This window comes from Peromyscus californicus, unplaced genomic scaffold (genome assembly GCF_007827085.1).
Source record: "Peromyscus californicus insignis strain IS unplaced genomic scaffold, ASM782708v3 Scaffold_12__1_contigs__length_115047231, whole genome shotgun sequence".
In the NCBI taxonomy this organism is placed as follows: domain Eukaryota; kingdom Metazoa; phylum Chordata; class Mammalia; order Rodentia; family Cricetidae; genus Peromyscus; species Peromyscus californicus.
The window spans coordinates 57,845,653-57,967,548 of NW_026294413.1; the positions used below are offsets into that span (position 1 = coordinate 57,845,653).

General features: G+C 48.0%; 1 protein-coding gene across 1 annotated transcript; it reads right to left on the reverse strand.

Moving 5' to 3' along the window:
* Window positions 1–31,503: 31,503 nt before the first annotated feature.
* On the reverse strand, window positions 31,504–121,360 carry Scara5 (scavenger receptor class A member 5). The gene is made up of 9 exons (XM_052732909.1): window positions 121,027–121,360; window positions 116,497–116,614; window positions 99,343–99,471; window positions 60,096–60,770; window positions 54,253–54,333; window positions 52,304–52,402; window positions 50,428–50,475; window positions 35,550–35,744; window positions 31,504–33,552 (listed from the first exon to the last, which is right to left on the reverse strand). The coding sequence occupies exons 2-9, from the start codon at window positions 116,606–116,608 to the stop codon at window positions 33,416–33,418; spliced, it is 1,476 nt and encodes a 491-aa protein (XP_052588869.1). The 5' UTR covers window positions 116,609–116,614; window positions 121,027–121,360; the 3' UTR covers window positions 31,504–33,415.
* Window positions 121,361–121,896: the final 536 nt, after the last annotated feature.

A 121,896-nucleotide genomic window follows, 5' to 3' on the forward strand; every position in this document is an offset into this window, starting at 1 on the left:
CAAGTCTCTGATACCATTTGGGTGTCCAGTTCAACTCAATGATGCTATTAATCAAAGTTAACAAAGATCCCAAGGCTAAGGGTATGTTTGCCAGCACTGCCCTTCATGTTAGCTGACAATTGCAAGTACTGGGTCCCCAAGTCACTCATAACTTGTGTCTACTTTTGGCTACCCAAATCTGTGACCCCCTCCAAGGGTTCTGTCATTTTCTAGATCTGTTCCTATAACTAAGGGAAGAGTTGACTTACTATTGTCAAGTATTTCAAAGGACATTTTAGCTATATGAAAAAGTACAGAGACGGTCCAGAAAGATTCCTAAAGCAGAAACTGCTCCTGTGGAGTTAGGGTACACCACTCTCTTGACACATGGACATATCCAACAATCTGCAAGTTTCCTAACCTTATATTTGAGGGATGTCTATGGAGGCTTCATTATCTAGATATGATCAATTATTAATTCAATTTTTGCTCTCCTCTGTCTCCAAGGATGGGGAGTGGACTATAAGTTCTATGCTTCTAATCATGCTTGGTCTTTCTGGTGCCTAGCTTCCATGAAGAAACTGTGAGAACAACTGATGTGCTCCTGACCCAGGAAGCTCCAAGGTGTTAAGAGCATTGGAGAGCCACCACCGGGCATTTGGGAGAGATGCACAGCTGCAGCCCTGGAGAGAAAAGCAGGCAAGATCGGGGAAGGCCTCTGTAGCCACCTGCTTGGAAGGTGCAGTCCCTGATCAACCTAGAGGTGTTCATGCCGCTTTTTTATTTCTCTCACCTCCCAGTAAGAAGTGAAATTTGCTGGTTCTGGGAACATAGGGTTTGCAAAACAAGAAGCACTTTGGAAAATGTGCTATGATCTCAGATGCCTCTAATTGATGAGTTCCTGATTCCACTGTGGTCCAGCAGACTAGGAAGATGGGACAAGGAATTCTAACCCTCCCTGAGGGAAGACGCCCACTGCATGCCTAACAAAGCTGCATGTTCCATCTCCTATGATTGTGTAAGACTCCAAGTTGGCCCCAGCAGCTGGCCACAGTCTCTGTGTGCTGACGTCATTTCTGCTCCACACTGCTCTTCACTCTAACTCAGCCAGGAAAAAAAAAAAAAGTATCAGTTCTCAACTTCCAAGGGTGAATGAATACAGGGAATAACAGGAAATGAGTTTCTGTGGTTTGCATTTTTAACTATTCAGTGCCCACTTGGAATGTGTAGGGTAGTGGGGGGCTTACAGGGAATAGAAGTCCTTTTGCCTACTGCTTTCTGTTTGACATTGTCCTGGCATAGAGGCAATGTAGCCACTAAACATACCTGTGTTGACTGATCTTGACCAACAAATTGATAGTACCTGGAATCAACTAGGAGACATGCCTCTGGACAGGCCTGTGAGACCATTTAGGACGGATTAAGTGAGGAGAGAAGATCTTCCCTAGAGTAGGGTGACATCCTTCAGCAGTGACCCAGATAAAGTAACCCAGGACTCAGGGTGCCTGAGAGATCTGATCTGAAAGCCTCTTCCCTAGGGACTAGTTCTACCTAGCTGTGATACCTATGAACCACAAAAATGGCTAGGGTGGCAAGATATCCCTAAGGGTACAATGGTGGTACTCATGTCTTGGTAGTAACCAACAGCAATCTAATTGGACTCATGGCCCTCTCAACATGAGGGAAAACATTCCTAGTACTGGAAACCTAGTCAGCTTCCCGGGCCTAGTGAGATCATGGATCTTAGAGGAAAACCTTATACCACCACTTTACTAAACCAATGTAATTCCTAAACGGTATTCCAAAACTTATCCTTATATCCACAAGTAAGTATACCTCTCATGCCTCATCAAAGAAATACACACACACACACACACACACACACACACACACACACACTCTATCAGTTCTGGTCCTCTAACAATCCTGACCAGCATGACTATTTGAAGAGAAATAAACCAGATCTCTTAAAGGCAGGAAAAAAATTATTGAGCCTTTTCTTGAGGGAGATGATAGAATCAAGGAGCTGTTCAAAGCAGAGCCATTAAAAATAGCCAAAGCTTGTGGCTGCTTTGACTCCTTGTCCAGGAAGTCACCTTCTCAGCACAATGTCCCTTTGCTGCTTTGGGATAAGGAGTCCTCAAGCACCGTGATGGACCAAGCTATGACTTGACCATCCTCAGCACACTTTTTGCTGAGACTCCAACCCTGATGTGGGGTGTTAAAAGAATGTGTGGTGGTTTGAATGAGAATGGCTCCCACAGATCCATATGCTTGAACGTTTGTTTCCCAGTTGGTGGAACTGTTTGGGAAGGATTAGGAGGTGTGGCCTTATTGGAGGTGTGTCACTGGAGTTGGGCCTTGAGGTTTCAAAATCCCACACTACTGCCGGTGTCTCTAACTTATAGATCAAGAAGAAAGCTCTCAGCGGATCCTGCTGCTGTACCATTGCTCCCACATCCTGGTTTCTAACCTCTAAAACTGGAAGCCCCTGATAAAATGCTTTCTTTTATAAGGTTCCCTGGTTGTGGTGTCTTATCACAGCAATAGTAACTAACAGAGTAGAAACTTCATCAGGCTGTGGTGTTTTGAGTGGAGCCTGTGGGAGATGACTAGGCTTAGATAAGGAGATGGGCATTCTGTCCTGAGGCATCAACCAGGGAAGACCACTCAGACCCAAATCAAGCCAATAGAAAGTCTTTATTAGTTAGCCAGCAACTACCCTGGGTGTTTGGGACCCGAATGCCATCCTGAGCCATTCTCAGGGTGAGCTTTTAAGCATAAAAACCATGTCCTGGGTGGTTGACACACCTCAGCTAGCAAGAACAGTTAGTAAGAAGCAGAACTACAGAAGCCAAAAAGCAAGGGCAGTACATTGAGGGAACTTCCTAGAAGTATGAACGTGGATGGATGAATTCTCATTTTGGCAGATGTCGCCCCCTGCATGCTGGGTCCCAAGGCCTAAATGGTACTTCCATCATGGTGTCAGTTGTGCTAAGATCTGGGGACCTGCTAAAGTCTGGGGGCCTGTTACAGTTCCATTATTAAAGTCCTAGAGGGAAAGGGACCAGAACACACACGTGAACTCCCCATCTCTGTGTGGTGCTCTGTAATGCCCCAAGACTGTCTGCAAAAAGACTGTATTAGCTACTTTGCTCATTACTGTGGCCAAATGCCTGATGGAAAGCAGCTTAAGGGAGGCAGGGTTTATTTTGGCTTGGTTTATGAAGGGTGCAGTCCGTCATGGGAAGGAAGGGCCGGTGGCAGGAGTGTGAGGCAGTGGTCACATCGTGTCAGCGGTGGGACGCAGAGAGCAGACAGGAAGTAGGACCGGGGTATACGGGCTCAAGGCCCGCCCCCAGTGAGCACTGCCTCCCACCAGGCTCTACCTCCTAAGGTTCTACAACCTTCCCAAATAGCACCACTAGCTGGGGACCATGTGTTCAAACACTTGAGCATATAGGGGGCATTTTACATTCAAATCACTACAATAGTCATGACCAGATACAGCCCCTTGTCCTTGAACAGGACTAGATGGGAATAAACTTCTTGGCTGGATAACTTACCCAGTTTGTGGTACTGTTATTACCAATAGAAAGTGGGCTAGGATGTAGGCATATGAGAAAGCAGAACTCCTCCAAGTCTACTAATATACCTATTAACAGTCTCAGATAAGCCGGGCGCTGGTGGCGCACGCCTTTAATCCCAGCACTCGGGAGGCAGAGGCAGGCAAATCTCTGTGAGTTCGAGGCCAGCCTGGGCTACAGAGCAAGTTCCAGGAAAGGCTCCAAAGCTACACAGTGAAACCCTGTCTCAAAAAAAAAAAAAAGTCTCAGATAAATTCAGTAAGCCTAAGTCAGAGAATAGTCCTAATTGCACATACAGCTAATTAAGTGGCTGCTCCAGTGAACAGGAGTTTTTTACTAATTTGGATTGGAAATCTAAAATTAGGTGGGCTTAGCTGATGCTCCTCCTTGTGTGCATAGGAAGGGGATGCAGTCTTTTAGAAACTATCTTTGTGTGTATGTGTGTGTGTGTGTGTGTAGGTATGTGCACATGAGTACAGGCACCTGCAGAGGTCAGAGGTGTGGGATCCCTCTGGAGCTGGAGTCCAGGCAGTTGTGAGGCCCCTGATGTGGGTGCTGCCAGAGCAGTAAGTACTCCTAACATCTGAGTGATCTCTCTAGCCCCAGTAAACACTTCCAACAAATTCCATGAGGTGGGACACTAGTCCACTCGAGCATGTGGCTCTGGCAGGCCTTGCTCTCCCCCATCCCCTCGGCCTTGCTAGAAACCGTTAGATTCCATTCCTAAAGTGAGCCACCAAGTCTATTCCCTTATTTGGCCACTTCCTCCTCCTGAGGCTGACTACCAAAGTCCAGCTGTCAAAGTATTGAAGTCCAGCAATCAAAGGCCCCCTTTTGGATCACCTAATTAACACGCCCAGTTAAAATTAAACACCTCATCCTAACACGGTGTTTCTCATTTAACCTTTACAAACCACCATTTTCCACATCTATGGGCCACATCTGTCTCCTCTCCATCCAGAGGCAGTCCTTTGTCCCTGAGGGACACATACCCCTGGTCCCTTCCCCTGGTTCCCTTCCCCTTCTCCATCTTCCTCTGTCTCCTGTCTCTGTCCCTTATCCCTGCCCTCTGTCCCTCTGGGGCAAATAAATCTCCTTTGTGCAGAGAACTGGGCCTGGGAACTTGATCTAGGGGGTCCTGAGCTTTTCCTTTCAGTAGCGGGGACAGCTATCACCTTCGAGCAGTTTTAGATTCACAGAAAGATTTTTGCAGCAAGTACAGCTTCCATACTTCCTAACCCATACACACACAGCTCCAGACATTATCAGTATTCTCTACCAGAGGGACACGGTTGTCACAACTACACTGCCACATCAGAGTCCATTCTTGACCTCATACAGGCCATGGGTCCGAACCAATGTATAATGACTTCGTCATGACATTCTCATTCAGAGAGCTTCCACTGCCCCAAGTTGTCTTTGTTACAACTTTTCACCCCTCCTCTCTCATCCTGAATTCTTGCCCACTATTAATGGTTTTGCTGTCTCCATACCTTTGTGTTCTCCAGAATGTCATGTACTGAACACTGTGCAGCCTTTTCAGATGGCTTTGTTCATTCAGTGATACGCGTTTGAGGTTCCTTGACGTCTCTCCAAGGCATGACAGCGCATGCATTTTCAGTGCTGAATAATGGCCATTGTGTGATGCTTGTGTGTTCACCCAGACACCCAAGGGCATTTTGGCTGCTCCCATGTTCTGGTATTGTCAATACAGCTGCTATAAATACCCATGTGAGCTGATATAAATAGCCATGTGCAGATGTCTGTGCAGATGTTCGTTTTCAACTCCTTTAAATTAATATCAGGATCTGAAAGTCACTGTCACCCAAGGGCACTCCCTTTTCACATGTGTTATCTTCTAGGAGTTTCATCATTTTCCATTTTACAGTGGAGTATGTGATCTATATAGAGTTCATTTTTTGTAAAGCTTGTGAATCTGGAGTGGCTATGTTAATTTTTTCTCTCAGCATGTGGCTCTCCACTCACTCCAGCACACGCTGTGGGAAAGGCCACCCTGTGTCCCCTGTAATGCTGTGTTCCTTTGATGTGGCTGTCTTTCCTGACCCATTGGTATTCTTGCCTATTTTCCACCAGAAAGGAACACAGTGGAGAGCAGTGACCCGGCCATGGACCGCTGGCCTCCGTCCATGCACATGCTTGCAGACATGGGCACTTGAGCACACACGTTTTCATCTCATCCCTTAGTGTTAGCTACATCTTCACCCTCACTCCCCAAAGCAGCCACATGCTGTGGGCTGTTCTGTATGCTGTGAATATGTGTTGCTCTGATTGGTTGATAAATAAAACGCTGATTGGCCAGTAGCCAGGCAGGAAGTATAGGCAGGATAAGCAGACAAGGAGAATTCTGGGAAGAGGAAGGCTGAGCCAGGAGACGCCAGCCCACCATCCAGGGAGCAGCATGTAATGGCACACAGGTAAAGCCAAGGAAAATGTGGCAACATATAGATGAACAGAAATGGGCTGAGTTTAAGTGCAAGAGTTAGTCAGTAGGAAGCCTGAGCTAATGACCGAGTAGCTTTAATTAATATAAGCCTCTGTGTGTTTACTTGGGTCTGAGCAGCTGCGGACTGGGTGGGACACAGGAAAACTTTCAGCTATAGCCATATCCAAATCCCTTCAGGGGAATCTGTTGGTCTTTTAACTTCAGGCTTAGCTTTCGCTCTTCTCATGTTTGCCAGGTCATGTGACACTTATACATCATCTCCATTTTCAGAAATGCTGTGTTTCTGCCCTACCCCCACGGGCTCATTCTTACAACTATATGCCTGTGAACGATTTGCATTATTCTTGTTCCACTAGGGTTTGGGGAGTCAGTAAAAGAAGATGCATATGTCTAGTCTACTTATAGCTTTGAGTTATTCTTGATAGTATTTCATTTTCTTTATATATATATATATATATATATATATATATATATATGTGTGTGTGTGTGTGTGTGTGTGTGTGTGTGTGTGTGTGTGTGGCTTATGTGTGTGTATACATGTTCTCATATGTGTATATGCACATGTTTAGGGGGACTGCATATGTGCATGTGTGTATGCATGCATGCATATGTGTGTTTGTGGCCAAAATTTATGTTAGGGGGTCTTCCTCAGTGGCTCTTCACTTTATTTGTAGAGGCAAGGTCTCTTGCTGAACCCAAAGATCACCAATTCTGGCTAGTCTAGCCTACTAGCTTTTCCCTGGGAGCCCCTGTCTCTGTCTTCTGAGTGCTGGAATCACAGGCAGCTGCCACATCTGCCCAGGGGATCTGAACTCTGGTGCTCATGTTTTCCCAGCAAGCTCTCTATCTACTGGGTCATCTCTCCAGGCCTCATCTTAATCATCTTAACCCATGCATTATTACCCCTCAGGAAATATTAGTGGGATAGAATAAAGTTCTCCTGAGCTTTCTTGAGAAGAGTTTTCTTTCACACCTTTGCCTTGTGCGTCCTTGGTAATCTCATTACTCTGGTTTCTAAGACCCCAAGTCTGTGTTCCCCTGAACACCTCTAGATTCAACACATCTGCATATGTGGACTTTCTGATCCTGTCAGAGTTAGACTCCTGCTGTCCTTTGGTGTGATTTAACTGTGTCCACCAAAGGTCGATGTGCTGGAGTATTGCACATCCCCATCCCCAGCTGTGCAGTGCCAATAATGGAATCTCATCACAGAAGGTATGCTGAACTGGGTGAGATATCCTCCACATTCTCAGACATCCAAATATTTAGTGCCCAGCTGGTGATACTGTTTGGGTAGGTTTAGGAGGTGTGTCCTTTTCTTGGAGGAAGTATGTCACTGGGGATGGGTTTTGAGTTTTCAAAAGCCATGTGCTCTTTATAGTGTGCTGGCGGCAGCCTGTGGCTAGAGATGTGAGCTCTCAGCTGTTCCTGCTGCCATGCTGAGGCTTGCTGAAATGCTTCCACACCATGATGGTGATGGACTCACCCTCTGGAACCTTAAGCCCAAAATAAACCTTTCCTTCAATAAATGTCCTTTCTTACAATGTTTTGTTTCAGTAATAGAAAAGTAACAAATACAGAAGGTAACCAGGTCTTTGGCCCCATCCACAGAAAGGATTAATGCATGCCTGAAAGGGTATATGGCGCTTGTGGCTGGCACTGGTTACCGCATGGAAAGGTCACAGTCACAACAGAACCCAGTGGTACCTTTTAGAGCTTTATTAGGAGAAGGGGAGAGAAAGAGAGAGAGAGAGAGAGAGAGAGAGAGAGAGAGAGAGAGAGAGAGAGAGAGCCAGGCCTGGCGGAGGGGAAACACAGATAGAGGGGTGCAGAGAGAGGCGCAGAGAGAGAGCGTGGGGGTGCATGTCCGGCTTTTAGGCGGGGACGCAGTCGCCCGCTGATGACGTAATAAGACACTGGACGAGACACACCCCCGAGCTGCGCATATACAGAATCCTTACAATGCTTCCTGGAACTAGATTAGTTGCTACAGGAATGGATTGTCATAAGGGAACGTTGCACCTCTCCAGAACACTTCTCTGCATGTGCCATTTGTCATTCTTGTCTGAGCTGCAAACCAGATGTGATTTTCTGTGTTCTCACATCAGAGCCAAGCAGAAGTCACTCCATGCTCTTGAACCTCCTGAACTGGGAGCCTAATAAACCAAACTATCCAGACTCTGATTCGTTGTAACAGCAAGAGAAAATGGATCAACATAAGTCCTTTTGTTGTTATTAACCTTGATGTGGATTGACTGGTTACCAAAACTATACCCACAGTCCTGTTTCCTAGGCACTGTTAGGTTTGGCCAGCTGTAAACCACAACAAAGTCCTCAAATCTGCAAAATTCCTGAGCTAGCCAGACTCTAAGGCAGGCGAACCTTCTCAAACAGGAAGAGAACTTCATGAAAGGGCTCTTCTACTCTAGGAAACATGGAATAGCATAACCTGGATTCTGGCTTGATCAGGCTCTAATCTTGCCTCCGCATTCTAAATGTTACAGGACATCTTCCCAGAATTATGATCTATTTCTAAGCATGCTATAGCCTACAGGAGGCTTTTAAGAAAAGGCTTGACACTGTTTGTTGCGGGAGAAATTTTGTTTTGCCCCGTTGATCCTTCTACTCCCAATAATTCGTGGGAAGAGTAGATGATTTGATTCCCCTTGCAAAGAGGAAAGACAGAAGAGAAAATAAACCCCCTATAGAACTCTTTGGAGGAGCAACATGGAATTAGAGGCAGAAAATGAGGCACCAGTGGCAGGCTGTTTACCTCCAGTGAGCACCGCGTGGGGGATGCCTTGACCACAGACGTGGTCGCACTAGAAAGAGTGCCGACTCCCTTTGACTCTCTTTTTCAAGTGCGATGTATTTTCCACGGAACTTGATTCTGCTCTTAGCTTGGCCTGCCTGTGGCCACTCGGTTACTGGAAACCTGCTGTACCAGTTCTCAGCTAAGTGGCTTTGGCAAGGCCTCCGCTGGTATTTAATCACCGTAAGAAGCCTCCAGAGACTTCATTAGATGTAGGAAGGATTACAGAGCTGTTAGCCTGAGCTGGATGAAGTCCAGTGCAGCTGCAGTGTTCTTCAAGTGTAGAACTTCCCAGAGATGTTAAGCTAGCTGAAAAGAATCCTGGGATTTAGTCTCAAATCATATTACTAAAGATCACGAGTGTCCCATAATTCACAGCATTCTTGGAAACTATTATGTAAATCCTACTTTCCCATTCAATATATTATGATTTCAGACATGCCTAATCTGCATTCATGGTGAAATGTCAATGTACATACTCTTATCTCTCTTACTGGAGAAATCTCTCTATTTCACAAAGTTTCTATGGTAGCCATTTAAATATGACAGTGTAAACACACTAGGGTCTCCAGTGAAAGGAATATAGTGAATAGTTTCGTTCAGTGAATATCCATTTAGTGTTTTGATATTTTATGCATCACAAGAATTAAGTCTTGGCTTCTTCTGAAATGTGTAATTTGGCTCACTTAGCCAGGCCTATTTCAGCTTCTAAAATGGATGTCATGGTTTGAATCTGGTGTCCCCGGGCAGGTTCACGTTTTGATTGCTTGGTCCCGAGCCTTATGGCACTGTTCGGACATCTGTGGGTCACAGAGGAGGTATGGTCTGGCTGACAGAAGCAGGTCACTGTGGGTTTACCTTCGAAGTTACATTTTCTTTTGATTCTGCCTAATTTTTCTCTGCCTCTTCATCTACAGCCGTGTTAACACACGGCTGTCCTATGCTCGCACTGCCATGGATCACACCCCTGTTTTTCCTTTCTCTCTAGGAAGGACTCTGACTCTCTGAAAACATGAGCCCAAATAAACCTGTCTTTTCTTGAGTTGTTTCTGCCTGGCATTTTGTCACCGTGATGGGAAAAGAAATGAATGCAGAAAATAGTCCTGTCTTAGTTAGGGTTTCTATTGCTGTGAAGAGACACCATGACTAGGGCAACTCTTACAAAGGAAAACATCTCACTGAGGTGGCTTATAATTTCAGAAGTTCAGTCCATTATCATCATGGTGGGACATGGTGATGTGCAGGCAGACATGGTGCTGGAGAAGGAGCCAAGCATCCTACATCTTGACTTGCAGGCAACAGGAAGTGGTCTGTCTCACTGGGCATGGCTTGAGCATATATGAGACCTCAAAGCCCACCTCCACAGTGACACACTTCTACCAATAGGACTACACCTACTCCAACAAGGCCACACCTCTTAATAGTACCATTCTCTTTGAGGGACATTTTCTTTCAAACCACCACAAAGAGACTGGCAGATCTCTGTGAGTTTGAGGACAGCCTGATTTACATAGTGAGTTGTGGGTCTGTCAAAGAAAACTGTTTCAAAAAAATAAAAGTGGAGGCTTGCTATTGATCAAGTTGGCAGCATAACTTGGCATTATTCATGTGGCACTGCTTTGCAGGCAAGCAGAATGTAAGATTCATCAGGTCTTGGAGGCTTACACCAAGGTTTAAGAAGCAAAACCTGGCGAGTTTCAATTGTTTGCATCGAGTCCTTAAATAGGCAACATATGAACTTTTTAGAGCAAATCTGAATTGTAATGGAGACCACAGGATGTTGGAGATGTGGGAATACAGGGTATCTGTGGAGGAAATCTGCAGGCACCAAGTGGATTTGGCTCAAGAAGGGGGCCAAGTGTGCTTTGAGTTGTAGGGCCACTCCAGCCTGTTTGAGTCCAGATGATGCCACTACATGCCCAGATCCTGGGCTGCAGCCACAGAATCTAATGTTTTCCATGCTGTGCTTAAGTCTTTCCTTGGTCCAAAGTTTCCTTGCTATTCTCCTTTACTTTGCTTTTAGAATCTGAATGTTTACTCCGGGCCATTGCATACTAGAATTATGTAGCTTCCTTTTTTAATTACAGGGGCTCACAGCTGAGAGACTGCCTTGAGACTTGATAAACTCTTGGAACTTTGGACTTCTGAAGAGTGTTGGGACTGTTAACACTATGGGGATTTAAAAGTTATTATATTTTAATTGTATGTGTATTATATTTTAACTCTTTCTTCCTCTCTCTCTCCCTCTCCCTCTCCCTCTCCCTCTTCCTCTCCCCCTCCCTCCCTCTCTCTCTCTCTCTCTCTCTCTCTCTCTCTCTCTCTCTCTCTGTGTGTGTGTGTGTATGTGTACAGGTGCACACAACAGCCAGAAGAAGGTAGCAGAGTAGCAGATTCCCTGGAGCTAAAGTCACACACCGTTGTGATACACCTGACATGGGCTCTGGAAACTGAACTCCCATCCTCTATAAGAGCAGTAAGTGTTATGATATATACACATGGGGGGACCCCAGTTGGCCAGGGTATCCCGCAGGTGCAGGGAAACATGCTGGCATGCTGAGATGCAGTGGCGGGCAGCAGGTAAGACACACCATGCAGGCATGGCAGCAGCCGTGGCAGGGGACATTCATTCACAGCCCAGGCGCTGCATCCGTGTGGAAAGAGTTTATTATAATTTAGAGATAAAGAGACAGAAAGACAGAAGAGAGAGAGGAAGAAAAGAGAAGAGAGGAAAGGCAGAGCTCTGTGCACCTCATGGCAGGGAAGAAGGGGAGCGAAAGAGAGAGAGAGAGTAAGGGGAGGGGTTTTTCCTTAAAATGAGGCTTTTACATCAGGATGCAGCGCAGCACCAAGGGGCGGGATTTCAAGGGGCGGGTCGGAATATTAACAGTGAGTGCTCTAAACTCCTGAGCCATCATCTCTCCAGCCCCACTATGGGGACTTTTGAAGTTGGACTGTTGTAGAATATTATTTTAACCATGGAAGGATATGTTACATTTGTTTATGCTGAAGAATATTATTTTGACTGTGTAAAGGTACGCTACATTAATTTATGCTGCATTTGTTTCATTATGAAAAGATGTGTTGCTCTTTTACCTTGTCTGTCTAAGGCACCTGACTGATCCAATAAAAAGCTGAATGGCCAATAGCTAGGCAGGAGAGGGCTAGGTGGGGCTGGCAGACAGAGAGAATAAGTAGGAGGAGAAATCTAGGTGAGAGAGACAGAGACAGAGAGACAGAGACAGAGGAGAATGAGGGAGAGAGAGAGGGACGCTCCTGGGGCCAGAAGCCAGGTAGCTGCCAGCCAGAAGAAGCAGTGGAAGTAAGATATACAGACAGAAAGCAAGGTCAAAAGCCCAGAGGCAAAAGGTAGATGAAGAGAATCAGGTTAAGTATGTTATAAGAGCTAACAAGAAATGAGCATAAGGCCGAGCATTCGTGACTAATATTAAGTCTCCGTGTCATGATTTGGGAGCTGGTTGGTAGCTCAAAAGAGAAAGCCTGTTACATCGTACTAAATGCATTCTGCATCATGGAATGGACACAGATCTTTTGGGGCCAGGAGTCAAGTGTGTTAAGTATTTGTTTCCTACCTCAGGAAGCTATTGTGGAGACTGCAGAGCCTTCACAGGATAGCATCTAGCTGGCCGAGATAGGTCACTACAGGCATGCCTGTGAAGGTTATACCTGCTTCAGGCTCCAGCCTGTTTTCTCGGCCTACTGGTCAGCAGCTGAGGGAACACGTTACTACCGCACTGTCTGCCACCAAGGACTGAGGTGCTTTGTTACAATGTGTGGGAGCCTGCCGACAGTCAGCTGGGTAGAGGGGTGCTGATTGTAGAGACAATGAAGAAGACAGAAAAGAGTCCAGAGGTCTGCCGGTCAATGCCGGACAGTCCTGAGTTTATTTCACAGCCAGTTATATACAGTTTTGAAGGACAGAGGTACAACAATGCACAACACAGGCATTCAATCACTATCTATCCTGCCTTGCGTCAAGGAGCAGGCAGTTTCATTTTCTATCTCAACGTACCTCCGGCTGGCATCAGCAGCCTACATCTAGCTAGATAGTGTGTTCCTTCCTGTGAGCTAATCAGGACTTTCTCACAGCCCTTCAAGGAGACTCTGAGGGCTAATCAGGACTTTTTCACAGCCCTAGGGCAAGCAAGTTTGAACTCTATTGACTCAGAATAGACTTCAGATTCAAACTGGGAAACTGAGTCAGTTATGGGCTCCCATAATGATGAATTATGACCTTCTGAACCCATGAGCCAATATGAATCTTTCTTTTCTTAAGTTGTTTCTGTCATGTGTTTTCTCATAGTAAAAGTAAATAATGCAGCAAATGCAATACATTTGCCTGTAACTAATGTCCACTCCCAAGAGGTAGCAGCGTTTTCAATATTGACTGTTCTTCCTTCTAAAATCATATTTTAAAATATTTCATTTTCAAAATAAGAGAATCAGTTTTTTTCCCCTTTTTGAAACAAGATCTCATGTAGCAGCCCAAACTGACTGTGTAGCAATAACCTTGAACTTCTGATCCTCTAAGCACAGCACTGGGGTTACAAGTGTGTGTCCCTAGGCTCAGTTTACACGGTGCTGGAGATGGTGACCAGGGTTCTGTGTACACTGGGCAAGCACTGAGCTACATCCACAGCCCCGTAGATTGTAGGTATTGTCATTTTCAGCTCAACCTACTTATCCACTTATTCGAGTGCTTGCTTATATCGATTTTTCTTCACTTCTGTTGGGACTCTAGTCCTCTGCACGATACTTTTCTATGCCACCAAACAAATGGCCACACTCTTATTACCCTAAAACAGCAACAAACTTACTGAGTGACCGCGAGCAGAGCCCCAGTCTCCAGCCACGAAAGCATACTGGTGATGTTCATGAGTCAAACTCAGAACATAGGCTCTGGAAGTTATCCCAAGGGCATACAGCAAATCAAGAAGAATTTCTTCAAGAAAGACCAGTAAAACTTCTTTAGAACAGTGGGAGTCTGTGGCATTGAACCCTGATTCCCACCCCCCCCCCAACACTCCCAATTCACTGTGTCAGAGACTTCACCCTCAACAGTGATGGACAGTCTCCATCCCACCTTCTCAGCTACACGTTCAAGTTCAGGTGGGTCCAGCAAAAAGGCCAAATGCTCTCGCCTCTACCCAGCAGCCACCTAAAGGGTTAAGATTCTGTACTAGGGGCTGGAGAGATGGCTCAGAGGTTAAGAGCACTGGCTGCTCTTCCAGAGGTCCTGAGTTCAATTCCCAGCAACCACATGGTGGCTCACAACCACCTGTAATGAGATCTGGTGCCCTCTTCTGGCCTGCAGTCATACATGCTGTATACATAATAAATAAATAAATCTTAAAAAAAAAAAAAAAAAAGATTCTGTACTAGGAAACTCACACTGAAGACAAAGGCTCCAATCATCTGTGCCCCAGCCCTGTTTGTAGGGAGGAGGTCTCACGATGGGAGGCAAGCCAAGGAGGCCAGAGGCTAACACTTCTATCCTGTCATTTGCTTAAAGCGGGTGCTACTCGAAAGAAAAGCAGGCCACTTCAACGTCTGCAGCACCAGGCTTGTGGCTTAGAGATTTCATTAAGGGGAGAGACAAAGTGCCTAGCTTTCCCTCAGAGGACCCACTTAATTCAAAACAGACTGTGAGGAGGTTAAGGTCCCAGCAGCAACTGGAGGTCTGGGTTGTAAACAATGAACATGAGTGTGTTAGCTTCATCATTCTACCAGAATCAGGGAAAGGGCTAAAAAGAGCGTTCTCCTTGTCAGGATAAACCATGGCATCAACCCTTGGTAACTTACCCTTACCCTTGGGGCTAAGGGCCCCACCTTGTAGGATCAGACTGCGAAGAGGTTTCTAACCCAGAGCATTTTTAGAGAACCATAGAGTGATACACAGAATTGTTGTGCGATACTTTGATCGCATTCTGACCATAAAGTTTGCTTTGAGTCAGAGGGCAGAGCTGGTCACTAGCTGGCCCAAAATAACCATAGAGGTTTTGGAGGACTGAGGACAGATAGGAGACAGGAAGTAGTAAGATGAGGCTGAGAATCTCAGCCCTTCTGGATGGAGGAATGGGAGAGATAGGAGGTCACTGATCATTCAGGCCCAAGGCCGTATGCCTGAGGAAAAACCAGAAGCTTCATATCTCAAGGAGACATGGGCCCATCAAAATCCTGGCATGGATGGGGGAGGGGCTCGTGAAGCAGAGGAGCCCCTGGCATTGCTAGTTGCTGTGGGAGGAAGAATCAGTGTTCCTCTGAGTGTGTGGCTTCTGGTAGGTTGTCCCTGCTCCATACATGGCCCTACACTCACACATATACTGGAGCTTGAAGCTGGGAGACAGCTGTGTCCTTCCAAACTCACAGGGAAACTTTTCTAATCAAGTATGAAGAGACATGCTTCAAAGAGGGGAATAAGCCATGTGGGCTCCACCTTCACACGGGGGCTATTTCTTCCTAAATAAACATGAAGCCAAGGTTCGGGCTCCCACCTGCCATCTCAGTGTCTGAGAGGCTGAGGCAGCAGATTACCATGAGTTCTAGGCCAGTCTGGACTGTGAAGAGATGGAACCTTGCCTCAAAATTAAAAAGAAAAAAGAAAAAGATAACTGCATTAAGCAACACTAGCGGAGGCAGCACAGAACAAAAGGCTTAAGAAGTCGCACTTGGGTTGGGGATTTAGCTCAGTGGTAGAGCGCTAGCCTAGCAAGCAAAGGCCCTGGGTTCGGTCCTCAGCTCTGGAAAAAAAAAAAAAAAAAAGTCGAGCTTAGCCTTTTTCTCTACTGAGGGAGTATACAGTGTGCATCACTGTTACCTTCCCAGGTCTCATCCCATGTGAAGATACAGTATCATCCCCTCCGGAGGGCATGGCAACAAAATGCCACGTGCTGTCAGCTCCCTGAGAAGCTGGCTCTGGACATGGGGTTGCCCCTGCCACATCTCAAGTGTCCTTCAAGAACCCTTGTCTAGAGAAGGGCTGGCGCCCTTAACTCTGAAACAGGGAGGGAAGAGAAGATTTAAAAAAAAAAAAAAATCCCAAGCGTAAAAGCATTGTATTCTTAGAAAGAGCGAGAGGGTGAACCACAGATTACAATTGTTTATGCCACAATGTGAAAGTGCCTAAGTGAGAAACAGAAGCGGCATTTCAGCCATGATGGGAGCTCCAGCTGACGATCTCAACTTCCCCGGGGGGGGTTCTGCAGGATGCTGTGAGCACTTGGTCTGATGATGGTCTCACTGATCCTGTTTCTTCTTTTACTTGGAAGCCTCATCCAAGGAGAAACTCTGCCTGGGACTTTCTGTCAGGAACTCTAGCTAGCTGCCTTAACAGGACATCCTTGGTTGATTTCTGATGGATGTTTTGAGTGTCGGATTTGGTGATCTCTCTCTCTCTCTTTCTCCACTACTATATTTTAGCTTGCGTTACACTTAATAAACTCATTTACTCAAAATGCAAACTATGGCTGTTGTTCATTCTCCGACCATACAGAACAAGTGTTCATGCAGCTGGACTTTACGGTATTTCAGAAGCTCATGGTAGGGAGTGGAGGCTGTAACAAATGCTGGGGATTAGCCGCTGTGGGGGCTGGAAGGAAAAAGACCCCATGAGCACGCCATACACAGGGGAACAGCGTTAAATGGTGGCTGTGTTACTAGAGATCTAGCCAGGGCCCCTTTGTCCTACTTGGATAGATATCGCTATAAGCAATGAGAAGCTGCTGTGGCACTGGGCCCTTGAGTGTCAAAGGCTTGTGAGTGGAACTGGGAAACATAGGTGCTCATAGCCTTGAGAACCAGAGACTCATGTCTAGGTAATCCGATCGGAGGCTTATTGGTCTGGCCTTTGGTTGCCAATGGGTGCCTGGCACTTGGCAATGTCAGCAGCAGTCAATGGCAATTAGTACCACCAGTCACAGCTCCTAACCCCGGGTGTCAGGGCCCTTGGCCTCCAAGGCGTAGCAGCTCCCTGGCATTCTTCCAGAATCCAGGGCTCGTGGTCTGTTTTGGATCTTCACAGTCTTCTGCCTTCTGCAGTCTGGGGTCACCTTCCTCATTCCGTGCTCCCCTAGCTTTTGTTACCTCCACCACCTACACACTTGGCCTTCTCTGCTCCTCACCACACCCACCCCAGCCACTTTCCCGTGCCTCTGTGGCAACTGTTACAGTAAAGAATGGACTCTACCTCTGGGTGGAGACATGCCCTTGTCTCCTCCAAGTTCAGTCGGTCAGTCACCTGGCCAAGGGCTCACCCCTCAGGAGGCTGGATCTACCTTAAACCATGCTGAAGAGAAAAGATGAATATTTATCCCTTTAATGAGATAATGTGTGTTCCCCTCCCCCATCCCCCTCGCCTCCCCCCACCCCCCAATACCCCCAGCCCCCCACTCCCCCACCCCACCCCTACCCCAGAATTCCTGCCGTCTGTTCAGTCATTCCAGGGCTGCCATGGGGTTCTGCTGAGTCTGCCTCAGAAGCTAACTCTTCCTTTTTCTGTCTTCTCGTCTACATTTTTCTTTTGGATGTTCGCCAGAGCTCTTAAACAGCTTTCCCTGATGCTCCAGGCTTCGATCTTTCCCCAGTGTCCCCTCCTCAAGGCAGCTGCGGAGATAGACAGCGTGTCTGCCCTGGCGTTTTTCTTTTAAACTCTGATTAAATTACTCTCGAGCTTTCTTCTAGGTCTCTTTATTTATTTATTGTTTTTCAAGACAAGGTTTCTCTGTGTAACAGCCCTGGCTGTCCTAGAACTCACTCTATAGACCAGGCTGGCCTCGAACTGGCAGAGATCTACTGTCTCTACCTCCTGAGTGCTGGGATTAAAGGTGTGCGCCACCACCACTGCGGGGCTTCAATTCCTTTATTAGCATCATTAAGAATCTCTGGGCAGTGGGGGAAAAAAGAATCTCGTAAAGGGACACTGATTTCTATGGTAGCACGTGACAACTCCACCAGTTCTCAGTAAAGCTGCCACAGAGGCAGGGGCTGCCGTCACTTCAGCCTGTCCTAATTATGACGAAATCACAAGTGGGTAAAGAAATAACCCCGGTACTGTTGACATACCATGGGCTAGCCCAGAGGACTGATCTAGACTGACTCAAAAAAATAACCTAAGCAAGCCAGTTACACGTACAGGAGCATGGTATGGAGTCAGTGTGGTGTCCAAATGTGCTGACAGGAACACGGACCTGTCACAACTTCCAAGCTCTCCCACCTGTCAATCACCGTGAGGAGAATGGTCTTCCTCCTCTCGTCCCTCCCTGCGAGGTCCAGAGTAGTCACTGGTAGACGCATGCAAACTTGCTCCATGCTTGTCTTGCTTGAGCTAAAGGTTTCTGTCACTAGTGCAGGCTGTGACTGGCACAAGGCCTTCTGAAGAGGAAGTCATTTTCAACAGCCTGGTAACAGTGTCCCTTGAAGCTGGAGGCCAATTCTCCCTAAACAGTCCCCTGCTCAAGGCTTTCAGGCATGAACCACAGTCCTACTTTTGACAGCTTCAAGGAAAAACATTAAAGAGGCTTCTAGAAAAATGCCTTACTACCATAAGCAGCACTTAATTCTGCTTGATGAAGCTTAATCCCAGCCCCTGCCCCTAGGGAGAGTTGACTGGTTTGCCAACACAGTAGTCTCTGGTGAGCTTTGGTGAATCTCAGTGGCCCTGAATGAGAAGATAGATTGGAATCTGCTGGTCAGGGAATGGAAATAGGAATGGGACTAGGCAGATCATTTCATGTGGGGTTTGCTTTGAAGAGGAAACAGGACCGTGGCTGGAAGTGCAATCAAGGAAACCATGTTCTTAAGTCATGGCCAACAAGTGAAGGTTTCATTCACTTCTTCCCTTCATCATTTACAGGCTCTTGACATGTGCCAAAGCCTGTGCTGTTTGCTGAGGAGACAAAGCCGAGTGGGACTGAGGCCCCAGGTGACAGACAGTTAGCTGGATACACAGTTCTCTCAGAAACACTGGATGGGACAAATGGCCTGAAGTGTGGCATACAGGACAAAAGAGGTCATGCTTGTAGTAGCAGATTTTTCTACTGTACTGGTTTTGGCAGAGCGGGGTGTTTGGGTTTTGCTATTGCTGGGTTTTTGTTTTGTTGTTGCTCATGTTTGTGGGGTGTGTGTGTGTGTGTGTGTGTGTGTGTGTGTGTGTGTGTGTGTGTGTGCCACAGAGTACATGTATTGCTCAGAGGACAACTTGTGTGAGTCAGTTCTTTCTGTCCACCATGAGAGTTGTGGGGATTAAATGCAGGTCACCGGGCTTGTGTGGCAAGCGCTTTCAGCTGCCGAGACATCTTGCCAGCAGGTGAAGAGGTTTTGAGCTAATAAAATACTGGATTCAGAAGAGAACAGAGATACCATCTAATTCCAGCTCTTCATCTTATAAACACAGAAATGTGAGTCCCTCGGAGGCTAAGAAGCTTGCCCAAGGACACATCCGGCCAGTGGCCAACTCCGGGAGAAAGCTCCTATCTTCTGCTTCCCCAATGCAGAGAATTTTCCACTGCGCTGTGCCAGATTACACACACACACACACACACACACACACACACACACACACACACACACACACACCACTTCTACACTCTAACTCCTATACCTTACCACTTCTTTAAATGGTAATGGTAGTGAATTCCAGTGTTTATTTTCCACATTCTGCCAATTAATTGTGGTTTGGGGATAATCCATTCCAAGTCCCTTGGTTATAAAGTATGGCATCCGCTAATCTTTTTTCAAGGTAATTCATTCCAAACCTTGGCTCAATTACACCTATTATAGCCGAGGGTTAGCTCAGTCTTCAATTACACCTATTAGAGCCGAGGGTTAGCTCAGTCTTCAATTACACCTATTAGAGCTGAGGGTTAGCTCAGTCTTGGAGTTAAAAATCGATAGTGCTATTTGTTTCCTTCAAGTCATGATTACTGGAAGGAACAGTTTGGTTCCTGTTGGAAGACAGGATCTTACTCTGTAGCCCTGGCTGGTCTGGAGCTGGTCTTGAACTCACAGCAATCCGCCTGCCTCTATCTCCTAAATGCTGGAATTAAAGGCCTGCACCATCACATCTGGCTCTGGGAATAACTGTACTGGGAATGGGAGATGCAGGCTCTCCACAGGACATGGTGACATAGATATCCTGGGGAGTGAAAAGGGGCAGGCTTGCAGGAACCCTGTCATCACTTGGTGGGTGACAAGCAGGAGCAGTCTGGGGTCTGTTTTCCTCTGTTTCCAGAGGCCATAGGAAGAAGGACCCACTCTATTTGGAAGCCCTGAGCCTTCCCTCTCTTCCCAGCAGTCTACACTGGGCCACCATCATCTGGAAAGTATGAAGTTTATTTGGAAGCCAGAAGCACCTTCCACTGCCTCTAAAGCAGGTCACTTCCGTAGGCAACAGTACATCCAAAATTTAAAAAAAAAAAAAAAAAATCGTCCATTGTATAAATAGGCATTTTCATAGCCAAAGCTCCTGGCTATCAAATTAATCTCTGGTGGCCTCTGCCTCACAAACCCTCCCTCAAAGGGGCAGAGAGGTGGAGTATACTGAAGAGGTGGCCATATGGGCCAGGATGTGTTTAGAAAACATGGCACTGATACAGCTTTCTGGTGTGGGTCAAGGTGGCCAACGTTGGATGGGGATGGGGGCGGCAAAACAATTGCTGGCTCTGGATGTCTGAGGCTCCCCAAAGTGAGCAGTGATGTGGTCTTTTTATACCTGTTGGTGGCAGAACCGCTCTTTTGTGTGATTCTCTATAAATCTAGCCTTGGTGTTCGAAAAGAGTGCCTTCACTTTCTGTGTTTGTCAGCCAACAAGTTTAGGTGTGTGTGCTTACCTTGTGGCCTGTGTGCCTGTCTATGTGTGTGCCCGTGTGTGTACCCAGGTGTCTGCCTGCCCAGTGGCTGCTGTGCCAGTAAATACAGTTTTCTTATCTGCCGATGACTCCCTGAATTCTCTTTAATCTCTAGCTATCCATAACCCTCTTCTGTTCCTGGAGTTATATAGACAACTTCACAGGCACACTCTGAAAGGACCAGCGTCAGCACCAGACACCCCAAGACCAAGTTCTCAGCACAAGGAGATTTATTTGCCACAGAGGGACAGAGGGCTGGGGATAAATGGCAAAGACAGAGACAGAGAATGAGGAAGAAGGGGAAGGAACAGGGAGCGGGGGAAGGGATGTTTGTCCCAGAGGGACTAAAGACTGCCTCTGGGTAGAGAAGAGACAGACATGACCCATAGGCAAATGGCAGTTTATAAAGGCAACAGGGGTGCAGGGGGATGGGGTCGGGGTAGAGTGGGGCTGGAGAGATGGCTCAGTGGTTAAGATCACTGGCTGCTCTTGCAGAGGACCCAGATTCAGTTCCCAACACCCACAGGGGAGCTCACAACTGTCTGTAACTCCAGTTCTAGGAGACCCAGCATCTATGACGAAACACCAATGCACATAAAAAGAAAAGGAAGTAAAAAAAAGAAAAATTAAAAAGATACAAGGGGAAACCCCGTGTTAGGATGAGTTGGTTAATTTTAATTGGGCATGTTAACTAGATCAGCCAAAGGGAGCTTTTGATTGCTGGACTTCAATACTTTGATAGCTGGACCTTGGTGGTCAGCCTCAGGAGGAGGAAGTGGCCAAATAAGGAAATGGACCTTGGTGGCTAGCTTTAGGAATGTAGTCTAACGGTTTAGCAAGGCAGAGGGAATGGGGGAGAAGAGCAAGGCCTGCCAGAGCCATGTTTGCCAGGCTTGGGCTGGCTACAGTCCTCCACACTCTTGCCAGCAGGACAGATCGGGCCAACCGTGAAACATATGCACTAGGAAGTACAGGGGAGGAAAAAAAACCCACTTTCCTTCTATCCCTCTGTCCTGTTGTCTAGGTCTCCTGTAACCAAAGACAGATTTCCCAGAGGAAGACAAACAAGTATACTAGCATGTATGTCTCAAATAGTGTGAGAAGACGTCCAGAGGTAAACGGACTCTCAAAGACATAGCTTAGAACTCAGGCCTAATGGGATCCTCAACAGACAGCAGTGTGCCTCCAGAGGCAGCGAAAGGTGGAAATTCAAACATGTGGGAAACTAATTGCCATGTGGTGTCCAGGCTGCCAGGGGCTTTAAGTCATCTTGGGTGATCAATTCAGAGGGAAGGAGGGGCGACTTTTCATAGTTCTGCCTCCCTCGAGGGGAAAGGAAAAAAGAGATTTCACGCCTGTTTCTCCTTCACTGCTTTCTGCTCAAAACAGTCCTCATGTCAAAGTGGCGTATTTGGGGCATGTATATTCTGCTGTTCTTCGAAAGCCTTTCAGGGCACTCATGGTTCTAGATGACAGAAGGGTTGGGACATAAGACTTGGGACACGAGACGCTGAATGTGCCTGTTGGCTCCCCGCTTCCTCTCTGTGTTTGCAGCTTTCTCACCTATAAAAGAAGAAAGCCGGTTAAGATGAGCTCTAATAGCCTTTCCACCTCTGACAGCTCACTCTCTGAAAGCTTTGATGAGCCTTGCTGCTCCTCAAATGGCTGCGGGCCAAGCAGCTGCAGCAACCTCTAGAGCGTCTCAGAGATGCAGAACACGAGCCCTGTCCCAGCTCTGCTGACCTGGCTTTAAAATTGAGGCTGGCCAGACACTCTTTGTAGATGCTTCTCTGACGGTTCTGTTCTGTTTCTCTGGTTAGCCGGTAGATGTCACCAGAGAGCTGACAGCAGACTTGTGGAAGCGGAGGTAAACTTCTTGAAGTTTGATTTGCTCCCTGCCTTTCCAGAATTCTCTTTCCCTCTCTGACCCGATGTCCTGTGAAACCATAGAGAATCGAGCCCCAATATGGATTTTGAAACTGCCCATACTGCAGACACTTAAGTGCCTGTCAATTTAGGAAAGACTTGAACCCAAGGGCCTCCACGCAGACAACACACACGGAATGATTTTAAAAAACAAAAATGCTGGTGTGTTCTTTTTTGTTTCTGTGTTTTAAGTCAGGATCTCATCAAGTCCGGGCTGGCTGAAGACAAAGCTGAAATTAACCTTGAACTTCTGATCCTCCTGATTCCTCTTCCCAGGGGCTGGTATTGCAGGTGTGTGCACCATCCTCACCTGCTTCCACGCAGAGCTATGCTTGCTGGCAAGCACTCTAGCTACTAAACTACGACTCCAGCCCATCCATCCACCCATTCATCCATCCATCCACCCATGCATCCATCCATCCATCCATCCATCCATCCATCCATCCATCCATCCAATTTATTTGAAGTTTAGATAAAATTATGTTGGATGTTTCTAATACTGTCATTTAATGAACTACAACCCATTCTGGTCCTAGAATATTCAAGAAGGTTTCTATGTCATACTTCAGTTTTTATTTTTTTAAATAAGATTTATTTGTTTTATTTGATGTGCATGGATGTTTGGACTGCATTTATGTGCATTGTGTGTGTGTGCCTAGTAGTTAAGATCAGAAGAGGGCACCAGATTCCCTGGACCTGGAGTTACAGATGTCTGTGAGTTACCGCAGGTGCAGGGAATTGAACCTGGGTCCTCTGCAAGAGCAGCCAGTGTTCTCAACTGCTGAGCCATCCCTCCAGCCTCCATGTTATACTTTATTGCACAGCAATTCCCCACAGCTTTAAATGATAATGACCACCTCTCCGATAAGCCAGAATCTTTCCTGTTATTCAAACTGTGTTATTTATATAACAGTTCAGAGTTTGCAAACCACTTTCAAATGAACTTTTTTTAATATTTTTTAAACTTTATTTTATGTGCATTGGTGTGAGGGTGTCAGATCCCCTGGAACTGGAATTACAGACAGTTGTGAGCTGCCGTGTGGGTGCTGGGAATTGAACCTGGGTCCTCTGGAAGAGCAACCAGTACTCTTAACCTCTGGGCCATCTCTCCAGCCCCCAAACTTTTTTTAATCCTCATAACTAAAAGTGCATAGGATACATCCATTTATAAGGATGGCCCTGAAGCCATTGTTCATTCACGAATTTGTGGAAACAAGATGAGCATCTAGGTCCTTCAATCCCATATTCCTGTCAAATAAAATTTTATAGGAGACATTGATTTGGCCTACGCCCAACAGCCAAACCAATATGGAATTTAATCACAGTAGCTGGCCTTTATTTAGTTCATTGCAGGAGACTCTGTAACCAGTTATCTAATTAAGCTGTAACCAATTAAATTGTCTCTTACAGTTCTATTTTCTATAAATGTCAGATTACGTTGTTGGTTGGAGTTCTCAGAATCTGCTCCGGTTTGGGAAGCAGCCTGATCCTTGAACCATTTTTGGCTTTTGTTTTTTCTTTTGCTTACTTTTGTTTGGTTTTCCTTGCTCGAACTAATTTTGCTAAATGTAATTGGTCACAGGAATTTTCCTTCCAACATTCCATAATCTTTCTATTGAACCAACAACCTCCACTAATTATCGTAAAATTTCTGCTCTATAATTATGCCAAGGTGTAGTCAACCACCATTGAGAAGTTTCATGTGGGGACTTAACATCTTTATTTTTGTCTTAAAATCACATTATTATTATTATTATTATTATTATTATTATTATTATTATTTGTGTGTGTGTGTGTGTGTGTGTGTGTGTGTGTGTGTGTGTGTGTGTAGACATGTGCATACCACAGTGTGCATTTAGAAGTCAGAGGACAACTTGAGAGAGTGGTTGAACTCAAGTCAAGTTTGGGAGGCAAGCACTTTTCCTGACTGATCTATATCACCAGCCCTCCATCTTTATGTGCTAATATTTTCTTCAGCAGTAACGAAAGAGGTTGGTACTACCGTTCCCAAAGGCGATCCCATTGTGTCTGCAATCCGGAAGCTGCTTCCAGGTTTTGAAGGTGATGCTCCAACAAAAAATGGTGACATTGGCCTGGAAAGCAAACCACATCCCTATTTCCCACAGACCACCGGGATCTCTTCTTTCCAAGGCAATGGGGATCCTCTTTGTCCCTCTCCGTCTCCCTTCTTTTCTCAGATATGGAATCTGAGCCTCAGACAATGTGGGCTGCTCTAACAAACTGCCACAAACTAGTAGCTTATAAAGAATGGAATTTCTCTCCCACAGTTCTGGAGGTTAGGCAGCACAACACCCAGGTGTGGTCAGATTTGATGTTTGATAAAGTCCCGTTTCTGGCTCAGAGAGAGCCATTTTCTTACCACAGATGTGACAAAAGAGTAGGCCTCTTAAAGGGAGCCATGAAAGGGAGCACCCATCCCTGACCTAGCCACTGCCTGAGGGCTCCGATTTCTACCTTCACCTTGGGCGTTAGGGTTTTAATGTATGAATCCAGAGGGCTCGTAGACATTGAGACTATTGCTCTAGCGTTTCTCAGGCCTTGTATCCAGAACTGATGATACAGTGGGTGACTACTGCCCTGTTCCTGCCCTCATGGAGTTGACTGTCTATTGCGGTTGGACGCTGGGCAAGCAGGAGCGGTAATGTGGAGGGACAGGATGGGGTCACGTGACAGCTAATAGTAAGGGGAGCCCGGCCTGGGAACCAGACAAGCGCCTGGTCCCTGAGTTTCAGAGGGGTGAAATGGGTGTCTCATTGACTGCTGAGCCCTCAAAAACTGCTTCTTTGTTTTTCTAAACATGCAGTTAAGAGTCAATCTGAAATGAGGGGACTTTGAAGTTTGACGTTTACATCTTAGTTGTGCTCACGTGCAATGAAGGTGTCTTCATTCTAGCGATTTTTCATTGATTGCTCTGTTTTGTAAATCAATCTTTATGTGTGTGTGTGGGGAGGGGCAGTTGGGTGTTGTATGTGCACACGCAGAGGGCAGCTTCAGGAGATCTCAATCGCTGCCTTTTCCCCCTGAGACAGGTTCTGGCGCTCGGCTGGTAGCCAGTACATCCTAGCACTCCCCTGCCTCCCCCCCCCCCCCCCCCCCCCCCCCGCAGTGCTAGGGTTACAAGCACATAAGGCCACACCCAGACGTTGACATGGGTGCTGTACTTGAACTCAGGTCTTCATGCTTTTGCCTACTGAACCATCTGCTGAGCTCTTATTTGGGAGCATGTGAGCCCCTCCCCTACAAATGCTCAAGTCTGTGTCCCTTCCGGTCCCGGTGGCTTTCCTCTCCTCGCCGGGCATGCCGGGGGCTCTAGACACGGTGGGACAACAGCAAAGACAGCCAGCTGCTTCTCCGTGTTTGTTGCCACGTTCACACTTGAAAGGTTTATGTTCACATCCGTTTATTCCACGCTGTTGACAGAGTTCTTAATGGGCAGCCCCCACCTCTCCTTCGCCCATTGAAAGTTTGGATGGTACATAAATATTGAGCTTTCTGTGTTTACTCAGATGACTGTATACTTTTCTCCTCGAGTGTTTTAACGTGAAGAACGGCAATTATGGATTTTTATTATGTCAAAACCAAGTTAGCATTTCTAGGAAAACTCCACCTCAGCCTGACGTATAAGTCCTGATGCTTGGTGGGTTCTGTCTGCTAAAATGTTGTTTGTGGCTTTTGTATTTGTGTTGGTGGGTGAGACTGGCCTGGAATCTCCCTGCTTTCCCATGCTTTTGTCTCGTTTCCTTGTGAAAGTGATTCAAGTTTCACACAATGACCCGGGTGGGCGTTTTCCCCATTGCGGTGCTCCGTGGAGCTGCCTGGACACGCTGTGTTCCGAGAGTGCTAGAGTTCACCCTCTAAGTCATCAAGTGCTGCTTCCTTTGCGGGAAGGCCTCAACAACAGGTTCTAGTCTCTTGGACTTACCGCACCATCCAGGTCTTTCTCTTGATTTTATTTCCACATATGTCTTAAACTGTAGTCTCAGCTAATTTCCCAAAATTGCATTGGCATAAACTTGCTCATAATAGTCTTTTGTTGTGTTCTCCCAAGTGGCTACATTTCTTTTTTGTCCTCATTCACATTCAAATACTTTTATTTACTTTAAGAATATTCCTTTGGATTAGTCATTATTATTGTTAGTTTGTGGTACTAAGGGCTGAACTCAGGTCTTGCATATGCTACATAAGCACTCTGTCACTGAGCTGCATCCTGGGCCTTTGAGACGTTTATTTTGAAAAGGCCTTGCTAACTTACTCAGGTTAACCTCGAACTTACTTTGTAACCCAAGCAGGCCTTGAACTTCCGATCCTCCTGCCTCAGCCTTCTGACTAGCTGAGATGACAGATGTGTGTCACCGTACCTAACCTTATTTGTCATTTTAAAGCTCCATGACCAAAAGCAAGTTAGGAAGGAAAGGGTTTATTTGGCTTACATCACAGTCCACACATCACAGTCCATTATTGAAGGAGTCGAGGTAGGAACCTGGAGGTGGGCACTGAACCAGAAGCTGTGCAGAAACACTTTTAATTGTGTACTTACACAATGAGCTGTTGTGTTTTGCAAACAAGCACCTTCACGCCACTGTGTATTTCCTGTCAATGGAAAGCATTCTTCCCGGGTGGTCAGGGCTATACTGAAAGGTAGTGACAAGAACAGTTTCTGCCATCACAGGGACCAAGTGTGTACACATGTGTACTTTTCTCCCTTGTACTTTATGCAAAGAGTGCCAGGCAGGTCCTGTTAACACCTGTTAGTGTGGTAAACGGGCCTCACACGTGGTAGATACCCAATCAGCACATGGTAAGTGAAAACATAAACAAAGGGTGTAAGAACTGTGCTCATGCCCCTTCCCTATGAGTTTCTGCAAGGAGAGCATGCTGATTCACAGTGAGTCTGCCTTTGTCCACTGCAGAAGTTGGAGGTCTGTCCTCAGGACCACAATCATGTCTCCAGGAATGGAGCCCGGGGGGGATGACCAGGAAACAGGTACTGCCTCTGTTCACTGAGAACACAGCTTGGTGAATAGGAAATTGTCCCTGGTGAGAACTATACAGGGCCTGAGAGGCAAGCGAGCTGGGCAAGGGGCCCTGAACTGTTACCAGCTCTTTGGGGCCACAGCACGAGCAGCTGTTGTACAGCCTACTTGGACACCTGTCTAGTTTAAACCTGTTTGTATTTGTACTGAGATTATTTCCTTGTTGCTCATCCATGGCTTAGTTCTTCAATTCCCAAAGGAGAACTCATGGAGAGCCTTGGGCCTAACCTTGGAAGGGAGTCTAGAGGGGAGGGTCTGGGAGGGAGATGCCGGGGGAGAACGCCACAGGAAGCTTTTGCTTCTTCAGCCACCTCTTCCTTACAGATCTTTCCAGAGCTCATCTTGGCCAAACAGTGCTGTGTTTGAACAAAGATGTCCCCTTATGATTCTCCTGGACCAGTATATAGCCACAGGGAAGACTTCTACTCCTGGCCTTGGGAATACTTACTAGAATTACCCACCTTCTGACACAATTGGAAAATTGCAAATTGCTCAGCTTTCTTGAAACCTATCATTTAAGACATTGAACAATATGTAACACGAAGACAGTGATTCCCCCGAGCGGAGCAAGTGGGCAGCTCGACCTTGGCCTAGATTCTTTCCCCGAAGCATCAGGACCAAGCTGAGTGTAACCGCTGTGCGGAGGTGAGGAATGATGGCTGGAGTTTAGAGGTTTGCAGAATTTCTCAGTACTTGAGAGGAGAGAATGACACAGAGAATGTTCCAGAAAGGTGCATGGGCATTCCTGTGAAGCCTTGGCAGCTCAGCATTGACCAGCACATATGTGAAGCTCATGTGGCTGAGAGACTTCTAATGAAAGACTTCTGGTGAGAGCCCATGCTACTGGCTCCACCTGAACTTGCTCAAGGTCTCCCCCAGGAGATTAAATGTTCTTCTAGAAAGTTCCTTTGCCTGTTGTACTTGGTGAAGAGGGGTGGATAACAAGGTGCTGACAGGCGGAACCCACTTTGGCTCCACAAAGCCATAGGTGGAGGGAGGAGAGGAAGGTAAAGCTTGGGTGAGGCAGGTTCTACAGATGGTTTCAGGTGGGAAGCTAGTTCACAAACAGAACCAAACTGATTCACACTCCGGACCTGTTATGGAATGTTAGCATGACTTTCATTATTTTGTCAACAGAGTTACTGAAGAAACTTGGGGTAGGGGCTCCCAAAACTTGTCCAAAAACATGAGCACGTTTGTCTGCTGGAAGTGGCTGTGTTTGACTTCTGGACAGCGGAGAGGACAACAGAAGGTGGTGGTGGCCTTCCTCCAGGCCCTGCTCGCACAGGCAGAATTGCTATGACACGTATGGGGAGCAGGCTATCACCCAGACCTTTGGAAAGAGGAGGAAAAGACACTTCCTTGATGGATTTCCAGAGACGTCTGTTGTGTTTTAACACTCTGCAGTGGCCCACAGCAAACTTAGGGTGTGAGGACTTCCTTGAGGCACTAACCTGAACATCTGGGCAGGATTGTGTTGTGGAATATTACTTCAGCTAGGCAAAAATGTGTTACATTTGTTTATGCTGTGGACTATTACTTTAACTGTGCAAAGGTGTGTTACATTTGTTTATGCTGCATTTGTTGAATTATGTAAAGATGTGTTGCTGTTTGAGCTTGCCTGCCTAAGGCACCTGAGTGGTCTAATAAAAGGCTGAATGGCCAATAGGTAAGCAGGAGAGGGATAGGCAGGGCTGGCAGGCAGAGAGAATTAGTAGGAGGAGAAATCTAGGCTTGGGAGAAGAAAGAAGAAGAGAGAACAAGGGAAAAAGAGAGGGAGATGCCCGGGGCCAGCAAGGAGACACCAGCCAGCAGACACAGAGTGGGACATACAGAAAGAAAAGTAAAAAGGCCCAAGGCAAAATGAAGATGAAGAGAAACAGGTTAATTTAAGTTAAAGAAAAAAAGCTAGCCAGAAATGAGCATAATAAGGCCGAGCATTCATAACTAATAATAAGTCTCTGTATCATGATTTGGGAGCTGGCTGGTGGACACAAGAAAACCTGCTACAGAACTGTGAAGCTCAGACCTTCCCTCACAGGCTGCTGTGGTTCTATGCCTGGAACACTCCTCCCTATCTTTAGATGATAGGGTCCAGTTGGGAACTGCATACTCAGTACCTAACTGGACCACCTTAGCATCCATGGGACTCCAAGGGAAGCATGTTCCCAGGTGAAATTCTAGAGGTGGGACAGAAAACACAGGTGTCCTTTTGTGGTGGTTTGAATGAAAATGGCCCCCATAGGCTCATAGGGAGTGGCACTATTAGAAAAGATTAGGAAGTGTGGCCTTGTTGGAGTAGGTATGGCCTTGTTGGAGGAAGTGTGTCACTGGGGGTGGGCTTTGAGATTTCAGAAGCCCAAGCCAAACCCAGTGTCTCTCTCTCTCTTCGTGCTGCCTGTCAGTCCAGATGTAGAACTCCCAACTGCTGCTTCAGCACCGTGGTGTCTCCCTGCATGCCGCCATGCTTCCCGCTGTGAGATAATGGACTAAAACCTCTGAATTATAAGCCAGCTCCATTTAAATGTTTCCCTTTATAAGAGTCGCTGTGCTCATGGCGCCTCTTCACAGCAATAAAACCCTAACTAAGTCACCTTTCCCTTGTCGGGTACAAACATGAACACTTCCTTTTGGCTGAGATCAAGTGAAGTTCAAAGCCATTCCAACATGAATGGGCCCTGAGGGTTGTTCTGCTGCTTGGAACCTGTTTCTTTTGGTGACCACCAAACGGGGCTTAAACACCATGGTTCTGCCACGATTTGAGTGTGTCCCCCACACATGCATGTGTCGGGACCTTGATTCCTCAATGTGGCAGTTTGGGGAGGTGTCTGGGTAGCAGGGGTGGAATCCTCATGGATGGGTGAGTATCTTTCTCTCCAGAAGTCCCCTTCTCATAGGACTGGTTTAGTGATGGTGGTTCTAGTTTCTTCTAAAGCAAGCCTGTCCCCGTGCTTGGTCTCTGTGGCATAGACTCAGGTGTCCTCTTCCTTCTGTGGTGAGTTGAAGCAGCATGAATCCCTTGCCAGATGTGTCCACCCAGTTAGTTTTAGACTTTCAGTACATAGGTAAACCTCTTTTCTTTATTAGTCTACCTTGTCTCTGTTACAGCAACAGAAAACAGACAAGGTGTTCTATCAGTCCAGACATGTGTGTTGAATGTCTTCTGGAAGCATTGGGGAGTCTTTTAAGGTACAGCACATGCTAACAAACCTCTCTGGGAAATAATCAGATTGCCTTACCATCCTTCTCCACACTCCCTGAGTTTTCATGAAAAAGAATATGATGGATCACTGTGACGGCTATTCTTGGTTGTCAGCTTGACTATATCTGGAATGAATTATAATCCAGAATTGGAGGGCACACTTATGATCCGAATCTTGAGGCAGGAAGATAACATGCCTTTGATCTGGATCTTGAGGCTGGATGACACATGCCTTTAATCTGGACCACACCTTCTGTTGGAATACTATATAAGGACAGTGGAAGAATGAACTGTGTTATTTGCCTGCTTGCCCTCACCTCAGCACATTCATTCCTTCTTTGAGATCTCAGCAGACCAGCTGTGACACCCAGCCTTGTGGGACTGAGCAGCTTCTGATTCTTAGACTTTCCATTCATAACTAACCATTGTTGGACTGCAGCCTGTAAGTCATTCCAATAAATTCATATATATATATGTATATATTCATATATATATATGTATATATTCATATATATATATATACATATATATATATGGAGAGAGAGATTCATTCCATAGGTTCTGTGACTCTAGAGAACTTGAATAATACAACCACTTGTTAGTGACATCTTTTTCAAATGTTTGCTTTATTGAAATTCTTTCTTACAAAAGGTCTGAAGTATTTTAGGCCTAGTTCCCATTGGTCCCTGAAATACAGTCCATGGTCATTTCCATGTCCTCATAAGTAGGTCTGTAAACTAGTCGACTTTTATTTTTATGGTTAAAATACTTTTCAACATTGCTTTTATAGATATAAAACCAAACTTGTGTTTCCCCCGTGTAAAGACCAAGTGAGAAAGTTACCTGAGTCTTCATTATCAGGGTAACCGGGTTCTTTCCCAGAATTATCAAAGTGATGTTTACATACTTTTAAAATATCTTTTTTTTAAAAAATAACAACCTTTAGTATATCTTTTAAAACATAACTATTGTGATGTGCAGAGCTATGTAATAAGGAGTGCTACGCTTATACAGGTATACATACATGGGCTCTAGAAGAAGATGCATGAGTACATGCATGTTATGTAAACACAACAGTTGGTCAGATCTTGAGAACAGTAGTGAGTAATGCATATTGTAAGCAAGAATGATCAAGATCACACATTGGCTTAGTGGCCAGGCAGGATCTTTGGGGGAAACAACACCTGGAGGTACCTAGGTCTTCCTCACCCCAAGCAAGATAATGCTCACCTCACAGGATATGTGATTGTGTCTGTGACTCTACTATAGCCAGACAGGTCTGCACTCAATTGCTGTAGTGTAGCTCCCCCAGTTCTAGAACACATGTGCCATCTAATTCAGCCTCCTCCTGTTCACTCTGTAACCAGGAGGGGAGTGTGGCTCACAAGCTGAAAGAGGCCCCAGACAACTCATTTCCCACGGGAAGGCTGTAGAGAATTCACCCTTCTTTCTGCCCTTGGGGGATGTATCAGGTCTGTTTCCCTCCGATCACAGGATTATATTTAAAGAGGCCTGGAAGGTAAGGTACAATGTCACCAACTGCCCTGAGACACAGCTTCAGGTTAATGTGGATAGCTCCCATGTCACCCTCCGAATCAGCCTTCCTGTGTGGATGTTTGACTTAGAAACTCATCCTGTCTGATCTTACATGTGCTTGCTCTAAGATTTGGAATATACAGCTTTCTAACAACCAATGTCTACAGCCCAAGCTTGCTGCTCAGGCCTGAGAAGGGTACACCAAGGCTCATGGAGGAAGCTGGTCTGTCTTCTCATTCTTGGTCTTCTAACTTGGAAACCAGATGAATGGGCCAGGTGAGCACTACCTGGAGGGAGGGTCCTGCCCTGATTGACATGCCCCGAATTAGCACAGCAAAGTGGTTAAGTGATTTCAGCACCCGAGATTCAATGTAGCACAGAACGGTAGTTATTCCCATCTCTTCCCAGCTCCAGCTGGGGTTCTTTTGGTAACTGGCATTTTCTTATGTCTCCTATAGCTGGCTTCTCCTCTGCCCCTTCCTCAAACTAACATATAGTGTGAAGAGGCAGAGGAAAAGACAGGAAACAGAGTCATTAAGGGTTTCTACTTGCTGGGGAGATGGGTGATGAAACTCTGGAATTTAGGAATTATCTGCAAAATAAATGACTCATGGCACCCCCCCACCCTCCATTGCTGCTCTTGCCTGTGACATCATATCAGCATCCATCCGTAACCAAGAGACCATCTGTAACATCGATCCCTAGGCCCTGAGCACACTGGTGGTTCAGTTGACTGGGCCCCCCCCCCCCATGTAGAAACCCCGGTGGGAAGGAAAGACAGAATGTAGGTCCCAGTGAGCACTTTGGAGTCGTTGTCTGGAAGGAAAGTGACGAGGGGTCACTTTGGGTCCAGAGTAGGGCCAATTGGCAGCAGGGTTGGGGGTGGTGTTGGACTCGGCATGAGCCATTGTTAGGTAGCTCCAAGCAATCCTCCTACCCCAGAGCTACAGGAACGTGGTCATGTCGGTGCCCTGGCTTTGGGCTGTGCCCACTTTCAGAATGTAGTACAAGTCACTCCAGCGTCCTCAGCATGCCCACAGTTTGTCACGCCCCATTTGGCGAACTGGCAGTGGAAGATGGAGCTCTCAGTTCCCTTGCAGTTCACGTCATCCATCCAGATCTTCCCTGTGCCTGTGAAGAGAGACGCACACAGCTTCTTAGCGGTGATTCGGGAAGCAGAAAGGAGGGGAAAAGGGAATATGCCTGTAAACGACATGACCACGGCCTGGCTGGCCCAGCAGGGGCTTCTCAAATCTGGTGGAGGCCATCTTCCCTCTCTGCCCTACCGAGAATGCATCTTTATGGTTATGGCTTAGCTTCCTATAGGTAGAATAACAGTAAGAGATGATATTGGTGTTTGTATCTTCTATGAATCAGGCCTCTTACAGATACGAGCCTCTATAGTCCTCACCATTATGCTTTGGGGTAGATAGTAAGAAACACTGGGACTTAGAGAGCAATTGGTACCAGATTACACAGCTTACTGCTGGCAGCCTCTAATTTCCAACTCACATCTTGCCACCCACCCACCTATCCACAGGCTCACACTTAATAACGAACTCACCCTGACACTGAGATACAGTATCTTGAAGCCTTTGTGAATGAACACTTTGGCAAGGCCTAATCAGAAGGGCAATGTTAGACAGATCCTGGATTATCCAGTGGCCCAGACCTGAGTTTGTTAGTACCAACATTGCTACATGGTCCCATTCTGGGAGCCCAAGATCATAGTTCCAGAAAGATAGAGAGTCCCCAAATCTGACATTAGAGTCAGACATCCTCAAACCATTAAGTCATTGGGTTAGTCCCTCAAATACAGAGTCCCTACAGCTTGCAGCTAGCCTTGTCCAGCCGGCTGTAACGGGTCAGCCTGCTGGTCTGAAGGTGGCCCACCCACAGAGAGCCTGGTGCTTTAAGGGGCTGTCACAGAATAGCATCAGACCCCCAAATGCTGTGAACTTAGCGCTGATATCTTTCTGTGAACATCAGGGGTTGGGGCAGCGGGGATAACCTTCAGAGCAAATGGAGGGCTTGCCTGTGGAAGAGAAGGAGCCTGACCCGAGTTGGTGTCACTGGTTACCCCTTACCGTCCCCAGGGAGTTTCGCCATACCCCACACCCCCACACCCCAGGTTCCCTTGAGTGCTGGTGGGAGCTGGGTTTTCAGTAACTGTCAGAGCTCAGCACAATGCCTCCTGGTGAACAGATGAGAAAACCAAACAACAGGTGTTCTTTTCCCATGGGGTGAGATCGAGACTACAGCCTGGGGTTGTCTCGTAAAGCACCAGTGACCATCCATTCATTAAACAAATGGCCCGAGGGCCTCTTTTCCACTCTGCACTCCTCTGTGTGTTTAGAATATACCAGTGAACAACCGGGGTGACAGAGACATACAGAGTATGCCACAGGAGCTAAAGTGTGTATGCATCATGAGCTGAGGTGCCAGAGGGCTTGGAAAGCTCCAGGCAGGAGACAAAACCGAGCTGACTTCCAGAGCTGTCAAATGGGCCATACTTTCTTCCCGTCAAATGCAATGGAAAGCTTAAGCCTTGGGTAAGATGGAGGCCTTGCCTGGCACCTTCCAACCCCTAAAGCCCCTATGGTGGGCAACTGCCACTCACAGGTCACCAGACACACCGCACAGCTGAGTGTGATATGGTCAGCTCAAATCCTAGTCCCCTGCACACCAGAATGCAGATGTTCATGACAGTTGAGTGGCGACATCTTAGATCCGAGGGGCCTAGGCTGGAAAGCACCCCAGAGTCTGTAAGCCCTTTTCCCAGATAAGTACACCAAGGCTCAGAGTAGAGAGAGGCCAGGCCCAAGTGCACACAGCTGAGGAACAGGGTACACAGAACTAAATGGGCAAGAGATCTCCTGATCCATGCACTGGGAACTGTTGTTTTGGGTTCAAGTCCACCCAAATTTCTCCATGTTCAAGTTCTATAGAAAGAAAGTGTTGATAAGTATGAGACATGTACTGAGAACAGGAGTGAGGCTTAGGTGCCCCCAGGGAAGAGTTGGCTATATCACATGATAATGATGCAGGCTTTGTGGGGAAAGGCCGGGCCTAGACTCCATGGCTCTCTTCCACAACATCCAATCTGTACCTTACCTGACCACCCTTACCTTGCCCAAAACGAGCTGTTCGGTAGATCTCCTCCACACCATGGAAGCCCAGCATGCGGCACACGACGTTCCCATCCTTCCTGTCCCAGCCATCATCACACACTGTGCCCCAGCGACGGTCATGGAACACCTCCACTCGGCCCTCGTGTGGCCCAGAGCCATTCACCAGGCGAATCATTGTGAAATCCATACCATCTGCCAGGAGAGTCAGCATTAATCCCTGTCTCTGGACACCCCAGGACCCCACCCAGGCCTTGTCCATGACCCTCCTTCCACACAGGGAAGAGAGAGCTAGGGCTAAATCCATGAGGTCACAGTGTGTCATTTCTGCTTTTTGTTTGTTTGGTTGGTTTGGTCTGCTTCGTTTTGAGACAGGGTCTCACGTCGCCCAGCTGGCCCTCCAAATGCTTGGCTTATGGCTGTATGCCACCATGCCCAGCTTTAGTCTAACTCTCTGTCAGCTTTCTTCTCGCCAACTGATTTCTACAAGAGTTTTAAGTTCGCAGCAAAATTGACTAGAAAAATCTCTTCTCAGTATTGAGTGAGTTTCATTTCACGGGACCAGGCAATTTCCATTCATTTTATGGACCAGGCAACTAGCCACCCCTGACAGTTACTGAAAACCCAGCCCCCACCAGCACTCAAGGGAAACTGGGACTGTGGGGGTGGGGAGTATGGCGAAACTCCCTGGGGACGGTAAGGGGTAACCAGTAGACACCAACACAGGTCAGGCTCCTGCCTGAGGCTTGACCTCAGACTGGCTGTACGTTTCCCCAGGCCTGCCTTGCCTCTGGCAACACCAGGTCACGTGACAGCGTGTGTGTATCATGCTGTGCAGTGAGGCTGAGAACAGAAGCCTGTGTGAGGTCAGAGGAGGCAGGAGGAGGCTGTGGGTTCCAGAGCAAGCCAGGCAGCATTGAGGGTCAGGTCAGAGCAAGAGAAAGAGCTGGAATGTGACAAGGAGGGTGGGGCTGATGTTCAGGGAGTCCCTGACTTAGCTTCTGTGCTTTGCCCCACCTGGCATCATTCTGTTCCCTTACTCACGTAGCCAAAGGAATGACCAAGCATCTCTTAGAGTACCGTGGACACACCTATGAGCAAAGGATGTCCCTTCATGAAGTTCACACTGCTGGCCTCTTCCCAGCAGTTTCTGCCCCAGGTAGAGTTTCCCTATTAAACAATCACCCATCATCCAGAAATGCTCCTGCCCCATGTTTTTTAATATGTCAGCCTCCACTGAACCTGAGCCGGTGCCTGAGAGGCAGCCTCAGCCAGTGTAATGGTTTGAACGTGGAATGTTCCCGCAGGCTACTGTGTTTGAAGGCCCTAAGCTGGCGGTCCTCTTGGGGAAGTTTTGAACTGTTAAGGGGGTGGGGCCCCTGGAAGGAGTGGGAAACAAGCCTGGCCCAATGTCCTGTTTGCTCTCTGCTTCCTGGTGGCAATGTGACCAGCTTGCTTCTCTCTCCTGCCACCATGCCTTCCCCACCATGCCTTCCCTGCCATGCCCTTCCGTAGCTGGAAAACTCCGGTTGCTTAAGCAGCTGTTCCTCGTCTGAAACATGGCGGACAAGGGACGGTTATCCCGACTTGACGGCTTGTCCCCAACCTGCAGCTCACAGCTCGTGGGTGGAGCTTTCCCTCTGTAGCCTCCACCTTCCCGAACTTAGTTGAGATACCAAGATGCCCGCAGGGCTGGATCTCAGTTCTTTTCCCTTCTGCTCTGGGGTTGGGCATTGTGGACCCCACAATGCCCGGAGGTAGAGGTCTTCTTTCTTATACTGCAGTTATCCCAAGGCTCAGCCCAGAAGCATCACTGCTTGGAAGAAACTGGTAAAGTAAGCAGGACAGAGGATTGGCCCCTTGCAGCCATGTGGCCTCCTTGCTCTTGCAGGTCAACTGGCTCATTGCTTTACCCACAAGCTTCCTGGGGTGTCAGTGGTTTTGATCTCTGCTTATGGCTTTCTGCTCTGCTGCCCCACCTCCTAGAACCTGCCTCCTGCTCCTTGACCTGCTGAATTGCCTTTCCCATTACCTAGGCTGCTCCTGGTGCCAACCTTACAGGCCTCACCCATGCTCTGGAAGAAAGCCCCGGGGTTCCTACACCCAGACCTGCCTCCTGAGTAAAAAGGGAAAGGGACATACTTGAGAAAGAGTGGGTCTGGACTAGGGAGTTCTGCATTTCCTGAGGCTGCGGCTGGCAGCATCTTGCTGCAGCTTAGCGGTAGGCTTCAGATGTCCCATCACGTAGCACATGGAGCTGTTTTAGTTAATGGTTACACAATCATTGGGCTTTTCCAATCATCACAAATGACAGAAAAGCATGGAATTTGCCAGCTGGCTAAGACTTTGAGACGGCATAAAGCCTTCCTGTGACACACAAGGGACCAAACGCCCAGAGAGGTGATGTGACTTATCCAAGCCATCCCTGTGAGTAGGAGAACTGAGGTCTGCATTGGGTACTTAACCCAGGGCCAGTGCTGTGCTCTTTTTCTCTCTCTGAGTCATCCATTCTTCCTGAGATCTGAGCAGGTCTACTAATCTGCCTTACAACTAAGATGGAGCAGAAGCATGGAAAAGTTATTTTAGTCACCCTGGGGCTACCATGTGTTGGCTAGGAATTCAGAGAAACATACCAGCTTCCCCTGAGTCTAATGGGTGAACAATGATGACCACAACGCCCTTGCGGGGCACAGATTTGCTGAGTGATGTTGGAAGTGGACGTGTTGCTACGTTAGGCAGGGGAAGGACAAAGCAGCCTCAGCATTGGAGGAAAGCCTGGTGAGTTGGTCCATCTCCCGTGCATTACCTCGTCATTTCTTACAATAGGCTGGTGCATGCACTTCTAATTCTAATTGCTCATTTAGTTCTCCATCCAGACGCACCTCTGGAACCCCCAAGCACCCTCCCAGGTTAAAATGGATGCCAAAGGAGTGTGGAAGCAAAAGCATTGTCTTCCACCTTGAGCCACTCACGTGAACCCATGGATGAAAAGGAGAGGACCATGGGATGCCAGCAATGACAGGGGACTCAGGGACTCCCAGGCCACCCCCACACCCATGCAGAGATGAGGAAACTGATATGGAGGACGCAGCTGTTTCTGGGAGGCCAGGCCTCCCTCTTTCCAGAGCACGGCTTTTCCTTGCTCAAAGAACTGGGTCATCCCACCAAGGGAAGCTGCTGACAGCTAACTCTGGAGGCCCAAGGCAGGGGCTGGCACTCCTCAGAGCAGAGGACTCCACCTGAGGTTGCTCTAGGAAGCTCTCGACCTCAGGCTACATGTACTCTATTTCCTTTGCAATGACAGTCCTGGATGCTGAGCGTTGATGCAGGCTAGCTTTGAGAACTAAACGCCAGCTTGATGGTCAGAGCTGCATGGGTGGATGGATGCATGTCTTCATGAGTGATTGGGACCAGAAAGCCCATCTGAGCACCTCAGCACTCCTGTCCCTCTCTCGTACCCATCTTAACTTTCAGGGCCCGGCAAGCTAGCGACAGGGACACAGGTGTATGATCTCATCATTTTTGGACACAGTGTTGTGAAGCACCCCTAGGCCATGCCCTTGCTAAGCATGATTGCTGTGTGTCTGAGGCAGCAGCCCCGTAGTGAGGAGAGGTGTATGTCAGGGAAAGGAGCTAGATGGGCGGGGCCTACCAAGGCATGCAGCTGGTGCTCTTTTGGGTCTGCTATTGGAGACCCTCCGCCTCTCTCCTTCACTGCCACTGTCATTTCCCAGCCTGATGAGAGGATCAGTGGTACAAGGTCTTTTATTGGTGAAACCCAAGCCAGGCCCCTTTGAACCCTCCTCCTAACTGGACTTCAACCTTGGCTTACAAGAAGACAGAGATATCGTTTCCAGCAGCTCAAAGTCAATGCTCCAGAATCACTGCAGCCCTACTTAAAGGTGCTGTTAGAGCCAACAGTAAGCTCCTGGAGTGGCCTCAGGGTCTCCCACGCAAGCACTAAGGCAGGACCTCTGTCCCCAGCACCTTTCCAACAAAAAGCAGCCTACTTTGATAGCCATCCGTTACCAAGCCCATATGGGCTGCCCTGGAAGCCCCCACTTCCTTCTTTTTGTAACTTTACTTTCCTGGCCCCTCCAAGCCCTGTACCTCCTTCCTGGCCCCTCTTCATCCTTTACTACGTCACCTCTGTTCAAATCAAGATAGAGTTTACTTCGTGTGGAACTCTTTTCCCGATGGCAATAGTTCCTGATGTTTGGATCTGTTCAGTGTCCTGTCACTAGAGCCGATTTGACTTCGCCCAATTCATGTGGTAAGGCTGTGACATTCAATAAATTGATCAAGGAGTGTGCTGTGCCCACAGCCCGTGGCACTTCCTTATATGTGGGAAAGGCCCCAGAAGGACTGTTTTAGCTCAGAACATCTGTCCAAGCCACTGTAATGAAAATTCCAGCATCCCTCAGAATCTCTTAAGAATTTGAGCTGACGACTGTGGAGAGGGCCATTGGAGGCAGGAGCAAAGAGGCTGAGACTCGGGAATTGGAGTCCCTAGGCCATGTCTGAGATGAGACCCTAGACAAACTGACCCCTTACTTATGGCAGTGGGCCCAGAGACGCCTTGGGGGTTCCAATAACCCCTTCATTCCAGGCTGTACAAGGCTTGCCAAGATGATGGGCCTTTTCCCAGGCCCCATTTCCTAAAGTCATTCAGATGACTCCCAGAAACAGTTGAAGAGAACAGAACAGGAGCCAATGCCACACCCATCTAGGGCTGACTGCTAACCTGCCTCTGCGGGTCCCCGTTGTAAGTAGAGGTGTTCATAAGGCCTAGCAGACTTCCTCCTGTGGCCCCGATGAGCAGAAGTGGGCCGCCTCTGCCCTCAGTGGTGGAGTTAGAGTGTTGGTGCCACGGGCCAGTGCCATCTCTGGACATGAATAGAATGGTGACTGAGAGCAGTAGTGAGTGTCAAGGGTGGATCCCAGCAGACCCATCCAGCAGCACACGAGTTATCTCTGTGCATCTCCGTGCACTGCTGGGTTCGGCTGGTATAGCAGAGGCCCCAGCAGAGACGGCTTGCAGAAACCCTATCTGCGCACATCAGGGGCTGCTCTCTCCAGTTGGATTGGTCTCCCCCTCATTTCCTCTACTCTCCCCAGTTTCTGGCTCCTTTGTAGGCTATAGGGGAGGGAGTCGGGGTGCAGAAGGCTGACTCCTGCTGTCAGCAACTCTGCACACTAATGCAAACTGGATGTGACTTGTTAATCAAGGCAGCTCCGGAATGATCCAGGAATTCGGCACCATGGCCCAGGCCATTCTTGGGCACCTAACACTGCCCTTATGAATCTAACACGTGGGGATTCTTCTCTCAAAGGAAACATTGCTTCGCTCTCCCTGACTTGTAAATACACATGTAGCTGAAGCAGGCTCCTGGGGAAAGAGTCCAGATCTGGGTCACGATTCCCTCAGCACCAGGCTGGGAAATGGCTTTGGACTTGGGTCCCTTCCCAGCTCCAGACTCCGATCTCCCATCTTTCCAAGGGCCTGACAGCTGCTCACCCTGCCTCTGGGCATGGGAGAGAAGGGACAGTATCTCTTGGGAATCCACCCTAGGACTTTCAAACCGGCATCTGGTTTCATTTCTAGGGCGCTGGCATCTCCGGCTCTCCCTGACATTGCTTCATCCACAGGCTCCTCTACCTTGTTAGCACACCCTGTTTGGGGTTTTTGTGGCTTTCACTGGGGGGGCCAAACTGTGAAAAATCTTTCTTCTCTCAGTACAACTGAGCAAGTTGCTTCATCCCTCCTCCCCTGGGCAGATCTGAGAGGGTCACATAAGTGGCCTGTAGCTGCCTCTCTCAGAGCTGGTTTCCAGGCTGAAGTAACCTTGGAACTCCCAGCATGCCTTGGTCAAGAATGGCTCAAAGCTGTCTCCAGACCCAACCACATCAAAGCCCAGTCCTGGGCATATCACAGGGGCAGGGGCGGGGCCGGGGGGTGGGGGCTGAGGCGGGGGTGTTTGGAGTGAAGCAGGAACAGTGCAGGGACTGGAAGTCTGCCCACTGGCTGCCCTGAATACCAGGTTCTGTGCACAGAGCTCCATACGTGTAGCCTGCTGCCATCCACAACAGCTCCATGACTTAGTTGTCCTAGCTTCTCTCATTCAACGGAAGAAATGGGCCCAGAAGTGTCAAGTGATTTGCCTGGGATTGCACAGCTGCCACAGGGGGGCCCAGAGCCAGAGGCTCTCCTCCGCCAAACAGATCGAGTCTCGGGCTGAACGCTGGTGGCTGCCTTCCAACAGCAGCTCTCTCCAAATCTAAGGTACTTTTCTCTCTATTTAGGAGCCCCACGGGGTCTTCAGTGCTCACTGTCCTGAGCACCAGGGTCTGCGTCTCCAACTTAAAGCCATGTCTGCCTGCACACCAGCTAGGAAGATTCAAAAGCCTCCAATACAAGGACAATTTTGAACAGTCTGGGGGTATTTTGAATACTTTGACGGTGTCTTCATGCAAAGCCACAGCAATACCAGATGTTGCATCAGCTGAGCTATATGCTCACTACCTGTCCAGCCTTGTAACACACATGGAGGTCACCTCTGCGAAGGCTCCTCTGATGGGTGCTCCCTGTCTTAAGGAATTATTACACTGCAATTTCCTCTCCTGGATCCCTGTGCACCCCACCCCTCCACTATGTTATGAGAGGATGACAGCCTTTCAACATCCAGTTGTGTCTCCGCTTACACACAGAGACCCTGGTGCGGCAGGAAGGTAGATATGGAGAAAGTCATCAAGATGAACGTACAGGGTTAGAGAGACGGTTCAATGCTTAAGAGCACTGGCTTCTGCTGCTCTTTCGGAGGACCAAGCTTGGGTTCCAACACTTATGTTGGACTGTGCACAACGGGCTGTAACTCTAGCTCCAGGGACTCTGACACCTTTTTCCTGGCCTCTGTGGGCACTGCACACACACACACACACACACACACACACACACACACACACACACACACACACACACACACAAAATAAAAATAAATAAATAAATAAATAAATAATAGTATCTTTAGAAAAATATTAATATAAGCAAAAAAAACTTGGTAGAAGGACTGGAAAACAAAACAGAATGCCCAAGAAAAGTCCCATCTGAGAAGTCAGTGCCGTGTAAATGACTATAAAGGGTCATAAATGGGAGTGAGTGGCTTGAGGCTTTTGAGTCTGGGACCTGTCCCAGCTTTCTAGCTACTTCCACTCTCAGGAATGCCTTTTTTCCCCCCTTTATAACTATTCTATCACTATTCATGGTCTATATCTTTGTTCTGGTAGTCCAGAATTTAGAAATCTTAGCAGGTACCCTCTGGACTCAACCCCAAGCTTTAACAGCGGTCGGTACAGTGGAAGTACTCCACACATCGTACTCAATGAGAGAGTAGATGAGTGGACGGGTGAGTGGGACTCAGGACCATTTTTTAAGGGCTCTAAGAACAGGGTAGAGAACTAAGTAACTCAGAACCTTCTGTGACTATCCTCGGTGGGTCCCAGAGCCCGGGGAATTCTGCTTCTAAAGCAAGGAAGCGAGCCCAAGTTATGGTCAGAATAGTCCAGTTCCTTGATGTTTGTTTTTCCTGCCTTGCAGTCCCCGCTGCCAAAGCCAAACAAGAAGGAAGAAAGGAGGTTGTGGAGAATAGAAATAAACACACAGGGCTGGGAAAATGGGCTCTGCCATTTCTGCAGCTGCGGAGCAGGGTGGAGGTGGGGGGCCCAGGGATAATTTGGACCATCTGCCCATTAAGAAAGCTGAACTTTCATTCTCTTATAAAGGAAGAGCTCCTCATGCCCTGAGCTGGCCTGGAGAGTCCCTACCCCCTAGGCTGGGGTGACACTTCTCAACAGGAAATGTGATCCATATGGGAGGATGGGAGCCATCCCTGAAGCGAAGGAAAGTTTTTCTGGGGAGGCTCTCCTGGAGGGCATTGCCCATGGGTGTGGGTATAGAAAACACCATTTACTGGGGGGAGGGTCTGCTCTGACCCTCACGGGGGACTTGGTGCCTCTTCAGGGTATGTTATTAGATGTTCTCAATGGACAATTGCCACCACCCTCCTCCAAGGAGAGTGAAGACGGGCTCTAGGTCACCTGAAGAAGTAACCACTCCTGGGTCTTTCCTGCGCTGCCTCCCTTATGCTGGGTCTCTGGATGAAAGTTACACCCAGATACTAACGACTTTGCTAGGTAGAAGATGCAGCAGATATATCCCGAGGGGCCCTAATTGCATTGTTATCTCTCTGTCTATCTATCTATCTATCTATCTATCTATCTATCTATCTATCTATCTATCTATGTATCTATCATCTATCTATCATCTATCTATCTATCTATCTATCTATCTATCTATCTATCTATCTATCTATCTATCTATCTATCTATCAGTGAGTACTCTTGTCTTCCTCTATTTTTCTCCATCTTATTTTTTTTTGAGTCAGGGTCTCTCCCTGAGACTGGACTTCACCATTCAACAGGACTAGCTGACTAGGGATCCTCTTGTTGTTACTTGCCCAGCACTAGGATTACACATGTGTGTCACCATACCGGGGCTTTTTATGTGGGTTTTAAACTCGGGTCCTCTTGCTCATGTAGCAAACACTCTACCAACAGAGCCATCTCCCCACACCCCAGTATTGGCCCTTTAAACTGCTGACTCATGCCTTTCTTTCCCCAGCTTGGTCACATAGTCATGGAAACTAAGTACATGGCTCTCTGATGCTGCTGTTCCTGGCTGCCTGGTTCCTGGTACTTGCCAATAAAGGTATGTCTAGGGGCTAGTGACATGGCCCCATAGTTTAAGGTGCTGTCAAGCCTAACATCCTGAGTTTGATCCCTGGGGCCGACATGGTAGAAGGAGAGGTCAGACACCTGACCTCCACATATACACACAATAAATAAATTCATCTTATTTTTAAAAGATGTGTCTTGGGGCTGGAGAGATGGCTCAGGGGTTAGGAGGGCATTCTGCTCTTACAGAGGACATGAGTTTGGCTCCCAGCATCCACACAAGGTGGCTCACACCATCTATAATTCCAGCTCCAGTAACTGATGCCTCCAACTACGGCGGCGGAGAGGGTCGAAGCCCAAAGCTTCTCACAAAGACATTTGTAGGTATCTACCAGGCAGCTGTGTGGCTAGCCGAGGCTCTTTTCTCTCCTTTTGTTTTCTGGCCTTTCAAATGGCACCGGGACAAGTGAGCCGATAAACCTTTTTTATTTTTAGGGCTAGAAAGGAAGTCAGGAGAGCCAGCAGACAGTCAAGAGTGCTGATTGCTCATGTCAGCACGCCTTGAGCCTTCCTCACTCAAGCCCTCCCGGGAGAGATGCTGACATTTGAAAGACCTCTCTAGCAAAGGCTTTATGGATCTGTCACTTAACCAGCGCCCCCATCCCCTCAGGCCCAGTGGCCACTCCTCGGGATGTGTTCTCTCTTTCCACACACTAGTTCCGATGTTAGTTTGGGTCCTTCCAAGTCGAGGGCTAAGCACCCGCAAGTCCATCCTGTAAATCCTCACCTGGAGACCCAGCTTAGTACTAATGCTGCCGCCCTGGATGAGGACCTGCCCCCTCGGTAGCGTCTGCCTCTGTCTGCGGGATGACACACTGCGAACTCAGTGACGAGGGTGGTCCGTTTTGTGTTGTGAAACTCAGCATGAGCCAGAGTGACGATCATAGTGAGGACCGTGGTGTGGTGACAGGTGGCAAGTGACCCTCCCAGGCTGAGTCAGCGAGGAAGCCAGCGTGCGGCCTTGCCACCACGGCACCCACAAGACCTCCTGGGAGGTCTTCTCCCATTTCCTTCATTTTCCATCCAAGCATCACTGACATCTCCTTGAAGAAAAGAAGCTGGTTACCACCCATGTGGGAGGCAAGGCCATCTGAAAGTGACCCCAAGGACCCTCCATGGTGTCTTCCACATCCAAGGATGGTGAGAGTCAGAGGTAGGACGTCAATCAGTGGCAGCCCTCCATCTTTTCAACTCCATCTGCAGGGTTCTCATCTGACTCTACCATCCAGTTTCACAAGGAACGCGAGCTCAGGGTCCCGGGGACTGGGGATCACTCTTGAGTTTGTTTGAAATGCTTTCTAAACAAACAGTCCAGCCACGTCTAGTTTTCGTGTATAGCTCAACTTTGCTTCAACTTAAACTTTATTTGTACAAAACCCACATCAATGGCCCAAACTTCAGTTCTTTGGTGGTTTCAAGGCCTTTAAAAAAATTGAGTTTTTTTTTTAATATGTATGTCGTGTGTGTGTGTGTGTGTGTGTGTGTGTGTGCGTGCGTGCGTGCGTGCGTGTGCGTGTGCGTGTGCGTGTGTGTGTGTGTGTGTGTGTGTGTGTGTGTGTAGACCAGAAGAGAGTGTTGGATCTGATGGAGCTGGAGTTACAGGCATTGTGAGCCACCCCATGTGGGTGCTGGGAGTCAAACCCAGGTCCTCTGGAAGAGTGGCACATTTGCTTAACTGCTGACCCCTCTCTTCAGCACCATCAAGCCATTGTTTGCTTACCTTCCGCCTGAGATTTGGATTGCTAAGAGTTGTCTTGAGGGGCAAATCCCAGAGAGTGGACATCTGAGCCCTAAGAGAACTGCCTCCAGGTCCTGGGCAGAAAGACTGACGGGCACAGAGCCATGGGGATGAGCTAGCAACATGCTGGACCCAGAACAGTAAACTGGTTGGCTCGACTAGCAGGCATGAATACCCCACAAGAAAAGCTGTGCAAAGCAGCCAGCTCTCCCAAATCCTGACTATTCCTCTGGCTGCTAACTCTTGCTCAGTACAAATGCCAAACACTCTTTTGTTTATTGTTTCCTAACTAGCTGCCCTTCTCAGGCACTGGCCCTTGATTCCTGTATTCACTTAGATGTGTTTAAAATACAGCTATTAGCAGTCAGGATGGACCTCACGGCCCAGGAAGACCTGAGCTGAGTCAATGATAGCAGAAGGAGTGGTGTGTGGACTCAAGACCAGACAGGCCTTACTCATGTCCTGGACTTCTCTTACGAAGAATGTCAATGACCACTGGGCAGATTCCTCTCAACTTCCAGTCCCTCATTCTCCCTACCATGGGTATAACTGTGATTCTTGTAGATCACTGTGAAAACTGAGAAATCGATGCTTCCAGAATCTCTCTCCCACTTACTAGGAAGAGCAGATATTAGCAGTGCTATGAAAATGGCCCATTTTGCTTAGAACTATGGTTTCCCCTTAAATCACATTGTTGCTGAGACATTCGAGTTACACACGGATTTTAGGTTATATGCATAGTTAACAAAGCACTATTCTTTGTTCACCATGGAAGCAACAGCCTCGTCTCTTCAGGCCTGAGATAAGGATAGCTTTTGGTGTGACATTATTCTAAACAAATTCTCCAAGGCCCAGGTATGGGAGGACAGCAATCTACACACTTCAAGGAGTGCCTTCCCCTTCCTTATTTTAAATAGAGGTAGCAACATCTCAGCAGCCATTGGAAAACTATCTGGAATCTCCCTCTTTGGCCCCTCATTCATTCTGTGTGTGGGGTATGTATGTGTGTGCATGCCCACATATGTATAGAAGAGCCTCCTGTCTCCACCCCCATAGCATTGGGGTTACAGGTGCACACAGCCACATTCAGCCTCTTTGTCACTGAGCCATCCCCTAGCCCTTGTCCATTTATTTTTAGCTCAACTTTGCTGTTGCATATATGTGTGTGTGTATGCGCATGCGCACGCACACGCACGCGTTCGTTTGTTTGTGTGTGTGTGTGTGTGTGTGTGTGTGTGTGTGTGTGTGTGTGTGTGTGTGTCTTTGTGTCTTGGAGGAGGGTCCTCTGGGACCCAGAACCCCCTTTACTAAAACAACAAAACACACACAAAATATTAAGCATTTTCCCAGTTTTCTGAACTTCCAATGATAACTATCAACTAATATCACCTCGGAATTCACTCCACATTCAGCTGCACATTTTTTCTCCCTTGTGAAACCAAACTAAGAAAAAAAAAACATTTTTAAGCAATCTGAGCTTAAAACTGTTAAAAAAAAATACTGCTGAAAACTCATGCCCCGGGATTTAAACAAAACTTCACCTATACACATATATATTTATCTTGCAAACAGATCATACACCAAGGTAAAACAAATGTTTGTCTTCCTTGGAATGTATGTATGAATCTTGTTTTTCCCCCGGCCAAATCTCCAAAAGCCAAATATTTAATGGGATGATTGATGTCTAAGGCCTGAAGGGAAAAATAAAATTCTTTACTTCTCATCAAGAAAAACACCCAGCGATCTGGATTCTAGATCCAGTGCAGCCGTCATCTATGTGGGTAACCTTGGAGTCCCTCCTGTTCTTGGTCTCTGTTCAATGACCTGCAGGGGCGGAGCTAGGAATGGGACAGGAAGAGATCTGAAATCTATCCAAACCCTCAAATCCCACGACTCCATCTTCAATACGGGTAAACACTGGCAAGATTTTTGTTCTGAAAAGCATCCTAACACTGCCTGCAAACATGGTCCCCAGGAACTTTCTCTAATACCACACACTATCCACTAGCCAGTGAGAGGTGTCCATCTTGATGCTGTCATGAACACTGTTACTATAGTAACACCCCCTGTAGCGACCTTGGGCATTTGCAATGCAGGTGAACCAGAGGTATTTGGTAAAGGTTTCAAGCCTCTGGCAAAGGCACTAGTTGCCAGAACTCAGTCTAATGACCTGGCCCTGCACCACCAGCTCAGGGCTTTGAGACTCTCTGGGACTGGGAACTCACACTTCAGACCCCATAGATCCCACAATGGGTCTGCCCACAGCAAAAGGAATGACTAAGAAAGCCCCAGGAGTAGGCATTGTGTCCGTCACAATTTCCACACTTTTCTGAAAGATGAGCTGTGGGCTGCTCCTCAGAGCTTGGGTCTCAGGGATATAACTAATACCTCAGGGACAGGAGGGCTGAGGAAAGACAGCAGGCATCTGCATATGACTTGGCTTGGCCTAAAGCAACCTAGGAAGCTGAGGCTGTGGGAAGGCAACCCTGCTGCATCACAGACTCAGACCTCAGTTTGGAACTGAGGCAAAGGTCCCATCAGCCCGGGCCTTCTATCGGCATCTAGAGCTATGAGGGAGGAGGGACTCACTAGGAACTTTGGAGAGCCCAGCCCTACCATCCAAGACTCCACTGTCCCAAGACTGTGACCTGACTTTTCATTCCAGATTCAGGAAGCCAGGGCCCCAGTGTTCAGTTCTGGGCCTCTGACAGTGGGGAAGGAAAATGATAGCTTTCCGATCTATGGTTCTAGAAGTCCTGCCCGTGCCCTTCCTCAAGCTGTGAATAGCTTCCAGTCTGCCAAGCCCCCTCACCGTCTAGTTCCACAGCACGAGGAGACCATTTCTGGGGTCCCTGAGGAGAAGCTAAGAGTCTTGTGCAAGCTTGTGTCTGATTTCTGTGTGAGCCCTGGGCTCCAGTCTGGGTGTAGTCTTCTCAAGACAGGAAAGAAACCTTCCCTCCCCTGGGAAACACATCCAGAGCTGATGTCAGCCCCTGGCTGGGCAGTCCATAGACTATAAGGTCAAGTGGATGGGCGCTCTTCCCCAGCCTCTAGCTGGGGAGCCTCACACCATTCAGCTTTATCTTCCACCACCTCAGCCTCAGAGCCCAACCAGCTCTGTCCAGGAAGAGTGACCGTGGTCACTCTACTGGCTGTGACCTCCTGTTTGGGTTCTCAAGTCAGCTAAGAGTCGGCAGACAGTTCCTGGGGAGACCCCTCTGGTATGCGGGCAGCCTTTCTGATCTCACTCTCAAAGGTCATCTTTCCACACAGTTCCTCCCTTCCTGCCCAACCCCACACAAGCTGTTTATTTCTCAGAACTAAATGCCACACTCCAGTCCTTCTCAGCCACCTCAGCAGCATTCTGCACAAAAGTTTGATACTACGCGCAGGAGTAGGCAGTACCCTAAAGACCACATTTGCCACCCTGTCCTTTGGAGGAGGTCCTCAGTAATGCGCCAGATTGTACTTCCCCAGCACCTGTACCCAGGCCACATTCCCAAGAGCAACACCCAGAACAGAGATGTCCACAGACCTGCTAATTCACCCATGCCCTCCTGAATATAGACTCAGAGCCAATGGTGCCATGTTCTGTTCTTATTTGGAACTTGGCTAGAATTCTGGGTCTATGCGTTCTTCCCCAACAATCTCCCTGGAGTCTGCATGTAGCACACTGGGGGAAAATACATCTCATAGAAATGTGGTCCAGCCAGAGCAGCCAGCTTGCAGCTATGACAGGAAGGGTTTCATCAGAGATGCCCATCCCCACATAAAGCGACATGGTGCACCAGGGAATGTCTCTAGCCTCATGGCCCCAGAAGTAGCAAAGAAGAAGACATAAGATGTCCCACTTAGCCTCTGCACCCTTCCCTGAGCATCACATGAGCTGCTTCTGCAAAGCCTGAAGCTGTGTTTGGTCAAATATCTCCAGTGATTTAGGAAGTATGTCCTAAACATGGAATGTTAATGGCTACTACTTCATGAGCCCTGAATTAGGCATCCAGACTCTGTCATACATGGACCAACTTGGTCAATTCTCAGCATAGCGCTAAGAGGTCAGGACTCTTAGTCTCTCCAATTTATAGATGACTAAATGGAAGCCCAAAGATTTTACACAGGCAGCTAGTGATGCTGCTGGGAGGAAACCTCTAGATCCATCCAACAACCCCAGGCCAACCCCCTTAGGGTTTGTGGATCCCTATTGATGGGCCAGTGGGGGCTAAAAGAAAAAGGGAAAAGGGAGGCTCTTTGACGTTCAAGGCCCACCGCATGGCTCCAGCGCTGGCCCCTGACCTTCCAGGGCTCCACTATATCCCCACAGCACTCAGTAACCCAGCAGAACTTCCTTACCGTATATCTCTCCTCTCTCTCCTTTCTCTCCTTTCGGGCCTCGCTCACCTGCAGCAGAAGGAAAACAGGCATTAGGAGGGGAAACAAACCCGATTTGTTTACAAGACCTTATCTTTGGATTTGCTAACCCATGGCCAGGGAAACCCTCAGGCAGCATCCAGCAGCCACCAGAGGGCACTGTGGGGAAGATAATTCTGACATCCGCTCTGGTCAGGCTGGGAAGGAGTAAGAAAGTCTACTTAGTGGAAGGAAGTACAAGAGAGCCCCATCTACCACACAGCATCAAGGGATGTCTGCAATGGGGCAGGGGAGCAATGAAGCAAAGTCAGTCAAAGGTGGAGAAATTCACACCCAAGTTCATTCACACAGCCACAGTGAGGAAGGGGACGGAGCTCCAGCTGTCTATGGAGACAGGTTACAGTCAGGCTGGGTTTTCTGGTAGGGGAGACTGTAAAACATGAAGCAGAGTTTCCAAGGACTTGTAGAAGTTCCTTTCCAGGGTTGCATTAAAAGATCAGAGTTTTCCCCAGCTTCCTCCTCACTCTATAAAGAAAGAGACTATCCTGGCGCTGTTCGGTGGGCAATACAGAGGCAAGGGGGGTTGGTTCTATTTGAAGGCTTTCCAGACATACATCTGCAAGTCAAAAGCCCACTACATACCGTGGGTGAAGAAAGCCAGTCAGAAAACGCCAGGGAAGAGTATTTACTGTGATCCAAGGTTTGAAACAAAATAAAACAAAACAAAACCGACCACATACATGGTTGAATACATTTAGGGAAACATCCAGCAGCGTGTGCTCCAAAGAACTCACAGTGGTTATTCTGAAGAGTAAGAGTTAATGGGGCCAAAGAAGAAAGGATTTCCTATTTACTGGACCCTTCCTATGTGTCTGTACTACCTAGTCGTCTTTCAACAAGCATGGACTATCTTTATACCACCTTTAAAAGTTACATGTTTTCAAATTGGGATCACAAAAGAAAAACCTCAGTCCTTTTTATCACCAGAGAGTAGAATACGCTTTTCCAATGATCAAGAGAGGAGACCTCCCAGATGCAGGGTGGGGATGATGAATAGTCCTTTTTCTAGGTTATCCTGATAGTGAGTGAAATGTGGGCAGCCTGTGCAAAGAACATCAGGTATCCTTGTCTTCTTCAGTGATGAGGGGAGGTGTGCTGAGATGTATATGTACATATACATACATATACATACACACACACACACACATATATGTACACATAGTCTCTCTATGTAGTTCTGGCTGTCCTGGTAGAGCTCACTATGTAAATCAGGGTAGGCTTGGAATCACAGAGATCCACCGGCCTCTACTTGCCAGGTTCTGGGATTTAAGGTGTGCATTGACACACCTGGCCAATCTGGCAATCCTGAAAGAAAAAGGGGCCATAGGAGACTGACTCCGAAGTAGGTTCCCCTAAAAATGAGCAAGGGGACTAGCCACAGAAAGAAGAAAACAAAAATATCAGAAGGAACAGTGTTGGCAAAGTAAACCTGAGAAATGAAATAAAGTTGTAAGCACTGGGGGAAACATGAAGAGTCTTGAAGAGGAGAGGAGTCGGGTATGACTAGTGAGGAGGGGTGATATGGACTTGCAGCCTGGTTTTGTTCTAAGAGACTGCTCACTAGCCTCCCTTGCTTCTATCTCTGGGCTGAAACCTATGTGTGCGCGTGTGCGCACGCATACACACACACACACACACACACACACACACACACACACACACACACACACATGGGGGGGGCGCTCTGTTAGATGGCAGAGGCTGAGTGTGACTCCTGGTCCACCCACTCCAGCACTCCTAGGCTGCTCAAGGACTGAAGGTATGTGAGGCTCCAGGGTGCGGCAAACTTCAGTATTACCTTTGAATCCACGCATGCCCATGGGGCCTGTGGCCCCTAGTTTCCCATCATCACCCTTGGGACCAGGCAGTCCTGGGGTACCTCTCTCTCCGGGCAGACCTGGGGTGAGAAGAGACAAGGGTGGAGCTGCAGACTCAGAACTGAAAGGTCCCTTAGATGCCACTGTCTGGTTAATGATGAATATGAACTTGGTCTTCTATAGCCTTGCTTCCTCTCGCTTGGCATCCTGCAGGTCAGCTCAGAGCATCCCCGTGTGCACCTTTATCACCCTTCCTTGGCCCTTCATCCTTGAAAGACCTAATAGTGCTGTGAGTGGATGGAACTGAGTGGGTAGCCGGTCCCATTCAGATACCCACAAGCATGCTGGACTTCTAAATTCCTGAAAACATCTTTTGGATTACTTTCTATGTGTCATGTATAGAGAATCTCATTTAATCCCCATGACATGCATGGAGGTATTATTTCATCCATACTACAGATAAGGAAACTGAGGCTCACAGATGGTAAGCCACTTGGGCACACACAGCAAAGGGCTTTGGAGGCAGGATCGGAGTCTTGTTCTTTCTTACAGGAAGTTCATGATTGGTCAACATCTTGTCATACTTTAGGCTAAGAGGCTTATTGGTCCGTAGGGAGGGGACGCTATGGGGACAGCATTAATGGGTGAGAGGAGGGTGAGGTAATGCCTCAATCTATTTAAAGAAATACAAAACACCCCCTTTCTTTTCACAAACAAAGAGCCAAAACTATGAGGACGTCCCCAACACCAGTCAATGGGTGCATAGCCTGCTACCCTGTTAGGCCTCGTGCTCCAGGTTCTTGGCCATCAGACCCCATGGCCACAGCCTGCACTGAATGCACCATGGTGAGCCAGAGTCAACAAACAATTTTATGGGGCAAGAGCCCAAGGCCCCCAAGAGCCCTGACCCAAATCTAGTCATCGCTGCAGAACACAGCTCTCTTAATCAACTGCCTAATTGTTCTTTCCTGCTTGGAGAACAAGCTGGTTTTCATTGGGCTTTTTTTCCACAGCGCAAGAAACCTATCTCCCAGTTACTACCCCAGGGCTAATATCAAATGACTGGAGGAGGACAGTGGCCTCCCAAGGGTGTGAGGACGTCAAAGAAATTGATGGAATGTCTTCATACCCTTCTTGACATGATGCATCTTTTCCCAGAGTCTAAGAGTCCTGTGGCAACTGATCTCTGAGCCTAATGTGAGATGTGCCCAAAGCTCCCCACCCTATGATTCATGAGGCAGGAAAAGTGACTCCATGGTCCTGAGAGCCTCAGGGCATCCTCAGCCATGGAGCTGAGGACGGAATGGAGGTCAGGCTGGAGACCTCCCCTGCCCTGCCCTGCCCATCTTCTCTCTATTGTCTGTAATGTACCTACAGATTGGGCAGGAATAATTCCTAAAAGAAACAACCAGAACCTTCCCCATGAGGCTTCTTCTCCCTGCATCATTTTGAAGCCTCTTCACTCAGAGGAATGTTGCATGCAGCACAGGCTCAGGAATGAGCAGACTCCCATGTTTGACAGAGTCCCTGATAAGAAACTTCTAAGACTATGAGCCTAAGAAGAATATAATCTTTCTAGAAGGTCCTAAATCCCACCCCCACCAGTCATGGGGAATCAGACATCGGGAAGTGAGATGGGGCAGGGGAGTGTCAGGCCCCTAGCATCACAGAACACCTTCACTCAAAGGTCCTGGCCATGTGAACCCTGATTCCTATGCGGGCAGTGCCTTGAGGACCTGGGGACTCTTGTACGTTCTTCCCTTAAGATCCTGGTACTTCTTAGGGAAAAGCATGTGGCCTGTTCTATGGTTAGATTGACAACCTCTTAGTTATCCAGTGGAAGAACAATGGAAGACTCTTATTCCAACAAAGAGAGGGTCAGGGATGGACTTGAAACACTCCCCCAGTCCCTCACAGGGTACCCCATTACCTCGAAGTCCAGGGAATCCAGGAGTACCTGGCTTTCCCTCCTTCCCTTCATTGCCCTGGTCACCTTTGGGTCCTGGTGGCCCTGGAAAATGACAACAAGAAGATTAGAGGGCTAGAAAGCCTGTGATGAGAGGAAGAGCCAGAATTCTTCTTTGGAAGCACATAGATGTCAGCTACTTAGCTTTGGGGGCCACCAGGGGAGGTTCCATGAAATCTCAAGAAGAAATAGGTGCTAGCTAAGAAGGGTGAAGGGTATTCGGGGCTATTACTGCCTCTCTCAAATCTATATGTTGAAATTCTTACCCCCAAGTTTATGGCTTGGAAAGGTGGGGCTGTAGGAGGGGACTGGGTTTATATGAGGTCATGAGGATGGGGCCCTCCTCAATGGGATTAGTGGCTTTATGAAGTGAGGAAGGTCAGTTCTGGTAGTGCACACCTGTAGCCCTAGCACTTCCTCAGGAGGCAGAGGTAGAAGGACGGTGAGCTTAGGGCCAGCCTGGGCTATATCATAAGCTCCCATCTCCTGTCTGGGGTTAGGGGACACCATTGAGCTTGGCACTAGCACTCATGTATGCCTTTCCTCTCCCTTCATTCCTGTCCCCGTGCTGCCGAAATACAATAAACAAGTAGTCATATATACACCAGGAAAGGAAGCCCTCCACTGAACCCAACTATGCGAGTACCCCGAACTCAGTCTTCTGGCTTTCAGAACTGAAAAGAAAGAAATGCCCGTAGTCTAAGTCCCCCAGCCTCCATTTCAGTGGTCAGGGCTGACCAAGACAGAGTGGAGAGTTCTGTGCAGAGGAAGCAGTCCCTACAGGAGCTTAAGGCAAAGATGCAGCTGTGTAAGCCCTAGTGAAACTAGCAGGAGGGGCTCAGTGGGCTGGGAAAGTGGGGGTATTGGGAGGCCAGGTGCTGGACTTGACCCTGACAGGGGAGTACTAGAAGCCTTGGAAGGGGTCTGGTGGGAGAGCCTGATCAGGTCTGCACACGAGGAAGGGAGGAAGATGGGTGGGCTGTGTGTGAGAGAGGGAAGGACAGGAGGAAGGTGAGAGGCAGGGAGGCAGAGGCTGTGGTCCACTCAGGTGGAAGAGCCCTGGGTTAGTAAAGTGGCCATCAGAGACATGCGGGAACGGCCAGGCTGTTTAGAGAGTAGGACAGCTTTTGGCTCCCCCTGGGGAAGCGGTGGAGAAGGCCAAGCTAAGCTCGGGTTTCCAGCTGGGCACCTGGGTGGAGGATATGTCTCTAATTGCTTGTGAGTGGGGCTTCCTTCCAGGAGAGGCTGCAGTGTGGCCGAGATTCAAGCATACGTGACTGAATTCAGTCTCCATGGCTCTGCCATGTGCTGAAGTTACTTGTCTGAGGCCGCACAGGCAGCCAGCTGGTGAAGGGGCCATGCTTTCAGTCCAGGTCTGTCCGGCACTTAGCCTTTCTGCCACACCCATGAGGCCAGACATCCTACCCTTCCCACCTTCCTGCCATTCATTCTGGCACCTGCCGTTCCCAGGCTGGTGAGCCTAGAAGTCCTCCCTGTCAGCTTCATATGTCTACAAGCTGGGGATGCTTCTTGTCACTTGGTTGGTGGCCTTTCTCGGTCCCATGGTTCTTGCTGGTACAGGCATAAGCTGGAGAAGCAGACCTGAGGTATTTTGATGCAGTCCTCACACAGCCTTGCCTTGCTTGCCCTGTGTTCTTTTTTTCTTTTTCTTTTCTACTTCCCAACAGCAGCCTGTATACCTGGCCCTGCTATGGGAACCCAGGCTGCAAGCACTCACCTCTTGCTCTACTGGCTGAGTAGTGCTCCCAACTCATCCATCCCCAGAACCTCCTCACCTTTCTTGGGACATTGGGTGTCTACAGATGTGATTAGTTAAGGTCATACTGGAGTGGGATGGACCCTAATCTTGTGACTGGAGTCCTGTAAATAGACAGAGACACAGGACAATGGAAGCAGAGATGGGAATGGGGCATCTGAAGACCAAGACTGCCCGGCCACCGGAAGTTCAGAAGACACAGGAAGGACCCTCCCTCTGAGTTTCAGAGTGATGAGACCCTATGGATGTCTTGGTTAACCATGCAACCTCTAGATAATAAACTGCTATTTTTAGCCCGTCTGTGGTGTTCTCCCAGGAAACCAAAACATGTAGGCTCACAGCAGACCAGTGTCTTGCACAATCAATATTTGACAAATAAATGAGTATCTGAGGTCACAGGGTGTTAATACATACAAAACAACCCGGCTGCCAAGATCGAGATGTACTGATACATTCCGAAAGTTGGCACTGTCCTCAGACCTTAACCAAAGCTGACAGCTATTAACAACACAATGGCACAGGAGCAAGGAAAAAGTGGTCAACATCTTTTAAATTCATGGGTTACATAAAGCATTTAAGGAAAGCTGGAGTTGTTAGGCATCATCTTATTTTTGATTCCAATTTTCAGATAACAGGATCAAGATGTGAAACCTGTTTTTATCAAGAATTACACCATCCATGAAAGGCAGGGACAAGATTCAAATGAGTTCCATCACTCCCACCCTGTACCCCATCCCCATCCCAAATCCAGAAGTCTCCCCTCCAAGTCAAACTCTGCAGCAAAGGAAACCTAGCACAAATCTCTGTTGCTAGATTCCACCCACCCCATACACTTCACCCCATGACACTCTTCATCTCTCCCTGCCAGGGACCCTGGGCTCCAAGAACTGAGCCCTCTACAACTGTGCCAACCCACAGCTGGCATTCTGAGGTGACTTCTGGGCAGGATATGTAGTTACAGCCTTAGTTATGGCCAGCCTTGCTCACGTGATCCTTTTTACTTCTCAGATTTTTACAGTCTCGTGTCTTTTCATTTTCTGAGGTAGAGCACAGTGTGGAGGGGGTTGGGACAAGGTCTGTCTACTATCTGAGCCCACATGGACCCGGTCACCGACTGCTCTGCTTCCGTTTCCAAAACTACAGGGCCCTGGGCATCTACTCTTTCTACAACATAAGAGCAGGGTGTCTCCTTCCTCATCCAAAACATCCTGAACTAAGAAAAGGACAGGGCAGAGACTGCCAGCTCCATTCCACAGCCAGGAAAACAGCATGTCCATGAGGTCCAGGGGCATCCCTGCTGGAGAGACCCTCAAGGGCAAAGGAATGGGAACAGGATGCATCCATCTACTCACCTTCTCAGAGTATCCTGCATTCACTTTGAAGAGAGTGGGAGGACAGAGGGTCATATAACCCACCCAGGACCTTTACATCTACCCCAGTCCTCCTACATCAGATACACTTGTTTCACAAGTGGCTCCATTTACAGCAATGGTCCACTTCTATTAACTGGGAGCCAGAGTCCCCTTGGCAGACCTAGAGCCCAGCCCCCACTCCTTAGCACCACACTCTGAGGAGGACTCCCTCCTCCATCCACTAGATGGTGTTTTCTGTCGAAAATAAAGCAGCTGCCAGATGAAGCTGCTTTGCAAACTTGTTTGCATTAATCAAGTGGTGTGCCTTCTATGTCTGGCTTGACATTTGACTTGGATAAGTCACTTCCACTCTCGGGACCTTGTGGCTCTCCACTATGGTATAGGAGGATTAGATCAGATGATTTTAGAGGCCTAGTCCCATCCCAAAGAATTTTAGAAGGCTTGCATTTTAGCCATCTGCATACGGCTGGGTGGCCCGCCTCAAGGCTTGCTGTCCCAGTGACTTCTGGCATGTCTCCCCTCTCTGATTTTCCTTCCTCCTCCAGGAATACCATCCTCTCTGATAACCTACATTCTCTGTGCCTCTAAATCCCACAGACAGATTTTGACAGACCTCATTGATGCTGAAAAATCCGAAGCAGAAAAACAAAACAATGCCCTGCTGAATGTCCCCGAAAGATGAACTGGAGTCAAAACCCACAGAAAACCGCACAGCAAAGTAAGAGAATGAAAACCATTTGGGGCAAGCCCGAGGACAATGTAAATGCCCTCATCTTTGAAAAAGACATGCACTTGAGTATTTGCGGATTCTGAGCCAGAAGAGAGCAAAGGGGAGTGTGTTGTATAGGTGTCTGTCTGCATGTGTGCATACATGTGAGTTATGCATGTAGGTGTCTGTGTATATGTGCATATGTGTGTACCTATGAATTATGCATTCATATATATATGTGTGTGTGTGTGTCTGTTCATATGTAAACATATCCATGTGAATTGTATGCAGGTGTTTTTGCATATGAATGTATGTATGCTCCTGAATTATGCATGGAGGTGTCTATATGTGTGCTTGTGCATGTATATACCTATGCATGTAGTACATGTGAGTTATGTATGTAGTTGTCTGTGTACATATGTATAAATACATGTGAGTTATGTATGCAGGTACCTGTGTTTGTGAATGTGTCTGTGCATGTGAACTATACATTCAGGTATATTTTTGTGTTTATAAATATCTGTATAGGCATGTATGCGCATGTGTGTGCATGAATGTGTACACATGTGTTTAGAGAGGAATGAATTCGAGAGGAATTAGATAGAACTATGACAGGAAGGCCACTCCAACAGTAGTATAGAAAAGCATGGACACATACAAGTGCACTCTGGATATGCGTTGCTGAAGGCCCCAAGGGTGATTATAGCCTCCTCTGGTCACTATGGCAGCTCAGAGGAGGGACTATAACATGATGAAGAGAGGACACAGGGCTGAAAGTGAACTGGAGAGATGCAGGTTCTAGCTACCTCTGTGTGCAAGTGGAAGGCAGACAGGACCGAAGGGGACACTCTAGAGAGCATACCAGGACTCACAGAAGCATGGACTCCCAAACCTGGCTCTTCTCCCGCCCCACCCTGTAACCTGGGCAGGCTATTTAAGCTTCCTGGGTCTCGGTGCTCATGCCAGCACACAAGGGGACAGTGGCACATCCCCAGAGAGGTGCTGCTCTTGAGAGACGCTGTGTGGCATGCCCCTGGTACAGCAACATGCAGCAGTCATACCAAAGAGGACAGTTTCTGCAGTGCCGACTGCCAGACCAACCAGGATTTTACGAATTGCACAGCCCTGACAGGGGAGAGGCTGGGTTATCAGAAAAGAGTGGAGTTGGGTCTCTGGGCTGACAGTTGTTGGGTGGGCTGGCTAGTTTTGTCAGTTTGACATAGAATGATAGGAGAGAAGGGAGTCTCCATTGGGAAAAATGCCTCCATAAGATGAGGCAAGCCTGTAGGGCTTGTGGGTGGTACAACCCCAGTGCTGGTGGTTTGGGTTCTATAAGAAAGCAGGCTAAGCAAGCCACAGAGAACAAGCTAATAAGCAGCACCCCTCCATGGCCTCTGCATCAGCTCCTGCCTCCGGGTTCCTGCTCTGTTTAAGTTCCTCCCCCTGACTTCCTTCAATAATGGACTATGATGAGGATGTGTAAGCCAAATAAACTCCTTCTCCAATCTGCTTTTGGTCATGGTGTTTCATCAGAGCAGTAGTAACCTATTCATTAATAATTTCATTCATGCATGCATAGGTTCTTGTATAGACCAGCCTGGCCTCCATCTGTTGATCTTCCCACCTCCCTCTCCTGAGTGCTGGCTTACAGGCATGTGCTAGTACATGCAAGTTGCATTCAGGAAATGAACCAAATGTTCTCTACCTGGACAAACATATTTTTCTAATGGCCTAGTAGGCCAGGTTCAAGTTTGGAATTCTCCAGTCCTTGGAGCTCCACTCATTTGGGCAGAACATTCCAGGGTCATACAGTGTAAGACTTAAAGGTGAAGATGTGAGCTTGCACTATCACTCCGGGGTGGGTCCTTAGGATGAGCTTTGTAGGGGGAGGTCTGAGCAGGAAGGGCCGGCAGGAGGCACTATGGACTGGGTTGGGTCACTCAAGTACCTTTGGCAAGGGTGATGTTCCTCAGGGCAATGGAGTGTTCCCAGTCCTTGAGACGCAGGTCCTCGGTTACCACGTTGAGCATGGCCAACTCCTGCTTAAGTTGCATCTCCATGTCCATGTGCACCAGCCTCATGCGGCGGGTGTCCGCGCTGGCATTGCTCACCAGCACCTGCAGGTCCTGCAGCCGAGTGCTGTGCAGGGCCACGTCATAGGACAGGCTGTGGTTGAGGCCACGCAGTGCGCCACCCACATCAGCCAGCTCCTCACTCAGGACGCCCACCCTGTGCGCCAGCCCATCCAGCAGGCCCTTATGCTGCTGCAGCAGGAGCTGGCTGTGATTGCTCTCCACCTGCAGCTGGTAGAGTTCCAGCTGTGCGGAGTCACTTTGCTGTCCAGTGCGGTCACGCAGCAGGGCCACCGCCTGCTCTGTCTGTGCCGCCTGCGCGTGCAGCCCCCACAGCGTACCCTCCAGCCGCTGCACCAAGCCTGCCAGGGCCAGCAGTGAGTCTGTCTGGTTCTGCAGCGCATCCTGAACCTTCCACACCTGTTCTGTCAGGTCCGCCTGCAGTGGAGGCTGCAGCAGCCGCAGCTGCATGTCCCGGAAGCTCTCATTCAGCTGGTTCACACTCCGAGTCAGAGCCTTCAAGTCATCTGGGGAGCTTCGAGGCCTGGACACTGTGGAGGAGGTGAGAAGTGAGAAGGGGTTGGGCAGGGAGGTCCAGGTAACAACAGGCAAACCTATGACATACAGTATGTGCTCAGTAAAAGATGGATGAAAGGGAGGGATGGCTGATACTGAGTGCCTCAGTCGATCTCAGACACTAGCAGTGGTCCCCAAACCTACCTGCCACTATAATCACCTGCAGATATTGCTGGCACTGGGCAGGACGTGGGCTTTGGAACTTTAAAAGATTCCTAGTCACTCTAAGTTGGAGCCTAGTTTGTGCTCTGCTGCACAAATACACACATCATGTGTTAGTTGATCCATAGGAAATGGCTGCATTTTTTTTTTTTCCCATCGGATAGGTGTTGGATATGGATTGGATAGGTTTTGTGGAATTCAACTTAAGATATTGGTTATTCCCTCCAAAGCTTAGGGAACATCCTGGAAGAGGGGTTGGGAAGAATTGTAAGTGCAGGAGGAAGGGTTAGTGTACAAGCATGTCTTCCAAGTATGGGAGGGCCTTTGTCCTCATGAACTCACAGAACCCACACAAGATTGGTCTGTCAACATTCTGTCCTAGAGGAGAGAGGGGTCCTTGAGGCTCTATCCTCCTTGAAGAGCTATTGGCAGTTAACGGCTGCTGGAGAAGGGAGATGTTTTCTTCAATGATGTGGCCTCTGGTTAGCCGGCCATGCTCCTCTAAATACTGCTTACCCACATTCCTGTAAGTAACTCTAATTAAACTTGGTTGCATGTGCACACGCACACACACACTGAGAAAAAGTGTATATGTGTTATGATCCCTTTCACCTCAGGAAGTAGGTACCAGCAATCATCTAAAGTTCTCCCCATGCACCTAAGGGAACTTAATAACCTAATTGCCAGTGATAACATTAAGAGATGAGGCCTTTTGGAGGTGACTAGGTCATGTGGGCAGAATTCCATGACACAAATACAATCATGACTTGTGCATGAAGTTCCAGGCAACTGTCCACCCTATCCCTGTAGCAGGACATACAAGAGGTGCCATCAGGCCTTGAATCATCTGGGGCCTTGATCCTAGACGTCCAGCCTCCAGAACCATGGGCAAGACGTTTCTGTTGCTCATAAATTATCCAGTTTTAGGTGTTTCATTATAGTGGCCCAAACAGACTAAGCCAATCCCATTACAGCTACCTCTTTTTATAGCTAGACCTGTTAATGTGGCCCAGGGTAGCACAGGAAATCCTACCCCAGTGAGCTATCCCAGAACTGGGCTTTCCTCTGTGCCTTCTCTGGAGCTACCTAAAGCAATCCTATTAGGCAACAGGCAGAGCCAGGCTGACAGCTACAGTGCTGGCTTCATGGCTTCCTGTGTTCAAGGTCCCATCTCCTGCTGCTGCAGCAACAGCACCTCTGGGCAGGGGGGAGTCTCAGATCTGTTCCTTCCCCTTCTCTGCCCCCTTCCACCCTTGTACGTTCCCTATGTTCATCCCCAGCAAAACGAGCCACCCCTGCCCCTCCCAACATTTCCCTGTGGATAGAGGTCTTTTCCCTGGTTATGAAATATCCTGAGGAGAAATCTTCATCACTAGATTCTAGCATCGTGGTGTCTCCTGGGTGCTGGGGTATCTAGGGACCACTGCTCTGCTTGGTGGAGTCTGAAAAGGAAACCAGTGGCTATAGGGCAGGAAGGATGAGATAATTCTGCTCTGGAAATCTCGAAAGCCAGGAACTTAGTGCAAAGCTTGGTCAAACAAGAAAACAGGCGTACAACTTCTCTGTGAGGACTCTGCACTGGGAAGGAGAGGAGACAGGAGGGGTGTTGCTAGGCATGCTTATCTTCTATATTATAGAGACACGCTTGCACTCCATGTGGTAAAAGGGAAGCAGCCCGTACACAGATTGCTAGCTCAGCATCCGAGTACTGTTGGGAGTTTGTTTGTTCTGTGATAACTCCCCACCTCAACCCAGACTCCCTTGGAGGAATACAAAGTTGAAACCAGCAGAAACTAACTTGACTCAGCATTTCTAGAAGTTCTTGAGCCCACACAGCCACCGAATGAGGGAAATACACATGGAGTAAGCAGAGAGGCACAGACGTCACGCGTCTCAGGAACATGGCTGACACCTGAGCAGAGCGGCAAGCAGAGGGGTTGACACCTGAGTCCCGGAAGGACTGACTGGCTCTGCTCTGTTTTCTCCCTGTGAGAGCTGCTGGCTGGATCCCATCTGCTCAGATTGCCAGCACTGTGAATAAGGAGCAGTGCGAAGATTCGACTCCTGTCTCTGATTCTGACATCACACGTACCATGAACAGAATTCTGGCTGTGGGAGGAGAAAGAGGAAAATGGTGGGTGCTGGGGGTTGTTGGGCCACAAGATCACCTGCTGCTGTACCCTGTCTGTGATGTTCCTGGAATCACACAGCATTTGTGGTGACCTGGGGTGATGTTTTGTTTGTGCTCCACACTACAGTGACCCTTTTGGAAAATGCAAGTCACTTTAGACAAGGTTCTGGGGTATGGAGTTGAGTGAATGAAGCCTTGGAGGCCTACTTCAACTTCCCCCATTGCTCTGACCGTGAAAGCCAGTCACTCTGCCAAGTGTCCGCTCAGCCTCTCCACTATCAGTTAGTTCTGACACTTGGAATATTTTGCATTCTTATCCATGGATCTTTCCCTTTGGTAGAATGTAGGACCTGTACATTTCCCAAGGTGGCCCTTCAGAATTTCAAAGAAACACATCGTCCCTTTAATATGTAGGATCTTTTCTGCTTAAAATCCACACTTCCCTCATTCATTTTCCCAAGGCTAGGCTTAGCCTCCAGACATGCTGGCTGCCACATGTCCTTGCTCTAGTTCGTCAATCACACCTTAAAGGATGAACAAAAGTATGGACAGATGGAACCTCGCAGAAGTTCCTTTATCTTGGTCATGAGACTTCTGGTGAGGTGGCCCAAGCCAGGCATGGTCAGCCCCTTCTGGATTCTGCAGAGCCCAGCTACTGAATGGATCCCCACAGTCTCTAGTGAACTGGACATTTCCCTGTTCTACTGAGGAAGAGATGTGAGGCCAGGAGGTGGAATGACCATTAATGACATGCCTCCTGACTCTTGTTCCCATGGCCCACACCACGGCCACCCTCTGGAGGGTGAACTAAAGAGCTGTCAATATAAAAGCAGCTTACAGGGGGATGAACCCATGAGCAGCCACGGCCAGGAGTCCACAGACTGTGAGCTGAAGAGATCACAGCAGGACACTGTGTCTGCATGTCCCACTGACATGAGGTGAGAAACTGAGGCAGGGCAGGTGGACAACAGAGATCCCAACACTTCCCCCTAAGTCTCTGCTCAGGACACCCCAGAGCTCAGGCAAACCTCAGTTCATCAGAGGTGGGAAGGCCACCCTGAGGTGTGAGGAGTCTGCTTCTGACATTGTCACTGGGAGTGACTGGGAGAAAGAGTGCCAGCCCCTCGGTTGAAGCCACAGGTGGTTTAAGGCCACATTTCCACAGACCAGGTAGTGAGATAAGCAACTCCTCCTTCATCCACAGCCCTGAAGGCCCCAGGCCCTGCCCATCTGACCCTTCTTTGCTACCTAGAGGCTCTAGGTCTTTCTCTTTGTCCAGGGAATGGAGCTAAGCCTGTGTCCACATAGGGACAGCTAACAATTACCTTTCACCCTCCCTGGGAGTCCCTGGGAGTCCTTGATCATTGCACAACCAATCTGAATACAAATCCAAATTAGAAAGAAACTCCGCCCCAAGCCCACACCCTCCTTCAAAGCTCCTCCCCCAAGCCCACACCCTCCTTCAAAGCACTGTTTGCTTAGCTTTCCCAGCTCCATCATTTGCGTACCCAGGTCTTACAATGCCATTCCTGCAGAGTTTTTCATTTAATATTATAATTATAATTATTTCACAAGAATTTTATCATCTTTCTCTTAGTCTCTTACAATTTTGCTGGCTGCAAGGAGTTTCTGGGGACACACGATTGTCTCAGCAAATAAATGCAGACTTTTTTCTTTTTTCCCCTTTCTTTCTCTCTCTCTTTCTTTCTCACTTAAGATTTTTATAACAATAAAGTCTCAGAAGTTGGCTTAGTAGGCAAAAGATAAATAGACATTTTTGTGACTTAAAAAAAAAAAATCCCATAACCAGATGTGGTGGCTCGCAACAAATACAAAGGTGGCTGAGGCAGGAGGATTGCCATGAGCTTGAAGCCAGACTAGGCTACATAGTAAATTATAGGCCAGCCTGGGCTACAGAGTGAGACCAACCTCCCCTGTCTCAAAAGCCAAAAACCAACCGAACAATAAAATCATAGTCAATGACTCTCCCCAAATTACGCTAATTCATACTTATAGCATAGATGTTTAAGAGAGTCAGTTTCAATATACCCTTACTTCACTACACCTCACGGTTTTCCTATTGCTCATTCCACAGATAGAATGTGGCACCGTGTTATTAGGATAATTCTGTTACAGAAGCAGCCTTTTCAAGGTGATGTGCTTGTTCATTGGAATGACCTAGATAGCTTAGGTACGTAGACCAATCAGATCACTGTTTGTGAGGTCAAATATTTTCGGGGCCCCATCTCATGCTGGCCAAGCCTAGAGCGATGTCCTTCCTTTGGGACCATTTACGCACAGCAGAGTGAATTATCTCCTTCCAACAGTCACCGAGTGTTCTCTGCTCATGACCCGCCCCTCCCCCTCTAATTCCTTCCAGATGGTTGCTGTCCTCAACAGGGAACAATTCTTGCTTGAGTGTGACTCTCTTAATTCGTGTTTATGCAAACAGCTCATTTATCTCCCTCCCTGGCATATCTACTTTTAATGTGCTTTAATGATTCTTCAACTTTTATACTTTCACAAGTGGAAAAGTAAACCATAGACTAACAATAACAACCGGCATCTCCCGAGTCTTCGCCGTGTGCCAAACATTCTTCTGCGTGCCTTCCATGCTAATACGAAGAATCCCAAAGACCCTGCCACATAAGCCTCAAATATCATTAGCATCCGCATGCTCCAAATGGGGAAACTGAGGCAAGCAGAGGGTAAGTCACACACAAGATCGCAGGGCCAGGAGATAGGGGAGACTGACTTTGGACTCTGGAAGTGTGGCACCAGGGTCCCCAATATGAACACCTCTCTGATGGGGGATTGAATGTGGAGAGCAAACTTTGTAACAGACACACTCAGATGCAGAATAGGTTTGGAAGATAATGAGCTCCCTAACATAAACCCCGGCTGGAACTGGGGTACTCGGTAGAATTCACACAGCTATTTTATTTCAGAACCTGACTTGGTATTGATGGCTGGGTCCTACTTGATGAATTAGTGGCTATTTTGTGACAATATATAGTCAGTGTATGAACAAACCCCCGCCTCAGGCTGCAGTAGGGTCAGGCTCCTGAATAAGCCCATTTCTTATAACGTGTTTTGCTCCACCTGGCTTTCTATCCACACTCAGTTCTGAGTCAGCTCCCTGGCCACAGTCAGCTGTCCTGTTCATGAATACACCATCATCTTCAGGCTCAGTCAGGGTGCTCCAGATGTGCTCTGACCAGATAGCTATTCCCCAGCACAGCAAGAGTGCACTAACAACAGTGAAGGCTTTGTGTGTGACAGGCAGGATGTTTAGTGACACGAACATGGGGCATTGGTGTGGGGGGAGAGGGGCGTATGTTCATCAGATGTGTGCGTGTGTGTGTATGTGTGCGTGTGTGTGCGCGAGTGTGTGTGTGTGTGTGTGTGTGTGTGTGTGTGTGTAAGTCAGTTTCAGGTGTCATTCCTCAAGCACCGTCTGACTTGTTTTTTGAGACAGGGTCTCTCACTGAAACCTAGATCTTGCTAATTTGGTCAGGCTGGCTGACTAGTGAGCCCCAGGAGTCTTCCTGTCTCCACTTTCCCAGCACCAGGATTACAAACAGATTACAAATGGGATTACATGGCAACAGGTCCTAATTTTTATGTGGTTACCGGGGATTGAACTCAGGTCCTCGTGCTTGTAAGTCAAGAACTTCACCAATAGAGCCAACCCTTCAGCCCCGTATCCTGCATTTTTGTACAGGACCACACAGCTATCATGCCACTTCATTTTCAACCCACCTTTCCCTGGGAGGTGCAGAGGACAAAATTCATCCTCTTAATTATCTGAGACGGGATGCCAAGAGATTGTCTGGAGCATAAAGCAAGGGGGAACTTGGACTGTCTGCCCCTTCTTGGTTCTCTCCTCTGAATCTGCTGCCAGGGTAGTCAGTCCAGGCAGGAAAGAAGACGGCAGTTATCACCATCTGCTGTCTGTCAAACAGTCCTGGATTTTAGAAGTTGCTCTTTTGCACTTCTCCGTAAGCTTGGGGAGTAGGAACGGCGACACCCATTTTCAGGTGAAGCAGATCCTAGAGGTGGCAGGGTGTGTGGACAGGGTTGGCTGCCGGGCAGGGAAGGCCCCAGAGCCGCAGCTGTCCTCCACCTTACAAAGCTGCATGGGGCATCTGCCCCCCCCTTTTTAATCTAGAAAAATCCTGAAGGGAGGCACTTGCCAAGTGTTCTTCAATGTCCCTGCGGTCCTTCCACTTCTGAGGGCTGACAGTGTCATTTTTCACAGCTGGGAAAATCTAAAAATGTGCCTTCCAGGCACCAGCTCAAGGTCACCCTGCTAGTAGGAGTCAGGGGTAAGCCTACACTCCTTCCAAGGTCCCAGCACAAACCCTGCCTTATCATCAGGCCAGGGATACAGAAGACAAGCAGGCAGGCAGGTATCAGAAATCACAGAACATTATATTCAAGGCAGAGTGTGGGGGAGGGGGAGGATGAAAGGTAGCGGCCATGCCAGCAGGTCCAAAGAGGCATCAGGAATAAGTGGCTTTTTGTGCTTTTCAGGTAAGCTGTGGCACTGGACTATGCTTCCTGAAGTCGTGGTGAGCAATTTAAATGCAAAAAAAAAACCCAAAACAAACAAACAAAAATCATTAATAAGCAGAGTTCAGGCCCCGGGTGTAGCTCCCTGGGTCAGGTACTTGCTGTGCAAGCACGTGGACCTGAGTTCCAGGCCTACGGAAAAAATCTGAGCATGGTGGCCTGAATCTGCAGACCCGGCACTGGTGAGGCAGAGACAGACGGACGCTGGGGCTCACTGACAGTTCATTTCCAGTCAATTTCAGTCAATTCGAGGCCAGTGAGAGACCTTGCCTCCAAAAATAAGGTGGAGAGCACCCAAGGGGCGTCACCTCCTGGCTGACATTTGGTCTCCATGTGCATTCTCGCACATGCGCACGTATAACCCCCCCATACATGCGCACAAAAGCAGAACGCAATATTCTTTCAGCACTGTTAATGAGGAGTCTGTCACAGAGTGTGACACAGATTGGTTTTCCCACTCTACTAGTGTCTCCTGACCCCAAGGTACAGGACAGAAGCAGGAGCAACCTCCCTTTGTGTGTGACCAGTGCAAACACATAGGGCCCGAGCTTTGTGTTTAGTCCTGCCAAGACTTTCCCTGCAACTGGACATCAGTTTCTCGTTTAACTTGTGTTTTCCCAGTGAAATACCTTGGGACAAAAGATACGGCGGGGGCATATGCATTGCCACCGTGTCGCGTTATCCCCTCAATACCAGGATGTAGTTGGATCTTCTCACCTCCACCTATCACCTCCTCTTTGTCCATGATGGGAATGGTCAGGGTCACTCCAGCACTTGTGATGGTTCCTGCAAGAAGCCCAGGCAACTATGAAGGCTTGCATGGCCCAGCATGGCCCTGTGTCCAAGAAAACACAGCAACGAACCAAATAAAAATTCCTGGCAGCTTTTCCCCATTTGGGGGACAAAATGCCTGCATTTTTGCTGGGTGTTTGGCCTTCAAAGGATGCAGAGGGCCTGACCCTAACTTACACTGTTACTCTGGAGTTCAGAGAACAAGTCTCACTAAGCTAGTCCTAGGGGTAGGGGGCAGTCGTGGAAGTCAGCTCCACTGCCATATGGAAGACCACAGATGGAGAGGCTCACACTGGAGGTTGGAAGTCTGAGTTCAAGGTGCTCCCCATGGCGGGCTTCTCCTCAGGCCTCCTACTGGGTGTGCAGGACACTCACATACCTGCTCTCCTGCTATCTCCTTACAAGACCGTGGGAGCATGACCCACCCTTATGACATCACTCCTCCTTAAGTCCCTCCTTTAAATCTCATCTCCAATTTAATTCTCCTGGGCATGGAGTACATACATTCAGTCCGCAACAGAGTTTTAGACTATCCCCAGGGAGCTGGAGACACACAGACATGGAACATGGATTCCTGCTGCCCTCCCTGTGGGTAGAGAATGCTCTTTCATACCAGCAGATGGAACCCACACTCACAAGCAAGTACCTGACCCAGTGAGCGGCCACCTGAACTCTGCTTATTAATGATTTTTTTTTTCACTTAAATTGCTCACCACGACTTCAGGAAGCATAGTCCAGTGCCACAGCTTACCTGAAAAGCACAAAAAGCCACTTATTCCTGACGCCTCTTTGGACCTGCTGGCATGGTCGCTACCTTTCATCCTCCCCCTCCCCCACACTCTGCCTTGAATATAATGTTCTGTGATTTCTGATACCTGCCTGCCTGCCTGTCTTCTGTGTCCCTGGCCTGATGATAAGGCAGGGTTTGTGCTGGGACCTTGGAAGGAGTGTAGGCTTACCCCTGACTCCTACTAGCAGGGTGGCCTTGAGCTGGTGCCTGGAAGGCCCATTTTTAGATTTTCCCAGCTGTGAACAATGACACTGTCAGCCCTCAGGAGTGGAAGGACCACAGGGACATTGAAGGACACTTGGCAAGTGCCTCCCTCCAGAAGTGGTGAGATCAGGGCAGATTCCTAACAAGAGTGTGGAAACTTGCTCAAAGTCTATAATGTAGTATATATTAGTATAATGCATGGGAAGTAATTTAGCTGTTTTTTTAAAATTATGTGTATGCATGTGTGTCTGTGTGGGGTATGAACAAGAAAATGCAGGTACCTACGGAGACCAGAAGAAAATGCTGGATCCCTTAGAACTGGAGTTAGGGTAGCGAAGGAGAGGAGGACAGCTGGGATGCTAGCATGAACTCTGATGTGTGTAGCAGGTACTTATGGCATGGAGGGAGCCTGGAGGCCAGCATGAGCTTTGGCATGCCAATAGCACCACAGACAGCCATTTGCTCCTTCTGGGGAGGATAAAGGAAATGGTTCCTTTTGATGGAGAAGAACTGACTTCACAAGTTCCCGAGGAATTCTGGATTTTGTCTAACCACTAGAATTTGGGGAAATGGAGTTCCCTTGGGACCTGATAGTTGTGAACTGCCTAACGTGGGTGCTAGGAAACAAACCAGGGTCCTCGAAGAGCAGGATGTGCTCTTAACTGCTGAGCCATCTCTTTAGCCTCTTGGCTGGGATTTTTTTTAATAGTTAAAAAAAAATGTCTACACCATTTGACCTACTAATCCAACTTCTGGGAACTTACTGTTAGGAAAAATTTTCAAAAGATGGGGAAAGGTTTCTGTTTATTTACCAAGCTTGAACAGGAGAATCGTGGGGAAGAGACTGGGTCAGTTACAATGTGTCCTTGTGTTATTGCAAAATATGTCTTTGTTCTTCACCCCCTTTCCTGGCACAGGACTGATAACCACTTCAGAAGCTGCACAATAGTATCAAAAGTATCTCCTGGTACGCTAATGGAGTGAATGATGGTTGGCCTCCAGGGGCTTCAGGAATGGTGTCTGGTCACTAGAAAAAGCAAGAGACAATTTGGGAGAGTTGGGATTTTTTTCAGTCCCAGCATGCATGCACGCGCACACACATACACACACGCGCGCACACACACACACACACACACACGTGCGCACACACACACACACACACACACACATACACACACACACACACACACACACACACACACACACACACCAACCTTTAGGAAAGGAGGAGATACTGAAGGTTGAGAGGCTACCACTGGCCAATGATGTAATCAATCATGTCTACATAAGGAATCTTCCAAACCCCAAGTGACTGAGTTTGAAGTACTTCCAAATAGCTAGAGGATGACATGCCAAGGAACTTGGGTGCTCCTAGCACCCACATTGGGCAGCTCACAACTGTCAGGTCAAAAAAAACCTGCTATACCCCAAGCACATCTTGGTGTCCATCTTTGGTAATACCCTTTATGATAAATCATTAAGCAGAATTGCTTCTCTGGATTTTCTCGCAAATGAACTGATCCCAAAGACAGGTTTCTGGAAACCCTGATTTGTAGCTCACCAATCAGAAGCATAGGCAAAACAGACCTGGGCCCAAGGCTGGTGGTGGAGGTGGTACATCTGGGAGACTGGGCCCTCAGCCTGCGGGTACTGATAGACAGTCAGAAGTGAATTAGAAGACACCCAACTAGCGTCTTAGCAGAACCTGCTGCTTGCCTGGTGTGGGGAGGAAGGCTCCCTGACATCATGTGCCGTTTTCTCCTCCGACTGTCGACTGAGAACCAGAGCAGAAAGTTTGCTTTTTTTTTCCCTAGGGGTCCCCTGGTGGGAGTCTTTTTCAGTCATTAAAATTATAAGTGACTGGGACAAGGATGGCAAAATTCTCATGAGATCGTTATACTAATAATATTAGGTGGAACAGTGCCCCAGAAAGGACACCGTAAAATCTCAATATGCAAATGGGTGGATCTGAAGAAGAGACATAACAAACAGTGACTTGATGGAGGGCGTGGGCTTAGGGAGGAAGTTTCCTTCTTAATTTGGATTAATGGTCAGATTAGTTGGTGCGATGATCAAGGACCCACACAGCCCTCGGGGAAGCGGACTGCCAATTAATTGTTCCTACATGAACAGTCTCAGCACCATTTCCTGTTTAGAGAGAGCGACTCGGAGCTGGACAGTTCTGAGGAGGGACAGACAGGCAGGACCTGAGGCTTCCAGGGGCCTGAGGACCAGTGGGCTGTGGATGAAGGAGAAGAAGGAATTGCTTATCCCGCCACCTGGTCTGTGGAAATGTGGCCTTAAACCACCTGTGGCTTCAACCGAGGGGCTGGCACTCTTTCTCCCAGTCACTCCCTAGTCACAACGTCAGAAGCAGACTCCTCACACCTCAGGGTGGCCTTCCCACCTCTGATGAACTGAGGTTTGCCCAAGCTCTGGGGTGTCCTGAGCAGAGACTTAGGGGGAAGTGTTGGGATCTCTGTTCTTCACCTGCCCTGCCTCAGTTTCTCACCTCATGTCAGTGGGACATGGCAGACACAGTGTCCTGCTGTGATCTCTTCAGCTCACAGTCTGTGGACTCCTGGCTGTGGCTGCTCATGGGTTCATCCCCCTGTAAGCTGCTTTTATATTGACAGCTCTTTAGTTCACCCTCCGGAGGGTGGCCGTGGTGTGGGCCATGGGAACAAGAGTCAGGAGGCATGTCATTAATGGTCATTCCACCTCCTGGCCTCAGTCTCTTCTTCAGCAGAACATGGAAATGTCCAGTTCACCAGAGGCTGTGAAGATTGATTCAGTGGCTGGGCTCTGCAGAGCCGAGAGGGGGCTGACCATGCCTGGCTTGGGCCACCTCACCAGAAGTCTCATGACTGGAATGAGGGGTTAATCCTTCCACCGCACTCTGCCCGACTTATCTTCGTCTTGAAAAGTCACCTTTGATCTGCCCATCACCTACAAATAGGTCCTGTCCCTGGCACATTGCTGGTACACAGGCTGGATAGGGGCCACCAGCCCGTCACAGCCACCGTAGTAGTATGCCCTGTCAGAACTTCAAAGGACGCTAGTCCCACCAATGTGTTTGTTATTATCCCCGGAGGCCAGGCTGGATACATTGTGTATACTGTGTCCTGGAAGAAGGGTTGCCCGATCCTGATCCAAGCACACACTGTCTCTAATCGTTTCTGCTGATTACTGTGAAAACGAGATCCAAGATGAATTATAAACCAAAAGCCTCCTAACAAGGAGATTAGCCCTGGCTTCCCATTTTGGAGGCTCAAGTGTCTGAAATCATGGCCAGCCATTCAGAGAAAGAGAGAGAGAGAGAGAGAGAGAGAGAGAGAGAGAGAGAGAGAGAGAGAGAGAGAGAGAGAGAGAGAGAGACGGAGAAACAGAGGGAGGGAGGGAAATTTCACTAGGAGCATGTACCTTATAGGAAAGTGATTGATTCTTTCCAAGTGCAAGTCAAGATTGCTTAGACCAGCACAATGCTTTGACACAGAGCCTTGAACTTCATAGGCAATGCGTAAACAGTTGTCAGAAGTGTTATTGATTGATTGAAAACGGAGAGTGTCATGAAACACAAGTGTCCTCAGCTCTTCCTGGAAAAAGATGGGCTTGGACTGGCTGTTTTGGCAGGTCGTGGGCTGCGCCTCCCATCCTCAGCCAGCCTTTTCCTCCAACTGTGTCTGCAGCGCCCAAGTCCCCCAGTGTACCACCTGCTGTACCACCACCCAGCTCGCCTCCCCTCTCTAGCTTTTGGCATCCAGTGCATTGGGCATCTCAGAAACACAGGGAATGATCTGAGAATTATACTTTCATGCCCTGGGCCCCTGGGAGATCCTGATGGATGGAGGCAGGAGTCAGATGATAATGCTTTCTTGGAACAGACAGCTTGAGGCCCTTGTGACCGGCTCCTTAGACAGCAGAAAGGGGTGGAGTCCCAACGGAGACCCACTCAGAGCCATGTGCCTCCCTTGGCTTCCTCTATTTCCTGGCTTTATTCTCTCCATCTCCCGCCATTGCTTCTGAGGAGCACATCTCACCAACAGCTACGAGGCCTCCGCCTTGTACTCTTGTTCCACAGAAATCCCAGGCCAAAACAAGAAGCGTGCCTTCCTCCACCATACCAAGAGTTCATCTCAAATCCTGTCTTCTTTGATGCTCTTAGTTTCTTCACTTCCTGACTTCCTACTGTCTGGAGAAACCATATACAAGTTCGGATTAAGGCTGGGAGCTCACACATGTTTTAAGTCATCTGATCCATGAATGAGAGAGGTGCCTACTCACTGTATGGGCCTGGCTGTTGGTGAATCGATAAGCTTAAAATACGAGCCCTCCTCCTAGCATGGTTTGGGGAGAGAAAACTACATACAAAGGGAGAAACTCCTGGGGCTGGAGAGATTGTTCAGTGGTTAACAGCACTGGCTGCTCTTGTAGAAGTCCTGGGTTTGATTCCCAGCATTCACGTGGCTGCTCACAACTGTCAGCAATTCCAGTTCCAGGGCATCTAAGACCATCTTCTGGCCTCTCAGGGCACTGTACACATATGGTACACACAAGTAAAACACCCATACACATAAAATTAAATTAAAATTTGAAAACAATTAAAAAAGAAAGAAGGAATCCATAACTTCCTTTTGGAAAGACAAAGCCCAACATGGGAATGAAAAAAGGGTGAACACTGCGTGGACATTCTTCGTATATGTGGAGGCAGAGGGGTGCTTCTAAGATGTTTTTATCAGCAGTGAGGAGACTGTACTGAAGGGGACTTAGGAACCTGAGGGGGCTCGGGAGGCTGTGGTCCTGATGAGAGAGAAGTGCCTGGACCATAGTGCTGTGGTTTTGAAGTGTCTCCCCAAAACTCATATGTTGAAGACTTGGTCCCTAGCCTGTGGCGCTAACCGGGAGGTGGTAGAGCTGTCATGAAGTAGGGTCTAGTGGGAGGACGTCAGGTCACTGAGGATGCACCCTTGAGGACAGTATTGGGACCCTGGCCCTTCCTTTCTCTCCTTGCTTGCTGGATACTAATGAAGTCAGCAAACTTGTTCCTGCCTTGACTTCCCCACAATGATGGACTGTCACCTGGGATTGTAAGCTGAAAAACCCCTTCCTCCTCTCAGTTGCTTTTTGTTGGGTATTTTATCACAGCAACCGACATGAAGCTAGAACACACCCCAGCAGCCCCATTTAAGCCTGCTCACCTCTCTAAAGGCCCCGTCTCAGTGAGTATCATATTCTCAAGTAACCGGAAGTTAGGATTACACCACCTGACTTTTAGAGAACCAAGTTCCACCTCCAAAAGGTAGCTAATGAGGTTACTTACTAACCTTAACTCGGAAAATCTGGGGAACATACGAGAGACAGATGCCAATTCCCATGTTCATGACACCAAGCAGATCGACCCAGGATACTCAGAAGGCTCTACGGCAATGGTTCTCAACCTGTGGGTCATAACCCCTGGGATCAAACAGCCCTTTCACAGGGGTCACCAAGACCATTGGAAAACACAGATATTTACATTACAATTCATAACAGCAGCAAAACTACAATTATGAAATAGCAGTGAAATTAATTTTATGGTTGGGGGTCACCACAGCACGAGGAACTGTATGAAAGGGTCGCAGCACTAGGAAGGTTGAGAACCACTGTTCTACAGGGCAGCCATTCTGAGTCTTTTGGAGCCTAGTGGCCTGTCTTCAAACACACACAGAACGCAGGGTCCCATGTAGAGAAAAGTGACATGCTCCCTGCCTTTCCCAGGTATCTCAGCGTTTCATTTAAGCAAAAATTCCCAGTTGGCTTGTGAGAAAATAAAGGTTCCACCTGCAGTGATGTAACACACACAGAGGCGTGAATGTGGACTGTTTTTGTAGAGCCCAGCACTGATTTTTCTCTCCAGAGGGTGCATTCCTATTTGAGAAGTTCAGGGTGGAAATAAAGCCTGACAAGCTGGAGTTCATGTACTGCTCAGCCCCTTTCCATAAATGTAGCACCCACCCATCATAAAACAGTTACTCCCTTCTGGAATTTTATTTCATCACTGAATTAGCAAAGTGATCATCTACACATTTTAAAAACAAATCCATGGCTTAAACTGTATTAAGAAATTGTGACATCATTTTATTGATTTATTTTATGTTATACTCATTTCCCCTCCTTTAAATTTACTCTTTGAGAATTTCAGACAGTGTTTTTACTATATTCTTTCCCATTTCCCCACTCTTCCCAGATCCCTCCCCTACTATCCATCCAACTTTATGTCTTTCTCTCTCCCAAAAAAGAAAAAAGAAAAGAATCCACTAGGAAACGTGGAGTCCAATTTGTGCTGGCCATAGTCCTGACCATAGGGTCTGCCCTGGAGTGTGGTTGATCCACCCAGTATCACTGTCCTGAAGAACACTGATTTTTCCCTTTCCAAGCAGCTGTCATTCATGAAGTTTCTCAGCTAGGGGTGGGACTTTGTGCCCACTTCTCCTTCCTCCTGGCATTTTTGTCTGCTTTGATGTTGTGCAGGGTTTGTGCATGCTGTCACAGTCTCTTATATGTGCACCTGGAAAACTGGAAAAATCAACCTCAAAATTAACCACCACCTCTGGCTCTTACAGTATTTCCCCCTCCTCTTCTGTATAGATCCCAGAGCCTTGAGGGAGCCTTCAGGCCTGAGCACTCCAAAGTATCTCGCTTTCTGCACATTTGTGGGCCTCTGCATTAATCACCATCTACTGTAAGAAGCAGCTTTTTCTGATAAGGGTTAAATGATGCACTGCTCTGCAAATTTCATTTTGCTTAACAGCTGAATAGTATTCTGTTGTGTAAAGGTATCATATTTCCATTATCCATTTCCGTTGATAGACATCTAGGCTGTTTCCAATTTCTGGCTGTTATGAAGGGAGCAGCAAAGAACATGGACGAGCAAGTGTCTCTGTAGTGGGATGCAGAGTCCTTGGGGTATATGCCGAAGAGTGGGGCAGCTGGATCTTGTAGCAGGTTATTTCTAGCTTCCCAAGGAGCCACCACACTGATTTTCAGGGTGGTTATACCAGTTTGCACTTCCACCAGCTGTGACTACGTGTTCCCCGTTCCCCGTGTCTTCCTCCGCATTTGCTGTCCTTCGTTTTATTGATCTTGGCTATTTTGACTGGTGTGAGATGAAATTTCTAATTAGTTTTGATTCGCATTTACCTGATGGCTAAGGATGTTGGACATTATTTAAGTGTTTCTCAGACATTTGCATTTTGTCTTTTGAGCCCTCTCTTTAGTTCTGTACTCCATTTTAAAATTAGGTTATTTGTTTTCTTGATGTCCAGTTTGTTTGCATTCTTTGTATATCTAGATACGAAACCTCTATCAGATGCATAATTGGTAAAGATTTTTCCCATTCTGTAGGTTGTGTATTTGCTCAAACGATGGTGTCCTTTACTGTACAGAAGTTTTTAGCTTCCTGAAGTACCATTTATTAATTGTTGATCTTAATGCCTGTGCTTTTGGGGTCCTGTGCCAGTGAGTTCAACCATATTCTCCATCAGATTCAGGGTATCTTACATTGAGGTCCTTGATCTATTTGGAGTTGAGTTTTGTGCAGGCGATGGAAATGGATCTATTTGGATTCTTCTACATGCAGCCATTCAGTGTGACCTTACTATCACTTGCTGAAGGTGATGTCCTTTCTCCAGTGTGCACTTCTGGCTTGACATCATTTTAAAACTTACTGTAGAGATACAACAACTGGACTCTGAACATCAGAAGGGAAACTCTCATTTATTCCTAATTTGTTTTTTCGAGACAGGGTTTTTCTGTGTAGCTTTGAAGCCTGTCCTTTGTAGACCAGGCTGGCGTCGAACTCACAGAGATCCGCCTGGCTCTGCCTTCCGAGTGCTGGGATTAAAGGCGTGCGCCACCGCCGCCCGACTGTTCATTTATTCCTAATTTAAACTGATAGCCACGCACTGTGCTAGACAGTTTCACACATATGGAATCTCTGATACATGACCAGATCTTTCCATTTTTATTTTTTTTGTAAAGATCTATTTGTAAATTACATCTACATATGTGTGTTTGTGTGTGGGTGTGTGCCTGTGACTGCAGGTGATGTAGAGGCCACAAGAGGGTGTCAGATCTCCTTGTGTGGGGTTACAGGTAGGTGTGAGTCACCTGTTATGGGTGTTGGGAACCAACCCGGGGTCCTCCTCAAAAGCAGTGCACACCCTTTGCTTCTGAGCCATCTCTCCTGCCTGATTTTTTTTTATAGCACTCCTCAGAGACAGGTGATGTGTGAAACCTAGGGTGTGGCAAGATACTCCAATCATTGGGAAAACGAAATTAAATGCGGGAGAACTGAGACTTCTTGTGCTCCATTGTCTCAATGTTGTACTCTTTCGGCTTGCCCCATGAAAAACTGGATCTACAGTCAGATGCTGGGGAGATCTGGGCTTTAAAGGCGGCTTCAGTCCAGGTGGCTGTGGCAGAGGTGATGTCTAGGCTCACACACCAGGGACAGTTTATCTCTTGATCCAGCATCATGCTCCCAACCCTCAAGCCAATGGGTCCACTCTGCTTTCTCATTTCTCCCAGTAGAGCCTCCCATCTCTGCCCTTTTATCATTATCTGTATGTCTATGTATGGGTACATGTGTGTACACATTTGTGTGTGTGTGTGTGTGTGTCTGTGTGTGTGTGTGTGTGTGTGTGTGTGTGTGTGTGTGTGTGTGTGTGTGTAAGTTTAGGGGACAGAGGTAATGCCGAGTGTCTTCCACTTTATGTTCTAAGATAGTCATCCACTGAACTGGAGTTCAGTGATTTCACTTGATTGACTGACCAGTGTGTCACAGGAAAAATCCTGTCTCCACCTCCCCAGTGCGTGGATTACAGGCCTATTCTGCCATGATAGATAGAAAGATGTGCCGAGGAACTTAGAGGTCTATCTACTGGAGTTGACATGAAAGGAAGCTAACACTAATGTATGTCTGCTCACAGCCAGACAGAGTCCCTGAGGTCATCGTTCCCTTGTCTAAATGTACACACCAGGCTTTGGAAGACTGAGCGGCTTGTTCAGAATGATTGCACTCAAGAACAGCAAACATAGGGTTTAAACTAGCCTGTGTGCCTCATTCTGGTTCACGCCCATGCATGATCCACCCCCCTCACTCCAGCAGGAACCCACTGAGGCTGAGGGAGTCGTCCTCTGCTTCTCTGGGCTGCTTCCTAGCCTCAGTCCCACAAGGCTGGGATCTGAAATCATCGAGGGCAGCCAGCACGCTTTCCTACTCTATCTTTCTGCACAATTTGTTCCGTAAGTGCTTGTTTTCAAACTTCTCCACATCGCTCCCCCAGGGTGTCCACACTGCTTTTGGTTGGAGCAATGCTGGCCAGTTTTCTCAGATCCATGTTTCTTCACTTGTTGAGCCTGTCATAAAGTGTTGTAAGGGGGCTAAAAATTATCCTCACTAATAAGCATGTAAGGAATCTGGGCCAGACTTGCCAGGACTGTAGACATTTATTGGGATTTCTCTCTCAGAACTCAAGGTTTGAAGCCTTTGAATTTCTCACATCACTGTTTTCCAAAAATGTGGACTGAGAAGATGGGAAAATGGTGAATGCTCTGAGCTGTATTTACTTCAGTTTACTTCTCACTTTTGGATGAAGAAATCGAGACTGGAAAAGGAGGTGTGACATGTTTTGGGTCACCTGCATCACTGGTGACACAATCAAAACTTATGCACATACTAGTGCTGACATGGTTTCTGTCTCATTCTCCTGAACCACACGCTGTTAAGGAAACCAGAATTGGGTGTCAGTCCATGCATCATCTACCTACCCATTTATTCATCCCTCTAACCACCCATCTGCTATCTATCACCCACCTACCCATCCATCCATCCATCCATCACCTATCCATCTACCCATTAATTTATCTATTCACTCATTTATCCACCTCCTATCCATCCATTCATACATGTGTGCACTCATTCATGAATGCATCCATCCACTCATCTACTACCGACCCACCTACCCATCCATTTAATATCTATCCATCTATCTGCACATCCATTCATCCACCACTTATCGACCTACCCCTTAACTCATACATGCACACACCTACCCACACTCACCCACTCATCTGAATCTCTACTGACAGTAACACAAAGGACATTTCTACCTAAACAGTCAGAATCATTCCAATTAAAACCATTAATACAAATAATGATTTGAGAGCATGGATTGTTCCCCAGAGTATTTCACATTATAAAACTGGTGAGATATCTCCAGTATTGCAAAAATATTTCATGTTGGAAAAGGCTTGTATGAAATTGTGCCAGCAACAATCATCACTCACAGCATGGTGTTAGATGGATTCAGAGCCTTTTGAACCAAAGAGAACAGTTTTTTTTTTTGTTTTTTCAAGGCAGGGTTTCTCTGTGTAGTTTAGTGCCTGTCCTAGATCTCTTTCTGTAGATCAGGCTGGCCTCGAACTCACAGAGATCCACCTGGCTCTGCCTCCCGAGTGCTAGGATTAAAGGCATGTGCCACCACCGCCCCGCTGAGAACAATTTTGATGACAACATTTAACACGTTGTAATTTAAAAAAAAAAAAAAGCCTACTATATGCACGTCATGTTTACCGTTTTTCAAAGTCTGGCAGCTTTGTGTACAATGTAGAAGGTTACATCGAGGAGGTGGGTTTAGAATCTTAGAGTTGGATGGGCCATTAGACACAGCTAAATTAGAAAGGAAGAGGTCACTAACTTGTTTTTTTTTTTTTTTTTTTTGGTTTTTCGAGACAGGGTTTCTCTGTGTAGCTTTGCGCCTTTCCTGGAACTCGCTTTGGAGACCAGGCTGGCCTCGAACTCACAGAGATCCGCCTGGCTCTGCCTCCCGAGTGCTGGGATTAAAGGCGTGCGCCACCACCGCCCGGCCAAGGTCACTAACTTGTAATCTGAGTAACTGGGTTCAAATCCTGTCTGCCATTACCCTGCTAGACACTCCTTGGCAAAGGACTTTGTCTTTCTGGGAATCTCATTTTTCCTAAAAAAGTGGAATTACTAACATCTATCCCAGGGGGTTGTGTGTGAGGCCTCAAGAAGAGAATGAACTAGATGAACGCCTACTATGAGCCAGGTTCTGTGTTTTGTGTTTCATGCCAATTTTCCTCCACTTGAGGAAATCAACTAGAAGAAGATTGACATGTATTACAAAGCCCCACTCAAACCCAAGTCGTGACCATGGTCACCATTAGTATCCTTTGATGCTCACCCACTGCATTTTATGCTCCCCCTTTCCTCATTGTCGAATTTGTTGGTATTAATATTCTAACACAGAACAAAGGACACTTGGCCAGCATTCAGTATCCATTTATATCAGCTAAAGAACCAAGGCCAATGAAAAGAAATAATATTCCCACTACTGGTCTGTGACAACCAGGCCTTTAGATGGGATCCAGGTACTCTAGATTTGGATGTGTATGTTCTCTGGCCCTGGTCCAAGATCTGTGACTTTTTAAAACCTTGATGCATAGTTCTTTACCCTGTTTACCCAGGTGGCCACAAGACTAGCTCCCCTAGGGCTTGGTGATCACTTGATGCTTTCCAAAGAGGTCCAGAACACTGTCTTCTCCTTTTAGTCTACCTTTGCTAAAGCTATGATCTCCCCTACCACACCCACACTGCCCTCTCCTCATGCATGCATGCACACATCCATCAAACCATCCACCCATCTACCTATCTATCCATCTATCCACACATCCATCCACCCATCTATATATCCAGCCACCCACCACTCATTCACCTATTCATCCATCCACCATTCATATATCTACTCACATATTCATTCATCACCTACGAGTTCACTCATGCATGTATGCATCCATCCAGAATTCTGCCCATCCATACATTGTCTAACCACCTACCCATTTAACACCTATCCATTTAGCCACAGTGGAAAGTTCTATACCTGACATGCTGTGTGATAGGTCACAGTTGAAACACAGACACACTTAAAATGCTGTAAAATCACCTACAGGCAGCCGGGCGATGGTGGCGCACGCCTTTAATCCCAGCACTCGGGAGGCAGAGCCAGGCGGATCTCTGTGAGTTCGAGGCCAGCCTGGGCTACCAAGTGAGTTCCAGGAAAAGGCGCAAAGCTACACAGAGAAACCCTGTCTCGAAAAACCAAAAAAAAAAAAAAAAAAAAAAAAAAAAAAAAATCACCTACAGGCTAAGTGTTCAAGGTGTGTGTGAAACATGAATGGGTAGGTAGGTGCAGAAACTTTGACATTCTCTCTTGTTCTGCTTTGGAGAACCTGCCTGGAGTCAGGGTTGTGCTTAAATGCCCTTGTCTTCAATGTAACTTCACTCCTTCTAGACCCGGGAATGAGGATCTTTGTCTATGGGTACCCAACTTCTCCCCCTGCTTTAACTCTTGGGTCACATGGAATCCCTAAAGCATTTTGCTGATGTGACTTTCGTATGCTCTTTGGACACACCTGGAGTTGAATTGCCTTGAGTGGGCGGGCGAGCATCCTTAGCTGCCACCCCAAACCTACACATTTCCTCAACAGCCAGGCTTGCCTTGTCCTCTTATTCTTAGATGCAACATTACCCACCTTGCAAAGAATATGAAAGCCACATAGCATGAACTCTGCCTACTGTGAACCTTACAGTGTCTGTATTCACATGGTTTCCATGAGGATCAGAATAAGAAGGCTCCTTTTTCCCTTCTCCAAGTGACCTCATTATACATATAAAAACATTTCAATTAAAAAAAACCCTGAAATTCTGGTTCCAAGTATTTCAGATAAGATTTATTCAACCTGTAAGTTATTTGGGCAAGAATTATCAGTGGATGCTAAAATCACTAAGATAGACGGATTATTGGGAAGCCTTGCATATTTATACAGTATATCAGAGGATCTCACAACAGATCATTTATTTGTGTATGTGTGCACATGTGTATATGTGTGCCTGTGTGCGTGTAAGCCAGAAGTTAACCTTAGGTATTGTTCCTTAGGAACCACTTACCTTCTTTTTTGACACAGAGTCCCTCCCTAGGACCTGGGGCACGTTGATTAGGCTAGACTGGCCAGGCAGTGAGCTCCAGGAATCTGCCTGTCTCTATCTCCACCGTGCTGGGATTACAAGCACAGGCCACCATGCCTAGCTTTTAAAGTTGGTGTTGGGGATGCAACTTGTCTCCTTATGCTTGCACAACAAGCCACTGACGAACTGAGTGCTCTCCCTGGATTCAGAATGCTTCGTAATAACAGATAATCAAAGATGTTTTAGCAGTAGATAAATCTAGCTAGTATCATTTTAAAGAAGGATTCCATTTACCACCACTCATAAAAGAACAAATTGGGATAATCTGCTTCCTGGGCAGGATGTAGTGTGAAGGCCAAGAATGTCTAACCTACATCCGTCATGGGGAAACCAAACAAACTCAGGCTGTAGGAGAGTATGCCCAGAAACTGACCTGTCTTTTTTAAAAACGTCAGTGTCATGAAATACAGTGAGGGGCCAGGAGCCATTCTAGAGCAAGGAGGCAAAACACCCACGTGTATGGCCCTAGGGGCACTGGATGGTGCCCCAGGATCAAAATGATGTTATAACTGGCGTTACTGGGGCAGCTGAAGAAAGTTCACATGGATGATATGTTTATGATCGAATTCTATCAATGTTTAAATTTCCGAGTTTGACAGTTATATAGAGATGATGGAAGATAATACCTTTATTTTTATGAATTTTTACTAATTTAGGGGGGACATTTGTGCCCCATTCTCAAAAGGTTTTACAAAAAATACAAAGGAGGGTGAGAGAAAAAGGATAAAGAACCAAAATGTAGCAAAATATTCACAGTTGTTGACCCAAATAAAGGACGTGTGGGTGCTGGACACAGTGTCTCCTTTCTCTGTAGGTTTAAAACAAAGGCAGTCACAAATGAGGCTGGTCTGATAGACACAGGGCTGCACAGGATGGTCACACACTTGATCTTATGCACTGTATCTCTATTAATGTAACTTTGGTAACAATAGTGTTAGGTGGTGCCTGTGTCTCCTTTACTTATATTGAATATTAAAAGGCTGGGTCTGAGCTCTCTCTCTCTCTCTCTCTCTCTCTCTCTCTCTCTCTCTCTCTCTCTCTCTCTCTCTCAGATTCAGACTTATGCTGGATTCAGATTCTCCATTCCTTACAGTTCAGAACAGAACTCCAAGAACCACAAAGACGACTTATCAAGTTATTTGGGATTGAACTACAGAGTACAAAATAGCATTGCACACACACGACATTTGAAGCAACAACAAATAAGTAAGATGTGATGGTCAGCTATAACCTTCTGAGGAAGAAGCAAGCCTTCCTTGGTCACCCCATAGCTGCCTAGGATGATAAGCATATCATATTTGAACAACTGACTTCACACTTTACAGTACACATACAAGAGATTTAAAGACTCGATTCCCTTAAGCAGTAATTCAATTAATAAACACACAGATTTAAAAACCATTATGAGATCATTATCTAGTGAAAAGAAAGCAAAACAAAGCCGGAATTCTCTTGAAATATTACAGCCGGTGCTACATCATGCTGGCGAGACCACAATGCAAGCCAACATGTTTACACATTGCTGATGACTGCGCAAAATTCTCTTGGAGAACAATCTGGCAAACTGCAGCTTGTGCCAGAAAAATTGTTCACATTGCTCATAAACTATTCTCCCTCCTGGGGGTTACCCTCCAAAAGCTCCAAAAAAAAAAAACAGAGATGTGTCTTACATAACAGCACCAAGACACATACGCTGAAGTAGCAAGCAGATGTTATGTGCTCGTGAGCACAGGGTTTAAAAAAAGCTGTTGTTAAGGTAACAGACTCGAGAGCATAGGAATGGTGAGTGGGTTCTGATGGACCCACAAGGTGCTGCTATGTTTGGGCTATATAAGGAATTTGACCTAACCACATATTGACTAAAGGAAGGAAGGAACGTGTCGAGCGCTGAACTGTGTCCCCCGTCCCCCTAATTCATACATCGAAGTCCCAGAGCTCAGCACCGTATCCCACATGCGCAGAGAAGGCCTTGAGAGAAGTGGGGAAGGATAAAGGAGACAGTGAGAGGTTTCCTGATCCACACATGTGCCCACACATGCAAAACTGCATACACAGAGCACACACACACAAAACACACACGCCATACACCACACATACCACACACACACTATATGTCCTCTCTCACTCATTCCCTACTTCTCCCTCTCTCAGACACACACACACACACACACACACACACACACACACACACACACACACACCACATGTCCCACTCCCTCTGTCTCTCTCACAACACCACATTCATACCTTACCGCACCACACATACCACACACCATACACAGCATACAACACACACACATTATACACCACACAATACTACACACACACATAACAGATCACACACATACCACGCACGCTACACATACCACACACACTACACATACCACAACACACACACAGACTGTGAAAAATGGAGGAAAATGGATGAAAGAGACCCCAGCCAACTATTATTATATACTCTTGTCCACAGCAGTATTCGTTAGAAGGCAGAAGCAACCCCACTTGCCCATCATACAACCGATGAGCCTTGATGATTTTCATGAAATCAACCCATCACAAACAGGATCCATTATTCTCCACCTGCAGGCGGTACCTCACATAGCCACAGAAAGCAGATGGAGGTGATCAGGGACTAACGGGAAGTGAGATGGGATGAGTGGTTAACAGCACAGTTCCCCCTTGAGAAGCTGAAGGTGGTTCCAGAGATGGAGCTGGTGGTAATGGCCTCACAACAACGTGAATACACACAACACTAAACTATGCGTTCAAAGGCTGGGTGTGGTGACACATGCCCTTAATCCCAGAACTCAGGAGGCAGAGGCAGGCAGGTCTGTGAGTTCAAGACCAGCCTCATTTACATAATGAGTTCCAGGCCAGCCAGCCCTACATAGTGAGACCCTGTTTCGTGATGGGTGGGGGAGGGGAGAAATAAGAAAGAAAGAAAAAAGAAAAAAAAACGACACACTGAAAATGGTTATTAGGGCAGATTCTTCTGTCATGCATTTTCCCACAATGAAATGATCCCAAAGGGTAGTTTAAGAGGGGTGTTGAGTGGGGTGGAGGCTGGGAAGATGGACTGGATCTCAGTCTGGGTTTCAAGATCCAACCCCAGGGATGATGGAGGCAACTTAAGGGAGAGTCTGGTTAGATTCAGGCAAGCTCTCCAGGCAAGTGATTACTCAGCGTCAGCCGGTCCCACCCAAGTCCACATGATGGATGGGCCAGCTGGGAGGGACCCCATGAAGCCCCAGCTCAGTTTTCACAATTGAAATTTGGGGACCTGGCTCCCAGCCCATCGGCTGGAGCCTTCACTCTACACCGACTCTCGCCCTTCTTGCTTCCAATAAAGAGGTAGAGAGGCCTGGGTTGGGCTTGTTCTATGAGCTTGTCCAGAATGAGGGCCTAGCCTCTCTGCCTGGAAGGAAGGGCACTGCTTGAGAACCACATGCTTGGGGCTTGTGTGACCGGGGATTTGGAGTTCCTCAAACTAGCCATTCCCACAGGCTTTGGTGGGCATCATTTCCAAGCCCCTCTCCTGGGAAGAAAAACAAACAGCCGATAGCAAGCTGCTCCAGCTGCTGCACATATCCCGAAGCTGAGATGGGGAAAGTTATCCCAGCCCCAGATGTCTAGTTAAATGGAAAGCAACAGGCAATGGGAAGGAATGGGAACATTTCCATAAAGCCATTTTATCAAGGAAATTTGAAAAGCCATCCCTGAGAGCTCGTGTGTTTTGCTTCGTAATTTCGATGTGGTACTCTGATCCTACAGCACATCTGTGTGTGAGCATGTGCCATAAAGCAGAACTCGTAAAACCCCACACACCCAGGCTGAGTGTGCTGAGCCCAAACGAGGAGAACAGAGAATTGGCTCCGTACTTGATTCCTCGTGGAAAACTCAGTCCCCGTGTCAATCACTTCTGGCTGCCTCATTTCCCCCTTAGTACTTGTTAAGAATCCAGTGTATGATGGAAGACCTGAGGTCTGGCTCAGATCACATCTGAGGAGAGCTCTGTCTGGCCTAGGCTCTAGGTTCAGCTGATCTATCTACATTCCCTTTGTGGAGGCCAGGTATAAATCATGAGTGGACAACAGGAGCTTGTGAGACAGGCTTTGAACTAGGAACAGGGTGAACCCCAGCCCCCTCCCCCAACCACTAGTATCATTTAAAATTGGCTGAACTCCTGTGCATCTAATTTTGTTATTGTTGGTGGTGATGCGCGTGTGTGTGTGTGTATGTGTATGTATGTATGTGTGTTGTAATATATGCATGTGTATACAGTTGCACATGCCTGTAGAGGTCAGAGGTCGTTGTCAAGTGTCTTCCTCTATTATTCTCCATCTTATGTTTTGAGACAGGGTCTCTGGCTGAACCTGGAGCTCACTTAATGGCTAGATGTCCGTCAGTGAGCCTACCAAATCCTCTGTCCCTCCTACCCCATTACAGGGGTTACAGACACACGCTGTCACATCCAGGCTTTTACGTGGGTGTTGGGGAGCTGAACTCAGGTCCCCATGTTTGTGTGGCAGGCATTTTACTCTGAACCACCTCCTCCACCCACCCCTCCTGATGTACTATCTTCTGTGGGAACTATGACCCTCACTGGTCTTCTGTCTTCTAACCTGTGAACGGGGACAACACTGTCCCACACTAGGAGGATCAAGTGACGTATCAACGTGGGACACAGTCACTACTGTAATACAATGGTGGCACTTGAGGCGTTCTCATATATCGGAAGGTCAGGGTGCTTGGGGTCCTACAAATAGAGCAGGTTGGAGAGCAGCCATTGTTGCTACAGGACAACATCTCAGAGGAAGGCCAGGTGAGTACAGATTAGCAAGGATCTTCATTCTTTCCTCGCCTGACCCCTCCCTCCTGGCCACATCCCATTCCTGGCATTGCCCCATGGAAACATGACTATGGAGACCAGAGCCAGCTAGGGAAGTCCTGCCAGGGTTTCAGATCTGGGGCCCCTCACAATCTGTTGTGTGTGGAAAGGGCTGGTGTGAACCCGGCTCCTGAAAAGACCACCGTGACTTCAATGGGTAAGGCATAGAAATGACAGCTGAAGAATGTTCCAGATGGTGGGCGGAGAGTGGTTTCGCGTGGACCAAGTCCTTGAAAAGGTAGTGGGCTGTGACCTTGATTTCTACCTTTGCTGCCACCACCTACGGCAGTGGTTCTCAACCTTCCTAACACTGTGACCCTTTAACACGGTTCCTCGTGTGTGGTGACCCCCCACCATAAAATTATTTTCACAGCTACGTCATCACTGTAATTTCCTACTGCTATGAATCGCAATGCAAATATTTTTGGAGATAGAGGTTTGCCAAAGGGGTTGAGACCTACATATATAGTGACCTATGGGCAATATATACATCATATTTTCCCATAGCTGTGACCTCTCTCTTGCTTGCCCAAAGTGTAACTAAGCCTTTTGCTGTATTTCCCATGGGTGCCATGGATGAACCTTCTTGTGGACCCAATAATAATAAATCATTTACACAGAGACAGGATGATTAAAAAGTTGGGCCACTCCAAAATGGTATAACCTTCATGTAAAGACGTAAAATTATGCCTTTGCCCTCGTTAGAGCACCATCAAGGGTCTAGCCTGAGGAAACCATTGGCCATGTGGATGATGGCTTCCGCGCAAGCATGCTCTATGCAGCAAATGGCACATCCCTAGTTCCTTTTGATACCAGGCACCGGTCAAACTAGAGTTACAGAAGAGGGCCTTTGGTCATAAGCCACAAAGAGAAGGAAAGGGTAGGGATACTTTTCATCATCACAGTGTGGGGCAGGTTCACTTAGAGTGGGTCATTTCTCAAGTAAAATATGTTCTGTGTAGATGCCTGACCCGGAAGCAGAACTAAGAAGGGCTCTCTCTTCCTACACTTGAACCCAGGAGAGACACTACAGCTTGAAGACTGACAAGCAGGACCAATGGCTAAGGGGACTTAGTAGGATGGGGAGAGAAGGGATCTAAAGCTAGGTATGGAGGAGGGAGTCTTTCTAGGGTGAGGGGGAAGGGCTGCCTCCTGTAGAGCCAGAGAGCCCAAAGCCAATATGCACAAGCTAGCATATCACAGGAGCCCATGGCTTCTCCTCCACCAGAGCCCAGGCTCAAGATCAATCCAGCCTCCTTCCTGGCCTTGGCCTGCTGAAGAACTCCACATCATTAATCTTGGCTCTCTCCTGACCCTCAGGGATAAAGTTGGAAGCTTTAGCTCCCAGTAAGCGGGATTTAATTAAAATAGAACACTATACTTGTAAAATTGGGTCCCACCCTAGGTGGACCATGTCATTAATGGAGATGAGGAATGGGGATGTGGAGGGGATGGTGATATTGGGCTTCTCTTGGTAAAGTAGAAGTCCCCAGAGTCTCCATGTGGAGCCATCTGGAAAGCAACTGTCTACGCAGAAAGGAGTGAGGCCCTGGTTGGAACATCTATAATGTGACCCAAGTATGACAGGGAACACACTGTGGACTCACTGAGGATGCCCCTCTGGTGCTGGGAAGGTAGACCTCATGGAAAGAGTCACCCAGATAAATAGCTTAAAGGATTCATGGCTTACTCAAAAACAGAAAAGGTGGAAGTGGGTTCTGTTTTTGTTTTTGTGTTTTAGTTAGCGAAATAACAGGCTCTAAGAACCAAAGGAGGCCCCAGAAGGGTGTGTATGGATCTGGTGGCAACTGAGACCCCCAAGGAGGAAGGCAGGGCTTCTGAAAACCAGAGCATGCAAACAAGGTCCCGTTTCATCTCCACCTTGATTTCAGTCCCATTTACAGAGTTGAGGTGTGGCTAACGCTCCCTAGCCCCCACCTTGCCCTGCGTGTACCCTGGGGGCCTTTCCAGCTCCGTCCCTAGCTCTTTACTCCAGGGTCCTCTGCCAGCCAGGATGCTTAGCCAGATAGAGCAGTGTCTAGACAGAGGCTAGAGATCACCCTCCTGGCCACCTCAGGGTGGGGGGCTTGCCTGGATACACTCCCTTTGGGCTGTGGAAACTCCACTGGGTGCCGAGCTCTCTCGGTTTGAGAGAGATTCCTGTGGCATTTTAAAAGGGCTGTTTGATTACCAGCACCAACAGAGTTAGAGAATATTGAAAAGGAAAAATGTGTTCCAACAAACCTCCTACCCACCCTATGGTTTTCATGTCTCCAAGTTCCCTTCTCTTTATCCTTCTACAGACATATTTACATAATGGTCCTCTAAGTGTACACATACAACTAGGGGCTCTCTTTCCCCTCCATACGACTTTGTAAACTCTCTCCTTTGTTGCTGACATATATACAGACATATTTTTAAGGCACTACACATTAGGCAACATCTTTTATTAGAATCTTACACCTGGAAACTTCTCTGTTTGAGAGTGATAGGATGGTCCACCAGTTCAACTTCCTCCAGTAACATTCATATATTTCTCAAAAGCTAATATGGACCCCTCCCCCAACAGCCTAGTTTCCCAGGGAGGATCTGTCTGTCTGATTACGGATAGAGAACTCCCTAATGAAACTCCAAACAACCAAATGATTGGCAAGAGTATCTTGGAGTGACTTCCAGAGATGATCCCACTCATCCTGGTAGTCAGAGACTGGTCCCAGGTCTCTGTGTGAATACAAGGATAGTGGCATCCAGGTCACGCTTGGTCAAGGGCTGGCTCTGGATCTACTGTAGCATCTCTTGACCTCAGACCTGATGGTAAGAGTCCTGTTTCCCCACTCTCTAGATCATGTCCACCATCCACTGCCTTGTCTTAAGTGGTCCCACCAAAAGGGACCACTGTGAACTCCTCTCCAGGGTATGGCTGTGTACCTCTATGCAGTGAAGGTATTTGTCCTCATGGCCAAATATGTGCTTCTCCTGGTCCTCCTCCAAGTAGAACACCAGTAGGGCATTAGCATGCTCAGATACAGTTCACCATGCCTTCATGCTGACAGCACCCTTTCTTACTTCCTGTAGTGCTCCTATTTGCTTCACAGCAGAGCAATTCCAAGCTACTGGTTGTACAACGTGTCGTGTGTGCGCGCGCGCGTGCGCGCGCACGCGCGCGCGCACACACACACAATTTGGTTTTCTGACTTTGGCAGCTTTAGATGGAGACTGGGAGGAGGAGCCAAGTGAGAGACAAGGATGTAGGTGTGCTAATGGAGTGAGTGTGGAACGAGGGTGAGGTACTCTGAGGAGGGTTCCTCTCTTTGAAACCCACACTTGAGTAGACAATGGGCCATTTACAGAGATGCAGGATACTGAGGGAGAAAAAAGTCAAGAGGCTTGTCAGCATGCTAAGTTTGCTGTGCTTACTAAATAACCGAGGGGTCATAGAATGTATTAGATTGGATCCAGGAGGAAGGTCAGAGGGGCAGACAGCCGGAATTCGAGGGGACACAATAGTGACAGGTCAGCAGAGGACACTGAGAAGAGGTCCCAAGATGTATGAATGATGCAGGTTAGGGCAAGAAGCCAAGAGCCCCCAGTGACTGTTTGAACTAACTAGAACTTCTCAGAGTATCTTCGACCCCCCTGTGGAGCTCCTCAAGGAAGCATTCATTGAGTGCCTGGTACAAGGCAGGCGATGCACAGAGGTACTTTAGATGTGGCAGCCTGGAATGTAAGTGATCACTCACATCCCCACCTTAATGCTTTTAAAACATGAATCTCGGAGGAATTTGATTCATTTCCCCAGACTGCAGATCAAGAATGATCAAGCTGGGGCTGGAGAGATGGCTCAGCTGTTACTAGCAGGCACTGTTCTGCAGAGGACCTAAGTTCAGTTCCCAGCATCCACACTGGGTCACTTACAACCCCTGTAATTCAAACATCCAGGAGGATCGGACACCTTTGACCTCAGCAGGTACCTGCACTCACATGTGCACGCCCTCACATAGAAACACACACATACACATAATTTTAAAAAAGACATTTTTAAAAAGAACAGTCAAGTTAAGATGCAAACTTTGGTTTGCTGAACCCAAAAACATCTCTGCTAGCTCTGTCTGATTCACTGTTGCCTGCTCCACCACCAGGTCTGATCTCTACAGCTAGGGCCTCTCCTTGTTCCTCTCCTTCCTCCCGTGTCTCCCGCAGTGTGTGGCAAGTGGCTGGTGTTTGGTAAGGGATGAGTTGGGTTTGATGAGGGAAGGCCTTGGGTGTGCCCACTAAGCCATGTTGCCTACAGGATTATCACGAAAATCCCAAGTGTTTATGACTTCGCACCAATAGGGTGGAGACAGAAGCATGCCAGTTACTTGGCTTCAATCCCAGTCCAAACTCACAGCCCCCAGCTAGTGGCAAAAATCTCCTCAACAGCCCTGGGAACCCCCAGCAGAAGGCAGAATGACAGGTAGATTGCAGAGGTGCATGGCTGAGCCCTAAAGAACGAGGCAGGCCAGCAAAGGAAGGAAGGCACTAGCCCCAGCCTGCCTTGCTTTCTATTTGCTTAGACAATTGTGTTCTCTAGGGAGGTCTGTGTGCTGGGCACAGTCTCTGGTGTCCTCCTCTTCTGTGCCCTGGCAGAGCCTCAACACACTTGATCATTTCTGTGGAGTGTGGTGAAATAAAAGTTGGGTTCTTAGTTGTAACCACCTCACGAATGCCAATGGACTTGCATGGCCGAGCACCAAGAGAGGCAACTTAGTATAGCATGAGCTAGTGACATCCTGACCACAACAGTGGGAAGTGTACAGAGGACTCCCTTCCTCTTCCTGGATAGGGGGATTAAGGAGGATGTGTACGTCCGGGAGAAGAGTCCTTTCCTCTTGGTGGATGGAGACACTAAGGATCAGACCCTTGGAATGACTTGTCCACAGTCAGTAGCTAAGTCAAGATCTATCCTGCTGCAGACAAACTCCAACATCAATGAGCTTCCCCCACCCCAGGCAGTAGATTCTACCTCACACCAGGAGGCTCGGGTAAAGGAAATACCATGTTCCCCTGGTACCCTTCTATACCCCAGGCCTGAAGCCCAGCCCTGTGGGACCATGGGCCACAATACCCAGCCCCTGCATTTTCCTCACCTAAAAATAAACTGTTTTCTAGATCCCTTTGGTGTTATGGGGATGGATGACAAAATCTACCTGAACACCTTTGAAGATTGTGAAGCATGAGGCCGAGGGTCTGGGAGCTAGCCGATGAGCAAGTAGGCTGAAAGCAGAGTTGCCAAACCCTTCCTCCCCAAGGTCAGGCAGCATATGTTTTAGGTGCTGTAGGTCCCATGGCTATCATCACTAACCTGGCTGCTACAGTGTGAAAGCAGCCATAGATATATGTGAATGAACAAGTGGGGCAGTGTTCTAATAAAACTTTATTTATAAAAACGTGGTGATCAGATATGGTCCTTTGCCTAAAAAAAAAAGGATTCCAGTGGGATGTGTATGAGACCTCCCCTCTACTCTTCTATCTGTATTGTGCAACCAGGACTTGATTGGTGACCTGGACAGAGAACTTAGCCACCACACTGTCACCATGCTGTCTGCCTCTGTCCCTTACCTTTCTCGCCTCAAGGGAAGTCAGAGACATCATCCTGGGTGATAGAGTTAGGGCTAGAGGTATCAGGGTGTCAGAATTATCCTGGTCCCTTCTTTTCCTGCCACTTTAGACCTAAGAGGGGATGGGAGATGCTCTGAGAGATGGGAAACCCAGCAGAGTCAGGTGGGATTCAGGGCAGCAATTGTCTTTCAGGTGAGTGTTGGCCAAATCTAAGGATCCTAGGGGTGACCTGTCCCCACTTGCAGGGCACAAGGGGAAAAGGACAAGTGTGGGCTGGTGAGCCCCTGGTCACATTCTCCAGGGAACTGTGCACGTGGCAGCAGGCTACAGAGTGGAGAATGGGTTGGGACACTGGCACAGGGCTGAAAGGGAAAAGCTGAATGACAGATGTCTGCACCCATTGTCAAACTGGTGAAACAGACTGCAATGCTTGGCAGAACCCAGAGTGATGACATCTCACTGGGATCCCTGACAACATCTGCATTTAAGTCGAAACAGCAACAAGACCAACAAAGCTTGTTTTCCTAGCAGAGAATTGAGAACTCTTACCAGGAAGTGTATCTTTTGAAAGAGATCTAGGGTTGGGGTAGGGAATGGCCAGGATTGTTGGTGGCTAGCTACATCGTATTCCATAATTAGATCTGCATGGGCCAGACCACAGTTGCCTCAGTCTACTACATGCTGCCCTGGTCACACCACACCATGAGTAGTGTCTGTTTATGTTTGTCACTCAAACCTAGAACTTTTTAGGAGGACTGGTGTTGAGGGAGAATGGCGTTGTGCTTATTCTATCCATTAATTTAGTATTGGTTGTATAGAGGGGATTAAGAATACAAGAGGTAATCCCTCATCATGAAAGGGTTCTCTTAGAGTGGAAGGGAACAGGGATCCAAACCAATCATTTCAAGATGAAAATGTAAAGAGTGAGGTCTCTATGCACAGGGGTCTCCAAACCAGGTCTGTTGCGCCACTGCTATTGGAGCACATGGGCTTCCTCGCTCTGAGAGTCGCACCTGATCAACACTACAAACAGCACAGCAGGAACAGTAGGAGTATAAAGATGGCTCCCTCATTTGTGGCTGATCTTCAGGCAATGACGAATACTTTATCTGCCTGGAGAGTTAGGAGGGAGGCTGTGTAAGATGTCCTCGGAGGATCCTTCCAAGGCTGAGCTTCAGTGCCATGGGTGGGGCTGGCACTGTGGAATTGGCATGAGCACCCTCTCGGCTCCAGACCCACAAGTTGGAAGTGCTGTGCGGGGTCTGGACCAGGAGCCCTCAGATGGCATCATGAGGCACCTGTCTGGGTTCATTAGAATCAGGTGGGGCTTGGGCACATACTGCACATGTGCAGCCCTATCTATAGACAGTCATGAGTGCTCAGGCTAAACCAGTGGGTCTGTTAATCCTTTGCTATTCTCAAAGCAAAATCTCTCAGAGTGTGTTAATAATAATAATCCAATGGTCACTGAGTTCTTTTCCTATGCCAAGAACTAAGAGTTTTCACAAATTAATTTGTTTAATCTTTCCAACAGTTCCACAGGGGTGTGTACAATTTTACAAATGAGGAAATAACAAATATTAAAGGTTACTCTTTTTACTCCCAAGATGACACAATCATTCAATGATGGAGCCTGGAGTTAAACCACAAGTTTGGCCTCAGAGCCCAGAGCCTAGTGGGAACAGAGATCTTTTTACAATATGCAAAAGACGCAGAGAAAATAAAACTGTCATTTGACCCAATATTTTTCAGACTATGGCTGTGTTCCATTCAGAGATAGTGAAATGAATGGCTGGGTTGGGACTGTTTTAAAAACTAAAAAGAATTAGTAGAACAGGATAGAAAACCATCAGTGGAATCAGACATTTCAATGTCAGGTTTGTATGTGGGTGCTGGCTGTGATGTAAAATGTACCTATGACATGGTTAAAAAACAAAAAAAAAAAGAAGAAGAAGAAGAAAGAGAGAGAGAGAAAGAAAAAGAGAGAGAGAAAGAAAGAAAGAAAGAAAGAAAGAAAGAAAGAAAGAAAGAAAGAAAAAGAAAGAAAGAAAAAGAAAAAGCAGCAACAGTACCAGCCCCTCCCCCAATCCCGCTTGCTGAGCACCTGCTGCTTTCCTGAGCCCTTTACATATATTGGCCCTTTAACCCTCACAGCAACCCGGTGTGTCAGAGAGGAAAGTCAGCTGCTGGGGGATGTCTTTCAGCCAGCTTCCTCTATTTCAACATAAGGACCTAGTACAGAAAGGTCGGGTGACATGGCCATCATCACATGGCAGTGGAGAAGCCAGAGTTCAAGCCCATATGGGCTGGTTGCAAGGTCCAGACTCATAACCCTTTCTGTCTTACTCTCTGAAGACTATAGGGTCAGCATGTATCAAAATGAATATGCGTTCATAACCTCAGCTATGTAACATAAGTCTCCTAGTCAAATGTTCTTGAAGGCCAATTCCATATTCATAGCCTTTAGATACTTGATTAAAATGAAAATAACCATTTTCCCCCAAAATGAATGTTTTTCCAAGGTTGCCTCATTCCTTCATTCCTTCCTTCCTTCCTTCATTCATTCATCCATTCACACATTTGAAAATAAGCCCTTGAAGAATCAAACCAAATGGGCAAAAAATTGTAAGGCAAAACTGTGTACAAGACCCTTCTTTGTTCTAAAGGGGATTAAGGCTGTTGATGAGGAGACTGAAATACACTGTGATGGAAGTAGATGAGAACAGGGCTAGGGAGGGCAAGTGTAGAGGCTCCAATGGAGCATGAGTGAGATGCTCTTCCTCCACATCTTTTCTCTGTGGTCCATGCACTTGCTACAGGTGGACCACAGATCTGTCTCTCGGCTCTCATTTTAATTACCTCCAAATTCCCACAAGGTACAACAGGATGGTAATTAATGTAATTAATTTTAATGACTTAAGAGTCATAGCCTCCTCAGGAAGAAAGAAAACTAACTCCTCACAGATGCATACCTCTTTCTGCCACAGAGGCAGGAAAATTCTCTCTGCTATCCTCAAAGTCAGGATTCTGTAACACAATGAGCAATGTCCTTGACAGAAGCTACAGACAAGGGGGAATGCCATGGAATTGTTTTAATAAAGATTGATGGCATCACACATGGACCTCCAAATGCGTGACGGAGTTGGAATCTATGGTGCAGATGGCTATGTGCTCTGAGCACACTTCCTTGACTACAGGTTTCAGGGACCAACTTGCTTGAAACCAAAAGACTGAAAAAGTGAACACTCAGCTCAAATGACCCTTGGCCAGATCTCCCCTAGGCAGAGGACTCCACAGCTCTAGCATTTGGGAATGGGGCATTCTTTCTGCATAATTTGCTATGTAACGTAAACTACATTTTGTGTGAGTGTGTGTGTGTGTGTGTGTGTGTGTGTGTGTGTGTGTGTGTGTGAGAGAGAGAGAGAGAGAGAGAGAGAGAGAGAGAGAGACTTTAAACTCACCCTGAGCAGCAACCACACCTCATTACATTTTTATTCCCATGATTGAAGGTGATGGCCATGGTTAACTGTTGCTATTAAGAAAGAATTAAAGCCAGGTATGGTAGCATATGCCTATAAGTCCTGTACTCAAGAGGCTGAGGCAAAGCACTGCCAAGAATTTAAGGCCAGCTTGGGCTGTGTAGTGAATTCCAGTCTAGCCTGGGCTACAACACAGAGAACATGGAGGGTATGGATAGTCAGTTCTGCCTGAGGTGAAGCATTACCAGGGAGAACCCCAGAGGCAGCCAGTCAGGCAAGTTCTGGGTCACCCGAACACCTCCTCCATTTCCCATCTTCGTGGTATTTGCTAAGAAGGTGCATCCCTGGAGGTATTTAGTCAGGTGATCAAAGAGCCCTCTTCCCTGAGACTGGGAAATGCCTCCTTAAGGAACTTTGCTTAGTACCACATTCTCCTTCTGATGTGAGTGGCCACTGCTGCCTGCATTTCTGTGGGCTTCCCTTATACAGCCTCTCCCAGATGCCAACTTGGTTGTCCAAGCAATAACCCAGGGAGCTGACAGAGGCCACAGCCTCCAAGCCAAGAGATTAGTTCCAATCCACTGAAAATTTTCCTCACACCCAGGCAATAATATATTACTTCAAAACTCACAGGCTCAAAGGTGACAGTAATAGCCAAAAGCCCCTGCTCAGGTTTGAACAATTTGAACAGCTAACGAAGCCTGGCAACATATTCACAAGATTGAGAAACCCTCCATCACATCCCACCCTCCATTCTGAAGCTTCCAGGATGTCATCATGAATCCCATCCAACCACCAAGCCAAGAGAGAGAGCCTTTCTGTGTCCTGCTGCACAACATTGCTGCTCAGAGAGTGCTTCTCTGTTCTGAATGGACATCTGTCTTGACAACAGCCACCCTTGGTGGCTTGGTCTCACCTTGGGTCTCAGGTCCACCCTTAGCCAAGTAGAACGTGTCTACCCTTTTCCGTGCAGTAACCCTTCAGACATCAGAAGAGAACTTTGCTTCCCTGCACGTTTCTCTTGAGATGAGATGATATCCCCCTGACCCCACCCTTAGCTTCCAGGATCCTATCCCAGGTTCACTCCTACCCTTTATCCCTCTCCTGGAAACCCCCTTTCGCCACCTAAAAGTTCCTGTTCAGAGCGGTTGTAACACCATGGCTTTCCTGCTGGGCTGAGACACTTTCCAAACATTCCAGAAATTTGTTATGGTCCTGGCAGCCAAAACCACAAAACCCAGATCCCAAGAACATGTTCAAATCATCCCCTGGCTGGCTTGGCCCATGGTAGACCTTGCTGGACACTATCCTTTGGTCGCTGGGATGAATCATGAGCTTCTCTCAGTGTTGCTGTTGGCCACCCCTCAGTGCCGTGCTTGGTGAGACAGGCACCGCCCCGATACCCCGAGTATGGAAACCTGAAGGCGCAGGCAATACCAGCTATCCCATTACAACGCCCAAGTGGCTTGTCCCACTTGATGGGGAGTGAGTCAAGATCAGGGAGGTCCTGGGCATCATTTCAGGATTTCCAGCAAAGGGTCATCTGTAAGGGCTGAACCTCCAGAGTCTTGCCCTCTAGTTAACTCAAGGACCCCACCCTGAGCACTCCAAGTCAGCTCTGCCTGGTCCAAAGCCTCACTCCAAACAACCCCACCCTCTTTGATGCAAAAGCCATTTTCTCGGGGTGCACCACGCCAGCACCGTTCTGTACCCTAGCACAGTGCCCCCTGCATTTCTCCATGATAGGGCTCAAGTCAGCTGACCCTGGGACAGCCTCTAGACTGGAAATCCCTTGAGAGAACCCCCTGGCTCTGGCTTAGCTGTGTCTCGGTCTTAGCAGAGAGCCTGGCACAAGGCAGGTTCTCATGTGATAGGGAGCTCCTTTGGCCTGCTTGTCAAACTGTCCATGTCTCCATGAGAAGGTGGTAAATGAGCAGTCTGTCCTCTGGAGAGAGCCAGGGAGAAACCATCAGAGCCTGGCTTTGCTGTCTCCATCACTGTGGGACGGCCCACGGGAAACAGTGCCAAGCCAACAGGCTGCCAATGGATCGCTCTCTTATCTTTCTGTTTTTCTTCCTTCCTTTATTTCATTCCCCCTTTTCTTTCTTCCTTCTTTCTCTTCTTTCTTTCTCTTCTTTCTTTCTTTGAGACAATATCTCTCTATATAACCTTGGCTGTCCTGGAACTCACTATGTAGATCAGGCTGGCTTTGAACTCACAAAGATTCACCTGGCTCTGCCTCCCAAGTGCTGGGATTAAAGGTGTACCATCCCCCTCTCCAGATCCCTTTCTAAATCTGCCAGCTCTGCCTCACCCTGGCTACAGGATGTCTCTCCCTTCTCCCCCACATCCTACACATCAAAGGCCCATCTCATAAACAAACATGGAGGAAGAAAGAATCATGAGTTGAGATGGAACCAACTCTACCTCCTCATAACTGCAAAGGGAAGTAGGCTTCCCCAACCCTGATTGGCCTCAGCAGCGAAGTGCTGTGTGACTATTTTAATAACACCTCAGGAAAAGAGCCTGCTCAGTACACACCACACCCCAGAGGTCAGGGAGGCTTTGTGTAAGGCCTATGTCCCATGATGATGCCGGGATAGTCAAAAAGCCACCCTGGGAAGCTGGATCTATCCTACTGGCTTCAGAGGTTCCACACCCTCAAACAGCCTCCCCTTCCAGTCCACTCCACACAGAAACAGGCAACACTACCAAAGACGTTGTCTAATCAGGAAGACCAGCCAACATCTTCCTCCATGGTTTCCACAGCAAGCCACGGAGGCTCTGAGTCTTCCTTGCTCATCCCCAAAGTCCTGGACACAAAAAGACTGCTCTTACCTGCTAAGATGAAGATACCCACAAGAATCAGGAAGACCAGAAGATAGAGTCCCAGGACAGCATGCTTCAGTGCTGATAGAGAGCCCAGCTGGGTACAGCAGCCACCCATACGCCGTTTGTGACATGGACCTAGAAGAGGAGACATGGAACAGAAATGATGTTTGAAAACAACCTCAGGAGCTGTTATTCTCTTGAGGTCTCGCCTCTCCCTCTTGCGTATGGATGTTTATGCCCTTCTGCATATCGATAATACAGCCACCTCCATCGGGAAAGTTCCAGGACCATCACAAGCTGCTCAGCTTTGTTCTCCACTCACCCTCTGTGAATAACCTGAACAGGTCTGCATGGTCCCCACAAACCCATCTCCAAGTAACAGAAGCATACTAAGATGGGCTTTCCTGTGTGTTCTTTACCAAGCACCATTATCTCATGCAATCCAGGAGCACGGAGAAAAGTTAAAATAAGAATTGCTAAGCTCACAAGATGCTCAAGGGATGAAAATGCTGTCTGCACATGCCTGGAGAACCGACTTCAATCCCCACAGAGAGAACTGACTCCACAGTTTCCCTCCGACCTCCACAGTGTACTGTGTTATGCACACCCACACATACACATCATGTGTGCACACATGTTTATAATGATTTTTAAAGAATAGGACTTGCAAGTTCCAACATTTGCAGTGGTTAGGAGCAAATGGGAATGAGCACAAGGCTCTGGTAGACTATGGACAGGGGTACCTGCCCTGGAAGAAGTTGAGGGCTATGTAAGACCTAGAATTTTGAGACATGCTAGAACAGTGTTCTTAACCTTCCTAATGCCGTGACCCTTTAATACAGTTCTTTGTGTTGTGGTGACCCCCCAACCATAAAATTGTTTTCATTCCTACTTCATAACTGTGATGTTTTTACTGTTAGGAATCGTAATGTAAATATCTGATACGCAACCCCGTGGGAGTTGTGACCCACAGGTAGAGAACCACTGTGCCAGAGGGAGCTGCACGACTCCTTATCCTTAATGTTGACAACTAATGAGGAGCTAGAAGCAGCGGAGCAGCATACGCAAAACAGGTTGGGAAGCCAAATCTGATCACCAGCTTGCAAATGTGAGCTTTTTAAATGTACCAAAAGCCATAGTAACCTTATCCTGTGCAGTTAGGCCTCTAGCGTCTGCCAGAGATAAAACAGTGACTGTTGTCATGGGCCTTACAGAGGGTGTGTTCACTTCCGTGGGCTCGCATCCCACATCAGTTAACTAAATGCCTGATGCATTGTTTGATTTTCTTGTTGTCGTGACAGAGCACCAGACAGAAGCGATAAGGAAAGAAGATATTGTTTGGTCCAAGCACGTCATCCTCGCACGGTGGCAGTCGTGTGACGTCACACGGCACCCACAGTCAGGAAGCAGAGAGAAATAAATGGTGGTGCTCAGCTGACTTCCTCCTTTTTATTCAGTACCGGGATTCCAGCCCATAGGATGATGCTGCCCATATTCGGGGTAGACCTTCCCTCTTCAGCTAAACTTTTCTGGAAAGACCCCCACGGGTACACCCAGAGGGGTGTTTTTAGGGTGATTCTACAACCTGATGAAGTTGGCAATCAAGATTAACCATTACAGCTGGGTGTGGTGGTGCACACCTCTAATCCCAGCACTCGAGAGGCACGGGAAGGTGGCTCTCTATGAGTTTTTAGGCCAGCCTGGTCTATAAAATGAGTTCCAGGACAGCTAGGGTGGTTACACAGAGAAACCTTGTCTCAGGGAGAAAAAAAAAGATTAACCATTAAACCTGTCAATACAATTACTTGAGAGACTGAAGCAGGAGGATGGCAAATTTAAGATTGTCTAGCCTACATGGTAAGTTCAAGGCCAGCCTGGGTAACTTAGTGAGCCCTTTGCCTCAAAATAAAAATAAAAGGGTGGTTGGTAGTTCTGTGGTGGAGTGCTTGTCTAGCATGTGCTGGGCCCTAGGCCCCATGCTCAGCACAGCAAATAGCAGCTACTGTTAGTTAGTGATAAACCTTGCATTAGGACTCAGTCCTTAAAAGCCCACACAGAGACCAGGAACTTACAAACCTCCCATGTCAATCAAGAGAGGGAAAAAAAAAAGGGACACCTTTCCATCCCATCTCAGGACAGTTTATAATAATCAGTGTAAAGCATTCTTTTCAAAGCACATTGTCTCTATTTCACTCTCCACTTCATGGAGGTGACAGGCCCCTCCAGAGGGACTGTCCTCCACAGTCCAGTGCCACTAACTGGACAGGTACTGAGAAGGAAAGGGTTGGCAAGAGAGGCTGAAGTTGGTGAGGCCCTTGCAATCCCTTGGTAGTTTCACTGACTTTGAGAATCTTCGAAAGCTTGGTTTTCTCTCTTGAGCATCCTTACTAATTCTTGGCCTCTGCTGGTTTTGTTACCATGGGGAAATTGTGGGTGGCAATTGAGGCCTTTGGATCCAAACAGTCCTGGATCCTCAGAGGTGTTTTGACTTGAACAACATTTTCCCATTCATATACTCCATTTTATTGCAAACACTGCCTTTAAAACACTAAGCAGGACGGTTGCACAATCTCACCATAAAACATCAGGCACAACACAAAGCTAGCTGCCAAAGAAATAAAAGTCGATGATCATTCTCCTCAGTCCTTAAATGTTAGCAAATTTTGAGAATCGAGCAGGTTTTCCACTAGCATTTGAACAGAGCACATCTTTTTAATTCACCTGAAACTTTCTTTCTAGAATGTTCCATCTCTTTCCATACTAGGATCCAACTGGCTTTACTCTTGGATATGTAGGCTCTGGGAACACTTCATCTACCTCTTCAGGTGAGAGCCACCAGCTTTCATATTGCCACTTAACAGAGAAAAGCCTGCCCCCTGAAAGAGCCCAGGGCAGTAGGCACACATTGTATACTAGTACACACATGGTAGTTCGCATTTTCACAGTGGGAGTTCCAGCTGTCCTGCTCTGTGTCTCCCATCCCTGAGTCTCAAAAGAGACTAGGAGCAGGAAAATCACAGCCACACACATTGCTAAGTCAAGTCTAACCGTCGCCATTTGTGTGCAGAGTGTCAGCTCGCCACAGTCGCCATTTGTGTGCAGAGAGTCAGCTTGCCACAGTCGCCATGTGTGTGCACAGTGTCAGCTCGCCACAGTCGCCATGTGTGTGCAGAGTGTCAGCTCGCCACAGTCGCCATGTGTGTGCAGAGTGTCAGCTCGCCACAGTCGCCATGTGTGTGCAGAGTGTCAGCTCGCCACAGTCTCCATGTGTGTGCACAGTGTCAGCTCGCCACAGTCGCCATGTGTGTGCAGAGTGTCAGCTCGCCACAGTCACCGTTTGTGTGCACAGTGTCAGCTCGCCACAGGAGGGTGTCGCCTCGCGCATTGCATGGTAGCACTCCATTTTGTTTTTCATGAAAAAAGGAGAAACCCCTTTCCTTTTATCTGCGGCTTCTCCTTAATAGTGAGCACCCTGCCTGGGACAGACCCCTTTGTCAACACACACAAGGAAACTAGACCTTCCTTTGAGATGGTCTGGTTCTTTTAGGAAGTCTTAACTCCTTCCTATACCAAAGAAAACTATTTCCAGTGGAGCACAAGAGGGGCTTCAGACATATTTCCACAAATGGCTGGACAAGCAGAACATGAATACCATGACAAGAGTCTTACAGAATATGACTTTGAGGGAAGGACGAGAAAAGAAGACAGACTAAAACATGGAGGAGCTTTTGTTACTGTTGGTCTGTTTGTGTGAGTGTGTGTGTGTGTGTGTGTGTGTGTGTGTGTGTGTGTGTGTGTGCCAGAGGTCAGCTTTGACTGCCTCAATGCTTTACTTTATTTCATGAGTCCGGTCTCTCACTGAATCTGGAACTCACCCATTTGGCTAGACTGACAGGCCAGTGAGCTGGAGGAGGCTCCCCGTCTGTACTGGACTGCAGATGTGCGCTGTCGAGTCTGGCTTCCGACGTGGATTGAAGGGGATCAAACTCAGGTCCTCTGCCTCTGCAGCAAGCACTTTACTGACTGAGCTGTCTCCCCAGACCACGGAGAAGAGTGCTTTTATTGTTGCTTGGCTTTTTTTTTTCTTTTTGGCTAAGATCAAGTGAGGAGGCATATTTTTTGAGCAAAATCTCTATCTGAAAAAGATGGCAAATTTGGGACTTTCTTTGCATATCTATGACTGTCTCAGAAAACATGTGAGGGAGGTACACACATCTGTTCGTTTCATCCTGTTAGGTCTGGTGGGGGGAATTAACATATTGTAGTAGCTAACTGATAGATTTAGGAGCAGCTACAGAAGTGAAAAGACATACATGAGGAAGAGACATGGCCTGGTCCTTCCTTGTCAACTTCCTGGTTCCTAGACCAGGGCTCAGTACACATCATTCAACACGAGTTTGTTGAACAAAGGCAACCACTGCCCTCCAGTAGCTCCCACAGGGCCAGAAGAAGGCATGTGAAGAGTGACGTGGAGCCTCCAGGGTGAGCACTCTGGCGGAAGAGGAGATCCTGATCTGAGGAAGAAACCACATAGAGGAATCCCATGCCCGTAGGCCTGAAGGACAGGCTTGACTATGGATGGGGCTGATGGCCTCCTCTCCCTCCAGCCTCATGGTGACAGGAGCAGCTGTTGTAGATTCGAAAGCCGAGCCTCTGAGAAAATGTTCTTCCCAAAGTGAGAACAGTTCTGAAGCGAGTCCTGGTGAAGCTGCTAGTTATTAAATGTTGTTGTTGTTGTTGTTGTTTGCAGCCGAAGGGACACTGGCGACCAGAGTGATGGAGAAAATGATGAATGACGAAAGAAAGAAAGAAAGAAAGAAAGAAAGAAAGAAAGAAAGAAAGAAAGAAAGAAAGAAAGAAAAAAAAAAAAAAAAAAACCTTCCAAGCTAACAGTTCTCAACCTGTGGGTCATGACCCCCTGGGGGGTGTCAAATGACCCTTTTTCATGGGTCACCTAACACACCGGAAAGCACAATATTTATGTTGTGATTCATAACAGTAGCAAAACTACAGTTAGGAAGTAACAACTAAAAATTTTTATGGTTGGGGTCACCACAACATGGCCATTAAGAAGGTTGAAAACCACTTGAATCCAAGCTCTAAGAGGATTATGGGAAAGTTTTTCCCTCTGACTATGGCCTCTGGAAGAGACAGCAGCATTTTGGAGACCAGGAAGTGGCCCAAGAGGTCAGCAGAGGGCAAGGCCAACAGCTGTGAGCGAGCTGAAAACTAAACCCACATAAAGTGACTTAAAGAAAGAGCTCAGTGTGCCAGCATAGGAAATGGTGATCTAGGCTCAGTATGCCAACACAGGAGACAGTGATCTAGGCTCAGTATGCCAACGTAGGAGACAATGATCTAGTTGAGGAGCAGGTGGCTGCTGCTGACCGCTGGAGTGTCCCCATCCTTAAACATCTGCATCTCCATGCTCCCTGTACTATTTGCCTATGGCTGGGCACCCCAGGGTCTTACATTCTTGACAGCATCCCACTGTTGAAGTTAAATTTATTTAGGGAGAAAGCTGCATCATCATCACAAGTAGAGAGTGAATATCTTCCTAGTAGCTAAATAAATACCCCACTATTAAAATGACAAACACGCACTTGTGTGTGACTCAGTCACTTTTAGTGCTGCTGTGTTGAACATAGTCACCTTCTGGGAAACACTAACTTTGATGACTATAAGAAAATCACAATGTTCTTTAGGTGCTCAAGATTAAGAATGCTCTAGAAGGGACTAGGAAGGATAGCTCCATCAGGAAAGTGCTTGTCTTTCAAGCATGGGGACCTGAGTTTGATTCCCAGAACATGAACGCACCACCGCCCCCCAACACACACACACACACACACACACACACACACACACACACACACACACACACGAATTCTGGAAGGTAGTGCACTGAGGATTACTAAGCACATCAAGAGAACTATACTAGAACCTCAAACACATCTTTCTAGCACTACCCTCATTCTGTGTAACTGTCAGCATGCACTGCTGTCCACCACACACACCCAGTAGGGCTTCAGGGACAAGACTTCAGGGACAATCACCCTCTTGTTTCTGGGAGCAGCAGGTCCTGGTGAGGTTCTCTTTAGGAGTGGACACATGTGAGCACATTTATTTTTGCTGGAAAGGTCATCTCTTACATTTGCCTCATACAAATAAATAACTGGCAAGTTCTACTTGGCTACAAAACGTACCTTAGAGCAAAATTTTGTTCTGGAAGGGCAAACGAAGGCTCAGCGCCCCTCACATACCCAGGATTTCTGAACACCACTCGGTGCCCACATAAGCAAATCCTTGGAACTGAATCCGTTTTCTTCAACCTTCTGTAGGCTGAGATCCACCCTGGACAGTCTCATTCTGATCCAGTGATGAGATCACAGATCCGGGGCACAGAAGTCTATGGTTCCAGAGTAAAACACTCGTCATATCAAGAGAGAATGTGAAGACACATTCTTGGACAGAAAACGAACTGTCTATTGTAAGAATTCAGTTTATGAGGGGGAAAACATTTGATTTCTTTTTTGATAGGACATATTCAAAACAAGCTTGTCTTAAAGTATTTTATTATTCCCAGGGGTTAGAAGTGTGGAGTGCTCTCAATAATGGGAGCAAGAGCAGGCCCAAAGAGTATCAGGCAGTCCAGCCTCCCAGCCCTGCCACGAGGGCAGGCATGGGTGTGGGGCTCTGTGCCGGGAGATTTAAAGCCTGTCTCTCACGTAAGAGCTGGGAGACATGTGAAAGCATTCCAAACTGTCCCTCATCAATATACTCTTCCCCTGAAAACAGAACTTTCAATTTCTCCAAATATAATGTTTCAATTTTTTAGTTATAATTTTAGACCCTTTTGGGAGTTATCTGCTTAGATTTATTTTTCTCTCCGTCTACAAGCACACTTGCAAGTTAAGTCTTTTAAATCAGTTGTTGTTTTTCTTTATCTCCAAAGTAACTGGGTGGGAACAACAGCACGCAGGGGATGGAATGATTCCGAACCTACCAACTTGAATTTAACAATCACGACAGTCATGTTCTTTGGGTCTCTTTGGTATTGGTTCCAGGCCCATAAACAGCAGGTGGGGCCCGTTTTATTGCTGGGAGGAACCCCAGTGCTCAGCTCATCCAAGGATCTCCATTCAACCTGCCCAAGTCTGACTTCATTAGGAGAAGCTTCATTCTCACACTGGTTACTCATTGCTCACGCTGTTTTCATTGTACAATGTGCATGATGAGAGGCAGCCCCAAATGACCTCTGTCTCTGATGCGGCTGCAACTTTGTGCCTTGAGGAGGTGGGGGGAGGGGAGGTAGGGGGAGGGGAGGGGGGGCGGGGGGCGGGGGGGGGGGGGAGGAACCTCCATTAGGCTTTGTTCATAAAAGTGAAGAGGACACATAAGTGGCAGAGACAAAGTCAAGGAAAGCCTCTGGCCTGAAGTGACAGTGGGTTATGCAGTAAGTCTTCCGAGGACCCGGGAAGGTCCTAAACATCTTTGATACAGTGATGCATACAGCGGTCTTCATTGTACATACTAGAGAAATCTCCCCAAACCCTTGAAACCTCAAGAGTGAACAGAAGGCCTTTTGTACATCAGTAAGATAGTTAGGGGCAACTATGTAGCTTTAAAATAAGCCTGGCCACCAAAAAGATCAAGGTACACAGGGAAGGACCAATGTGCAGCCCACCCCTAAACCACTAAGAAGGGGAAAGGGATGAAGGTTGATCACCAATAGCCAGTGATTACTCAATCATACTAGCTAATACAGTCTCCCTTAAATTCCCAAAATATTGGGTTCTGAGAGCTTCCAGATAGCTGAATTTGTGGACGATGCTGGAAGTGGTGTGTCCCAGGAGGTTATGGGGGTTCTGCACCCCTCTTTTCTACCCTATCCTGCGTAATGCTTCCATGTGACTGTCGAGCACTGTCCTCGGTAACACCCATTGTAATAAACGGGGACACGCAATTAAAGTGTTTTCCTGAGCTCTGAGCCACTGTAGCAAATTAGGCTGGAAGAAGGGCTCATGGGAATTCTGGTTTATAGCCAGGGTTAGAATCATACGCCACGATCTAGGGCCCATGAATGGGCTCTCTAGTGGGTCAGTGTTGTGGTGGGCCTTCCCTCCGTGGAATCTGATGCTGTCTGCCAGAAGATGCTGTCAGAACTGAAGTGAATTGGAAGACAGCTAGTTGGTGTCCAGGTACTGCAGAGCTGGTGGAGAGGACACCCCCGCCCCCCTCCACTTTTTGATCCCCCCCTCCTGCTGATGGGGGAGCTGATGATGGGCTGAGCTAGAGTATTCTGTGTTGATTGTTGAGTGGGAGGGTGGGAAAAGAAAAGCCACCACCACCACTTGGTCTGGTTTTCCTATAAGCACAGCCAACTGGGCTATAGTGATCAGCAAGCATGGTGACCCGGCTTGTCCCCAGGCCTTGTTTAGTCCTTGGGGAAGATGGACCAGAAGAGGAGGTGCAAGGGGAGGGGTGGATGTACAAGTGATCACCCCCGTCATCCCAGGAGTCTGAACCTTTTACATCCATTTTTAAGAAAAGGAGAGAAGAAGATTAAAATGGAGGCGGGGTAGCCTGAGCTAATTCCATGACCACTTCATGGGACTCTGGGACAGTTCCTCCTAATACTTCCAGATTATCTCATAATTCTGTCCATTCCCCATAAAGTTTCTGTGTCCCAAGCCCTATTATCTGTTCCCAAGGTTACTCTGGATAAAGATTCTTTGAAAAGAATGGATGACTTGTGCTCATTTCCCACTGATGCAAGAACAGCCTGCTGGCTGCTGTGTGTCTGCTTTGAGAGCCAAGGCTCAGAGATGGAAGAGAGTCCAGGGGTGGAGAAGAGCAGACAAGGTAGTCAGCTAGCCACTAAGATCCAAGTGGAATGGAGAGGGCCATGGAGTACTATACAAAGAATGAGTGGCTTGTGGAGCCTGGTGGGAGGTACCACTAATTTTGGAATCATATTATCTCAGGTTTACTTGAAAATATGTACATAATATATGTTTACACATACATATGTGTATATATATTGAATATATTGAATGAAGTTATGCCACTTGTGGTGATAATGCTCTACCACATAATATATGTTTACACATACATATGTGTATATATATTGAATATACTGAATGAAGTTATGCCACTTGTGGTGATAATGCTCTACCCAAGAGCCATAGACTAGCTAACAAAATTCCCAGTGTCTGGCATGGGAAACCTCCTTTCAAGTTGTTGGTCAGGGGAGTCAAAGAGACTCCCAGAACAATCTAGGCGCTTACCCTTGTTTGTCTCCCAGAACTTGAAGGTTAGACCCCATTGCTGAAGACGCCATGTACATTTGACACAAGACTCAAAGGAATAGAGGTGGAACTGACCTGGAAGCCACCTCCCTGAGGGGTAGCTGAAAACTCTACACAAGCTGCCAGGAAAGGAAACCAGTCAATAGTCGTACCCAGCTGTGGAGACTACAGACCACCCCAATGACTAGCGAGATAGCCCCAAGGGTGTAGTAGTGAGGGCAACTATGTCTTGAGGGCAACCAATGGCTGTCTAAATTGGACCTTAGGCAAATTCAACAGGAGAGAATTGCTGTCTGGTACATTAAACCTAGTCAGCTACCGACTACCCGTGGCTGGTGAAGCCGTCGATCCTAAAAGAGGACTTAGTATGTCACCTCCCCAAGCCAGCACAGCTCCTAACAGCATCCTAAATACTTCTCCTTATGCTCGCAGTAAATGAGCTCTTGCTTCTTTTTGCAGCAGATGGAAACCATTACAGAAATCCATGGCCAATCAAAATGAAGTGGGCAACTGACCGTGGGGTGCCCAGCCCCAAGTGATCCCTCTACAGTACACCTCCTACACACACGGCTTTGAGAACACCACAGAAGAGAAGACAGAAAGACTTCAAGAGTCAGAGTGGAGAAGCTACACCCATAAAAATCTCATAAATTTGGTCACGTAAACAGGGCTGGTCCAATGACAATGTGGGTGGGGGTCAGTCTCACAAGGCCCTACCACTCGATGGAGAGCTGTGGCGATCAATGGAGGCTGAGAGAAGATCAGCTTCTGCTAGAACAAGTGCCCTGTTGAGTAATCAGGTTAGTGGTCAGCCCTAAACAAATGGGACGAGGTGGAGGGGAGAGATGGGGGGGGGATGTAAACACAGTACTCACGAATGAAATTCTAAAAAATAAAATTTAACTTAAAAAAAAATAAATGAAAGGCAATGCCCTTGTCTTAAAAGGATACTGCAAATATGGGGCGGGGGGGGGGGGCGGTGGCGGGGGGCGGGGGGTAATGCTGTCACAGGGTGGGAGGTATACTGTCTAAACATACAGGGTCTCAAAAGCACTGGCCTAGGATTCTGCCTAAATGCAGGCCAAAAGATCCTCTTCTTGGGCTGGGGAGATGGCTCAGTCAGAAAAGGGCTTGATCTGCAAACGTAAGGACCTGAGTTCACCCTAGAACCTGTGGAAACAGCTGGAATAGTGGTACATGCCTGTAATCCCGGGACAAGGGGAAGGAAGTCAAATAGACCCCTTGGACTTACTGCCCAGTTATCCTAGCCTGCCTGGTGAGTTTCAGGTCAGTGAGACAAACAAGGTACATGATGCCTGAGAAACAACACCAAAGATTGACCTGTGACGCAGACACACAAGCATGCATATACATACACATGCATGCACATGCACACACATACATACACATGTATGCACACACATACACACCCCAAAACAAACAAAAAAATCCCAGAAGGTCACCAGCTTGTAGAATAGCCCCAAATGCCAGTAAAGATCCCAAGTTCCTCTCCTGTCCCCTGTCAGATGCCTGAGCTGAAGATGTTTACAAGGTGAACGTGGAGGACTCAGCCAGGTCTACATCTGTATCATCATCATTTCCAGACCTGTAACACATCTCCCCCCCTGGTGTGATGGGTGAGCTGACTTCTTTGGGCAGAGAAAATCAAGTTTAATGTCCCTGACTTCTCTCCCTCAGTTCCGCAGGCAGCTGCAGACACACGGTGGAAGGGTCCCACGGGTGTCTGCTTTGGAAGACTGGAAGGTTGGGCCATTTGAATGCTTGATGTGTCCCTGAACGCTGCAGCTGGACCACCTCGACCCCAAAACAGAGCAGGGTGTGCCGCAGAAGGTAGAGCAGCATGTCTAAGCAAAGAATAAACACATTTAATGCTGGGTTTGTCTGTGGTGTTGTGTTTAGCCTTTCCCTCCTCCTCTTCCTCCTCCTCCTCCTCAGGACCTTTCTGTCTTTCCCTTTCCCCACCTCCCCAAGGGTTTCAAGGTCTCTCAAACAGGTAAAGGGACAATGGGACCGAGTGTCTAGTGCTTTACATGGTTCTGTCACGTGATCCTCCTCTGGTCCTGGGAGGACAATGACATTACTGTCATTTAAGGATGAGGACTCTGAGCAAAGCCCCCCCCCCAGGGCAAAAGATGGCCCTCTCTTACACACAGGCTTCTGGTTTTAAAAAGGTAGTCTATGCCAACGGGTGACACGGATATGAGACACTCACCAGGGACAGAACAGGGTCCCGGAGCTGCCACCACCCTTGGGTCTGAGGATGTCTCAGGGATGAGACAGAGTAGCTGGAACTTGGAAAGAAAAAGCTCTCCTAAAGAGGACCCCCAGCCTGAGGTAGCCCTGCAGAGCCCCCACATCTTCTCTACTCCCATCTCCTGCCAGGGTCCCCCAGTACCTGAACCCAAGGAGACATGAGGCAGGGTACAGAACAGGTTCAGAACAGTGGCAAGTGGGACCAGGGTGGGTACACAGAGGCTTCCGCGCCTAGCCTGAGGTCTGCGCCCAAGCTCACAATGGTTGTGTGTGGCCTATGATCTGAAAAACTGCAATGCTGGCCTCTTTCCCCCTCTCCAAGCCTCTTTGGGGAGATGACCCCTTGGGTCACCAGGCCACCAGCACCCCTGATGCTCACACCTCCTCTACCAGCACTTGGCTCTCTGCTCTTACTTAACAGGAACATGTCCCTTGGTGTCACAGTACTGAATGAGTTAATGCCCCTAGTCTGCTCTAACCTATAAAGGGTGGTCACCCTCAATGAGGTCATAGCCAGACCCCTGTGCAGCCAACCACCCAGCCGCCCTCAGCTACACCAAATGAAGCAGTGATGCTTGCTGGATGGAAGGTAGATGCAGCAGGTCCCCTGGGAGAATACTTGAATTTTATTGGGGGAAGGAACGTGGGACCAGAGAGTCCAGGCTGCAGGCATCCTGCCACCACCAGAAGCACATGTAACTCATTACCTCCCCTGGCTTCCCGTGGGCAGCCATGGATGACGCCACACGTGCGCTGGGGAGGGCTGAGTCCACGAGAGAGTAGGACTATGTTTTTCTGACACTAACACCTCTCTCGGGGCCTCACAAACCGCTTCAGAGGAGGCAGGCCCAGCCAGGCGCCTTCCATTCCCAGGCCACCTGTGAGTCCTAGATCCCACCTAGAGAGGTCCCCAGTTGGCTGAACAGGCAGGGGAAACAAAGGCTGGAGGGGGGAGGTTGAAGTAAGGCTGAGGCAAGGGATGAGAAGGAGCATGGGAGGGAAGAAAGGAAGAGGAAGCAGGCCTGGCTGCCCCCGCTTTGAGTTTCTGTTTGGAGGGCTGAGTGAGACCACACGGCAGAAGGGGCCTTTGGGGGCTTTTCTGGGACAGTTCTTCTAAGCATTCCTGCTGCTAAATCTATTATGCAATTGCCTAGCAGGTTCTAGTTCCTGCCCTTAGCCTCCAGGTCTACAGTGGGCTCCAGGGAGGCTGCTGAGAGATAAGACATAGAAAGGAAGACGGAACCTCAGAGGTACAGAGGACCGGAACTACCAAGGCCACCATGGAAGGTGGACAGCTCCACAGATGTAAGGATGAGATGGCGCCCGTGTTTGAAAGGTGGGGGGGAGCTTTCATGGAGGGGACCAGTGACGAGCCACAGTCCTTCCACTTCCCTTCCCACCTGTGAAGTAAAAATCAAAAGGAATGAAGGCAGGGAGGAGAGGAGAGGGCAGAAGCTAGAAGCAAGCAGAGAGGAAGAGGGAAGGGAGGGGAAGAAACAGAAGAGGCGGGAAGGAAGGGGGCAACAGTCGTAAGTAATAAACGCAGCAAGGTGGCATGGGAGATGCTGTTGGGGAAATGTCCCTTCCTTTGTGCTGAGGACACTCCCTGGACAAGGGACCTCCCCCCCCCCCCCAATCCAGCACACAGCATGAGGCTGTGACCCTCAGACCTGGTGCTGCTTCCATGCTCTGGAGTTCTGACCTGATCCTGCAAAACAGGAATCCTCCACCCTACAGCCTGTACAAGAACCGCTGGCTGGTTTGATGAGACAGGTGCCTGTGGCTTTGTCCTTTGTCCCTGATGCTCCAGTGAGAAGGGTAGGGGGCAGCGATCAAGGAAGGGGCAATACCAGTGCAGCCGCACATGCTGCCTGGCTGTGTGAGCATTGTCTGTCCATGAACTCCTGCCTAGGACTCTACTGAGTGAGCCCAACACAAGCCAGTGGCAGACCCGGGCCACATCCCTGAAGGTAGCCTCGCCAAGTAAAAGGCAGATTCTGTGTTTTAATTCTCACCCACCTCCCAGCCAATTTCTCTATCAGTTCAGAATCCAGAGATAAGGATCAGTCACTAGGATCATCAGTCCGCTTTTCAATTCCTTTCCCAGGAAGGAACCCTGAATTACGGATAGGGAGACCCTGAGTCAGGCTTCAGTCCACTACTACCTGAGTGGCCTTGGGTGAGTCATGTGCTGTCACTGAGATCTCCTGAGTGTCCAAGTGTCTGGAGAACCCAGAGAAGAGCCTGTCACTTTCCCTGGCTTCAAGTCACACACACACACACACACACACACACACACACACACACACACACACACACCACCCAGAGAAGAGCACAGTTGGCTGGAATGCATGATATTTTATGCAATAATTGGTTATGGGTTTGTGTCCCCCAAAAGTCTCAGGTGTTGCAAACTTGGTCCCCAGACACTGGATCTAATCCTGAGGGCCCTCACGTATTTGGTGGGTTGGCACAATGATGGGCTCATAATTTGATGACATCATTTGTAGGTGATGGAAACTTCCAGAACTTGGGTCTGCTTGGAGGAAATAGGTCATTGGAGTCTTGCCCTCGGGGGCTGTAACTTGCCCTGGACTTAGTCTCTGCTTCCTGGCCACCATGGGGTCAAAAGGTGGCCTCTGCTACCTACACTCCCACAGTCATGGTGCTCTGCCTCACCTCAGGCCCAAACAATGGATCCAGTCAACTGTAGGCTAAAATCTCTCAAACGGTGAACCCAAATGAACCCTCCCTCCTGTGAGCTGCGTCTGTCGGGTGTTTTATAACAGTGGCTGGACACCAATAATACAAGCTCTGAGACCCAAGCAGGGCTGTGCCTGGGGAAGTGGTCCGTGGGACTTGAGATGGTGGATGGGGCACAGGTTGGTGAAGAGTGTGGGGTGGGAAGGCTGTGGCTGCCTCAGGAAGCATGTAAGAACAAGAGGGTACAGACAGAACCCATGGACTCTCGTTGGGAGTGGTGGGGCAAGGAGGCCAAGACAGAACCCAAAAAGGATGCAGCCAGGGCCAGACCTCTGTCCAACATGTGTATTTACACCCATGGTTCTCATTTACTTTATATATATATTTTTTTTTCTGGACAAGGTTTCTCTGAGTAACTCTGGATGTCCTGGAACTCACTCTGTAGATCAGGCTGGCCTCAAACTCGGAGATCTGCCTGGCTCTGCCTCCCTTCCAAATGTTATTTTTTTAAATAATATATTATTCTTATTTTATGTGCATTGATGTTTTGCTCACATACACTCCTGTGTGAGGGTATCAGATCCCCTGCAACTGGAGTTACAGACACTTGTGAGCTGTCATAGGGGTACTGAGAATTGAACCCAGGTCCTCTGAAGAGTAGCCAGTGCTCTTAACCACTGAGCCATCTCTCCAGCCCCCACCCACAGCTCTTAAAGTCCCACCTGCAGTAAAATCTGAGTCACACCTGAACAGCTGGGCTGTGCTTTGAGTACCTTGCTCCACACCAGGACCCAAGGGCTAGCCTCCAACATGAGGAAACACAGCCCCCCTCCCTCTCTCCACCCACCCTACATTTTAGGAGGCAGCCCTAGAAGGGGCTTGGAGTTCATCCAACACTTCTCAGTTTTAATCTCCTGAAGGCCTCTGGGTCGGACCTGGCCCAGGCTCCCCGCTCTTCGCCAGCTCCTTCCAGTTTCTTCTTCCCTCTCTTGGCCTCACGCCCCTTGTTCCTCTGTTTTACTCTCCAGAGAGGAAGATCAAAAAAGTATCCGGATCCTTCCAAAACAGATCCAATCTGGCTCAAGTCTCCCCATTTCTGTGTCCCCTCCCAGAACCTACCAGCCAGGGACAAAGAGTAAAGGAATGTAGAAAACTCAGAAGCAGGGCACAAAGGCTTTTGCTTGGCTGCTTTTAGATTCCAAGGCCCTTGTGCTCCTGTCCTTAGTTAGTTAGCTCTTCCGTGAATAGCTGAGAGTGCTGGGCCTGCACGGGGCCTGGGAGGCATCAGGGAACAAAGCAGCCCTCCTACTTTGGAAGAGATGCCAGGCCTCCTCCAGCCCACGTGCTGCTTACCATGTGAGCAGAGAAGAAACAGTATAATAACTGTGCAAAACGTGTGTGAAGAGAGAAAAGGTTGTGGAAGCAAGGAAAATGAAAGGTGGAAAACAGAGGTGGGCGGGTAGCAGGACAGGAGGCAAGAAGAGCAAAACCCAGAGTTCCCGAGGCCTGACTCAAGGGGCAGTGACCTTTGGTGACTCCCTCCGCCTACCCTCAACCCCAGTCCTATCTGGCCAAACCTGGCCTCTCTACTAATGTGCCAATGAGAACAAAACCAAGTCAAGAGCATGGGCCAGCATCACCCTTGCTGATATCTTGAGTAAAGCAACACACACACACACACACACACACACACACACACACACACACACACACACACACGCACATATGCACTCATACACACACACTCACTCACCTTCAGGGTGGGGTTCCCAGTGTTCTCCCTAGCCTTCCCCAAGGAAGATGCTCTCTCCAGAGCACATACAGACACTGACTGAGGATAAAATGTGGCTTCTGCCACCATACCGTATCTGCCATGACACCCTCAAACTGTGAGTCAAAATAAGCTCTTCCTTCCTTAAGCTGCTTTTGATGGACATTTTGCCACAGCAGAGGAAAAGTGGTACAGTCGTTCTTTAGCCCTTTTCCAGAAGCCAGTTCTGTGCTTGACATCAAAATCCACACTGAGGGGACTGCTCTCAAGCCTGCTCTTTCTCCCACCAGCAACTGTGAGCTGTTTGAAGGCAGGCGCTGGTCCAGTTTCCCTCCAGAGCACCCCTGACATCCAGCACACAGACTAGAACCCTGAGGAAGAGCAAACTGCTAAATGTCCCCAAGGCTGGGCTGAGGAACCCTCACTCAGAAGCTCAGCTCTCCTTGTCTGTCACCCCTGCTGGGGCTGTCCCCTCCCTCCTCTCCCAGACACGTCTTCCTTCCCTACATCTGCTCCTATGAGGAGAAAGACAAGAACCATCGCTCCTGAGAGACAATTGACAGGGTGTCGTGTCCCAAAACACAGACCACAGCATGGACAAGGGGCTGTCTCTAGGTAGCCAGCCTGAAGTCTTTCCAAAACAACCCTCTCAGAAGTGGGACAGTGTTCCCCTCTTCCACACAAGCCCCGTGAAGAGGGTTTGTGCATGAAGCAAGCTTTATTAGGTACCTACTCAACGACAGTACAGACATTTATTAAGTGCCTGCTTGCTGGTGCACAGGGATCTGGTGCTGGGAAAGCGTCCTGGTTCCTCTGACTCCAGTCTGAGGAACAAGGCAATTCCGTGCTGGCACCTCTCTGAGGGGCTGGTGAGTTATAGAATCTTCAGTGTGCTGTTCTCAGTCTCAACAAGCCCATCCATAAAACGGGTCCTCACCTTGCTGATAACATAGGCTTATTAAGATGAACGACAGAAAACGCAGAGAAAAGACCTCCAAAGACAGAATAGTCACTATCTGCAGAGCTCAGCAGGGAGGACCTCAGGCTCTGGGGCCACCAAGGCCGGGTGGAAAGCAAGGGTCCCCGAGATCTAGAAGTACTCACCATCTTCACACAGGTTCAGCTTGGACAGGCTCCTGCCGTCAAAGGGCTCCTCGAAGACAGAGCTGGTGTCACGGTCATTCACGGTGTGCATGTACATGGCTTTGTTGTCCATCGTGTCCTGGAGCAGGAGAGACATCAGGTATAGCATGAGGGACAGAGGAGACACCAAGTCAACTATGTGGAAAACAAATGGTTGAACCAGGTGCCCATCCACATGACCCCCAGCCTGGAGTGGGGCCCTTTCTACATCTACAGGAGCTAGGTGTACCATCCAGGTCCTTGGGACCCTTCCATCTCCAGCCTTTCCCTGTTCAGTGCTACAAGGCCGAGCTCTGGACAGTTTTCAGCATGGGAATCTTTCCTTTCAAAAAACACAGATATTTACATTATGATTCATAACAGTAGCAAAATTACAGTCATGAAGTAGCAATGAATATAATTTTATGGTTGGGGTGGGGTCACCACAACATGAGGGACTATATTAAAGGTTCATAGTATCAGGAAGGTTGAGAACTACTGAATAAGCCATCCGCAGCTCAGGAGGGTCAGATAATTGGATAAGGGAAATTAGAAGCACAGATGCATTGAGAGTTTTAGGCTCAGCTGAGGAGGTGAGATGGCCCCCTAGCCCCACAGTGGGCCATGGCAGGAATTCATCTCCCAGGGAGCCTAGGGGGTGAGTCTTAATGAGCAACTGTTAGCCAGGGGACTTCTGCCTACGTGATCCCCCAAGGCTGAAGCAAGGTCTTGAGCTCCTGACTCAGGAAATCCTTTCACTTGAAGTGACCCAGCCGTGGTGTTTGCACAACAGTGAGACCCACGCCATCACGTTCTGTTACGCATAATTGTGTGGCTGAAAGGCCATCTCTCAGAGCCTGTGAGAGCTGCTCCAGGGCAGAAAGACATTATGAGACCCAGGCTGGAAGGGATTTTCTGAGTGTTTCTAAGATGCGTTTGCATTCTTTGTGTAATGAGAAAAATCCTTTTCATAAAACCAAATTACAAAGTGTTTGTTTACACAAAACCCTTGGGCTTTTTCCTCACATATATGCCCTGTCAGCACAGTTCTACTGGCCATAAGTTCATGTCGACTTGCTTTCCTGATGCTCTTTAGCTGTATGGCTATAAAGAAGGGGTAGGGGAGGGGAGGGGAGGGGAGGGGAGGGGAGCGAAGGGGAGGGGAGGGGAGGGGAGGGGAGGGGAGCGAAGGGGAGGGGAGAGAAGGGGAGGGGAGGGGAGCGAAGGGGAGGAAAAGGTGGCAAAGGGAGAAGAGAAATCAGATGGGGTGGCGTCTATTTTTCTTTAAAGTGAATTTTGGGAAAAGAAAGCCCCTAGGAAGATAGGTACCATCCCAGCATGGAGGAGACCCACTGAGATCCTGAGAAACAAGCAAGGCCCCACGGCCTGGGTGAGATGGTACAGTGCCTGGAAGGTCCGAGTGGGGAGACCACATGGGTCTTAGGAGTCAACCCTTCCCTCTTTAGAGGCAGGGCATGAAGGAAGCATCAGTGGGGATGAGGAAGGGGAGGCAAGCCCAGAGCAAAAACATGTGCTCTCTTTTCCCGACCTGAACTTGGTCCCCAGAGACTAGGCCTTTGGGGCTGAGAAGAGGCTGGGGCTGAGCAGTGGCTGCTCAACTCCCTTCCAATGACCCAGGAGTGATGGGGTCTTCTGCTCTACCACTCCAAGTGATGAGATGCCACATTGCCCACACATTGGCTCACTCACTTGGGGACACACACACACACACACACACACACGCATTCAGTTTCTTGGTCTTTCTTCTAGTCTATAGAAGGATCAAAAGATGAAGATGGTCCTTGGGTCTACCAGACTCTCTCATAGACAGATCCCACCCAGCCTCTCTGTGTCTCTCCCCATAGTGTCCAGTCTGCTAGTCTCCTAACACTAGTTCTCCATCCAAGCCCTCCACCCAGCAAGGGCCTCTAGGTGGGGCACTGGGTGGCTCCAACCCTGCTCAGCTATTGGGGATCCTCCCTGGTCTTAGGATGTGTGTGGTCCCTTCCCCTCTGGCCTCGATCTTGGGGAGCTTACAAAGCAGAAGGCCACTGTTTCTGCGGCCCTCACTCTGCCAAAGGCAACAGTGTCTACAGCCAGAGATTCCCAGAACCTGCAGGGCAGGGAACCCTACTTCCATGCCACCTTCCTTCTTTCCTGATTGGCTTCAGACCACTGTGATCTGGAATGTGTCCACAAGGTAACCCCTCCTAGGCATCCTCCCCACCTTTTGGCTGGACTGAGCAACAGCCTAGGGGAGCTGAGAGAAGGGGGCTGGGGCCGAGCAGGTCCAGATGTGAGAGGGATGAGTTTGGAAATGCTCAACTCTTCATTACTTGGAAACAAAATGTAAGCATGTTCCGCCTGCCCTGATTTTATGTGGGGCTGTGTTTTCTCCTCAGAGTCAGGAGCAGGTCCTTGACTCCGAGACCCCACTTGCATTCTCAAGCATGCCACAACTGACCATCTAGAGAACTGGTAATAGTGCAAGCTGCTAGTGCATTGTAAACACCCCTTGGGCCTCAGACAGATTCCCCTCAGGGACCTCCTGGGGGCTCCTCCTGGGAGCACTATGAGCAGAGCAGGAAGGCAGCCCATCATTTTATCATTCTCATTTTAAAGATAACCTAACCAAGACCAAAGAAGCAAGATTAATGATAATTGGAAAATTAGAGTGGAAGAGGCAGTAATTAGAACATTTGAGGGTCCCCAGGCTCAGCCATGGTTGCTGTATCAATGATATACATGTGTGTCAGTCACTTTCAATGGCCACCTTCAGGGCCACTATAAGGCAACAGAGATGGGCACACCTTGGAGGGCCAGACAGAGCACCTCTGTAAGGGTGATCAGAGGAGGGAGCTGGATGGAAAAACTTGGGCAGTGAGGGACCCATAGGTCCACTGGTGCTCAAGGAGCCTGGACTTCAGCTCGGCTGATCAGAGGGAGGCCACCCTGTAAACAGGGAGGGGCGTTCTACTGACCTCCAGGGGGTGTTATGATTCATTCCCCACCAAGTGTGGGGTAGGGCACAAGCACATCTTCCAGAATCTCTATCTGAGAGCTAAAAATGCCCTGGGACAGCCTCACAGCTCTCCATAGGTGTGAGACATCCTCACACCCTCCAAGAAGGTGTGGGACAGCCTCACACACTCCACACAGGTGTGGGATATCCTTGCATGCTCTGAACAGGTGTGGGACAGCCTCACATGCTTTGAACAGGTGTGGGACAGCCTCACACACTCCACACAGGTGTGGGACATCCTCACACACTCCAAGCAGGTGTGGGACATCCATGCATGCTCCACACAGGTGTGGGACAGCCTCACACACTCAAGCAGGTGTGGGGCATCCTCACACACTCCATACAGGTGTGGAGAGAGTCAGCTCACAGCACAAGGGCTCCTTTTTCTACCCATCAGTTTGGGAAGGTGGCCCAATCTCCTGACCTCATTCAGCCTTCTGTGCATCACCCCTGTGGTGTGACGTCTACTCTCCTGACCCCCTCCCTGGGCAGGGGGGACAGTGAGCACCATGGGAGCTGATGCAGGAGGGAGGACTTCACAAACAACTCATACAGAGTAGCTGGGGAACAGGGTCAAAGGAGAATCCACATCCTCATTGGTTCGGGGGTTCCAGAGTCCTGAAGACTCCCCATTGCTCAAAAAGTCCTAGAAATGAGGCTGTGTGGAGTTCCCTTTTGGAAAAAAAAAAAAAAAAAAGGAACCTCAAATGTAGCATAAGACTGAGATTAGGACCCAGTTCTAGAAGTTTCTCTGGGAGTACCAAAAGGGGTGAGATGAATCAGGAGCCTCACTTGAAACTCTGAATCAATTTCCATGGGTTCTGGCTTCTAGCTCTGCAGGGCTTACAGCTTTTCTTTGCATTGCCAAGCTTCTAAAATACATTTAGACCAAATAAAGTCACTGCAAATGTGGCCTCCGAGAAAAAGTTGCTAGGCAGATCTTAAACCCTTCTTTCTTCTAACTATACTCAGTTGTCTGGATCCTTACTCACAGCTGGAGAGGGGCAGATGCTCCATTAATAACCTCCTGCATCATACATCCTGCACTGATGTGTGCATGTGTGTGTGTGTAGATAGATATACATCATACATATATACACATGCATATATACATCCAACACACACACACACACACACACACACACACACACACACACACACACACACACAAGTGGCTGTCCCTGACCCATTTACTCCCTGAATAGGCTCTGGAGCTATGACATGATGAGACAGCCAGAGATACCACTGAAGCAACAGCATCCCTCTGGCGTCAGGATGCCGGCTTCTACTCTACATCCCTAGCAGCTGGGTCCTGGGGGCCAGGTGTCTACAGGCTCGGATCACCAGGACCCTCCCACCCGAAGCAGGCAACTCCAGGTTCCGTATCTGCAGTAACTCCCAGCACTCTGCTCCATCAGCACACCGTCTCCTGCATCTGCCTTTGGGGCATTATCACCCAGCTTCTAGATCAAAGCGTAAGTGAGACTCACCTGCGTGCTAGTGCTGAGCCTGGAGCCCGTGCCTTCAGTTCCCAGCAACTGCCATGGTAGCCAGAAAGCTGACTGCTACCCCACGGAAACCCAAGCAGTCCCTTGAAGCTTGTCCCCACAGTCAGCCAAATCCAGATGGAGTCATAGAAAGAGGCTGCGGGGTCACGCAGTGACTTATCTCGGGTCAGGGCCACAGGTTCACTACTGTAAGAGAACCAGTTCGACCTGGTGGCTGAGTGGGGGGTCAGCACCTGGGACAGCCTGTCTTGGTTCAGCGGTCAGCCTCGGAACGCGATCCGGAGATGTTCTGGGGAGGCTCCCGCAGCTCTGCTAGGTACTGACTGGGTGGGAACTACTCCAACTTCCAGTCTTTATTTTAAAAAAAAAAAAAAAAAAAAAGTTTTTAGAGCAAGGCTACATGGAATCTGGACTACGCTCTCCCTCTTGTGGCCATTCTCGAAATTACAGCTCTGCCCCGAGCTTCCAGCGCCAGCCCACGCAGCAAATCAGCCTTGGCTTTGGGACCCAGCGCCTCTCAAAAATACTTTTTAGATAGCTTCGGGGGAAATGGCAGCTAGGCCTGGCTTATGATCCACCCAGGGAAACTAGTCTTTTGATTCATTGTAGGATAGAACTGGCATTTCTCAATTCATTCATTCACTCAGCGAATTTGGCATTTCCTGGAGTGACATCCACTCCCAAAGGACTAGGACGTTCACACTGGAGCTATTTAGAATAACGTCTGGGGTGGGACTCTGAAAGAACTTCCCCCAAGTCAAGTTCAAGACGATTCCGTAACAATACCAGTGTCTGTGGAGCACAAAAACTGTACAAGAGCAAGAGACAGGACTGTGAGAAGCCAGCTAGCTG

Bases quoted from the DNA above. Each gene is read 5' to 3' on its own strand.
- Scara5 (XM_052732909.1), bottom strand. From the start codon at position 116,608: ATGGACAACAAAGCCATGTACATGCACACCGTGAATGACCGTGACACC. The intron at 99,472-116,496 runs GTGAGTACTTCT...CTCCTCTTCTAG, and splicing joins GCTGAACCTGTGTGAAGATG to GTCCATGTCACAAACGGCGT. The intron at 33,553-35,549 runs GTAAGGGTGGTC...CTCTCTTCACAG, and splicing joins AACAGCTCGTTTTGGGCAAG to GCACAGGGAAGATCTGGATG.